The sequence below is a fragment of the Dryas octopetala genome, chromosome 2 (assembly GCF_963921425.1).
Source record: "Dryas octopetala chromosome 2, drDryOcto1.1, whole genome shotgun sequence".
NCBI classification, from domain to species: Eukaryota; Viridiplantae; Streptophyta; class Magnoliopsida; order Rosales; family Rosaceae; genus Dryas; species Dryas octopetala.
The window spans coordinates 11,682,123-11,826,301 of record NC_141367.1 but is presented as its reverse complement, the minus strand read 5'-3'; the positions used below and the strand labels follow the sequence as shown (position 1 = coordinate 11,826,301).

Here is a 144,179-nt window from a genome sequence, read left to right as displayed (position 1 = left end):
GTGTAGGAATTTTTTGGTAGATCAGTTTCAGTGTACCAATTCTGTGGAAATTCAGTTTCAGTCTAATATGGCAGTGAAAGTTAAAAAATAGAAAGATTGAGTTTATTTGACTTGGTTACAGTTACAGTTCAGTAAATTATCATATTTTATTCTTTTGCTTTATTAGTTACACTTCGGCTTTTTCTTTGTTTGTTTTATTTATTTTTCTGTAGGTATATTTCCTCTTGCTTATGCTATTGTGGATTCTGAGTCTGAAGACAATTGGACTTGGTTTTTTGAAAATTTGTATCAAGTTTTGGCACCCCAAGGTCGTACAGTTACATTCATTTCAGATCGTAATCCTGGCTTGTTAGAAGGTGTTAACCGTATTTTTCCTTCCTCACCTCATGCATATTGTTATTTTCATTTGGTAGGAAATTTGAAAAATAAGTTGCCTGTGAAAGTAGTTGGTAAATATTTGAGAGAACGTGTTGTGAATTTATTCATGAAATGTGCATATGCGCCAACGGTTGAGATTTTTTACAAACATTTGGCTGATTTGGAAAAAGAAGGGCATGACAATGCTAAGAAATTCTTAGAGAGCATTCCGTTTGAACATTGGGCGTGTGCTTTTTTTAAAGGTAATCGGTATGGGGTTATGGCAAATGGCTTATCTGAGTCTTTTAATTTTTGGATCCTAAAGTTTCGTTCATTGCCCATATTTGAAATGGTTGATGGTATTAGAGTTCAAATAATGGAAACTATGGACAAAAGAAGGACTGAGGCTAGTAGTTGGCATAATGTTCTTTGTCCTAAAATGGATGAGATGTTGAGGAAGTATATGGAAGTGGGTAGGCATTGGAAGATTGCCCGATCATATGATTCTGTTTATGAGGTGTTCGGTCCACATTCTGTTTTAGTTGATTTGAACTCCAACTTTTGTACTTGTCGTAGATGGAAAATTGAAGGGTTCCCTTGTGCTCATGCTCTTGTAGCAATTCAAAGAGAGGGTAAAAATGTCTATGATTACATTGAAGACGAATTTAAATCTGGTTACTATAGGAATTCCTATGCAGCTGCAATTCTTCCCATTCCTGATATTGAGATATCTGCTTATGATGCTTCTGATTTTGTTATTCCTCCTTTTACAAAGAGGCCTCCTGGAAGACCAAGATCAACGAGGTATAAGTCTATTGGAGCCAGTTCAAGATCTATTAAATGTGGTAGATGTGGTAAAGTTGATGGCCATAATAAGAAAACATGTACTGCTCCTTTGAGGAATTGATTTCTTTGTTTTTGTAGTTTAGTTTCAGTTTATGAAATTGAATTTTTAAGGATTTCTTGGAATTATTACATTGAATTGGATTGATGATTCTCGAAATTTTGATTATGTAGTCCTGTATTCTTGGATTTTGGAATTTTCAAATGGAATCTGTTTGGTTTTCTTGTTTTTAGTATTATTTTCGAAGGTGAAACTGTTTTGATATAGTTTCAGTTGAATATTTTGTATTATTAGGGATTTTGGTTTATGATTGTAGTTGAATGTTATTATCTGACTTATGATACAATTATTATATTCCAGTTGATAGCTTATTAACAATGAGACTGTTCATTCTCTTGAAACTGAAAAGACGTAACCTCTTTCTCTGAACATGGCAACTGAAACTGTTTTTTAAGTGAAACTGTATTGTAAGTGAAACTGTTTTGCAAGTGAAATTGTTTTTCAAGAGAAACTGTTTTGTAAAAGTTGACAAGTGCGTTGGTGTTATTGCGAGTTTTTTTGGTCCTACAAGCAAAGTTGACAATATTTAAATACAGTTTCAGTTAATTTTAGTGTCCAATTTTAGTTATTGTTTAACAGTTACACTAACTTAATGACCAAGAAGTTTTTTTTTTTTAAAGTGAAATTGTTTAGACATTACAAAAATTACAGAAATAAAAGAACTATTTATATACAAGTAATAAATTTAAGAAATTAGATCAATGTTTGAATTTAGCGAAAAATTACAGAAATAAACCAACTACTTATATACAAGTCAAAAATATAAAAGTCTCGACATTTTATCAATGTTTGAATTTCGCCATGATATGATCAAACTTGTTGTTGGCTTCTGGTCTCTTAACTTTTTTGCCCAATATGTTCAACCAGCTAAGTGGATGATCCATGAACTTCTTCAGGACTTGTATTTTGAATTTCTGCACATCTGTCTTTGTGAAAGGGTTCTTAAATGGAGCTCCCCTTTGAATTTGCTCTGTGTAGTACATGACTAGGAATCCACAATCATTTCTGCAATAGACAAGTTACAATTACAGTCAAACTTACAGTTACAGTCATTCCTTTATTCTGAAATATATATTTGCACTTTTTAAAATATGTAATAATACTTACGTTCCCGATTTTTGCTGGGGACAGTTGTTGTCATCTTCAATTGGCATTTCAATGTTGTGTTCCAACAGCCAAGTCAATGTTACTTTCTCATCCTCATTCAGTTGCACTTGATATAAGTCATCTAGTTTCTGTTGATTTGCCTGGTTTAGGGAAATTGGACCTGTTTGTTTCACTAGATTCTGCCTCCTTGTCCCTTTAGCTAAATCTTGTGCAGCATTCTTTTTGGATTCTGTGAGGAATTGATCCACGTAATCTTTCTGCATGTTTAAGACAACATATGTCAGTGTAACTGAATGAATCATATGTTAGTGTAATTTAATGTTAATATACATTTTGTTTGTTTCTTACCAAATACTTTGCATTTTCAAAGCATACATCACTTCCGTTCACAATCCTTGATCTGAGGGAATTGAAATGCGTCCACTTTCTATTCTTCAAGTCAAGCATAAGTAGTGTGAAGTGGCTCTTTTTTGTAGATAGCATAGGAAACAGGAATTTGTCATATTTTGGCAAGCGTTGCAACAATTCTTTCAAAAGGAATCCAGCGATGCCATTGTCGTTTTTCTCTTCCAAAAATCTCTGATGTTTTCAAGAAAAATAGATTTGAATTTGATAAAGCATACATATACACATTTAGAATTAATAGTAGAAATAAATAATGCAGTTTCAGTTCTTACCCAGGCATAAGTACTGAAAATGAATGTACCACTTTCTTGTAGCTCTTCTTGCAATAAGTGATTATATGAGTCGACAACCTATGTTTTGTGATGAATTTCAATGTTAGAAATTAGTATTTTAAGGTATAAGAAGTATAGAAGAATGAAATTGAGCATGTGTTACTTTCATGCTTTTATCTTACAGTATTTGCCACATCATGCTCTTTGATCAACTGGTCCACATCCTCGCGTGATACTGTCCATCCAGGTTTACCACACCAAAAGAATCACTGTTTGATAAAGAAAACAATTTCAGTTACAGTATAAATTCAATTGCAGTGTGAAGATTCAGTTTCAGTCTAGTATTGCAGTGAAACTTCATATGTAAAAAGATGGAGTTTATTTGACTTACTCAAATTCAGCTTCTTTCCAGTAATATATGATTTGTGCTTTCAATTCAGGTTCCATCATCTTGTACACTGCACATCTGCCCCATGGGATTTTTCTCCTCTTTTGATCTACTACTGCTGAATCAACAGTTGCAGTGGTTTCAACAGTTTCAGTGGTTTGAGTGTTGTCGAGTTCCTCAACATCATCAGGACCCACTTGTGAAATTGGCATTGCAACTTCGGCAGTTTTGATGGTGGTCCTTGTCTTTTTCTTTCCACAGTCATAATCGAATTCAGGGTACTCCAACTTCTTCCTCTTTCTTTGTTTCATCCGTAATATTGCTGACAGGTTTTGGATGAAATGCTTATTTGATATCTTTAATGCCTGGCAGGGAGTTTCAGGAGTATTCTTTTCCTTCAAGAACTCTACCTCTTTGATGAGTTCGTTCTTGATGTGGATTATTTCACTTTGGATGTCTTCTAGGTTCTTGATCTGAAGCTCTAGGCTGCAGTTCTCAGTCGCTATTGCCAAAAGGTCATTACTCATTCCCTTCACTTGTTCATTCAATCCATTTACATGTTCATTTAGAGATGCATTTGTAGCATGCAACATTTGCATCTGAAATTCAACTTCAGAATTTTGTTGTTTTTCAATTTGCAACATGTGCTTCAGTTCTTCATTTTCTCTATTTTTTTCCTGTAACTGTTCACGAAGTTTGTCAGCTTCCTCTTTCAGCATGTTGAATTGATGTTTTATATCATTCCTTTCTCGTGTAAGCTCCTCATTCTCAGTCATTTCTTCTGCCAGCATTTCTTGAGTCGATATTCTTTGATATTCGACTCCATGTGGAACTTTAATTTGCCTATAATTTTCTTCCCTTTCTCTCAGATAATGATCTTCCAATGAGCCAACAATGTCTCGAAAAACATCATTGCCGCCTGTCTGGTCTCCACCTTCGACATCTTCATTTTCAGTTGCAGCATCAGATTCAGTTTCAGTTGCACTGCTGTCAGACTCATTCCCTTCTTCTTCATTTTCATCTTCTTCTTCTACAGGTTCATCCTCATCTTTCTTTTCCTCTTGTTTTTTGTTGTCATTTTTCCCCTTTGCAGTGTCATCCACTTGTTCTTCCTCATCAGATTCAGTTTCTGGAGGTCCACCTTGCTCTTCTTCCTCATCCTCACTTCCTTCCTCATCATTGCTTTTTCCCTCATCCTCCTCGTCAGATTCAGTTTCAGTGTGTCCACCCTGCTGTTCTTCCTCATCGTCACTTCCTTCCTCACCATCGCTTTTTCCCTCATCTTTCTCTGCAGCCTCATCCAGTACTTTGTGTTTCTTTTTTGGACCCTCTTGGTTTGTATTTCTTCGCCGGATCCTTAAGTTCTTTCTTGCCATCTGCATAGTTGCAATATAAGGTATTGCAATAATAGTTACAATACAATAATTTCAGATTCAGTATAGATAATGTTTTTTTCACTTACCATTTGTACTAATGACATGTCTTCTTCAAAATCATCATCATCATCATCCTCATTACTACTGTCAACATCTTCTTCTGCAAACTGCACATTTACATTAGTGTTAGTATCATTGAGAAAACAGTTTCAGTATATTAATAATACAATTACAGCTTAATTAGAATAGAAATTTTTACCTTTATATCTGCAAGTTTTGTCTTTCTCAAAGCTGCAATCAATTTCAACAAGTCCCACTTTACAATTGTTGGACTCATGTTTTCTCTTCCTTCTATTGGTTTTATAACTCTAGTTTTCTCACAAAACCAATACTGTGAAGATACAATAAATAAAGATATAGTTACAATCATATCAACATATTGTAAAATAATGTTAATAAAAAACAGAAAAATGTAATTACGTACCAAAATCATTATAACACATCCACTGACAGAACTGCCCTGTGGACTATTCCTCAAATTATTTCTCAAGAAATCTCTTATGGCTCTTGCCCATGCAAACGATTTCATTTTCTTGATGTTTTCTATCGGGGAGACTAAATTCCATGCAAGTGTGTACCCCGAATTTGCAAAGAAGATGATAGTTAACATCAAGATAACAATCAGCCTCACCACATCATCCGTTCTGTCTGCTTGAAGGGCTTTTGTAAGAGCATTTTCAGCTTCTTTTTTGGTCACTCTTATGTCTTCACTGAAATATCTCTTTACAAAACTTGAATCACATCTTGTGCAACCATAGTTGTCGATTTGTACTTCCTTTCCATGACTTGGCAACCCAAACATCTGTGCAACATCTTCAACTTCAATTGCTTCAAATCTTCCCCCAATTTTGAATTTGTGTGTTCTTGTGTCATACAAGCTGAGGATTTGGTGGATCTGCTGGTCTGATTTCCTGTGCTCTTTCTTTGTTATTAATCCTATGTTGCAGGCATCGAAAAAAGTCCAAAAAGGAGTCTGTTTTAACTTGGCCAGATGCTTCTGCTGTAGACTAGGCTTGATGCTTTCGAGGATATTCAAAAAGCTCACCAGGTTAGATCGATATTGTATACCTGGATTCCTTTTAGCCTCCTTCGCTGGTGATTTTTTCTGACTCTATAAATGTTTAAACAGTTACACTTATTAGGATATGCTATGAATTGAAACATGTCAAGGTATACTCAAACATAAGAAACATGTCCAGGTACATTTCCTAGTCCCATATTCAGTTACATTGCATTTATAGTAAAGTAAAGTAAACATGTGCAAATGGATAATTATGGTGAAACTGTTTATGTGTAAATGGATAATTATAGTGAATTTATAGCAAGTGAATTTATATCAAGAACAATTATGTGCTTGAAATTAGCTCAGTCAAATGATGAAACCATATTACATTATGCAACTTAGTGAAACTGTTTTCTCCTACACTAAGTGAAACTGTTTCCTCCTACACTAAGTGAAACTGTTTTCTCCTACACTAAGTGAAACTGTTTCCTCCTACACTAAGTGAAACTGTTTTCTCCTACACTAAGTGAAACTGTTTTCTCCTACACTAAGTGAAACTGTTTCCTCCTAGACTAAGTGAAACTGTTTCCTCCTAGACCTTGTTATAGTTACATAAATTTGTGCAACTTGCATAAACTAGGTGAAACTACATCAGTCAAATCACGAAACCATATTACATTATGCAACTTAGTGAAACTGTTTCCTCCTACACCAAGTGAAACTATTTCCTCCTACACAAAGTGTAACTGTTCTTATTTAGAAATTGAGTTGCAATTGTTTTTTGTCGTTTTACCTTATGTTTCGGTGCTTTGTTTTGTTTTGTTGCTTGCTTCCCCTTTGCCATTTTTTAAACCCTGCAATTTTGAAAGTAGTCACAGTTATTAGAATATACTAGTGACCTTGCTGAAAGTAGTCACAGTTTTAGAACCCTACAAATTTGCATAAGAAACACAAATTCAATTCAAATATAGTTACATTAGTACACTTACCCAGAATATCCACAAATTTTTATGTCCCAGAATACCGAGAAGAAAATTATGTACACTTACCTTTTCTGCAAAAATTCTTTATGTTTGTTGTCGATTTTGGTTTCTTCAGCTAATATATGTGTTGGTTTGTAGGAGAAGGAGTAGATTTCGGAATGAGAAATCGTGGGGGGTGAGTGGCGGAAGTTGAAGAGTGAGTGGGTTCTGAAACTGTTTTCGGAGGGGGGAGTGGGTTCTGAAACTGCTTTCGTGATGGAATCAGAAATCGTGGGGGGGGGGGGAGTTGGGGGAAGTTCAGAGGGAGTGGATTCTGAAACTGATTTCGCAATGGAATGAGAAATCGTGGTGGGGAGAAGTGGGGAAGGTTGAAGGGGGATGGGTTCTGAAACTGTTTTCGTGGGGGGCAGTGGGTCTGAAACTCTTTCAGTGATGGAATGAGAAATCTTGGAGGGGGGAGTGGGGAAGGTTGAAGGGGGATGGGTTCTGAAACTGTTTTCGTGGGGGGGGGGGAGTCGGTTCCAAAATTTTTTCTAATGGAAGGAGAAATCTTGGAGGAGGGAGTATGGAAAATTGAAATGGGTCTGAAACTGTTCGTGGGAGAGAGGGTCTGAAACTGTTCGTGGGAGAGATCGTGGGATATTTTCGTGAGGTGGGTTGGGCTGCTGGGGGGTTTTGGGCTTCCAGCTGTCCTGTGGACTTGCTTGGGTGCGGTTTGTTTGTGGGCTTCTGGCAATTTGTGGGCTTGGTTGCAGTTTCTATGGGATTGGTTGCGGGCTGTGGGCTGTGGGCTGTGGGCTTGGTTAATGGCATAGACGTAAATTCTAGTAATAATGAAGCCTAAACTATTGGTAGGATGTGTTTAGGGTGCGGCTGGTGTGTTGGGTAATGGCTGGGTGCGGCAACAAATTTTTTCCTATAGTTGGGTGGTATAAATTACGGACTGTTAATTTTATACTACTAGAATATAAACTTTTCACGTACCGTTAAGTATGTTTGTATGAGATAGATAATATCAACAGCCACTATATTAGTGTTGACAAAGTTAATTACCATATTTAAAGAGTACTCCAATAATACTATAACTATAATTTTGCTTTTGAGCTCTTTATGGATTTATATATATTTGATGTACGTGTCTAGCATATGGAAAGAAACTTTTATGTTAAGAGTGTATACATATATTTATGTTTTTTCAGACATTCTCTAATTAACATGTGATGAGAAAAAAGAAAAAATAAAAAAATGTACCTATACACCAGTAATATAAAATTTCTATTTATCAATTTTTTTTCCACTGACATCTCTTGTTCTTTTTGAAATTTATGATCTCTTAATGAATTAATTCTAGCCTAGCTATATTGATACCTCTAATTTTTTATGGGGAGGCGATATTCGCACTCTACTTTTATATACTTGCACTCCTCTTATTAATTTTAATATTATTCATATTTTTTTTCCCTTTATATTCCAAAACTACCCTTAATATATTTTTTATTTTATGTAACTTTTTAGCTCACCTTCTTCTACCCGTTTCAGTTATTTACCTAATATTCACAGTGTCCTCCTCTACTTTCTACACTTCAACAATTAACAAAACTTCCAACAATAAACACAGCCCTCCTCTGTTTCTTATCGATAATGAAAGATTAGCAACAAATGACCGCCTAATACATACACCCATCTACAGAAGAGGAAGCAAAATCAAAATCTCAAGGTTAGATAGCTTTAGGCCAAAATTATTATCCACAAGAGACTCTGTAATCTTCGTACTATTTTCACTTTATGGTGAAATCGGTGGCCTAGTACTTTATCATACTATTTTCATTTGTTACTTTGTTGTTTACTCGTCTGATACGATCTTGCATATTTAGTTTTTAATCCTCAAAATAGTTTCCTTGTTAATCCAATTTTAATTAGGGAGAAATCACACTGGTATTTAATAGATTAACTAGGTCCGTGTTGAAACGATACTTTTCTTACTACTATATTACTTGTGCGATATTGTACTCTTGCAATTATTCACATCAATGGGTCTTAAAAACATGGTATTATGTGAGAATGAAGCTCTCCCAAACCTTGAGATTTTGCTTCATCTTATCCTTCATCATTCATTGTTAATCACGTATAAGGATGTGCTGACAATTAATAGAGGACAATGCTAGAAAAAGACTGAAAACAAAGCAGAATAGCAGATGACGCTAAAATGCTAGAGAATTGGATATCGAGGATAGTTCTGGAATTTAAAGTAATAATAAGATATAAAAACATTAAAATTAATAGAAGGAGTGTAAGTGTTGAAAAGTGGAGTGCCAATATCGTCTCTCTTTTTAAGTGTCATACTTAGCAAAATTGAAAAAAAAAAAAAAAATTTCTTTCTCATCGTAGAATTTAAAAGTATTTAAATGTTTATTATATTAATGTGGAAATTTATTACATCATTTCTATCCCCGTTTATTACTTTTTTTTTTTTTTTTTGCAAAAATAATAAAATAAATTCTTTCCTTGTAAATTCCCCTGTCTGCTTAAACCAGAGTAGCACCTCTAGAAACAAAGACAAGCTTAGTTGTAGCATTGAGGAAGTGATGGAAATTGTTGACGGGATGACTAAAATTGTTAATGATGGGAAGTTTTTCATAAAAGTTACAGATATCTTAACTGAAAAAAAGAATAGAGAGATGTTTGTTACATTAAAGCAATCAGATCGACAAATTATGTGGCTGAAAAGCAAGAAAGTTTAATGTGCCTCACATTTTAGTTTATTAATTGTTATTTTTCTTAAAAAGGATTATTGTATTATTGACTTCTGTCATTTATTTTTGTCCAATTATTAGATGATGGATTGTGTTAAACAATAATTTTTATTTGGATGTTAAATTTGTAATGATGGCTATGAGATTTTATTCAAACAATTATTATTTAAATAATTTGGGCAATTAAATTTCTGAAATAAATTTGCCCAAATATTCAAATAACTAATAATACATTATTATTAAATTAATATGGATAATAGAAATGGATAATAGCACAAAATAAGGAATATGATAAACCAAAACTAAAATACAAGGGATTATGGATAATGGAAACCAAAAATCAAGGAGCATGACTAGGAGTCAACAACTCCAACCACCTCCAGCTGACCAGCACGCCCCAAGGCCCTTATTGCAGTCCCGAAGCACCTCCACGCATGGTGGTGGTCGTTGCCCCACTGGCTGGCCACTTCTGGCCATCCTCCTACACCCTTTGGCGCACCGTTTTTGCATTTTGGCATCTTTTTGGGTACCATAAAATTACAAAAAAATTCCCATAAAATTCATACTCATTCTACATCATATTGACATTCAAAATATGCAGAAAAATCAACAAGGGACGTTGCATAATTTTCTGGAAAAATTGGCAAGCCCTTTGAGTCCGAAATTGCCACCCCTCGATCACCTTCCTTGCATGATTAAACTTTATTCTAATTATACCGACCATGTTAGACAAATAATAACATAATAAACATAGAATAACCTAGAAAAATCATACATATACATGAAGGTAACGCAAAAACAAGAACCAAACAATAAATCATCATATTGCACATACAACAATTAACCGAAGTAGACTCTGATACCATAATAATAATCAGTGAGTAAAACCTTTGCATGCTTTCAAACATCTTCTGTGAAAATTCGACATGCGCATGTCGTGTTTAGAATACTTACCTACCGACCGAACACGAATGACCAACTACCCATACCGGAATCCAATCAATCATCGATACGGTGGCAAAAGTATCAATTCCTGGTGAATACCACATAAGCTAGCCTCCCCAAAAGGAAATTTGACTAGCCCGTCCGTAAACACCGCTTCATGAGGTTTAGGGGATCAAAACTCAAGGACACCACACTGAACCCCTACATATAGCCCTAAATTGGCATCACATGTCCTTTTCACATGTTAGTTAAGTGTCCTTATGAATATAATTTTCTATTGTTTTTGATTTTGCATGTTTGAATGCTAAACATTTATTAAATCTTTGGAATTAGCCAAGTAGTGACTACAACATTATCTAGCAAAGCTCACCAATTTTTTTTTGTAGGAATAGATGCAACTACCACTATTGTTAGTTTGTATTGCCCATTGCCACCCTGCAGTCACCACAGAGCATGTTGGAGGTTGGTGCTGGGGTGGCAAGGGAGCTAAGGCCACCCAAATGTAGGAATGGTGGAAGAATTTGACAAAAACTGTCATGACAGTCTGACAAGGCAGTTGCTCACTAATGCTGCAGTTAGTTGGTTTTTTCCCTTCACCATTAGATGTAAGGTTGCTGTATTGGTGTTAGAATTAATATCAGTAAACAATGTCTCCATGAATTTTGGTGACTAATTAATTAGAATTCAAATACATTTTCCCACTAAACATATCGTGCTGTGGGATTGAATCTTACATTAAAACTCATTCCATACAGCAAAAGCTAGAAAGGGGCTAGCTATTGTGCTAGGGACAGACCTTCTTTGAATCACAAAGAAGAATAGTACAAACGTACTCAGAAGTTGGAACCAATTTTCTTCAATATTCATTAATTCTAACAAATACAACCAAACATCCTTTTATAGGAAGAATACAAGACAACAATTCGAATAAACAAAACAATACTAAACATGTGGGTTTTGTGAGATAAAGAACAAAAAAGCAATGAAGAGGATGTGGTTGTTGATTAAAAAAGTGAAGGATGGAAAAGAAGAGAGAAGAAAAGTGCAAATGAAGAAGGAGGTTTCACACTTTCAAGCTACTGGAGGTCCGGTCCTCAATCTTCTTCTCAGCTTCTAGAGGTCCGGTCCTCTCCCATGAGGTCAGGTCCTCAAGTCGTCTTCTTGGTCTTCTCGTCCTACATCACAACCAAGCAAAACCACAAAGTATAAACTCACAAGGGAAAGGAACATAAGTTAAAAAGGAATTTTGTTTGGTCAAAGATGACCAATTCTGTAGCTACTGAAAGATGACCATTAGATGAAGATTTTGGTTATCACTGCAAACAGTTGATGATCAGGAAAGATCAAGTACATATTCGAGGACTCATTCATACTACAAACAAGATTCCTTGATATTTTCAATGCTAGAAACAAAACCCAAAACATTGGGAAATCAACATTGGGTTGAATGAATTCTCTGAGCATGCTTTTGTTGCATACACCATCATTTAAACCAAAAAATGGTGGTGGCTCCGATGATAGGGTGGTGGGAGTCGCTCAGTAAACATTAAACCAAATCAAAATTTTTATATAAAACAACATAAATGAAAACTGATAAAACTAAATAGAGAAACTCTAAAAACAAAAAAAACAAAGAAATGTGTTTGTTTCTGGGCTTGGATTGAGTAGATCTAGCAGATTGATGTCGTCGGAAAGTGAAGAAGGAGAGTTGCGACTATTATGGTTTCGAATCGCAGCCTAGGGTGGTCGTCGAGATAATCTGAAAGCATCCATCAACTCAGAGCGACAAGGAGGTGAAGATGGGAGTGGTTTAACATGCTGCCGCGGCCGGAATAGTGAAATCACCGGTGAAATGGAAGTTTCTATGTGACATTGAATCATTTTGATGGCTGGGTGTTAGGGTCGACGAAGACTAGAGGAGGAAAAATGAGAGGGAGACGAGTGTTTTGGTGGTAGTCTTGTCACCATTTGTCGCCATTGGCCGCTAGACGAGGGTGGAATCGCCAGAGAAGACTCACAACAAAGAAGAGAGAAGAGAGATAAAGGGAGGGAGGGTGCGGTTGTGTTCAGGAGGATAAGATAAAGTGATGCTGTAGCTGGGTTGAAATATTAAAACCCTAGGTTGGAAATTACAATTTTGACCTCGCAACTTCAACCATCTTAAATATCTTCTTGCAATTGACAATTGTAGGTGGATGGCAGAGGGTGGGGTGGGTATACAAATTACTGACTAGCCACAATTTAATCAACACTTCAGACAAATTAGTTGAATATGCAATCACTATTCATGTCTGACTTAGTGATGTAATCACTAATAATAAACATTAGTGAACAGCCACATTATCAATTGGCATCCTCCCAACTTTAGTTGAAATCATTGGAGGGTGGGTACGGTGGAGTAATGGTTAGGATTAGACTAGGTTCAGGATTTAATTTCTTCTATTATAATAAAAAAAAATACTAAACATTCATTACAAATTCAATGTTATATTTGATCATGCACATACTCAAAAAATATTATGAATCCATTTGTTTTTTTCTCACACATCTTTAGATCTATAATGCCCCATTGAAATTAAAAATCAAATAAAAATAAATGAAGAAAAACAAGCATAATATTTTTATCTGCTGCTAAAAAATTAAAATAAACGTTGTACGAATGTACCTAAAATAGCAATGAACTTGTCCCTAAGCGGGAGGTCTGCCAATCTGCCATCCTCATTTGTTGAGTAAATGGCAAGCAAACATGAGGAAATTCACTGCTCCACGCACTCAGGTTAACGATGCTAGCAAACTGGGACGGACTCAGGAATTTAAAATGGGGTGGGCTGAACTTTAAGGCTATCGAAATTTTCACAGCATACCATTTGTTTTTATTGCACTTCTCAAATTCAAATAACTTGTTAAAACACTTCATTGATCTAAAATGCAATTTAATCAAAGAAAACTCGAAGTGAATTTTATTAATAAACAACAAAAAATATACCTACTTAAGTTGTGCCCTACGATTCTTCACAACATAAAAATCATCAATAACAGAATCATAACTGATAGTACATATCAACAAGATCTTTTTTAATGTGGATAACCATACAATAAGCAAAAAACTCATCACATATCTTGTTTCGAAGTCAATTTTTAATAAATTTCATGGATGAGAATGTTCACTCAGTTGTTGCCGTCGAAACAAGAAGAGTCAACACAAGATGAATCAATCTCTCAATCAACAAATATGATTTTCTTGTTCTAACAAGTTCATGACACAATTCAGAAATGGAGGACACATTTTGAAATTGTAAATAATGTGCGAAATATTAAAATTGTCTATTATGTGTGATCAATTAAAAAACTAATGTCTATTTAGTAAAATAAATTAACAACATATCAACAGTTAAAAAAATTAATAGTTCTATAACATATTATAACAAACTCAAACATTTCCTAACTTAAAATTTTAGAATTCTTAATTAAAATTGAAAGCCCTAAATTTAAAATTTAGAACCCTAAATTAAAACCATAAATCAAAAAGCTAACTCTAAATTTAGAGATTCAAAAGGAGTTATTAGGCCGGCTATTATTATAATTGAGTAGGCTATTGGGTGTATATCAACAATTGAATATTGAGTTATTGGACTAATAGTCTAATATTACTACAAGCTCTTTTTTTTTTTTTTTGGCCAAAAAATGGGGTGGGCTATACCTTGAAGAGGTCAGTCTCTGCTAGCAAACGACTCCGTTTCATTTATTTATTTATATTTGGTCTATAAGTTAGTCGTAATTAGCAGGGATTAAATTAGTAAGTCAAGTTCATTATCAAGTCAAGTCCCACACCCTAAGTCTTTTTTTTTTTGGGTGCCTCAGTTCCATTATCGATCAATTCAATGATCGATCAATTCAATGAAAGCAGCCACGAAATTCACAATGCAAAAAAGAAACAAAAAAAAAACTCTCACAACCACCGACCCCAATATAAAGATCAACAAAAAAGTGTTGTGGGCGATCCATTCCCTCCTCTTTGGCATTACAAAATAACACAGACAGCCAGTACCACACCACACAACAAGAAGTACTCCACAACCACTAAGATTCCAAAAAACTAAACACAACGTTGTTTTGTTGTGAATCACATGGCATCCCCTGCCACCTCTCTAGAGTTCACAGTACGGCGGAAGCAACCAGAATTGGTTGCCCCGGCCAAGCCCACACCCCGAGAGTTAAAACCTCTTTCTGACATCGACGACCAAGAAAGTCTTCGGTTTCAGATTGCGGTGATACAATTCTACCGCTACGATCCCTCCATGCAAGGGAGGGACCCTGTGAGCGTGATCCGCGAGGCGATCGCGGAGACGCTGGTGTTTTACTACCCGTTTGCGGGTAGGCTTCGGGAGGGGCCGGGGAGGAAGCTTGTGGTGGAGTGTACGGGTGAGGGTGTGATGTTCATTGAGGCTGATGCGGATGTTACGCTTGCCCAGTTTGGTGATGCTCTTCTGCCCCCATTTCCTTGCTTCGAGGAGCTGCTTTTTAATGTTCCTGGCTCTGATGGAGTTCTTAATTCCCCACTCTTGCTCATTCAGGTAATAAACTAGGTTTGCTGCTTAAAATACATATATGTATTTTTTTTTAACACATGACATAATTAACATGTGATGAGAAAAAATTAAAAATAAAAACGTACGCATACCCCGGTATATGAAAGTTTTATTCATCAATTTGTTTTTTTTTTTCACTTACATCTCTTGTTCTTTCTGAAATTTATGATCTCTTAATGAATTAATTCTAGCCTATATTAATACCTCTAATTTTTTATGTGTCATACTTAGCAAAATTGGATAAATACTTTCTCATAATGGAATATAAAATATTTAAATGGTTATTATATTATTGTGGATATTTATTAGATCAATTCTATCTCGTTTATTACTTTTTTTTTTTTGCAAAAATAGTAAAATGAATTCTGTCCTATGTGCTTTTCCTTCTTGTTCGACCTCTTCTTCTTGTCTCTGTCTGTTTCCTACCTTCTCCCTCTTACCTCCGTTCATATATATGGCACTTGGGTGCGTATGACAGGGTAGAATTAATTATATATTTTATATAGGGTCAATTACACTTTGTACCCCCTTAAGTATAGGTCATTTTTTACTTTGGTACACGATGTTCAAAATGTTTCAATGTGAAACCTAAAGTTTATAAAAATTACAATGTGCCCCTTTCGTTAACTTTTTTGTTAATTTTGACTGGATATAGCATGTGTGAGATTCATTTATACTGATGTAGAGAGTAGATTTACCCCACGTGAAAAAAAAAAATTTAAAAACCAGCTAAAATTTTAAAGTTTAAAAACTAACAATCAATTAAAAATAAAAAATAAAAAAATTGAAAGATTGAAAAAACCAAAATACTGGGAACGAAAGAAATGAGGGAGGAGGGAGAGGTAGGGATGAAAGGAGGTCATTTTTTATATTTAGTTTTAATGTTATCTTTTAATTTTTTTAATATATAATAATTTAGCTGCCTTTTTCTAATTTCTTTTTTGTTTATTTAGTTTATTTTATTTGTCCACGTGGCGTAAATTTGTTGTCCACATCAGAAAATTTAATGGAATGGGCACTTTGCAATTTTCATAAACTTTAGGTTTCATATTGAAATGTTTTGAATATTAAGTACCAAAGTGAAAAACAACCTATACTTGAGGTGTCCAAAGTGTAATTGACCCTATATAAAATATATAATTAATTCTACCCTGTCAGAAAATTAACAGAAAATTTAATGAAATTGACACTTTGCAATTTTCATAAACTTTAGGTTTCATATTGAAACGTTTGGAATATTAAGTACCAAAGTGAAAAACGACATATACTTGAGGGGTGCAAAGTGTAATTGACCCTTTTATTAAATTTATAAGAAATAAAAAATATATGACATAAACTGTAAAATAAGAAGGTGAAGGAAAGTTTTAGAGAATCAGAAGAAATTGATATAACAAAAAGGAAAAAAAAAACATTTTTAGTCCCTATGTTAAACTAGGAAAACATATTTAGTCTCTATGGTTTCAAAACTCAACACTTTATCCATGTGTTTTATATTTTTTACAATATGAGGACAATTTTAACAAACTCAAAATTTCAGTTTTTATTTAAAAATCAAATTGAAGGTTACATGTATGTTTTTTTGTCTTTTTTGAGTACAACGCGCAAGTTTATTACTGTTAATTTGAGAAAAAAATTCATCTTGATTATCAAATGTCTTTACATTGCAAACAATATAAAAAACAAGGAACAAATGTGAAATTTTGAAATAACATGGACCAAATTTTTTTTTGGGGGTAAATCACAAGGACTAAAATTGTTTTTTACCCTAACAAAAAAGAATGGGGTACAAATCGAAGCAATTTATTATAGGCTTTTTATCACAAATAGTCCCTCAAATTTCACCAAAACATCAATTTGGTCCATAAAGTGCATTTTCACTCAATGTCATCCCTCATATTTGTCACCGAACATCAATTTGGTCCCTAGACACACTTTGAAAATTCACCAAAAATAGCTTGGGATACGAAAAAATTTTCCGAAAATTCCTGCGGACTAGTCTTGACTACTACTATTTTTATATGGGGTGAAATTATCAAATTGATTTTCAAGAAAATTCAAAATTCCAAACTAATTTCCTGAATTTTCTGGAAAATAATAAACGTCAATTTGATAATTTGACCCCATATAAAAATAGTAGTAGTCAAGACGAATCTGTAGGAATTTTCGGGGAATTTTTTTGTATCCCAAGCTATTTTTGGCAACTTTTCAAAGTAAGTCTAGAGACTAAATTAATGTTTGGTGGCAAAGACGAGGATGAAATTGATTGAAAAAGCACTTTAGAGACCAATTTGATGTTTAAGTGAAAGTAAAGAGACTATTGGTGATAAAAACCTTTTATTATATATTGGGAAAAATTTATAAGTATGATCGTTATTTATATATATATAAGAAAATTTTAGCTAAAGGATTCCAACTATACTCCATGTCTCTAATCAGGTCATGAATTTCACTTTGTGTCAACTGAGCACTGAAACTTTCATTTTTTGTCAATTAAGGACTGGTTTTTTTTTTTTTTCAGTTTTTATCTCAATTTTTGCCCGACATTGGACCCATCAAACCTCCACCAAATTCAGCAAACTTATATTGGGTTTAAAGCTATGCATCTCCTCTTTACAACCATATAAAGATTACTCAAATCGGACATCTACAACTCTAGATAATTGGCCCCAAAGTAGGGTACCTGAAACTGTCCAATCGTACCTCTGGGAAAATATCTGGAAAATTGAACAGTTTCAAGTACCCTAGTTTAGGGCTGAATATCTGAAGTTGTAGACGTCTGATTTGGGTGATCTTTATATGGTTGTAAAGAAGAGATGCATATCTTTAAACCCAATGACATTTTTCTAAATTTGGTGGAGGTTTAATGGGTCTAATGTTAGGCCAAAGTTGACATAGAAACAAAAAAAAAAAAAAGGGTTCTTAATTGACCCAAAATGAAAATTCTAGTTCTCAGTTGACACAAAGTGAAATTCATATCCTGAATAAAGACATGGGGTATATGAGTCCTTTATCTAAAAATTTCTCTATATATATGTGTATTTTCTCTTTAGATTAATAATTAGCAACAAGTTCAATCTACGTCAAATAGTTGCTGAAAACGTTAAGAAATTGTTGGACTAATTAACGTCAAAGGTTTCAAAAATCTTCTAAGAACATGATTGGCATGTGGGTTGGACTGTACGTTGAGTTACACACCCGGATCATCGATGGTTCACATTTGTGATGTTGCCTTCAATTATATATTCCACAAATTTTTTTACCACATTAATTAATTACATGATACAGGCAGCCACCGAGGCCCCTCTCCTGAGGCCCAGCACTAGCCTCGCCATTTGCCACCCACCCAGCCCACCCTCCCTCCCCCAATTCCCCACTTCTCCCCCCATCCGGCAATCCCCCCTCCCGAGCCCCAGCACCCAGCCTCACTAGTCGCCACCCACCCAACCCACCCCCGATTCCCCCTTCTCTGGCCCTCCGGCAATCCCCCTTCCCTCCCTCCCTCCCTCCCCCCCCCCCCCAAAATCCGACCAAGGACGAGGAGAGGAAGAAGAAAGAAAAAACAAAAAAACAAAATGAAAAGGGAGTGTGTGGCTGGGTGTAGGAAAGAAGGAGAAAAGAAGAAAAAAAAACAAAAAACAAAATGAAAAGGGAGTGTGTGGCTGGGTGCGGGAAAGAAGTAGAAAAGAAGAAGAAAAAAAAACGGGGAGGGGACAAAGTGTGCTTCTTAATAAAATTACTAAAATACCCTTCTCTTAACGGGTGAAACGGATAACCTGTGAATTGATCCGACCTGATCCGTTATTTTAATGGGTCTATAATGGATGACACTAATATCGATCAACCCAACCCGATAACATCGAACACGAACTCGTAAATTTGCGTGTCGTTTTGTGTAGAGTTAACATGTCGTGTGTGTTTTTTTTCAGGTCTTAAATTAGATCATGATCAACTAATCATATCACTGATTAGATCCCATGAATATAATAAACTAATGTAGCTAAACACATGTTCTTTCTAACATTGTTCTAGTGTTGAAAATGCACTCTTAATTGCTCTTTTGATTGATGTCGGAATGGATAGGTGACACGCCTCAGGTGTGGTGGTTTCATTTTCGCCCTACGTCTTAACCACACCATGAGCGATGCAGCAGGACTAGTCCAATTCATGACCGCCATCGGAGAGATAGCGCGTGGCGCACGATCCCCCTCCATCTCACCTGTGTGGCAAAGGGAGAATCTCAACGCGCGAAACCCACCGCGCTTGACATGTACACACCACGAGTATGATGAAGTGCCAGACAATAAAGGAACTATAATTCCGCTCAATGATATGGCTCACCGCTCCTTTTTCTTCAGACCCACGGAAATAGCTGCTATCCGTAGAATCGTCCCACCCCACCTACGCAAGTGCTCCAGGTTTGAGATCCTCACTGCATGTCTATGGCGTTGTCGTACCATATCGCTTCAACAAGACCCGGATGAGGAAGTGCGTGTGTTGTGCGTTGTCAATGCACGTGCTAAATTCACTCCCCCATTGCCAATTGGTTTTTATGGCAATGCTTGTGCCTCTCCCGTTGCACTCACAACAGCCGGAAAGCTTTGCCAGAACCCATTATAGTATGCATTGGAATTAGTGAAGCAGGCTAAAGCTGATGTGACGGAGGAGTACATGCGGTCGTTAGCAGATTTTATGGTCATCAAGAACCGACCACACCTCACGATGGTGCGTACTTATCTTGTGACGGATGTGACACGTGCTGGCTTTGGAGAGGTGGACTTTGGGTGGGGCAAAGCAGCTTATGGTGGGCCAGCCATAGGTGGGGCACCTGGAATTTCTAGCATTTACATACCATTTAGGGATAATAAAGGCGAAGATGGGATTATGGTTTCGATTTGGTTACCAACCCCTGCTGTGGAGAGATTTATCAAGGAACTAGATACCATGTTGACTGGGAATGATCAACCTCTTAGTCTTCAAAAATCCACTACTTTTATTAAATCTTCCCTGTAACATAATTTCTATTGTATTGTGTGTACTATTTTTGCTACAATAATATGTATGTTTACGTCGTCCTTAGGGACACTTGGTTGTAAGAATTGGAATTATATACCCTTCTCAAAACCCTTCCAAATCCCAAATCTCAAACCCTTATTGGATTCATTTGTGTCTTCCTCTCTTCAAGTTGGCGATTTGTTGTTGCATCCGTAACTACCACTTTAAAGCTATTTTTCGCCCCCAATCGGATTATGTGCTAGTAGAAACACCACCATTTTCCTTAGTTTGGTTTTGTTGTACTTTGGTTCTCCTAGTTCTCTTGGGTGGTTGCGGGTCTTACGTGGATTGTTGTGCTATACTGGTAGAGATTGCTTATGTTTTTTGCTCAAGGCTGTGCTTTGTTGGTGGATCTTGGTATTTTGTCTGGGTTTTGGTTTGGCTAGAGTTCTTGCTTGTGTTCTTGTGGTCTGTGTTTTGATATTTTTTCTGTTTTGTGTTTGTTACGTTAGTTGTTGGGTTATGCCTTTTGGGCTTTCCTCTATGTAAGGTTGGGTTGTACCTTTTGGGCTTTCCTCTAGGTTCTGTCCTTTTGGGCTTCTTAATAAATTAGTTGTTTCCTTGACAAAAAAAAAAAAAAAAAGAGGCGTTAGGTTTAAGTCATATAAATAATGAATGCACTTTATAATTAAATTATAAATGCACCCACCAACTATAGGAGGTATTTCAAATTGGTCCACGAACAAAATTTTTTTTTTTAATTAGTACACTAATTAATAGAAAGTAACAAAATAGCACATATATTATGAATTCTGTAAAAAAAGATGGTTAAATGCTACTCTGGACAATGATGACATGATTTTTTTGAATGATGTGGACACCAAATTTTCTTTACATGGATTTATAATGTCATATTGATAAAAAAGACTTAAAAAAAAAAACTACAAAAACTTTTAAAACCTTAAAAAGTAAAATAAAATATGGCATCATTAATCCATATGGTATAAATTTGGTGTCCACATCATTCAAAAAATCCACATTAGCATTATCTACATTATCATTTAATGCCCTTATTGACGAAATTTGCAACATATATGCTATTTTGTAACTTTTTATTAGTTAATGTACTAATTTGAAATATTTAAAAAAAAATATATAAAATATTTTAAAATAATTAAAAAAAAAAATTTGACTTAAGAAAAAAAAAAACTTACACTCTCCCCCCCCCCCCCCCTTCTCATTTATCCAATCTTCTTTCTTCTGCAACTCCACCCTTTGCAGCACCGACACCCCACCCATTTCTTTTCTTCTTCTTCTTCTTCCTAACCTTTTCTTTTCGATTCTTCTTCTACAACTCTCCATGATCTTCATTGTTAACCCATTCCAATCTACAAATATAAAATTAAAATTACAAAAATAAATAAAAAATAAAATAACCCAAACTAAAATTAAAAAAAAAATCATCTCCAAGCTTCCAAATTGGCAGTACACCCAAATAAGTCATTTACAATTAGCACACCCAAAACAATTGGTTGATTTTGGAATTTGGAATCTTGAAAGGACAATGGATGGGGTTGATTCGTTGTTTATGTTCTTTGTTATGCTCGAACAGTCGCTAGGCCTCTGGGTCTGGTTTGAGGCCGGTGTCGCACTCCGGGTCGGGTTTGCGGCGGAGGAGGGAGAGGGGGAGACGGCTGAGAGAGCTTTGTAATTGTACGACTTGTCAGAATTGGTCAAGTCGTCGGCAACCGTTGGATTCGGTGGTGTCGCGCTTGTAGAGAGAGAGAAAGAGAGATGCATCTGGGAGGTGGGATGCCGATGTAGGGGAAGGGGTTTCCGACTGATGGCCGGAAAGGGGGAAGGAGGTGGGTGGAGGGTGACTGGATTTAGGGTTGCTGGGATCGTTTTTGGGTGGGGTTTGCTTTGGGCTCAACTGGAGTGAGAGGGAAATAGAATGACACAGAGATAGGAAAAAAGAGTGAGAGAGAAAGAGAGAGAGTGAGTGAGATAAAGAGATGCGGCTGGGAGAAAGGTTGCTGACGCATGGGAGTAGGTTGGGTCGCCGATGCGACGGAGGGGGAGGGAGGTGGGTTTTTGGGTTTTTGCACACGCTTCTTTCTTTGTTTGCCTTTTTTTTTTTCTTTAAAATTCAATTATTTTATTTTTTTTCTATTTTATATCATTTTAGAGGTTTTATGGATTTTTTCATTATTTTTGGTCCATGTGACTATTTGTAGTGGTAGGATCCACATATGCCACATCAGCACCACGTAAGCAGTTAACAGTCATCTTAACGGTCAAACTAACAGAGGTACTAAATTAACGAAATATTAAAGTTAAGGTACCCGAATGAAAGTTTTTGAACCAGAGGTATCAAGTTGAAAAGTGATGTATAATTGAAATATATAATTGTAATTAACCCTTAAACTAATTACGCTTGCCAAAATTTCAGTGTTTGCGCAATATAAAGAGCCGCTTCTCACTCGCGAGAACGAATGCAGAGAGGGTGGTGTATATATACACTACAAGAAAAAGTAGTTTACGCGACAAAATGATTTCGTCGTCCAAAGTCATATTTTGTTGATAGTTTCGTCACACTACTACAAAAACCTTGATAGATGTTGACCATAAAAAAAAATAAAAAATAAAAAATAGAGAGATGAGAATACATCCCCACGTTGGAGTTGAGGATCAAGGCAATTTAGACTTAGACGAGGTTTTTGGTCCTTGTCTCATCGTGCAATTGTTAGGTTAGAGTAGGGGTGTGATTTGGATTGGAAAATCCGAATCCGACCGATTCCTATCCGAAAATTTTCATTTTTATTCCGAATCCGAAAATGCCGAACGAAAATTCCAAAAAAAATTGAATTGGAATTGGAATGTTTATGTAAATTCCGATTCCGATCCGAATTCCGATCCAAAAAATTCTGAAATGTTCCGAAGGCATTCCGATCCGATATTTCCGAAATTATGCCAATTTATTCCATATTATATATTTTATCATTTATTTAGTATGATACATATAACATATATTTTTAAAAATATGACTAATACTATATATTAATATAAACATATGTACATTATAAATATATGTGTATCATAATAACATAAATGCTAAGTTGGTAACACAAACACCCACATTTTTCCGTACATATAATTATTATTTTTTTTATTAGGGAGGGAAATTGAAGATATGAGGCAATTCTACAGTTGTTCCAACTGGAATATCCCACCAATTGTAATTACTAATTACTAAATATTTAAGCTTATTATATTCAAAATTTCAAACATTATATATATTATTTGAGTAACATGTATTTATATACACATATATATATATGTGTGTGTGTGAGTAACATGTATCTATTAGTGACATTTATTCTAACAATGTTGGATGAGTTCTAAAGATTAATCCCCCACCTCTAAGATATGTGCTATTAAGCCTATTATACATTCATAGTGACATTTATTTCTCTTATATATTATGTATGTTATAATATATAATATATACCATTAAACATACACAATATATATATCATACATAATTTATTTCTCTTATAACATACATAATCTAGCAATGAAAACCTTGCTAGATTGCATCTTTTTTTTTCCCTTCTTTTCTAGATTTTTTTTTTTTATGGTAATGGTATGGGATGGTATGGTTCTAAATGTTATTTAAATTAATATTTTGAATTTTCTTTTTAAATTGGACATATATTTTAATTACATTTTAATATAAATATTGAAATGCATCATAATCTATTGTCTTTTAATATTTTTTGTTTGTTAATTTCATCATTATTCTAAAAAAAAATCCGGACATGTTCTAAAAAATATTATGAAAATGTGAAAAATTCCGATTTTTTATTCGAAAATTTCAAATGTTTATCCGAAAGTTCCGAAAATGTTATATTCCGAAAAATTCCGAAAATTCCGAAAAATTCCGAAAATTCCGAAAAATCCGAAAATTCCGAATAGGAATGAGATGTTGAAATTCCGATTTTTTGGAATGGAAATTGGAACATAAATTCCATTCCAAAATTTTTTGGATTGGAATTGGAACACCCTATTTTCGATCCGATCCGGCCGAAACACACCCCTAGGTTAGAGTTATAGTATTTCGGTGCAAATCATAAACTCAAGTACTCAACTACATTAGTACATTCTGCGAACGGTCTCTCGACCGAAAAGCAATGACACACCCGCAATTTTAATTAAGGACTATTAGTGTTCTAATCAATCTTCTAGGCAATCTCTGCCCTGATTTTTTAGGGTAACAATAATTGAGTTAAGTTCCAAAATGGCCATTAAGTAATCAATGCAAGGATCTTGATGATTATTTGGCCAAGTGATTTTTTAGGGTAACAATAATTGAGTTAAGTTCCAAAATGGCCATTAAGTAATCAATGCAAGGATCTTGATGATTATTTGGCCAAGTGGGAGAATGTAAGACATATTGTTGTCTTAAACCACTAAAGTTGGTCTTCTAATCATTTTAGAAAAACTGTTTTTTGTATGGGTGCCGCTATTCAAATCCAACTTTTTTATCTGTAGCCCCAATACACTCTTTACACCCACCTTCAATTTAAAAAATTTAAAAACATATTAGTACACTCAACATTTTTTTTCCAAAAATACCCTTACTAAAATCTAACAAACAAACTTAACATATTCCTGCTCTTTATACCTAACTCCCAACGCCAATACATCACCACCTACCACCCATTTCCCTCTACATCAAAAAAATTTTTTTTGGACTGCAATAGTTTGAATCCTAGTTGTTTAAAGTTGAACTTGAACACAAAGGAGAAAGTTTTGAAATTTTTTTTTTCAGATTTTGTTCGGCACTGGTTAACCGAACAAAAATAAGGATGTTCGACGACAAATAACCGAACAGGTAGAAGGATGTTTGGTTGGAAACCACCGAACACCTTTTTTTCAAAAAATTTTGAGGCGTTCGGTAGTCCATGGTCGAACGGACAACACTATATTCGGTGCTTTATTGCGGAACGACTCATAACATGTTCGGCTCTAGTGTGCCGAACATGTTGCGATTTCAGTTTCTGTAAATAAGCACTTAGTCTATTAAAACTCAAAAGAATGATGAAAATACTTTATTTAAAGACTCCCAAACCACAATTTAACAATTCATTCATCAATATTAAACTTTTTTGCATCAATATATATGGAGAGTGTTATAGTGTGTTTAGGATTTTGATAAAGAGTTGAGTGACGATGTGAGTGGAGAATTGATGTTGGGTATTGAGAAATGTTGGATATAGATTCAAGTTAGTTTAATTTAATTTTAATTAAATTTTTAAGTCCTTGAAGGTCAATTTACATTAGGCTAGAATTGAAAATTATATTTTTATTAAAGAGTTGGGAATAGAAATAAAAAAGTTTGGTCCGAATAGCGTTGATTAGGAACTTGATTACAATTAGTCTTGTGGTTCTTTATTATTATGTGTTTCAGTTGAAATACAAGAACGTACTGAAGGGATTCCTTGTTTATGGATTAGAATTAAAAATTCTTATGCAATAAGGATAACTCAAGTGTTCCTTCATGGGTATAACACTTGAGGGATTGCACTATATAAAGAGGTCCCTCCTCAATCGGTAAAACACACTGTAAGGCATTCACACCCCATCTAGAATAAGAGTAGAGAGCACCGGATTGAGTGAGAAGAACTCTATTGCAGAGCTTGTGCTTTTGTTTTATGTCTGCTACTGCACTTTTGTTTTCTGATTGTGATCATGGCTGAGTAAGGTATGTGTTTATGTCCATATAACTAATCAAAAGGATTACATTTGTGGGTTCCATAGACCTGACCCATTCACTTTTGGGGCGAAAAGGGTCTGCATATTTCAGGACCAAGCAATTATAGTGTGCTTTGATGATCATTATTTTATTTTCTGATCAAGAAAATATCATTTTAATTAATCAGAGTGATTACACTAATTTCACTACTAATAGCTAGATCCAAAATCTAGGGATTTTGGTTTTCCCTTTTCAAGTTATTTGTATGATATTATATTTGAAGGGGAATACATGAATTCCAGGACTCACTTTTTATTTAATTTTTTTGAAGGGCATTGGCAAGGTTCTATCGCTCTGACCATAAAGCATGGCTTGCTATGTAGTTTCAAACAGCTCCAGTTCAAGAATTAATGTCACATCTTCATTTCCTGTTTGGTATATTCCACTCTAGCTTGTGTATTGTAATGTTTGGTTATTTATTTATTTATTTTTTTTCAGAGCCTATTTATTCCTTTCACCCAACAAAATGACTAATTTGATGGAAACGGCAAAAGCGGGTAGAACAACAAAGAAAATACTTGACAAAACAAAGAAAAGCAGTCCCCAAAATCTGTGTATAGACAACAACTCCGTATTGACTGCACCACTCAACTAGGAGTGTGGCTAGCAAGGACCACAAGAATAAAGAAGAATGTAATTGGGTAAAACCAAGACCAACCATGTGAATTAACCTCTAATTTTATATACAAATGTATTTATTTTTCCATTTAATAATTAGAAGAAAATATGGTACTAAAAAATCAAACCACGATTCCACTTTTGCAAAAATTAATGTCATGTTAAACACAAGTGCTTATTTTGAAATATTTTAATTTGTCTTTGGTATATACATATATGGGTGATTTCGTATATATATATCCTCATTTGGGTTATGCGGACTTGATTCGGACGGGAATCTTATATGAAAATCTTGTGTCAATCTTATACAAAAATATTTTCATATATATATGCATAAGAGATTCTCATATAGGATCTTAGGATCTCGAATTCTCATATAATGTCATGTGGACAAGCTTTATGTATAGAATTAGCATAAAGGATTCTATGTATAGAATTAGCATAAAGGATTCCGTCTGGATCAAATGTTAATGATCTGGGTGTGAATGCGAGAATATATTCCTCACACACACATATATATATATATATTATAATTATTAACTTGATGTACATTAATGATTAATTTTCTAACAATTCAAACTTTTAAGGTTTAGTAATTGTTTAACATAACATTAAATTTTAGTTACAGGTTCAATTTCTTCCAATAATAAAAAAAAATATTTTGTTGCAGAAAGTCTTGAGTGTCGACAAACTTCCAATCCCCATTTTTATATGTATTTTTCTGTCGATCTCTTTTCTATGCAGGGTGAATCGAGTAAACAATGTTACTGCCCATAATCTGGTCAGGTGGCCTCTTTCCTAGTCTTATTGTAATATGCGAGGCTTGTCCCCATCCCTTTGCCAGTTGCTACCAGATTGTGTTTTGTGATCTGCTGAGTTTATAGGAAACAATTATCCATAATATAAGAAGTTTCTTGCAAGAAATGAACAGTTCAATTTTGTTTGTATTGAACATGTTATATGTAAACCTGGACAAGATACTGTTAAATATTCACTAATTTATAGTTACTAAGTCAGCAGACATATAGAAAATTCCTCATCACCAAAATCTATGAAAAGAAACATAATTAAGAAATATATATAATACCATCACACAAGACAAGAATAATGAAACAAAGATATGAATTAATAAATTAATATGAGCTATGTCAGTGATATGTCCATTAAGGCAAAAGAGATTGGTCCCCACTACTATGGGTCATCAAAAACACCTTCTATAATGGGATCATAATAGTGATCTTAAGGAAGAATGTGCTGGAAAAATGTGGCGTTTGAAAAAGGGTATATGATATGATTGGAGTATTTGCATTTGTGATGTTGGAGGAATATATATACCGTTTTGTTTGGACGAAGAGTAAGGTGGAGGTACATACAATAAGGGATAGGAATGGTCCTGTAAAACCCTACTTGCTATGTCTGACTTGATCGAGTGACCCAAATGGTAATCACAAATAACAAAAAAAAAAAACATATGCCATATTAATTTGGTATTTTAACACTTTATCAACTCCGACTTTGGGTTCGATTATACTTTACCACCTAAAAGAGAAAAATTTGGCACTAATTTCCCACTTTAATTTTCAATTTTTTTTTGCAATGCAACCTCTGTCCAATTCCATCAAGATTTTCGTCCAAAAATAGCATGCGACCTATTTTTTAAGAGATATTTTAGTCTTTTTGAGTCTCCATGAGATTTGTTTAGGACTTAGTTTATGAGTGCTTTTATTCATACCCTAAATTATGCTCTCCATACCCTAAAACTTCCAATTCTACCCATATATCTGATTTTTTTTTTTTCAAAAAGGCAAAGAAAAAGAAAAATCACAACACAAAAACAACAACTCCATCCACCGTCGATAGCTACCCCACCTCCGACGGTCTTTCTCTCTGACCACCCACTTTTCCCCTCCTCACTCTCTCTCTCTCTCTCTCCCCCCCCCTCTCTCTATGCAACCCAGCCACTGGAGCACAAAGGGAGGCCAACGACCTTGTCGACCTCCAAATCAGAGGTTGCTGGTCTACAATCTAGAGGTCGGCAAGGTCTTCAGCTGGGTTTCATAGAGAGAGAGAGAGAGAGAGAGAGAAGGAAAGAAAGAGAAAGAGAGAAAAAAAAATGAAGGGGGGCTTGTCGGAAGGAGGGGGGTTGGTCAAAAGGAAAGGAGGGGAGGGGGAATTGGGTAGTTAGCACAAGGGACTGCCGACGATGGGTAGCTGCCGACAGTGGAAGAAATTGACATGAAAAGACCAAAACACCTTAATTTTGGATGAAAATCTTGACCAAATTGGATGGAGGTTGCACATTGCAAGAATTAAAAAATTAAGGTGGGAACGTGATGCAATTTTTCTTTTTTAAGTGGTAAAGTGGAATCGATCTCAATTTCTAAGTGGGTAATGTGCAAAAAAAGCCTATTGATGTCACTAAAACTTTAAATTTTGTTAATAAATTATATTTTGTCTTGTAATGATAATTTTAAAAAATAATAATGCTTGAGTCAATAAATTTATAGAAAATTAGGATTAAATACCAAATATCAATAGTTTTTCTACAAAGCAGCTAGACACTAATTTTTTTTTAATTTAGGTACTAACCTAGAACAAGACATTTTGGATTAGGACATAATTTGGTTTGTTATACAGTTATGACTGTCGAACAGTCACAGTTGTGACTGTTTCAAATTCATAAAAATTCAAAATTTATAAGGGTTTAATGTTTTGTATTTAGGTTTAGAGGATGAAGTCCTATAACTCAGAGATTAAACATTAAAGTTTTAAGCCTTACAAATATTGAAAAAACAAAAAATTAATAAAAAAGTTATGACTGTTAGACAGTCACAGCTCGGTATAACCAAGTGTTTTAAAGTTGGTAGCTAAACTGAAATTTAGTATCTAAAGTGAAATGACATAAACGTTTTGGTAGTTAAAATGAAAAAATATTGTAATTTGGTACCTAAAATCAATGGACCTATAAATTTATTCATTATATAATATGTGTTTATCTATAAAAAGAATAAGTACCGTTACATCATTTGATATTAGGTGTTATCATTTTATCTAGTAATTTAATTTTTAGTACTTGTTTCTAAAAATTGGATATTTGATATTTCTCATGAGAGATTTTTGGTTTTCTTTTTTCTTTTCCCAAAGGATGAATAGAACCTTAATTAGTAGCTAGGGTTGTTTTTTTTTTCCTTAAAACATAACCATGGCCTCCAAGGACAAAACTGCCCATATGCAGAACTTTATACTAAGCCGACCCATTTTAATGAGCCAAGCGCTTGATGCTCCACGTTTTTATTTTATTTTATGAAACTATTGAATTGTTTCACTGCAACCTAGTGAAACAGTTCAATAGGCTCAACCCTAAAATTGTATAAAAATAAAAATTACACAAATATGTTATGTGTTTTGGTTATTTATACATGTGAAAAATGATTAAAACAACACAAAGCACAAAAGTATACTCATTTGAATTACAGTTACAATAAGTTTTTATGTTACTATTGAACAATTACAAGGGTTGAAAATGTTCAACATTTTCAATTGTCTCGATAGAAGAAAAAAAAAAAAAAAAAAACTGTTGAGCGCTCGGTCTTGAACGTACACAAAGGGGAGCACTGTTAGCTCTTAACATTTACATTGTGTGTTTCTTAACGTTTTTAAAAACTTAAGTAGACCTTTTGTCACACACTAAAACCTGGGTACGTAATAGAGGCACCAATCTTGAAAATACCTGAGACTATAACAACCAATCCCCTAGTGTTATAATCTCAAATATTCCCAAAATAAATTAAGCCTTTTAATTTAGTAAAATGGGTTAGATCAGAGTATTTTAGTTTACAGCAGAAAATATATATATAATTTATTTATAAATAAATCAAACCCTGAAACTATTATTGTTTATAGTAATTTCGAATAAACTGTTTATACAAACTCGATAATTCAAAAATAGGAAACCCAATGACTTAATGTATATATAGGATATGACCAAGAGTATATAAAGATAGTAAAAACATCACCAAACACCTATCCATGTATATATATACAGTCTTTTTCTCTGCAAAATATTCGTTCTTAACTAAAGAATGGATGCATATATTTTATGCCCTTTTTTTTACCTTTTAATCTTATTCTTAGGAGGGTTTGATACTTTAATTAGGGTTTAAATCGTCAATTAAGACCCATTCCTTGGTTTTAATTATCATTGTTTTGAGCTCTTGTTCCTCAATTTGATTTTAGGTTTGAACTCTCGAGTTTCGGGAGTTTTGAGCTACTGCCTAAAACTTGAAAGTTAAAAACCTAAAATATAACCAAGGAATGATAATTTTGTACTCTAAAATATAGAACCCTATATCCTAAAATGTTAAACCCCTGTAAAAAATGGCCTAAAAATAGAAAGAAAACAAATCATAAAGAGACCTATATATGTTCGTTCTTTAGTTAAAGAACAACGTCCTACAGAGAGAATTTTGTATATATATATATGCTCTAAAGCAAATTAGTTAGCAGGTTAATACGAAGTTAATTACCTTTTGGGCCCAACACACGATGTAATATCATATTTTGAACCATTCATTTTTTAGGCCTCACTTCAAATTAATATCATCTTTGTAAAAAATCTACAAAATCGGAATACATTTAGTTATATATATATATATATATATATATATATAGAGGCCCATTTCGTTGATGTATGACTTATGAGACCCACTCCGCATTGTAATTCGATAATTGAAGCCATCTATTTTCTAATTCTATATACAAGGATCATCTTTGCAAAAATTTAGATAAATCGAAAACCAATAAGACATCTAATTGTCATTTAATAAATAGACGAACATAATGATTCAGTAAACACTTTGATGACTCTTTAATCAAATGGTTAAATGATTTGAGGACTTGGGTAGGCCAGTTGGCCAAGCAGTTGTGCTGCCCCCCTCCTCACCGGGTTTCGATCCCCCCTCCCCCCTCTAGGCCTCCCTTTGTAACCAAAAAAAAAAAAAATGGTTATATGATTTCCGACTTATCTAATTTTTTGCAAAGATGATCCTTATATAGAGACTTAAAAAATAGATGGTTTTAATCATCAATTTACAATGCATAGTAAGTCTTACAAACCATATCTCATTATATTCAAGGGTTTAAATTTCGAAAATTTCGACGAAATTTCCCCGAAATTTTCGATTTTGGGAGGGGTCGAAATCGAAACCAAGTTTTGTTAGAATTTCGCCGAAATTTCGCCGGTGATCTGGTTTTGAAATTTTGGGTTTTTGGAGAGGAGGCTGGGTTGGAGAGAAAAAGAGGGTTTTGGGAGAAAAATGGGGCGGTGGAGGGGGCGCGGCAGGGGGGAGATCGAGGGAGAAGATGAGCGGGCCGTGGCAGGGGGAGATCGGGGGAGAAAGAGGAGGGGCGGCGGCAGGGGGTGGCTGGGGGGCGCGGCAGGAGGGAGATCGAGGGGGCGCGGTAGGGGGCGCGGCAGGGGAGGCGTGGCAGGGGGGAGAAGGTGGTGAGGGTGAGGTGGGTTGGTGATGGATTGGGGAGAGAGAGAGAGAGAGAGAGAGAGAGAGAGAGAGAGAGAGAGAGAGAGAGAGAGAGAGAGAAAAGAAAAAACAGTGGAAGGTTTTGTTGGAGCTCGGGGGGAAAGGAAAGGAAAGGGAAGGAAGGAAAGAAAAAGAAGAAAAAAAAAAGAAAGGAAAAAAAGAAAAGGAAAAAAAGAAAAGGAAAAAAAGAAAAAGAAGAAGAAAAAAAGAAAAAAAAGAAAAAAAAGTAAGAAAGAGAAAAAAAATTAAAAGGTCTAGGGTTGATTGGGGTTTGGGGCTTTTGGGCAATTGTAAAGAAAAAAAAATAGTTTGGGTTTTCATTTGGCCTTTTTGGAGTTTCATTTAGTTGTTTTTAAACCATAAATTTGTAAACTCTAATATATTTTTATATAAAAAATAATTTAAAATACTCTAAAGAGGCTAAATCCTAATATCATATACCATATCCTAGTTTGAGGTTTTTGGGCAATTGAAAAAAAAAATGATTTGAGATTTCGTTTGGCCGTTTTGGGGTTTCGTTTAATTGTTTTTAAACTCTAAACCAATAAACTCTAATACCTTTTTATATAAAAAATAATTAAAAATATCATAAAGGGTCTAAACCCTAATATCTTATACGATATCTTAAATAATATAGAGTATAGATTATAAAGTATATAGAATTTAGTGTATATATTATAGAGTATAAAAAATATATTAATTTTATTTCACAGTATTTACCTTCAGCGCGCATTATATTCATCTTATATCACATGAAACTTATTATATAATTTGATTTCTTCAATGTTTTTTTATCAATGTAGTAGATAATATGTTAAATAAACATATAGTAAAGTTTCATTCAAAATTTCCGTATTTTGATAATAATTTCCATCGTTTCCGTTTAATTTCTGTCGAAATTTAAAAATCTTCGAAATTTACATCGAAATTTCCTCGAAACCCGAAATTTTATTCCTTGATTATATTTAAAACCGAAGGGCTCTCTCTCTCTCTCTCTCTCTCTCTCTCTCTCTCTCTCTCTCTATATATATATATACAGTAATGATCACTCGCTCACCATAGAGCGGAGAATTCTCTGCTCACCTAACCACCCAGCAACGAATTTCAATGATCAGAACCATCCATATTTTAGGGCATCATTCAAAGATCACCCTTGCAAAAAATCAGCTAAATCGGAAACTATTTAGTCAATATATTACTGTCAACATCATTTTAATCTTATCTGACGAATGGTATTCATTTATAAAGTTTGAAGGACCAAACAATTATCAATTTGGTTGATTTTTTACAGGAACGACCCTTAAGGATGAACCTAAAAAATAGACGGTCCCGATCATAGAATTCCCCGCTCTGTGGTGAGTGGGTGGTTAGGTGAGCGGGGAATTCCTCGCTTTATGGTGAGCGAGTGATCATTTATATATATATATATATATATATAAACCTTGAACATAAAAGTTGAACATCTGCATGGACGAAATTGTCCTTGTTACATCAGGTTTCTAAAGAAAAGGATTTCATCTGGTTCTTACAAAGCATTTGAATCAAAATTTATAAATCAAAAAAAGAAACCGATAAAAGTTTTGAGAACATAGTGTATTGAACCTAATAATAATATATAACTATCAAATTACTACTGTTCAGCCTTAGCTCAAATGATAAGGATAAGTAAGGTCGGGTTGGTCTTAGATTCAATTCTTGTCAAGTACTTAAAGAAAAAAGAACTATAGCACTGCTAATTATTATTAATTGATGCAACACTACCAAATAAGTCATGACATGTACTGTTGTACACCAATTTGTAAGTTAAACAAATGTGAATTTTGTTACAAATATTCGTGCAAAAATTACCAAAGAAATGTATGATAAGTTACAAATATAAAAAACGTCATGCATGGGAAAAACATTGAAAACCATAATAAGACACCAGGAAGTGTTTACATTTAGAGCTGAATGGGAAAAAAGGGATTTAGGGAGCAAAAATTGGATGCATTCATTCTTCAGGAGACTATACTTTTTCAGAACGGTAGCCAAGTGTGCTCTAATACAGGCATGAAAAGATGAATTCGCATTAACTTCTCATTTAATGTCCTCACCTATACTCAGGCCATATCAGAAGCTGCAGTTTTATGGCATTAAATGCTTTCTCTCTCTTTCTCTCTCTCTCTCTCTCACTTCTTACCTGCAACAGCAATACCCTGCAACCATATGCAACAGTCCATCTTTCTTTAATTTCCTTTCAAGCAATTCATCACAACCAAGTAACCAACTTTCGTTCAAAGCAAAATTTCATGGAAAGCAGAGATGTAACAGAATTTTCCCATTCTGGTGATCGAGTTTGCATTTCTTGACTCGGAGTTGCAGAAATCATCGAACCATTTTAGTGCTAAGGTTCTTTTTTCAGCAGAAAGAGGAGAGAAACATGAGGTTCTCTCACATGGGTGCTGAACATCAGAGCTGAAGTAGGTGTGAGATTCTTCAAGTTGTTGTCTTAATCACTGCACAAGCTCTGTTTAAGAGGGGGTTTTCTTATTTGGGTCAAGCACTCAAGCTTGGTTTGGCTGATCTCTATAGCTTCTGGTACGTGTGGATTTTTCAGATATTCTCCTCTATTTTTTCTTTTTCTTTTTTCTGTTCATTCATGGCGATATAGTTTCATTTCTGCCTTTTTCTTCATTCAATTATGAAGAAAAGGGGAGAACAGTGACGTTAAGGTTCTGCATTATATGCTGGTCTGTTTTGTTGTGCATATCAGATAGACTTTCTCATTTGATTTCAGAAGGAAAAGAAAAGTCAGGAGCAGAAAACTTGTACTCAGCCCTTAGTTGGTGGTGTGATATTACCTTTGAATACTTAGATTGGTGTAATGGGGATTTCGTTAAGAGATTTCCTGATCTGGGTTGTTGTAGTTTTATCAGATTTATGGTGTTTAGTTTCAGGACTAGGTTCCATGTCAGCCATTGCAGTTTCTTATGGGGAGAAAGGTTCAGTTTTCTGTGGTTTAAAGTTAGATGGGTCTCATCTTGTGACTTGCTATGGTTCAAACTCAGCAATAACATATGGAACTCCGATTCATTTTCCATTTGTCGGTCTAACTGCTGGTGATGGCTTTGTTTGTGGACTTCTTATGGATTCTAACCAGCCATATTGTTGGGGTAACAGCGGTTATATTCAAATGGGTGTCCCTCAACCCATTCTTAAAGAAGTTCAGTATCTAGAAATCAGTGCTGGTGATTACCATTTGTGCGGATTGCGAAAACCTTTAACCGGAAGGCACAGAAACACATCTTTTGTTGATTGTTGGGGCTATAACATGACTAAAAACTATGTGTTTGATGGGCAGATGCAGTCAATATCAGCAGGCTCAGAATTCAATTGTGGATTGTTTTCCCAAAATAGGACTGTCTTTTGCTGGGGGGACGAGACTAGTAGCAGGGTCATCCACTTGATCCCCAAAGATATGAGGTTTCGGAAGATTTCAGCTGGTGGTTATCATGTTTGCGGGATTTTAGAGGGCGTGAATTCTAGAACCTTTTGTTGGGGAAGAAGCTTGGACATTGAAGATGAAATCTCAGTAGCATATTCGGTTCAAGGCAATGTTGATTTGGCTCCAAATGAGCCAATGCTTTACGTCGTGGGAGGGAAGTTCCATGCTTGTGGAATTAAGAGCTCTGACCGTGGGGTGATTTGTTGGGGTTTTATTGTGAAACCAAGTACACCAGCTCCTAATGGTATCAAGGTTTATGAGATTGCTGCTGGAAATTACTTCACTTGTGGAATTCTTGCTGACAAATCATTCTTACCTGTTTGTTGGGGTCTTGGATTTCCAACTTCTCTTCCATTACCTGTTGCACCTGGATTCTGCAAGTCTACTCCTTGTGCACCTGGTTCCTATGAATTCAGTCATGAGAGTGCCTCTTGCAAATTTCCTCACTCTCACATTTGCATGCCCTGCAGCACTGGTTGCCCTGCTGAAATGTACCAAAAAACTGAATGTACCTTGAAATCTGATAGACAATGTGAATATAACTGTTCTATTTGCTTCTCAGCCGACTGCTTCTCAAACTGTTCATCTACGTATTCCAATAGCAAGAAGAATGAAAGGTTTTGGTCAATGCAATTGCCTGTCATTATAGCGGAGATTTCCTTTGCTGTGTTCTTGGTGAGTGTGGTATCATTAACTGCAGTTTTATATGTTCGGTACAAGTTAAGAGACTGTCAGTGCACAGCAAAGGATTCAAAGTCCAAAAGGAATAGTCACAGTGGTTCTCATTTCCAGAAAGACAATGGTAAGATTCGTCCTGACTTGGATGATCTGAAGATAAGAAGGGCTCAGATGTTTACTTATGAGGAGCTTGAAAAGGCCACATCCGGCTTTGAAGAAGAGTCTCTTGTGGGAAAGGGAAGCTTCTCCTGTGTTTTTCGGGGTGTTTTGAAAGATGGGACAGTTGTTGCTGTCAAAAGGGCTATAATGTCTCCGAATATGCAAAAGAATTCGAAAGAGTTCCATACAGAGCTAGACTTGCTCTCAAGATTAAACCATGCCCATTTACTCAATCTGCTTGGCTATTGTGAAGAAGGTGGAGAGAGGCTTCTTGTTTATGAGTTCATGGCTCATGGATCATTGCATCAACACCTCCATGGAAAGAACAATGCCTTGAAAGAGCAATTGGATTGGGTTCGAAGGGTCACTATTGCGGTCCAGGCAGCTCGGGGAATTGAATACTTGCATGGTTACGCTTGCCCACCTGTGATTCATCGAGACATTAAGTCTTCAAACATTCTCATTGACGAGGAACACAATGCTCGAGTGGCTGATTTTGGTTTGTCGCTATTGGGACCAGCAGATAGTGGCTCCCCATTGGCAGAGCTACCAGCCGGAACACTCGGCTATCTTGATCCTGAGTACTACAGACTTCACTACCTTACAACCAAATCTGATGTTTATAGTTTTGGTGTTTTGCTATTGGAGATTCTTAGTGGAAGAAAAGCCATTGATATGCAATATGAAGAATTGGGAAATATAGTTGAATGGGCAGTGCCTCTGATCAAGAATGGAGACATAGCTGCAATTTTGGATCCAGTTTTGAAACCCCCACCTGACCTTGAAGCCCTGAAAAGAATTGCCAATGTAGCCTGTAAATGTGTAAGAATGAGAGGGAAGGAGAGGCCATCAATGGATAAAGTGACAACAGCACTAGAACGTGCTCTCGCACTGTTAATGGGTAGCCCATGTAATGAGCAACCTATTTTGCCAACTGAGGTGGTATTGGGAAGTAGTAGATTGCACAAAAAGTCCTCCCAAAGATCTTCAAGCAGGTCAGTCGAAACGGATGTGGCAGAAACGGAGGATCAAAGGTTCGAATTAAGAGCTCCTTCGTGGATCACTTTCCCAAGTGTTGCTTCTTCCCAAAGGAGGAAGTCCTCGGTCTCAGATGCCGATGCTGATGGGAAGAACTCAGAAGCCAGAAATTTGGGCAATGGTGGGAATGTTGGTGATGGTTTGAGGAGTTTGGAGGAAGAGATTGGACCTGCTTCACCTCAAGAGAAGTTGTTCTTGCAGCACAATTTTTGAACAGGCCAAGCAGCTGCTACATCTGGAGAACATAGTGAAGGAATTAAGTCAGATCAAATATTGACAGGTTTGCAATTAGTTTCTTGGAGGATGAAATATTGGAATGTAAAAACATGAATGGTAATTTTCTGGACTAGTCCTAGTGCCACTGCCCATACCACTTTCATATTTTGTGACTCTCTTCTGTTCCAATTTGTCTATTCAGTTCTAAAAATTTGGTGGATTACATTCTCCTTTGACACTAAATTTCAGCATCTCAGTAGACTTCATTCTTCTATGCCATGTAACTCATTTTCTTTTTTTTTTGGTTACAACTCATTTTCGTTTTCATTGTGTGACAATTACTCTTAAATATTATTAATTTCCTTATTTACCATCTGTTAAATTTTACACATTGGCAATTTTCTGTATGTTGATGCTGGTGGATTGGCTGTTTGTTGGTCATCTGGAAAGGGTAGAACCGTAGAAGCATATAATGCAGTGTGTTGAATTATCTTTCTTGCATGTCATAACCTCAAAGTCATTTTAAATATACTTCCCATTCAACGAAAATATATTTACATATCGATTTTATCAAGCATGTAATACTCTATGAATAAACTAACTTAAAACTCACGTAATATTCTATGAATAAACTAACTTAAAAATCTTTATGAGTAGTGCTAAAAATTCCAAATTCGTATTCGAAACCCACATTTGAGTTAAATACCAATTGATAGAATAGTTAGGAAACCACACTTGAGTTGGGACTTGGGAAGCTTCTCTCTGTTAAAAGGGTTTTTTCTCGCCTTCACCTGAAAGCCTCTAAAACAATCAAAGCATCAACTAAAAATCTAGCAACTATAATCCACCAAATTAAAAAAAATAAAAATAAAAAGCAAAACCTAGTAAAAGAGATTGTGAAATATCAAAGATAAAAAAATTAAAAAAGATCAGTCGGACCTTTCAAATACCAATGAGGAGACTGTAATACAACTGTTACTCACTGCTTTTCAAACCTTTCCTCTGTGTGAAAAAATGGAAAAATTCAACTGTAACTTGAAAAGTAGTGGGTTGAAACTTGAGAACTGCATCTCTTTTCATTACTGTTTTTATCTTCTTCTTTTTTAAGGTATATATCAATATTTTTTTATTCTTTATTTTACCCTTCAATGTATTAAGTTGTTTTTTAATATTTCTTTAATGAAGGGTATTATAAGAATTTTGAAATTTCCATCTACATTTCAATTACCAACTAATATGACACATTAAATGGTCATTTCTTACTTGCCGTAAATATATGAGATCTATAACATGTCCTATTATGAACAAATAAAATAATTCTACATCAATTAAGATCTAAAAAATTTGACATAATAGTTGGCATCTATAATACTATTTTATAGTTGTTAGATAACCCAGTTAGGGCTAGTTTGGTATTGCTGTGAGAAAAAACAGTTGTGAAGTAAAACAACTGTGAAGTAAAGTCAGCTGTAAAGTAAAACAGTTTAATGTTTGGTAAACTATGTTTTCAAAAGTGTTGTGAGTGCAAAAAACAGTATCAAAGTGTTTGGTAAATGTTAATATAAAAATGTTGTGACTGTGTATAATTACTAAAATAGACATGATGCTGAAAGTGCATTTTACTTATTTGTTTGGTAAAAATAATATGTTTTTTTACTTGTTTTTGAAATTTTTGACTACAAATTTTTATTAGCATTAATTTTTCTAAGAACAACATTATTAAATAAGTATGTCTATTATTTTTTTAGGTATATTATAATTTTAATCCTATAAATAAAATATCATAATTAATTATCACAATATAAAATATAACTAACAATGGACATATTTTTTAATTTAAAATAAACAAATAAAAGTCATAGAAATCAATGAGGGTATTATGGATAAAATAAAATATTCATTGTTGCAGTGAATCACTGCAGCTTTTAAAAGAACCTAGAAATCTGCTTTCTTTTTTTGTTGTGGGGAGTTGAGAATTGTGGGGAAAAGAAGTTTTTTATTTTTTTTACAAAACACCAAAATTGCTGTAGGTGATTGAGAATTGTCATCCACAGCAGCTTTTGGGTCCTCCACCGCAATCCCAAACGGGGCCTTTAGAAGGGCCGTGGAATTGCCCAATTTGCATGCTCCCAAGTTCGATCCCCCTTCAAGTAAAAAAATTACTTTATGAAAAAAACTTGTGTGTAACGAGAATATACCCTCTTACTCTTACAAGATCTTCTCTCAAGGCTCAAGCTAATCACATGACTACTACTTATGAGTGTAAGGAGAAAGGGGTATACCTCCGTTATACAAGTTTTTCTCCTACTTTATACATGTATATAAATTATAAAGGGTGACGATTTTCACACTTTAATTTTGTACATTTTCACTCATTTGCTTCACTATAAACCTTGATATATATATATATATATATAAAGAAAAAAATATAAGAAAAATGAGTGCAAATGTATAAAAAAAAAAAGTGTGAAAATCACTATCCATCAAAAACCCTAATTGTTTTTTTTTTATTTTATTGAACGATATTGGACGAAGAAGATTGGAACTACAGAGTTGAAGTGCAGGAGGTAATGCTGCTCAAAGATATGTTTCAGCTCAGAAATAAAAATATGATTCATTTTCAAACCACAAAATTGCAGTAGCTAAAAAACAGGTAACGTTCTAAAAATATCATATGGAAAAGAATAAATGCCCTCACGCAGGATCGAACTACGGACCTTCAGTTTACAAGACTGACGCTCTACCACTGAGCTATAAGGGCTTTTGTTGCTGTGTATTTAATTAACCATATTATAAACTAAAATCAATTATTATTATTATGATCTTGTAAGGGCCAACGGATCAATAAGGCTGTTCCACTTCCCTTGCTAAGGATAAAAGGTGGAAAAGATTTAAGGGAAAGAAGGGTGATCTTTTATCAAAGGGGGAAAAAAAATTACAAATAAAGTGGTCTAACAACCATACCCTTCTTGTGGTCCAGCCCCATTTTTCGTGAAGGGATTTCTTAAAATAATTATTTGTGAGGTCAACTACATATTGTATTTCAATAATTTGAATCATTTATTTTTTTGTGTCTCTATACAAAAATCATATGTACAAAAAATATATAAATAAAAATTCATTTAATAAATATAGAAAAAGTAGACGATTTCAATTATTAAAATACCATGTGAAATGAGCCCCACAAAGAATCTCTTTAATAAAATTATTTGAGAGATTCTTTAGAAGAAACTCCATCTTTCCTCTAATATCTATATGTTGAATCCAAAGATATGTTGAATCCAATTCTTCTTCTTATTAGGGAGCAGAAGTATGATTTCTTTGTGATCAAAATGTGACCTCAAGAAGAAGAAGGCAAGGACCAACTCCCAGAAGAAGTTCGTTGCCATTATCAAACTTTGATATACAAGATGTGGGTGTTGGTGTTCTTTGTCCCTTCATTTTTTTAAGAAAGCTGTGATATTTCACATAATGTGAGGAAATTTTTGTTCGTCTGCTTTGTACTCAACTCAAGTTAATGCTCAAGTACAAGTGGTTCGATTTGATAATGAGACGAAATATAACATATTGGTTCCTACTTTCAAAAATAGGGCATCCATTCATCAAACTTCTTGTGTCTCTACCCCTCACTACAACAATATAGCCAAGTGTAAAAATCATAATCTCTTGAAAGTGGCTCAAGTGTCCTCCATTTCCAAACACCTCTCAAGACCTTGTATCGTTATCATTCTCTTCCTTCTCTTCTTAACATTACACCAATAAATTCTTTGGGTGTGTTAAGGCTTGCAATGTGTTATCTTTGCTTATTCTACTACTCAAAAAGGGTGTGTTAGTTTTTTCTTAGATGCTATCATCCTCCCATGACAAATTATATATGTCTATGGATGTCACATTCTGTGAAAGGGATGCCTATTTTTCAGGGGGAGCTATTAATATTCACTTCAAGGGAGTTGATTGAGAGTACAATTGAAGATAGGTTTCCCTAGGATTTATGAATGCTCATCTAGTACTTTAGATAAACACTCAACCAAGTCGATTAGGGCTACCTTTTGGTTTGGTTTTTACTGAACCGACCAAAATTTTTTGGTTTGTAAACCGACTTTCACAATTTGAAAATTGAAAATCCAAAAATAATTGGTTTGATTTTGGTAAAACTGAAAAAAAATTAGTAAATAGACCGATTACTGAAAATTATTACTTAAAGAATCCAAATAGAAAAAACTAAAATATTGACCGAAAAAACCGAAACAATTACTGAAATTTCTTAGAATATTTCTGAATATCTTCATGAGGTCATTCCTACACTCTCTCATTCTCCTTCTCATGATGCTAATCTTTCATTTGAGTATAACTTTGATGTCCCAGAAGGTCATCATGATATATACATAATGAAATTTAGGCTCCTCAGTCAACGTTATCCTGTTCGTTCTAATCAGGGTCAACCCCCTGATATGGGTTTAATTTATCTTGTAGAAATATCGTTCAATATCCAATATTTAATTATGTGTCTTCTCACTGTTTAGTTGAGTTATGTAAATCCTTTGCGAATAATATATCTTCCATGTCCATACCTAGTAAATTACAGGAGGCTTTTGTAATCATAAATGTAAAAATGTTACGACTGAAGAGATTGAGGCTTTTCAAAGAAATTCTACTAATTGGGATTTGGTTAAACTAGCAAGAGGTAATAAACATGTCTGTGGGACCGTTGCAAATGGATGTTCATAGTAAAGCACTAGGTTGATGGTTCAATGGTGAGATGTAAGAATAGATTGGTGGCTAAAGGTTATACGCAAACCTATGGAACCTATTATTAATAGGTATTTGCACCTGTAGTCGAGATTAATACTATTGTAGTTTTCTTGTCCATGGCTCTAAATCTAGATTGACCTCTACAATAGTTTGATGCAAAATGTCTTCTTTCATGGAGATTTGGATGAAAAGTGTTCATGGATCCTCCCCATGATTTACTACAATTAGTGATGCTAGCAAAGTAAGAAAGTTATGGAAGCCCCTTTATGGGCTGAAGGCTTGAAGAAATCACCGTATAAACTCAATCTATGAGAAGCTATAAATTTAAGCAACCTCACGATGATCATAACTTGTTATTTAATTAAGCGTGATAGAGCTAAATTAAAGCCTTAATTGTTTATGTTGATGACAAGGTAGTTACTAGCCAATGAATGATCTACAAGGAGTTTGAGATAAAAGACTTGGATAATCTTTAAGTATTCTTGGGGTATTGAAGTGGCAAGGTCGAAGCACTGTATTTGCTTATGCTGTAAGCATGGTAAGTCAATTTATGCATATGCTAAGTGAAGCTAAAATGGATGCTATACTTTGAATTCTCAAGTATCTAAATTTTCTCGAGGTGAACTGAGCCGAACCGCACCGTGCCCACCCCTAATATTGTTGAGAGAAGTTGAAGGGTACAATAATTCAGAGCGGTTATAGTCAAATTTTGGTGAATCAATGAAGAATGAAACATTGGAGAGAGAACCACAGCTAGGTCTGAACACTCTCAAATTATACTTTCCTGTCGTGTTAAAAGCTCCATTTGATCTTAGCCGCACAATCAGTGTAACGGTGGAAATTACAATTCCACATGTAACAAAGAAGCGCTCATATTTATAAATGCAGTTGAGCGTTATAATTTCAAAAAATGGGCATGAGCGCTTTAAAACAATCTTTCAGTTTCTGTAGAATTTTCTGTATTTTAAGTGGTAATATGAGTGGCCCCAAAAAAAAGAAGTGGTAATTTGAGACTAGTTAGGCCCTGTATTTATTTTGAGTGCTGCTATTTGCACACCCTTAATTTTCTCTTTGCACACCCCTAACAACCTAATTTGTGAAATTACTTAATTGACACAAATGGAAATGACCAAAAAGGACAACCTTTATTATTTGAAAAAAAAAAAAAAAACTCTCCTTACACACCCATCCCAACACTCCTACACACCCCACCCAACACTCTTAAACCTCAGCCAAAATCATCCTAAAACTCTCATTGCACACCCCCTCCTCTCATAACCTCATCTCTTCATTTTTCCTCCATTAAACCCTAAGTTTTCTCTCTTGGTCACATATACGCAATAAGATTGTAGAAATAAATATTAGTTTTCATGAATGGAGCCTTCACTCGTCCCTTATTCGCCTTCCGACGAGGTATGATCGTAATTTTTTGGGTTTTTTTTCGTGTTTTTTCATTTTCTGTTCGCGGTTCATTCGGCGAACCAGTACCGAACTTTTCTGCATTGTTCGGCAGATGACTACCGAACACAACTAACATATTCGGTGGTTAACTGCCGAATGAAAATTACAAAAAAAATTTAAAAAATCCATTCGGTGACTGTTTGCCGAATGAACTTATAAATTTCGACAGACACATACCGAACATTTTACATATGTTCGGAAGACATCTGTCGAATGAAGTATTTTGTTTACAAAAATCGATATTGTTCGGTAGTCAACTGTCGAACGAAGGTTATTGGTTCGGCAGATTACTACCGAACAGTATGATTTCGTTCGGTAAGCTTATACCGAACAGATTCATTTCGTTCGGTAACCTTCTACCGAACGTACTGTTTTAACATTTTTTTCATGTTTTATGTGTAGGATGATGAACAATATGAGCAATATGGTGGTGCTTCTACTCGAAACAGCAAGGTTGAGGACTATATTGGGGCCGAGGTCGAGGTCGAGGTCGAGGCCAAGGTTTTGACCGAATACTCACGTGACTATAGTAATGAATTCACAACAAACGAGGTATGAATTTGTTATTTGGGAAATACATGTTGCAAATGTAGTTGAAATGTGAATAATGTAAATTACATATGTGTAGATATTTCATTCGAGGGATGCATTGGTTAGCTGGGCACGTGCACAAGGAAGGACGAACAACATAGTCATTGTCATTATGAGGTCTAATACAGCAGGGGTGGGGAAGAAGAAAGCTAGAGTGTTCCTTGGTTGCGAACGAAGTGGTCACCATAGGCCATCCAAGTATGATGCTGATAGTTGTATAGTAAAACGTCCTAAGGATGGTAGGGACTCTACTACAAAAAGATGTGGATGCCCCTTCTCATTAAAGGGTGTGCAAACTGGTAATGAGGATGAATGGATGCTAAGTGTGGTATGTGGAGTGCATAACCATAGAGTTTTAGTTACTGGTGAAGGACATTCATTTGTGGGGAGATTATCTGAAACAGAGAGTTCTTTATTGGTGGATATGTCTAAGAGTTTAGTGAAACCGAAGCAGATTCTGACCATCTTGAAGGAAAGGGATTATTCGAATACAACAACAATCAAAACAATATACAATGTCAGACACCGCAATAGGGTGAAAGAGAAGGCTGGAAAAACTGAAATGCAGTGTTTGCTAAGTAAGTTATCTGAACACAAATACTTTGAGTGGCATAGATGTTCTGGTGGTGATGATATTGTGACTGATTTGTTTTGGAGCCACCCTGGTTGTGTTGATCTCTTACGTGCATTTCCACATGTATTGATCATGGATTGCACGTATAAGACTAATAGGTACCGTCTGCCACTCTTTGAGATTGTTGGGGTCACATCCACAAACATGACTTTCTCAGTTGCATTTGCTTACATTAGTTATGAGAAGGAAGACAATTATATTTGGGCTTTGACTAGATTGAGGTCGTTACTCAGCGATGATTGTCTTCCTGGTGTGATTGTCACAGACCGAGATCTAGCACTCATGAATGCAATCTCTGCAGTTTTTCCTACTGCTAGACATTTATTGTGTAGGTGGCACATTAGCAAAAATGTGATGGCAAATTGCAAGAAAAAGTTTGGAACCAAGGATGATTGGGATAAGTTTTATAGTTCATGGTATTCCTTGGTAAATTCAACGTCAGAAGATGTGTATTTAAGAGACTTACAGCAGATTGAATCTAAGTTCGGTTGGGTTCCTGGAGTTATTGACTATTTGAAGGACACTTGGTTGATACCTTTCAAGGAGAAGTTTGTGGCTGTATGGACAGACACATGTATGCATTTTGGTAATACAACTTCCAATAGGTAAACACTTTCACATATTTGGCATTACTTGTTAATTATTATATTGTGTTGTATATAAACTAACTTGACTCTATTAATAGGGCGGAAAGTGCACACGCGAAGCTAAAAAGAGAACTTGGCTCTAGCCAGCTTCCCTTTGATACCTCTTGGGCACATATACACTCATTGTTAGTATTGCAGCATACACACATCAAGGCATCATTTAAGAAGAGTCGAACGTTTGTCCAAGTCAAAATGAGACAGCCGGAATTGAAAGATTTGATTGGTTATATATCTATGGCGGCATTGACTATAATTGCTTGTGAGATTGGCCGGTAATTTGGATACTAACTCAACTATAATTACTACCATGAACACTTCATTAATGTGATGCTTACTGACTAATATAATTCTTTTCTTTTTGTAGGGCCGATTCAAATCCGACTGGAACATTACCGTGTGATTGCACTATTCGCCATACACACTGTTTGCCATGTGCACATGAGATTTTGTCGTATAGGCGACGTAAGATGCGTATTCCACTTGATTCAGTGCATCCCCGTTGGAGAAAGTTGGATATGCTTCACGAACCACAAGTGATAGTGTCAAATCCACCGGTTCAGTCAACACTTGATAGACTAGCAATATGGATGGAAGGACAGAATGAGGACACTAAGAGGATGATGAGTTTGAAAATAGAAGAGCTTATGAATCCAGAGATAACGGTGCTAAAAGAACCACGTGCGAAGGTAAAGACTAAAGGGCGCCCTAGTAAAGCCGAAAATTCTACCCGCCGTTTGCCATCTGCCTTCGAGTATGCACTTTCGGGTCAAGGTAGCCACTCACCATCACCTACAATATGTACAGTTGGCACCAATTCACCAAAGAAGATGCCAAAGGCAAGAGTATCAAAATTGAAGGTATATAATTCATTTGGATGATCTTACTTTATTTTACTAATACTCATTGCATAATCGGATTCATTTATATTTTTCTACAGGCATATAAGACATCACTCACGCCATCTGTTCCGACCCACCGGTATACACAGCAATTCAAAGCTAGCATTAGGCCATTCATTACCGGTGCCACTGATGTGAAATCTGACGGTCATTGTGGGTATAGAGTCGTAGCTTTGGCATTGGGGTTGGGTGAAGATGCGTGGCGGAAAGTGCGTATAGATTTATTCCACTCGTTACGGTCATTGTCCATCCTATATGAGTCCATATTTGGTCGATCTCGAGTTGCTGAGCTAAAGCATTCGATTGAGTATTTTGAAGAACCTCTTATTGCACCAAAGGATTATTGGATGGACATGCCGGAGATGGGATATGTTATCGCGACATGCTATGGTGTAGTGGTGACCCATGTATCTAGGTCGTTATGCTTAACATGCCTACCATTTAGCGTACACCCAGATATACTAGAGGGATCCGAGATTCGTGAGATTGGTATCGGTTTTGTCAATGACGATCATTTCGTACAGGTACACATTGAACTACATGGTTTGTTTTATTGGATATTTAAATTATCTTTATAGGTACACTTAGTGGATATTTATTCCATATTTATTGAACTCATATGTAATGCTATTTTATAGGTACACTTAGTACCGGATCACCCCATGCCACCTATTCCTACTGTGTGGACCTTGCATGCAACCGAAAGCGCAAAAATGTGGTATACTAGATACCAACATCGCCTTGAGCAATTCAAAGAATTTGTGTGCCATAGTGATCCATCCACACAAGAACCAGTGTCTCTTGATAGTGATTGATTATGTTTTGGACTTGATGCATTTACATTGAGTTATGATGAGATTATTGTATTATTTAAATATATATAAGTATGTGGATTTAAATATATATAAGTATGTGGATATTTGTTTTGCATGAACCTAAGTATTTTACATAAAAAATGAAGTGGATTCAATTATATAAATTAACCATAGTATTTGACATAAATAAAACCTTATCTAGTTACAGAAAGAAACTACAAAAATATCAAGTTATAATCATTGGCGGGGACGCCGTCTCGAACCGCGTTGGTATGTCATAGTGTCCTGCAAGTGCGTCCCCTGTAAAATATGTTGCAAACTCTGAACCAACTGATAGAGGTAAGTAGGACGTGTGATAGCAACTTCTTCGCCCATGTCAATAATCGGCTGGGTAATCCGTAGCATCCGAGCCTCGCGCTCCTAAAAGCCAAAATATGCGAACATTAACAGATGCAATCGGAAAATGAGAAAATTTATTGTGTAAATTTACGTACCCGATAGTATGCAATATCCGATGTGGCGTGTGGGTCAAATGCACCTCTGCGAGTAGGGTTGTGGACGATTGGATGTGATATAGAGGTGAACCAATCGAGGTACCCTCTCACAGTATCCGATGGCCGCCTCACCGGTATACTGCGCGCCTCCTCAGACAACACGTGATTCCCCCACGCCTCCCACATACCAGCTAAATAGTTGTACATGGGTCTGTATGAGTGCGCATTCGAACCTCTAACCCCCTGAAAAACCGCACGTACGCCCGGGCTGCACATTGGATTTCATGCTCAGAGTCGGCATCAGTGACATCACTAAAGCACGTACGTAACCACTCTAATCGTACGTACTCACCACCAAAGTCCATCAACTACTCTGATGCCTGATCCCCACTAACTCCTAAATATGCAGTTAGTAGATATTCAGAAGTAATGTTATCCTCGACAAGTGTAGCCACTGGTGCACCACCAACCGGAATGCCTAAAATGTTGGCTACATCATCTAGTGTGATGGTCATCTCACCAAAAGGCAGGTGGAATGTATTGGTCTCCGGATGCCACCTCTCAACAAAAGCGGACACAAACACTTTGTCAACCGTCCGATAAGAACACTGCACCAGTGATGTCAACCCAGAATTAAGGACATATCCCTTCAACCGGTCATTATCTGTTCTGGCCCACAACTTCCACTCACGAAGCTTGGTGGTTTTGGACATGCACCTCAAAGGCTCCCGTTCCTAATTCAAACATAACCAAAGAAATTCACTCATTATTACTGCAAGTTACACAAGAATAAAATACCAACTGTTAAAGATCATACCTCGTTGTTCCAAATTTCAGCAACTACGTGAGTTCCATAACTCCTCAGCAGGGACGTGTCAATGGGACCTCCCGGGAAAGGCTCAGCAAGCTCGTTGGGATTATCCTCATTGTAATCCTCAACCAAAACCTCAGCTTGTTCAGGAACTGCCTCACGACTAGCTCGTGCTTGTACTAGCCTTCTTCGCCCAGATGCTGTGGGTCGTGTTCTTTGCATATCATCGGCAACATCGGGGACTTCCCCTCTAGATGAAGATGCACCACGTCTGATTCTTCTTCTGTCCATCCTATAATTTCAAACAAGAAATTGAAAATTGTTTTAGCAAATATATGATTTTTTAAAAGCTTAAAAAAAAAAAAAAAATTTCAACACAGGTGGTTCGGCAGTCAACTGCCGAGCAAAGTGGCAACTGTTCGGCAGTTGACTGTCGAACACAGTTCCACCATTCGGCAGATGGCTGTCGAACCAAAATAGAGAAATTCGAAATTTTGCATTCGTTCGGTAGCGTGCTGCCGAACCAATTCATTTCGTTCGGCAGGTAACCACCGAACTAATATTCATTGTTCGGCAGTCACCTGTCGAACCAAAATATGGAAATCCGACATTTTGCATTCGTTCGGTAGGGTACTGCCGAACCAATTCATTTAGTTCGGTAGCTGGCTGCCGAATAAAATGAATTCGTTCGGCAGACCAGTGCCGAACGAGCTGCGAAATCAGAAAACTCAAACCCCGAAAATGCTCACTCCAAAACCCCAAATCCTCCCTACAAATCTAGTAAAACAGACGAAAACGGTATTTGAGATGGATTAACTAATTCAAATTAGATAAAAAAGTATTAGATTTACATTTACAACTAATTTATTTGAGAAACTCACTTCTAGTGGCTGTGGTGGGGATAGGAGTGGCAGAAATTTGATGACGACGGTGCTGACGACGGCGATGACGGTGGTGATGAAGCCGGAGATGGGTGTCGGCAATGGTGGGTGTCGGCAATGGTGGGTGCTGGTGGTTAGTTGTGTGAGGTGAGATGGGGTGAGGAAGGGGGGTGTGTAGTGTAGATGTGTTTGTGGGGGTGTGTGTTTGTGGGGGTGTGTAATGTTTGGGTTGAGAGGGTGTGTAAAGAGAAATTTAGACATATTAGTGAGATTGGGGTATTTTGGTCATAATAGGGGTGTGTAAAAAAGAAATTTTATGTTTGACAAATTAATAAGGGGTGTGTAGGAGAAAATTGTGTGCAAAGAGAAAATTAGGGGTGTGCAAATAGCAGCACTCTTTATTTTTAGCTGAACTAAACCTCAAAACCGCATTCCAAATATAAATCTATAGCCCTTAAAATACGGGAATATGGGCGTTAGTCAAATAGTCGGAGGCCTCGTAAATAACCAGTTTACTTTCTCTGCTAGATTTCACAAAGCAAGAAACCATTCACAAAACATGAAATTACATTCTCTCTCTCTCTCTCTCAATGATTGCTATTTTTCTTCCATTAGACAAGTTCACACATCAAACATATACATATTTAAAAGTTAACAAACAAAAGGAAGAACCCTAAAAAAATATTCAGACAAGAAAAGAAAACGCTGCAAAACTTCCTGCCTGATTTTTCTCCCATTCAAAAGTTTCCATGACTCCAGTTAACAGTCTGGTTCTCCCATAGTCAAAAGTATTGCTGGAAACTGAACAAATGTGAAAAGAAAGCAGTGTAAGAGCTGGAAAATCAATTAGATACAAGTATACAACCATATGAAGGCTCCTAAAAAAGAGTATGGATAGTAAGTGCCTGTTTGGCAACACTTTTGCTTTTTGTTTATTGTTTTTTTTTTTTTTTTTTTTGATAATCAAATATGAGAAATGATGGAGAAATGATGGAGAAAAGAGGGAGAAAGGATGGAGAAAGAAGAGGTGAAAATGAAATGAAGGAGAATGCATGAAACAAAAACTTAAAACAAAAAACTATGTAAAATTGTTTTTAGTTTTCATTGTATGTATCAATTCATATACATTTTATCATATGCCCTCAAATCTATCATCTCTTTTCTCAGAATTCAGTCATTTGTTCTTGATCTTTGACTAAAAACCAAAATGTTACCAAATGGGCACACTGTGACTATTTTCCCAATCAAGCTTTCCCTAAGAAATTATGCAAGACATTTCAGCATCTTGATTAACGCACCAGAAAAAGCATTGCTTCAGAAGACGAGCCTAATTCCAAATGGAAGGGTTTTTAAATTGTATTGCCATTGCATCCAGCAGAAACCTGACAAGATCTTCTCTTTCAACTTCCTTTTCCTTCTTGAGTTCAAGATGACGGACCTGGAGAGTAAGTCAATTAGTGGCACATCTTCAGCAGATCAGCCTATTATGTGGGTTAGTTCCAAAATTAAATTCAGGGGATGATTCAATTAACATAGTAGTCCTTCTGTAGCCATCATAGATTTAGGGAAAAGGGGATTTCGCTAATCCCCTAAATTCACCATCAATATCTTTTATTTTTTCATTAAATTTCAAGGATGCCATCAATGTTTCTTGAAAATTCATTAATCTGTACAGTGATATTTAACATATTAATTTAGGTTCCAATCAATAATATACATATATACATATATACATATATTTTACAAGTTATGAGAATTGTATAAGCCAATTTATAAACGTCGTAGCCTGTACTAAAAAATGTACGGATTGGATCAATATTGTAGGGAAGGTGATATGTCAGGAATGAATCAGAGTGGAAGATTGGTTTTGTCGAAAAATAAAGAAGTTTCCAATGACCCATTGTCCTCATGTGTTCTTTTTAATTTTTTTTAATTTTTTTTTTTTTTTTTTATGTAGTTGCAAGTTATTCAATAATTTTTGTTAAGCATATCTGATAGAATTTAGTAGATAACCACATGTCAAAATCCCAAAATTGTTTACAAACTACCTTCAGTGGAAAACTTTGCTTTTTCATCACACTAGACTTTTGACCATAGATCAACTTGAGTAGGTATAGTGCTAGAAGGGGCATTTGGGATGGAGAGATGGGGGAGATCCTACTATTTCCTTCCTGACAGATGAGATAGGTGCTCCCCATCAAAATAACCAAATGAAATGGGCAGACTGGACTTCCAACAGGCTATCAACTATGAGTTAAGATAGAGATACTTGCTCCCAACCCTTCTAAGCATGGTTTTGGTGAGATCTATAACACCCCTGGGGCTGAAACCACTGCAGGAAGAGATAGATGGAGCAATGCAGATCAAGTACTGATAGTGACTCAGTCCCTCACGTTATTATATCATTTGTGGCCACATTTTTGCTTTAGAACTCTTTGGCACCCTAGAGATAAGCACTAATACAATTCTTGCAAAATTTTGATGTTACCACTTATATTCAAAAACTATAATTAAACAGACCTCATGCTTCAACAAGCAGGGTAGTAAAAAATGGCGACCTTTTGTCCATACCCAACAAAAGAACAAAAAAACAAAATTATGGCACCCTTTTGTCCCATTTACAAAAGAACAAAAGAAAAAAAAAATGCCCCATTTACATATTGTCTAGCAGGAAGTCTCGATATTTTTATGGTCTAGGGAAAAAACAAAAAAAAAATGGCGCCCTTTTGTCCATACCCAACTAAAGAACAAAAAAACAAAATTATGGCAGCCTTTTGTCCCATTTACAAAAGAACAAAAGAAAAAAACAAATGCCCCATTTACATATTGTCTTGCAGGAAGTCTTGATATTTTTAGGGTCTAGGGAAAAAAAAATAAAAATGGCACCCTTTTGTCCATACCCAACTAAAGAAAACCCTACTTAAAAGGATTTCAATCATTTAAGTGAGCTACTCATGTATACAAAGTAAAATAACAATGTGATAACAATATTATAAAGAAAATAGGTAAAGTTGAACTCTAGAGACAACAAATAGTAAAAATCTCATCATTAGATAAATCTACTAGGAACACATCTAACTGACACATAAGTTCAACATGGAGAAAGAAAAGATAGAAACCTCTACATTGAGGAGTCCAAGGGAAAAAAAAAAAAAAAGTTTGAATTTGAGAAATCATTTCAAATCTACTATAAGTCCCATGATAAATTTGGGATTAATTGAGTCAGATCTCTGAATTTTTCAGGCCCCCCTACTCAGAACAGTTGGATGTACTTTTTGGGCCTCTTTACAATCAAGATTTTTTGGGTGCTTTCTCTGTTTTTTTTGTTTTCATATATATTTAGGGCCTCCCTTGATGCAAGGTCCAAGGCAATCACCCAACACTATTGCTTTAATTATTCAAAGCAAGAGTTATATAGTATTCATTTTTATAGCATGAATTTTAAGAATGATGCTACTTGGTATTTTATACTTGTTATGGAGAACTTTTCACTCACTAAAATATATTAGTAAGGTTCTCCTGCCAGAGCGTCTAGTACGTTATAAACCATTAACGCATTTACAGTCTCACAGCACTCTAGTGTTATAACAATACCATATATATGTGTGTATATATAGGTTTAATTTCTTAATTCTATGCTAACATAAAGTTGAAAAGTGTTTATGTGATTAATTTGTTTACCATATTGACAAATCTAAATGAGACTCCTACATCAGTACAAGTATTACCTTAACAGAGCCTTTCTGAGAAACACCTGTGTCTGTTATGATGACAAGACATTTTATATCATGTTCGTTTGCATATTCATACTGCTCTGTAAGGCTTGGATCAGGTGTCGGAACAAACTCAGCCTGATAAATATAAAATTAACTAGTCAGCACAAAACATCATTTAAACAATAATTTTGCAGCCTAAATGTTAAAAAAATTCCATCTCACAACCTTAATGTTCTCCTCCCATAGCTCAGCAACTAGTTCCATGCGCTCTGCCAACAGACCACCTCCTCCTTTTGAGCAAACAAGAACACTGTAGCTAACTTCATTTCTGCAACAATAAAAAGAAAAAGGAAAGGAACTTATCTAAATTAAAATAATGATCCAAGGCTTTAGGATTTAGTGGCAACTCCCAAAGATAATGATCCACGGCTTTAGGATTTGGTGGCAACTCAAGATAGACTAAATAAATGAACAAGTCAAAAGTACCTAATTGGCTTAAAATCTACAGGAGAATGCTGAATTATGGTCTCTAATGCAAGGCTGGTCCCAACAGCACCAGGAGGATTTGATTTCTGAAAAACAGAAAACATAACAGTTATTAACTGTAAGAGAAAAGGCTAGATATAAGTGTACCATAATATCTTTTCATATGGTTGGCAATATGAATCCTATACCTTTCAATATATTTGACTATAAAGGAACTGCCAATTAACTAACAATGCACTGAAATAATGGATTGACGGGTACAACGTCGAGAAAATATGGCTTCCATTATATATCCACTCAAAAAGCATATCCCACCAACGCTCCAAATTATGACAGCGCTGTCAATAGAAAGAATTAAGAAGCACAAAACTACTTCAACCATTGCTTCCTAATTATGACATCACTACAAACATAAACCACTAATAAGCACAAAACAACTTCACATTGCTGGTGAGCTTGGATTAATGCTATCAAAGATTTAATATGCTTTTATGAATTATGCTATCTACATAAACCTTCAATGTAGTAAAAGTGCTTCAGATGCATGTGGTCCCAAACCATGCGATGGTCACATTAGAGGGGATATTTAACATTCAGTTCCAAACTCTTTATTTAGTGAAATTTAGGCATGACTAAGGGCATTAGCATATCATAGGTGCAACACACTGAAGCACATTTTCAATCGTTCACCCACATCCATAAATTAAGGAATCTTGTCTTTTCGAGTACTCACTGGTATCTTGTAAAGAATGAAAAGTAAATAGAAGAAAGTAGAGGTGTATAACCTACATGTTCACGACCCCACATTTCATGAAGCAAATAGTCATAGCGACCACCAACAGCAAGCAGTGTACCTTCAGTAAGTGATCCGGTATTGTTATCCTTCACCAAATAGACCTGGAAAAGAAAAAGTAACTTAAGTTTAACTTCAATAACAAAAAACAATTCCATTTCTTATCAAATCTTGGTATTAGAGTATGGATTTCTTTTTTTAATCATGTACTGGAATATGGATAAGATGGGTATTAAAAAGAAATTTTTAACACCATCACGTACCACAACAATCTTTGTCCTACATCATCCTGTGTCTCCACTCTGTTTTAATGCCTTTTCTTGTGAAGTTTCAATTTCCAGAATAAAACAATCCAGGTGATGTTAGTTTCAGAGTAGTACTTGCACATTTGGGCCTTTTTTGTTACTAGCTAAACTGTTGAGTGTTTTCTAGAGTTTGCGATACCTGGGTGGTGTGTTAGGTAAAAAATGTGGCTTTTGTGGCAGCCAACTTCTCAAGGAGGTTTGTAGTTGGCTTCTCAAAAGGAAACTTCATGTTAATGAGCATGAGGAGAGACTTTTGCAGTGACTTAGTTAGAACCGTGCCTTTGCAGAGAGCTTGGTGGCTCCAACCCTGCTAGGATTTTCTATTATTGGAGAGTGGTTTGAGGATTCAGCCACAAGGCACCTTTCTCTCATATCTCGAGCAAATTTCAGATCCTGATTCTTACTTCTTTGAAGTTGTAGTATTTTCTGGTTTTATTTTGTATTCTATGGCTGTTTGAGCTCAAATAATGTATTTTGGGGATGCAAATTCTTTTCTTAGTTTGCTGTGATCAGACAGATCAGCAAAATCATGAAATCCTGTAACATTTTGGGATTAACAAACATGTGACCTTAATGTAATTTTCTACGATGAGCCCCAAATCATTGTATTATTTTTTATCAGCCATTTGGTTGTAAACATTTTTATTTCTAGTAGTGGATAAGTGGGCACACTCCAACTGTCCATTTATGTTTATTGCGTGCAGACGTGTTTAAACTCCATTCAATCAGTGTGTTACAAAAGCCCTCTGATTGTAGTTCTGGCTAGTTCACATCAGACTTATGCATAAACTCAGTAACATGATTTTTATCATGAGCTCGCCATAGCTCAAGCTCATACAGTACATGCATGCTTCTCTCAGGTAAATCCTCAAAGATTCTACATGAATAATAGTAAAGTATCCATTTGGTTATTTGGAAGAGGAGAAGGAAAATTAACATATATCTAGAGCTAAGATACCTGGAAGAACAAATCTCTATGATAGTTCTCAGTTGGTGGCATAAGTGCATCTATGTAAACATGTCTTTCGACCCTCCAAACTCTCAAGTAGCTATGGAGATCTGACAACTCATCAAGTGCCTTCCGTGTTGGTTTATCTACATTAAATTGCAGCAAATGATTCTCATCCCTCATTAGATGTACATGAATAATCAACAATTACAATAATACCAGCTGGCAGGGCTCCCCTCAGTCTAGGAAGTGCCTGATCTGCAGCTCCACAGAACCTTAAACCAACAGTCTGCAACCTATTCACAACAGCCTCTTGTAAATTAAGTTCCTGGAAAAGTAAAAACATAAATAAAAATCATTGTGACTGACATTATCTGTAAAAATAAATGATTTTCACATCTTCACTTCACAAATGAGTTAGCATTACTCTTGTTATGCTAGTTCTATACAAACATAGAACTACACAACTATTTGAAAAAACTCTGTTAGATGCATAGAAAATTCAAATAAAGCTCTTAAGAAATTTAAGAGTTGCAGATTCATATACTGCTAGGTGTTTATGAACGCGTTTATAGGAATATGAGAAGCTCAAAAGAGCCTTTAAACAATCAGAAACCGTCCAAGTTTTATCACCTCTGTTTCGTATAAGCACACATACAGCAACAGTTTTCATCACCCCGCAAAATCATTACAGTCCAGCAAAAAGAAAAACAGTAAACTGTGAAATATGGCCCATGCCCATCTGATATAACGGACATAGGGAACATCACAATGACCTAGAAATTTACCTAAAGGGAAATAACAAGGTTTCAAGAGCCCTATGCAAGGGTTAATAAATGATTTCTAGGAAATGTAAAGGTTAATAAATGAATTCTAGTAACTATAAGTAGTCATTACGAGGGTAGCTGATGGTCGGTGACTCATTAAGGCTGGTATTATAGGAGAGATTGAACACTATGCAATGTTAACAGATTTTTGTAGTTGGTTTCTTTGTCTCCCCTCAAATTCTAAGAATTCCTGTGTTTTAACGATTTTTCCCAGATTTCTCCCTTAAAAAATTCGTGGCTCCAGCTGTGTTTGGTGCAAAATTCAGTCCCTGTTGCTATAGTCTTTGAAATGTAACTCCTTATATTTATATCATCTGCGTATGGGGCCAACTTTGGAACTCCAGTGCATCAAAGGTGAAGTCAAGACAAAATGGAGACAAATCGAGACCAGATCGAGACATCACTGCACTGTAGGAGTTCTTCAAGTCTAGGTTAGAGTTGGGAGACAGAACTAGGATAATTTTGTTGGCCCTGACCTAGAGTTAGAGGCAGGCTTGTCTATAGAGTATTGAATTTTCCTCGACACCAAACATAGGTTAGGACATGGCCAGTGACTCTTAGGACTTGTTTGACAGTGCTTTTGTATAAAGCACTTTTACTTAGTAGTGCTTTCGCTAGTAGCATATAAAAAATTGATTGAAAACCTAAGTGCTTCTTACATATTCACCTTTAAGCGCTTCCTGGAGAAGTAACTATCACTTAAATCTAACATCAAAAGCAACTTTTGTCTATTCAGCCAAACATCACAAGAAGTGATTTTGGCTGTCTAGAAGTGCTTCTGACACTGCCAAAAGCACTCCCAAAAACACCTGTAGAAAAACATGAAAGATCAATATAGACAAACTCAAACTGAACAAGAGCCAAAGGTGGTCAACCGCCACATGAAACAGGTTGACTGCCCTATTAGACCAGGCTTTTGGATCAGTGGACAAAACTTCCCCAAATAATAAATACCCCTACATGAAAACGATGGGCAATCATCAGATTAGGACATTACCAATTGGTATTAAAGCTTTCCATTGATTCACCAAAATAGGGTTAGGTAAAAGTGATCCAACACTTCAAGTATGAAGGCTAAGGCACAGTTTAGTGGGGTTGATAATGGGACAAAAAAATCGGACTATTCATCATAAAAATTTGATATTCCTATTCACCCCCTTTAGGGCGCACTTTCAATGCTCTTTTCGTTAAACAAATTTTCTATAATTTGATCATAATTTATATATGGCCAAACATAGAGGTGTCAAGCAGGATGGGTGGCACCAGCACGACACGGGCACGGTTAAACAGGCATGGCATGGCACGGCATGAGTAAATGGGCCGGGCCGGTCCAAAGTTTGTACCCATCAGGCATGACAAGGCACGTGCACGACAAGGGCCAAGCACAAAATTGGCCCGTACTAGGCACGACTCGTTTAACATTTTTTTTTTCATTTTTAAAGAACTTTTCAAGCAAGAAAATGTTTATATTTAATGGAAAAAAGAAAAAAAAAATATCATAAGATTAGTTTAACACCCTTAAAAACAAAACAAAAAAAAACCAAGCCTGTACATGGCCAACTTGCTTAAGGCACGGCACAAGCACGAATTGGCCAAGAGCCATGGCCGTGCCGGGCCTTAGTCTAAGCTATATGGGTCGGCATGAGCACAACACAAAAGCACGATGGGCCCAACTTAGATGGGCCAGGCCAGGCTACATTTTCACCATTATTATATTTTTCACTTTACTTTTTCCATAGAAAACTAGGGGTATTTCTAAAAATGTAGGACCAGTGATCAATTTCCAATTTCCATGCACATGACCTCAACTACATTTCAAGAAAAAAATAAAAGGCATAAATTCAATTTAGACACATAACTATATATGTCATTTCAACGGGGTCCACGAACTTTAAAATATTTCAAATATACACCCGATCTACTATCTAAATTGAAAAATGGACTTCCGTCCATTGATTCGTTAAGAGATCAGTTAAATGTCAGCTTGGCTTTTGCTGACCGGGATTACTTGGCGACGTGGCGTCATCTCAGCAAACCTTTCCCGCCAAATGAGCAACACGACGACACCTGTCCACCTAACTCCTGACACGGGCCCACAAACTCATCATCTCTTTCTTGCTCGTCGAACACAGGTAAAGGATTTAAATTCGAATTTAGGAGAAAACGTGATGTTTTTGGGAGACTAAATGGTCAGGAGAGCATTCGACGAGCAGGAAAGAGGTGATGAGTGTGTGGGCCCGTGGTAGGTGGACATGTGTTGCTCATTTGGCGGGAAAGGTATGCTGAGTTGGTGCCACGTCGCCAATTAATCCTCGTCAGCAAAAGCCAAGCTGGCATTTAACTGATCTCTCAACAAATCGATGGACGGAAGTCCATTTTTCAATTTAGATAGTAGATTGAGTGTATATTTGAAATATTTTAGAGTTTGTGGACCCCGATTAAAATGGCATATATAGTTATGTGTCTAAATTGAATTTATGCCAAAATAAAAATATAGGAAAGATCACGCCCAACTACAAATTCTATTTGGTTTCTAAATGCAAAACTATATAGTAAAATCATCACAACAAAAACATCTGGTCTGCTGAAGCTGGTACATAACTCAAATTATTTATTGTTAAAAAGTTAGAATGTACAAGTATTTTATAAGTTTTATCAAACCTGCAAAAGCTGACGCCTTATGACCCCCCATTTGGATTTTCGCACAGAAGATTGAGGACGTAAAGAGCCCATCATAGACAGAAGCTTCATTCAAAAAGGGAAGCATTTATCAGGTCCATACTTCACTTGCTATTAATGAAGTTCACATATTATTTTTGGAAATATCCCAAATACATCATTTACCTCTGCTACTTTCTGTCTGTGCTCTGCCTTGACTCCTACCCAAGACCAAATTGCCTCCAGTAAGTCCCCATGGTTTAGATGAACATCACAGAAATCTGAATGAAAAAAGCGAGTTAAAATGTCCCTAGTCACCTGCAAAATGAAATACACATATGAAGTATATGCTATCACACAAATCATAGGCCAGTGCATGCTAGTGATTTGCCAATAAATAAACAAAATATTGTCCAGAAATAACATGGTACTTGTTGAATCAGACATGACAATGAAGTAATTAAATAGTGGATGCAACACTGCATAAGATCTTGCAAACATAAATATTAATATCATAACATTCACAACACTTTCCCACTCGGTCCACTGTACTCCAGTAATTCTTAATAATTTTAGGAAAGGAGAGAATGAGTAAAATCTTGGTGTACCCATGTGTTTTTAATCATTTCAATACATCAGATTCCAAGATATTCAGGCATTGACAGCGATTGTGTTCTGACATATTACTACATGTTTCCTTTGGATCAAATCGCAAGTGTTGACCCTTGAATGAGACACAATCCAAGCTAGAATCTCTTTTTTCTTTTTCTTTTTTCGAAAACAAACATATACCTTATTAATAGGAAAACAACCAAGTACAGTTTGTGGACAAGGTGTCCACATCAGAAATACATCTTACATATGAAGTATAATGCCAATCCCTAAAACAGAATAGGTCCCCTAAGACATTAACATACAACAACTTTCAAATCTATCATGATAGCAGAAAAAGAAGTCCCCCTAAATTCTGAATCTACTGATGCCCACAAATTTGATCCTCCCCAGTGTTCCTCCTCTTTCACTCCTTTATAGTCCTCAAAAATCCTCCTATTCCACACCATAGATATAACCCAAAACAACTGTCATGCACCCCCATACAGTTTTTGTTTTCATATTTCTTCAAAATACCTTCTGCTGCTTACAAAGAAAAGCATAACAGCACCTAGGGATAACCTAACCTTGCATTGGTCTCCTTAAAAAGCCTCCATCACAGCTTTAAAGCAAGCAATAACCTCTTTTGACTTCTCATTGAATGTCATAAAGGTTTTGCATCAGTTTCCATTATATCTACACATGAGTGCACACACACAAACACGCACGTCCACACATACCAATAGAGAGAGAGAGAGAGAGAGAGAGAGAGAGAGAGAGAGAGAAGCTAGCTAAAGAAAAGCATGTATCACCTTGATGACTTCTGCCTCTGTTAATGCTGATGCACCTCCAATAATGTCAAAATCACCCTGTTTAAAATAAATGTTGTGCAATTAAGCCTCAATTTACATCAATTTAGGCAGAAGGTCTTATAGAACGTACGGTTAACTTTTGAATATAAACATTTATAGGAATCAATTAAAATAAAATGTAGGCAGAAAGAGGGAAGAGAGAGAGAGAGAGAGCTATAAGAAGCATTGAGTTAATTCATACCTGTAGGTAGCGACTTGGGGGTGAATGTCCAATGGGTCTTCTGTAGACAGATGATAATTCATACCTTTTGAGTGAAGATTTCTACATGGAAAGTAGATAAATGACGAAGTCATGCTCACTGACTTTATTTTAAATTTTTAGCAAGTACACACACAATAAAAAAAGGTTGGTGAAAAAGAAAAATTAAAAAGTTAAAAGCTTTAGATAATTCAAAGAATTTTATATTTTCGTACCTCCAAGAGAATATCTATAAGATATGTAGATTTCTAGCATATATTATAAACAACTTAAATCACTATGCTATATTTACTTCTACATTTTTTAAAGACTATTGGTTTTCTTTTAATACACAATAAAATTTATAATGATTTTGTTAACTCCGTATTGCATGGATAATATCTACTTAGCATAAAAATATGCCTAGCTTAATGAAGCAAAATAACAAAACTGAAGAAAAACTTTGAAAATGCAGAACAAGACAAAAACACGTGAGAACTAAAATACGATAGCATGATCAGGCAAGGCATAAGGGCATGTCCTAAAACTGAAAAGACTAATTTTGCGTATGTTGGAAAAAAAGAATGAAAGAGATAAGGAAAATAAGCAAAAATTCAAAGTTATTTCAGTATATCTAATACCTGGCTGGAGATCACCCAACTAACAAAAGGCAAACGCAGTTCATGACAAAGTTCAAGCATATCTCCTCCATGGGTCAAAAGTTTGACAGTGTTCCTTCCCATAAAATATAAAAAAATAATTAGCATGAACTGACACACAACAGGACAAAGATGGTATGTCGTAAAAATGTTATAGATTTATAGTAAACATGGCTACAGAGAGTTTAATTAAGAGAGGCACCTATTGAAATGGTGGCAATAATCTAACAAATGCATGGGTATTATTTCGAGGTGCTTTGCACAATGCTGTCTGAACACCTCCCTTGTGATTTCAACAACATAATCACGAGCCTCGGTGTCTAAATCTGCATACTGAATTGCACAAGTATCATTTACACCCACCCTCAACCTACTATCATGATGTTGCTGGTCTTTCATGCTTAACATCTCTTCATCAAAGATAGCATTCAGAACTTTATCATATACACTTCTGTCCTCTGAGGTTTGCATTGTTCGTAGAATATCTGACCACATTGACGGAAAGCATTTAGTCAAGAAAATCAAAACCAATGTAAAATCAGTTTATAAATTCTACATATGCTTGGAAAGAAGACAAGTATAGATATTATATATGACAACAAATAACATCAACATCATCCTTCACATAGCTCATTCTGCATGAGCAGCAGGTAATCATAGGACAAATCAAAATGAGAATAACTAGTATCAATTGATGGGGGAGAGTTACTATTATACAAGAAGACTGATAAGATCTATTAAATATCTATAGAATGCTTTTAATGCTCATCCGTTACTTTAACAAGTAAGCAAGTAAACTACCGCTTTTTAGCACAAGCACTAATTATAGCGTAACCATACACTTTAGATATATCCTTGTATGACTATATATACCTCCTATGAAGAAGAATAAAATTAATCAAAAAATTTCTTTACCCTATTTTGTCGAGAAGGTTCAATCTGGTTTTTCCAGGCATTTGTTCCATTATGCAAGCAGACAGCTGACATGTTCGCAAAATTGGTTGGGTCGTCTTTACTTCAGGCTTCTAAAGTTAAGCTGGGCTTGGTGGACATCTTTGCTTTAGTTTGAAGGGAGTATTGGAAACCATTTTTAGATCATTTTATTTACTTGGTTATTGTCATTTATAATCCTTTATTACTGTTTAACCTTAGGGGTATTTTAGTCAAGCTGTACAAATATTTCTGCTTTAACTATATATGCTTGGTCTCATATTGAGTCAAGCAATTACAACCATATTAGTCTGCAATTAGAACAAAGAAAAATAGACAAGCTTTTATGTAGATGGAACATTTTAGTTAGAGGTGCAAATGAGCTGAGCCAAGCTTGCACACTGCTCACAATCTGCTTAGATTAGCTCAGCAAGGTAAATACAAAGATCATAATTACTTACTGTCTAGCAACTCAGATTCCATTCGTGGTGGAAATGCATGTTTTAGAAGTTCTGTGGCAGAAGGACGATCTGATGGACTTGGAGACATTAAGCGCCGCAACAAAGATGCCTGTTCCGGAAATTCAGCAACCCAAGTAGGAGGAAGTTCTCCCTTCTGTTTCAAGTCAGACAGGACAAGGTGTCGTTCCATTGCAGTCCCAAATGGGTGCCATAGCTCAAAAAATACAATTCCCAAGCTGTACATATCAGCCTGCAATCCAAGTTGACTCAATGATGTTTACCTGATATTAATTTGAATAAACAGATTACATGACTCTAATTCTGGAGCACAAATAGCATATACAATGCTAGGTAAATTATTAAAAAATTTGAATAACAAAAAAAAAAAAAAAGTGCATCAAGCATATACCTTTTCATCAATCTTTGGCCATCCTTGCTCAATTTCTGGTGCAGTGTAAAAATATGTACCAACTTGACCAGTACCATCATGAGAAACTCCAGTTGTATCTGCAGGAAAACTTGGATCTTGATCCAACTGCTCCAACTTCAAGAACTTGGCTGAAACAAAAAGTTACACTATGAATTAAGTATACAAATCCTGATTTTTTTCAAACAATTTCGAGTAAAGAATTCATGATTTATGTGCGTAAATAGTTTTTATCTTATTACCCAGGGTTTCCTCTGGCACATCCTATACTTGAGAAAAAAAACAGGAACGCTTTTAAAAGACCTGATTTTAGGTGCATAAAAAGCAGAATAGACTACAAAGTTCTCAAACTAACACTTATTCAGGAGTAGTGATGTCATATTAAAAATTCTGCAACTTACCCAAACCGAAATCCCCAATTTTGATATCATTACGTGCGTCAAAGAATATGTTACTCGGGGTTAAGTCCCGATGGATGATTCCTTGTCCATGTATGTGTGCCAAGCCTTCAACAATTTGACGAAACAAATGCCATGCCAATTCTTTGTCAAAACTATATGTCTCGAAAACCTGGCGTAGAGTCCTTAAAAAAAAAAAAACAAAGAAATACAAGAAAAAATCAGCAATAGAACATAATTTAAGAAAATTATGGGAATCAAAAGGAATGTTAATAATTGAAGTAAAACTATATTGAATTAATTTAAGGAAAACCAAAGGGCACTTGTTTGTTCAATCAAGAGATCGTTGAGAAAAACTTCTTCAGGGATCAAGGAATAATAAAGAATAAACCAAAAAATTGGGTAAGTAGACACTTTCTGGTATCTGCTTTGTATATTTATTATTGATTGCAAATCTTCTTCAATCTTGCATACATTTTATATACTGTGAATTGAGAACTTCTGCAGGGTGCAAGGAATAATAAAGAATACACCAAAAAATTGGGTAAGTAGACACTTTGCGGTATCTGCTTTGTATATTTATTATTGATCGCAAATCTTCTTCAATCTTGCATACATTTTATATACTGTGATCTGAGACAGTTCCAAAATTTCATCTATTTAAACTTTCACCTCAATCCTCATGCAATGTTTAAAAGCATATTAAAAAAAAAAAAAAAAGAGAAAAACCAATAATTGACTACACATCACAAAACTTTATTCTATGAGAAAATATTAAGATAAAACAAAAATCAAAATATAAGTTTACCTAGGGCAATATTCCATTTGAATGTACAGATATGTCGATTCAAGCTTGTTCTCAAGCCCAAGAGCATCTACTGAGCTTGTACCTTTAAAGCTGAAAGTGGAGCTGGCCGCAGTCATTGAACCCCAGGTGGTATCGCCGTGAGAACCAACAATTCCGGTTTCAAACCATGCCTGGAAATTCTAACAATTATTACAACCAGTGTAGAGACAAAGCAAAAGAACTTTCTTTAACTTAACTTTTTAATTTTTTTTGGTGAATAAACTTAAAACTTTTTAATATTTGAGAAATGAGAATTGTCACCCAAATAAAGTAGCATGCAGCTTTGGTATTGCAAATAAAAATAGGCCAGGACAATATCCCATATACAAAATCATAAGAACTGAAAACAACATAAAAAAATCATTACAGAATTTAAGACGCAGACATACCACTAAATGCAAAACCACGAAATGAGAGCTCTTACCTGATAGTATCGTACAACATGTTGATGCTGCAAACGAGAAAGTGTGGCTACTTCCCTAAGTACCTCATCAAAGTTGAACCATAGATAAATTTTAGAGCGACATTCAGGGGGAAAAAATGAAGACAAATGCAGACAGAAAAATAGATGTAAGCTTCAAATTCCACAGAGGAAAGAAATGAAAGATATTTTGTATATGTAGGCAGATTTTGGATGTTTTAGTGGCAAACGAAGTAGTGGAGGAGGTGAGGAGGAGGAAAAAGAGGAAGAGAAAGGAGGAGGAAGGGTTGGTGATCAAAATTGATTTTGAAAAGGCCTCTGACCATGTTGAATGGAACTTTTGGACAATGTGTTGGAAAAGAAGGGCTTGGGTTCATAGTGGAGGTGGATAAAAGGTTTCTTGAAAGCTGCAAATTTTTCGGTAATGCTAACAGGGAGGCCTAGGGGCAAGTTTGGGGCTTCAAGAGGGTTACGACAGGGGGACCCGTTATCACCTTTTTTATTCACTTTAGTTGTGGGGTGAGATGCAGTGGAGATTAGTAGATTACACCTCCAATTTGCAGATGACAATTATTTTCCTATCAGGAACAGAGCATAGCTGTTTCAATTATTTTTGTGTTGTTTTGAGCTTGAAATAAACAAAGAAAAATTCTCTTCGGTGTTTATTAATTCGGAGGAGAATAAAGTTTCTAGATAGGTTGATTTTCCAGGTTGTATAATCTGTCAAACCACCATGGTGTAACAGTGGTTGAGATGGTAGGGAGATGACTTCTCCATTGAGTTTGAATCTGGGAATCCGGAGAAACTTAATGATTTAGAAGTAGAGGTGTTGATTTCATTATTTTTGCTGCTGGAAAGAGTTCATTTTCCATCCACCAGATCAGATTCAAGGGCTTGGAGAATGGAATCTGAAGGGGCTTTCTCTGTAAAGTTGTTTTCTAGATAGCTCTGTGGGGATGGCGGTGGTCTTATTTTCTACCGAGTAGGCTTGTTATGGAAGGCAAAAGTTTCCAAGAAGTCAAAGTATTGGTGTGGTTGGTAGTACATGCAAAGATCAATACCTGTAACATTCTTCAAAAGAGAAGACGAAATGTTTGCTTATCTCCATGCTGGTGTGTTATGTGTAGGGAAAAGGGGGAGAGTATAAATCATGTCTTTCTTCATTGTTCTGTGGCTGCAAAAATGTGGTCCAACCTGTTCATGGAAGCAGGTTTGTTGTGGGTATTGCCACAGGGGAGTTGTTTGCTAAGTGAGAAGATTAGGGGATTTGGTAGGGGAAAAAAGGGCCAAGGTTCTTTGGATTTGCAAGATCTCCTCTTTGAAAATTAACTCACTCATCCTGCACCTTAACTGCTCACCCTCCCTTTTTCTTTTGCTATTTGACAATATAAAACTGACTGATAAATGAAAAATCAAATTTATGATATTATACGTCAGAAGTAAGTTTTTCTGAGATAAATGATTCCTAAATTTCATTTAGTTTGCAGTAAAACCTAATATACCTCAATATTCGGTCATTAACGGGCAGGCTTTTATCCTTGAGGCGAATTTTCTTCACTGCATACTGCCTTCCATCCAGTTTATTTTTGCACAATACAACATGGCCAAAGCCTCCATGACCTGTTACCAATGTGAGGAAAAAACTATTAGTGGTTATACATAAACTGAAAATAAATATCTTATGATAACTGACAAGTAAAGGGCTATGTAAAGTGAAATGCAAGTATTGAGGGGAATATACAAGAGAAAAGCCCTCAAAAAAAGAGAGAAACAAATTTTGGAAGTTGAAAGGAAATGTGCGTTCCTAAAACTCAAAGCTGTCCAAAGAGACCTGAAAAGAAGTGGAAGAAGAATAAAAACCACTGAAGAAAATAGCGCTCAGGATAAACATGCCAATTTTTAAGGTTGGAAGCTCCAAACCCTTGAAAGCCCTCTTAATTCACATCAGACAGATACAAGTACCTCCCCAAAGTGGGGAAAAAAAATCTACAGATACCTACCTCTACCTGTACAACTTTTAAGCACTTTCTTCTTCATAAGAAACTGAACATTATTAAAAGAAAAAAAAAATGTACAAGGAAAAACGGGCAAGATGTCCATCTTAGAAAAGAGAACAAATATTAGCTAACCGCATAAACCCAACAATGAATATATTACTCCCCCAATCAAAACATAAATCATAAAGGGGTACAACGTTCAAGACGTCCACTGCAATAATGTACACAACCCAGTAAACCCCAATACATAAGACAAGAGACAAAATATCTCTGGCTACTCAATAGTGAAGTAGCAAACGATTTACTCTTTCCCTTTGCTTTTTCACTTGCAACACCTTTGATGAGGTTCTCCACAATGAATAATCTTGCCAACTTAGGAGGTGCAGAAAACACCACTTGAGATCAATAATCTACTATTCTAGTTGTTTACCTCAAGGCATGTGAGAGGATTTCACATCCTTATCATCTAGTCACCCCCAACGCCTTACCTTCAACCTGAAGAGTCTATCAAAAAAAACTTTCAACTGCCTCCATCTATTAATCAATCACTGATCAGTTAAACCTCACAAATATTGAACACAAATGACACGCTCTGGAAGCTAACTCAACCAATTTAACCGTAATTACTTGCTAAAAATATCAATTTTTCTCCCCATTTTGATCTATGATTTAGAACTTGAAATACATGGGAGAATAAAGGGAGCATTGACACATAGCTATATAAGGAAAATAACTTCATCATGCTCTGTCATATATTAATAATATTACAATAGTGGCATTTCAATAGTTTTGCACCTTTCATGGCTAAAATTAAGAGCAAGCATCACAATGAGAAGCTGCTTTTCAAGTGCTCTTACATAGCATAGATCAACCAAAACTAGGAACTTTTATACTCTCTCTTCGGAATGAAAAACCTAGCATAACATTATCTGTAGATTATATCTTGCACGACAATTTCTCTTGTCTATTATTGTTCTGCACCCATGGGATCTATAAACCTTTTGGATCTTACTAACCAAAGAGATAAGACTTTGCCCTATAGTTAGCTCAGCAGTAGGCACCAATCAAGAATCCCCTAATTGACTACCTACCTACACACACCGTCATTGAAACAACAATAATTGAATCCAATATAATTTATTTTCTAAGAAAATTTGAAGCTATATGAAACAAAAATACATATGTTTTCCTTTACCAACAGACTGTAGCTCCTCAAAGTCACTGAGATATCGAGAGCTTGGGAGAGATGTGCTTGGCCCTTCTAAATCAGAAGTGACTTCCCAAAATTGAGAGATTCGGGATGAAACCTGGATAAGGTTAATAACACATTTAGTATTGTGAAATTGATTTAAGAAGCCAGATCATAGCAACAAAAAAAAAGAAGAAGAAAGAGATGACTGACCATATGCTGTCTGAAAGCATGACTAAATGTTCTGTTTAAAACTGAAGGTGGTTTAGTAGCTAAATCCCCTGCCCATTCTGATAAGATCTGGAAACCAAATTAACAGAGATCAGGATCTGGAAGGTATATGAGTAATTAAAACTAAAAAGAATGATAAGAAACTAAATACCCCTAAGTTTTGCAGTTCTGTGGTTATTTGTGGCAAAGCATCAGCCAATGGTCCTTTAGAAGTGCAGGCAAGACGAAGCAGATGAACCTTACATATAAGGAAGCAAGACCCAACAATATATTTAGGATCAAATTTTGCGAGTAAAATATAAAAGGAAAGAGAACATGAAATTACCATTATCAAATCCCTTTTAACATTTTGGGATACTTGATCATGACCCAAGGAAGTAAAAGAGAGTGACTCTGATTGCTCACTTCCAAATTCCGAATCATTTTCTGTTGTATCCTCCTCAAGAACCAAATTCTGTACAAGCATAGAAAATTTAGTGGTACCAAAGATTGTTCAAGAATAATTTATATGCAGAAACAGACTACGAACCCAAAATGATACTATCAAACAGGAATGTCCGCAAACAAGCAAATTCCATCAAGGTCACTTTTCTATCTATTCAATGGTTTTCTAGTATAACTTGTTCCAGTTTCCCAATTCATTCCTTCACCCCCCAGAAAAATAGGACTGAAGCCTTATGGTATGATTCATTCCACTAGCATATCAAGAGAACTTCAGGGTTCAATCATTTTGGAATGTAAGATGTCAAGTCAACTGGGAGTGCAGGCCAGTATACAAGTGATACTACAAAAATTAGAAGTGGAAAGAGAACAAGAAAATCTACTACGGTAACAAAAAAGCTACTACAGAAGAAAAAGTATATCACTTTTGAGAGAATTTAAATAAAGCTCAGAAAAGAAAATATGAAAAATAAGATACAATGGAAAATATAAAATAAGATACATTAGAAATATGAAAAAAGATACAAGAGTATATATGTAATATGTGGAAGAAAAAAAAATGCAAGAGTACCTATGTAATATGTGAAATATATACAAAATAGTACATTGAAACATCAAGAAAACCAGGTACCATATTACTTACCTCTTTCTCAGCTTCACTACCATTTCCTACTAAATCATTCAACAAAAATCTACTTGAATCAGTAGAAGATATGCTCCTATTGCTGTCTTCACTCTCTTCTTCAAGGGTATCCAATTTGACAGTAGTAGCAAGTAATGGGCCTTGCTTTATATCTTGTAAATTCAAAGGTTCTACGTGCTCATCAAGTTTCTTTTCCTGAATCACATGCATGAGTTTAGAGCCATCCAGTGCATGTGATGGGACCGGAGAATTTATCCCACCAGTCTTATCCACTCCAAAACCCCAATTCCAAGACTCTCCAGAGCCACTGAAGAGGTCTATGAAACCATAAACAAAAGGCCCCTTCTTGTTACTTGAAATTGCAATGTCCTTGTGAAACAACTGAGCACTGCTATCCGTAGTTGGACATGTTACCTTCCATGAGAAATGAATATAACAAAACATCAATTAATCGAATAACAAGTTCTGGCTGCTACATGCGAATAGTGAACTATCTTATTCTTTTGTACCATGTATCATACCGTATTGTGTAATGGTTGAGTGCAATTACTCTTTAGGATCTTTTTGTTTTCTGATTGCGGTGCAGTAGTTAGTTAGGGCTGTCTTTGACCTTTGTTGCTTAGGTTTATTGTGAGTGATTTTGGTTGTATGCAGGTTCTTTTTTTGTAGCTGCTTAGGGTTTTGTTTTTGTATTGTACTCGGGTGGATTCCTTGTCCACTGCTCAATGTATCTTATTTGATGTCTTACACTTACAAATAAAAGTTTGCTTCTTAGGAACTTAACCTCTGTCTTCTGTTTTGTATTGCATGATTTACAAATTTCAACATCTTGTTTCTTGTTTTAGAAAAAAAAAAAAATGAAGACAAATTCCTCTTTTTAATAAAAGAAGAAAATCGTATGTTATAAATCGATGAAATTCATTCATAGCCAGAAGCATTAAAACAATAATCTTGTAGATTTCATTGTTGAAGTCCATATGAAAATCAAGATTAACGCCTCAAATCTCTAATTCAAAAAACAAATATATAAATTTAGAAGGGAAATACACAAAGAAGCAGGTCAAAGACCAAGAATAATCAAGACCATGAAGATGACAAATGGTAATCATTTTTATCAGAATTGCATGCACATTGAGTAGTTTGCCAATTTACTACCTCTCAAAGTTCAAAATTCCAGTGAAGGTGTCTAAAAGGATAGAACAATTAATGACGGACTTTTTATGGGGTACTTCAGAAGAGGGAACAAAAGACCACTTAGTTAGATGGGAGGTGGTATCACAAGCAAGAGAAAATGGTGGATTGGGAATTGGAAAGTTGGTTTAGCGGAACAGGGCACTTTTAGGAAAATGGTTGTAGTGGTTCCCTTCAGAAGCGAACTCATTGTAGCATGCTGTGATAAGAAATGACATTCATGAGAATGGTTTTTTTTTTTCGGTCAATATTCATGAAAATGGTTGGGATGCAAAGTTAGGGGCAAGGAGTTTGAGTCAAGGCCCATGGAGAGATGTCTCCCAATGTTTGGATTTTTTTTTTTTTTTCTCTGATTGTTGTCAGTTTGTGCTCGGGAGGGGGCAGACAGCCAGGTTCTGGGAAGACTGTTAAATTGGGGGAGTGTCTTTGTGCTCAAGATTTCCTCCATTATATAGGCTGTCTAGGAGGAAAAATCATAGGATGGCTAATGTGGTAGAAACTTGTACTAGTTTAGCAGGGTGGAATATTGGCCTTCGAAGAGATTTACTGGAAGAGATTGACGAATTTGATGCACTAATGACAGTTTTGGAGAATGTTCAGGTGTCTTTACGGGGCCCAGGTAGAAGGAAATGAAAACTGGATTCATCATGGGTATTCTCCTGTAAGTCATTCTTTAATTATGTGTTAAAATCAATCCTCTTCTTTGTTCCAGCCCGAAAAAATGATTTGGAAGACTATTGGGGTTGGGGGAGGTAAAAACAAATTGTATCTCATAATAATCAAAGACAACTGTGTACACATTAAAATTGCTCAATAACAAAATAAAAAGAAAAGATCTTTAATAATGATGTTTTCAAAATATAAGATATATAAATACATATATTGCATCCCCGTGAAATTGAACACACAAATACGACGAAATATGGGGAAAATCTTACCGATCCATGTGATTGGCCCACTGGCACAATTTCAGATAGGAATTCCTGAGCAGCCTCCACCAAATTGAAGATCATTACCCGTCCTTCTCTAGCATTAGAATTTGCCTAAAACAGAACAAATAATTTATAGAACCACACAAAATAAGACATTGGATCAAAAAGTTTACTATATCAAGAATTACGAAATGATGTTTGCCATGCATGTGTAAAGCATTCAAATTAAAGTGTATTTCAAAATAAATTTTGGACAGAAGATCCCTGTTTGTTTCAGGGAAAATGGACCTTTGGAAAATTTTCCTCATTATACAGCATTCATTATGTTAAAACTAATTTGGTCAATGGAAGATAATTTGCACATCAACATAAATGTCCTCAAGGCTAAAAGCATGACTGAGAGAAGAATACATCAGAAAATTCTCAAACTTTCATGGTATCAGAGCAGTGATCCTAACCTAGGGTTTCTGCTGCCAATCTCTTCTTCTTCTTCCTTGGGTTTGCTGCCTTACACCTGCAGGTCAAGTTATCTTTCTCCCAGTCTACTTCACCATTATGAGTTCTCCCGCTGCTTCCTCTTCCACTGCTGCCATGGCTTCATCTTCTAACTTTCCCAACATCACTCATCTTGTGACCGTGAAACTTGAAGATGATAATTATCTCTTGTGGTATCATCAAGTTGAAGCCTATCTCATTAGGCAAGATTTATTTAAGTTTGTTGATAAATCTCACCCATATCCAGCGGAGACCTCTCCAGATTATAGTCTCTGGATACGTGCTGATAAGACTCTTGTGAGCACTCTCTCTGCCACTTTGTCAGAACCTATTCTAGCTTCAGTTGTGGGCTGCAAGATCTCAACCTCTGCCTCTATGTGGTCTATTATCTCTGAGTATTTCAGTCAAAAGTCCACAACCAACTCCTCGCATCTTCGACGTACTCTTAACGAAATATCTCGTGGAAATAGAACAGTTTCTGCTTATCTTCAGGAGGCTAAATCCATTGCTGATCAACTTGCTTCTATACAGAACCAGTCTCTAATACCGACTTGGTTAATGCCGTTTTTCGTGGCCTTGGTGATGAGTATGAAATGCTGGTTACTGCTCTTGAGAGCGTCGACACACTTCCTCAATTCAATTCACTACGTTCTCGCCTTTTGACTCAAGAGTCTCGACGTTGTCTCTCTGCTTCACCACAACCTCAACCAGTTGCCATGTTGGCCGTTCATAACTCTTCCCGGTCTTCCAACTCCAATTATAGTTCTCGGAATAACAACCGGAACAATAATTGGAACAACAACCGGAATTTCGATCGCCGAAACAATAACTCTGGTCCTTGTTCAACTGCCCCTGGTGTTCTAGGCACTGCTCCTATTAGTACCTGCCAACTTTGTCATGGATCTGGACATCTTGCTCCTACATGCCCTATGATTCATCGGTTTGCACGCCCTCCGGTGCCTAAGTCCCTACATACTGCTTTTGCTGGTTTACAGATTGCTGAACAACCTCCCTCCCTGCTCACCTGGTCCGACATATGCTCCACCTTCTCTTCAGGATCCTTCTTGGTATCCAGATACTGGAGCTTCCACTCACATGACTGGCAACCCAAGCCTCTTACAGCAACGGTCCCCTTATACTGGTAATGATTCAGTTTACCTTGGCAATGGTGATCAGATGCCTATCTCTTATACAGGTAAAATGTCACTTTCCCTTGGCTCCAACTCTTTCCAGTTAATTAATGTCTATGTCATTCCCTTTATGTGCAAGAACCTTTTTTCCATTGCTCAACTTTTTCGTGATAATAATTTTCTGTGTGCCTTTGACTCTCAACATTTTTATATCTTTGATCGTTCTAATGGTTCACTCCTTTTTCAGGGCCTATGTAGGGATGGTCTCTACAAGCTTCCATCCATTCCTTCTCGTCTTCAAGCTTTATCTGCTTCTCTTCGGTCGTCGTCTCTATGGCACAGTCGCTCAGGTCATCCATCTAGTAAACTAATGTCCTTATAAGGCAAAAATCATTTGTTAGGTTCCACCTTCAAATTTGAAAAATCTTTTTGTAAAGGTTGTGCTTTGGGTAAATCCACACAACTTCGGTTTCCAAATTCTAATGAAATAAGTGCAAATTATCCTTTTCAACTTGTGCATTCTGATGTATGGCAATCTTTTAATATTTCTGTTAAGGGCTATAAGTACTATGTTCTATTCATTGATGACTTTACACCTTTCTCTAGGTTATATTTCATGAAACATAAGTCTGAAGTTATTCATCATTTCAAACATTTTCTTTCCTACATGCACACTCAATTCTCTGTTTCTTTGCAACAGTTTCAAAGTGATGGAGGCAAAGAATATGATAATGATTCCTTTTGAGCACTCTGCACTTCTCATGGGATTCAGCGTCGATTCTCTTATCGTCACACTCCTCAGCAGAATGGGCTTGCTGAACGCAAGCATTGACAAATAGCAGATATGGCTCGCACTCTTCTCCTTTCGAGCCATGTTCAGTCCGTTACTGGATTGAGGTAGTTTCAGCTGCTATTTTTCTCATCAATCGTCTTCCTTCTCTAGTTCTTCAGTGGTCCTCTCCTTATTCTCGTCTTTATAGCCAAACACCTTCCTATTCTGAGTTGCGAGTGTTTGGTTGTGCATGCTATCCGCATTTGGGTGTGTTTTTTTTTTTTTTTTTTGAGAAGAAAGATACTTTTTATTGATCAAAACTCAAAGCAATACACGCAATGGACAAGATGTCCATTATTTAAGAGAAAAGATCAAAATGAAAGGTGCGTATTTGACTAACAAACTATTGTCTAGACATGTTGAGTGTGTTTTTCTAGGTTACAACTCGCAGCACAAAGGGTATAAATGTCTTGATCGTTCCACTGGCCGTATCTACATCTCTCGCCATGTTCGGTTTGATGAGCACTCTTTCCCCTTTTCTGATCAGTCCCCTACACAGCCACAACCATCAGAATGGGCTCTTGTCCCAATCCTCCCTGTCTTACCCACTACTGCCGCCATGCCTTCTTCTAGTGGGCCTTTGCCATCTATATCGCCACCATCACCAGCTCCTATTCGAACCTACCAGCGTCGCCAGCCCCAGCTTCCTGCTTCAGGAACTCATTCTACTCCATCCTCTCCTAGGGCACTTGAGCCCTCTACTGATGGGTACACCTCCGAACTTGGCTCTCCGGCTGTTGTGCGTCATTCTATGGTTACACGGCAACAGGATGGTACTCGTCGCACTTTAGTTCGCACAGATGGTCTTGTTCGGTACCCTCTACCTCGTGCGTTGTTAGCTTACTCTTCTCTTCCTCCAGAAGAGCCTACTTGCTTCACCCAGGCTGTTCGCTTTCCAGAATGGCATGAGGCCATGACCACTGAGTTCAATGCACTTCTCAAGAATCAGACTTGGGTCCTTGTTCCACCTTCTCCTCAACAACATGTGGTCGATTGTAAGTGGGTGTTTAAGCTCAAAAAAAAGTCTGATGGTTCTATTGAGCGGCACAAGGCTCACCTGGTCGCCAAGGGCTTTCACCAACAACCTGGAATTGATTTTGATGAGACCTTCAGTCCTGTGGTTAAACCTACTACTGTTCGGACTATTATTTCCTTGGCTGTTTCCTTTGGCTGGCCTCTCCGTCAACTAGATGTGAAGAATGCATTCCTTCATGGCATTTTGGATTCCACTGTTTTTATGTCTCAACCTCCAGGGTTTGTTGATCCAGCTCACCATACTCATGTATGTCGCCTCCATAAGGCCATTTATGGTCTTAAGCAGGCTCCTCGTGCTTGGTTTCAGTGTCTCAGTAGTTTCTTACTTCAGTTTGGATTTCTTCAGAGTCGAGCTGATTTTTCTCTGTTTATTTTTCGTCAGGCCTCAGACATTATGATCCTTTTGTTATATGTTGATGATATTATTTTGACAGGGAATCAGCCATCTCTCATTTCTACCTTGGTTGCTACACTTGAGCTTACTGATCTTGTTCCTTTGTTTTATTTTTTGGGGCTTGCAGCCACTTCTACTCCTACTAGTCTTCATCTCTCTCAGACCAAGTATACCATAGATCTTCTCAAGCGTCATTCTATGGTTGATTGTAAACCGAGTACCACTCCTGTGTGTGCCAAAAGTCAACTTTCTAATCTTGATGGTGAGTTATTACCAAATGCTACTGAATATCGGCAACTTGTGGGCTCTCTCCAGTATCTCACCTTCACTCGACCTGATATCTCTTATGTTGTTCATCATGCTGCCCAAATTTATGAGTGCTCCTCGCTCTCCTCATTTGGTGGCTGCCAAACGCATCCTTCGGTATCTTAAAGGTTCTATTGACTTTGGCTTGTCCTTGCATCGGTCTCCCAGCCCTCTCACTCTCCGTGCTTATTCTGATGCTACTTGGGCACTATGTGCCTATTCGGATGCTGATTGGGCTGGACAATCAGCCCTCCATCCCTCCCTCCCTCCCTCTACCCACACGCTTATATATAGAGATGATAACTTCAAATATATATTTAAAACTATCATTTTCTTCTTTTTGTCATCTGTTTCATCTATCACAAAATTCAAAAAAAAAAAAAAATGCCTCTTTGATACAGATACCATTGATATCGATATTTTCATCCATTTCTGTCGATACTGATATTCTTCATCTTTGATCCCTATCAACTAAACGCCTTAAGGTGTCCACAACTAGAGTAAAAAGAAAAGATGATAAATTGATATTGGGTCATCCTGCCTAAAACCCCACAAATCATTGAATTTTCACCTTGAAATTTTTGTTTCTCATAACCAAAAAGCTCACTTAAATCAGACACCCTTGAATCCACCTCCTCCATCTTTCTCCAAAACCTTTCGCCTCCGAGGCAAAATCTAAATCTCCCAATACGCGATCATAATTCTCCCCCTCTTTTCTCTACTTCCAACCTCCTCCAACTCCATTAGCCCTTGAGTATAAAAAATTGATTCCCCCAAAACGTCCCTCGAAATTAAAGACAAAGCCTTTGCTAGCACTAATGGACTGTAGTCACTAATCTTCAAGGAACCCAAAATTTTCTAGAGTAAAACAAATAAAAGTGGCATGTGTAACGGCATTAACCACTCCTTTATAGAACTTATCAAATCTAGTTTAAGAACATTATTTCTACTTCCTGTCATTATTTCTTCTTCCTGTCACTAAGACAACTTCTTTTGCACAAGAATAATAAATATGGGTGAACAAATACCTGATCTTGAATAAGAGATAGCAGCTTATCAGCATCACTTTTTGATAAACCTTTCTCTGGAGTTATCTGCAACTTTGGGCACTTGTAAGGATACCCTGGTACGCACCTAGAAAACGAGAGAAGATCAATATCCATGAAAAGGAATATGAATGGACTTAAAATATAAGCAATACTGAGCAGAACCTTACTAACCTAACTAAAAGAAGTGCAGAAACATCTAGATCCTCATAACCCATATCCTTTGAGTAAGGCCTGTGAAAAGAGGACAAGACTCAACCAAGAGGAGTCTAGCTCACTGATCATGCATGGCTTTGATTTTAAAACAAAAAAGACATACCTAAGCTTAATGATGATTTGAGGATGCGATCCAGAAATAATTTTGCAGTCTTCCTGAAATATTGCACACCTAAACGGCACATCAGAAAAGAAACAACATTATGACATAGAATAAATGCCTTAGGAGATTTTTATGAATCTTTCACTCAGAAGCATCAGCATTTTTATAAACAAAATACTGTATATATCAGATAATTAAAAAAGTGCGGATATTAATTTACAACCATCAAGTTATTGTTCCTACAACAGAAATACGTTTGATAATATTTGGGTAGATTTTTGTTACTAAAGACCAAGGAGAGCCAATTATTATACTCAAATTATGTTATTATTGAGAAAACATTGCACTTGGTAGTGATGATGTAGAACATCCATAAGAAGTTAACTGTTCACATCTTTTAACATTAACAAAATGATGAACCATTTTCTGCTGTCAAAAATGCCTTCTTTCTTGTTCCTGGTAAATAATGGATGTTTTTGAATAAGAAGGGGATGGAAGAGGAAAAGCACCCCAATAACCCCAAAAGAAAAGGAAAACAAATAAAGAATCCACTAAATTAATTTGACAAGATACAAGTGACTACAAGATGAGAATAATACTATCACATCCTACGACCATCTTTCTTTAAGTATCCATTCACCATTAGTAGAAAAATTGATTTAAATTTACTAACTATAAAAGCATCCAATGTAAACCACTCTAAAGAAGTCATACGAAATAACAGAAAATAAAAGAAAAATGCACACAAAAGAACAGATCTACCAAATAGACCAATCTCTTTATGTTGTATAAGACACCTTTTATCATATCCTATCTTCACCAGGGACGGTGTGTCAAAAAATGAGAGAAACGAGCTCTTGTTTTGTAGCTCACCAGACCCTATGAGCCTCCAATGGGCCAAAAAAAGAAGGAAAAAATGATTATCCACTGCATTGCCAATACCTTACCTCTCCCCAATCTATGATCTCCTTCACACCTCATCAATAGTGAGCTAGAAACTCGCAATGACACTTAAAATAGAAAAGAGACAAAGAAGCCCTTAACCAGCAGGCTTGAATAAACAAAGTAAAGCTTATTTGATTTTTTTTCATTAAGCCCTAAAACCAAACTATAAAAGAAACAAAGTGAGAATCAAAAAATAATTAATTTAATGACAGCGATGAGGGACCTGAGCTAGCATCAGCTACATTTAAAATTCTCTCACTCAAGCACAGAAAAGCAGAGTACAGACAACTTGAAACTCGAGCCGTAAAAAAAAAAAAAAACCGCTGCTAAATCACAGAAGATCAATCCCAAAAGTATCTTGATCTGTTCCTCATATGACCCAAAGGTGGCCAAACCAAAACCCTTAAAACCCAACAATAAAAGCAACAACAATAAAAGCAACAACAAGAAAAGGAAGCCGAAGGGAAAGCTTGTGATAATCAAATAAAAAACAAAATTGATATACTTTGGACACATTCCAATGGCATAAAATGCAACCCCTATACAAAACATGCTATGTTGTGCAGAGACTACCATAAGGTGTGAAAAGGAAGGGGGGGCGGGGGGGGAACACAATTCGAATAGTGCACCAGAACCATTATCCACTTCTAAAGCATAAAGTCCAAATGCCAAACAGAATGCAGTTCCCAATATTAAAATGAAAGTTCCATACTCATCAGCGAAAACACTTCTACAGGTTTTTTGGCCAAAATTTCAAGATTACAATTGCCATTTTCAATTTAGAACATTATCAATTAGTCCATTTAAAGTGGTGATAATTCTAGGAGGCTAGGAGCATATATTGATAGTACATATCCAAACTTGTCAAAAAATACAATGTGCAACTGTTCAATTTTTCATCCTAGGTTGTTCATGTTGATCATATTAATTTTCCACATATGCAGTTTTGAGTCAATTCTTGGCCCAGTTTTCAGTCAATAAGCCTTTGGACAAGAAAAGGGTTTAAGCATAAGAATCTCTTACAAGGCAGTGATCTCTTCAGAAAGAAGCTCATTATCATCACCACCAACATAAGCTCCATCTTTCGAGGCCTTCTTCTTCTTCCCACTCCCTCCTCCTCCACGTTTCTTCTTCTTCGAACTATGTCCCATTCTCCCACCCCAAAACAATCCCTTTTGCTCTGTTTGTCAAATACCCACTAAACCAGTTCACACCCAGAATCACAAACTCACCACCAACAAGTAAACTAACCCTTCTACTCCTTCGCTTACTCACCAATCCCAATTCACCATTTCATCCAAAACCCAGAGTACAAACAATCAGAAGCAGCTTTTTGAGAATGTATGGATCTTGGCAAACCCTGAATCTTGAAAGGGTTTTGACTATGAGTACGAGCTCTCTGGGACCCTTGAGGATTGGCAGCTGTTTGTGATTGAGAAGTCGATCAAAGTGAACGGAGAATAAAATCTTGACGGAGGCGCTGAACTTGGGTTTGAACAGAACTATTAAAAAGAATAAATTTTATCTAATGGGCTTAATTATGGGCCTTATCAAGGGTGCGCGACTTTTCCACATTTCTTATTTGAGTCCACGAAATTTTTTTTTAGTGTTGCTATTTGCACACCATTTTTCTCTTTTTTTCTCCTACACACCCCACACACTCATCTCAAATTCAAAACCTCTCAACACACACCCAACCCATTACCAAAATACCCTCATTTCATTATACACTCACACACCCCATCTTTCTCTTTCCCACTCTCTCTCCATCCCTCTCTCTCTTTCTTTGTCAACACACACCCGCGCAGTACCACCCTCCTCACAGCACCACCACCGCGCGCAACACCACCCTCCCTCTCATTCTCTCTCTCATCATCTCTCTCTCCTCCCTATAGCACCACCTTCCCCGCGCCCACCACCATGCCAAGCTCGCGCAGCCAAGAAGCCCCAACGCCCGACCACGCCGCCGAAGCAAATGAGCTCACGCCCGACAGCTCTGCCCAGCTCGCACGACCACGCCGCAGTGCCAGCCAAGAGGATGAGCTTCGCAGGCCATTCGACAATCATCCGCCAAAACCAGTGGGTTCTTTCGGCAGCCATTCGTCGAAACCGGTGGGTTCGTTCGGCAGTCACCTGCCGAAGTCGTTAGTTTCGTTCGATAGCTGTCTACTGAACCAACTACAGCGACAGAGAAAGTGAGGGAAAAGAGAAGGGAGAGAGGAGAGAGGGAAGGGGAGAGAGAGAGAGAGAGAGAGAGAGAGAGAAAAGATGGTGGTGCAGCAAAAAGAGAAGGAGACAGAGAAATAGAGAGAGGAGAGGGGGAGGAGGGGCTGCCGGGTTGGTTGTGGTGAGGCTTGGAGGGGGTAGTGGTTGTTTTGGCTTAGGTAAAGGGAAGAAGAAAGTGGTGGTGGTGCTATGGTGGTGGCTGTTTTGGGGGTGTTGTGGTGGTGGTGCATGCGGAGAGAGAGAAGGAAGAAGATGGTTAGTGGTGGCTCGGGTAGGGGGAAGAAGAAGAAGAAGGAAAAAAAAAACTGGGGAACGGGGTCTAAACGAGAGAAAAAATAGAGGGAAAGAGGGAGGGGCTATATGGTCTTTTTTTTTTTTTTTTTTTTTTAATAGGGGTGTGCAAAAAGAAAAAAAAAGGTGTGTAAATAGTAGCTCTTTTTATTTTTAGTTAAGAGTCCACGAACTTTTTAATTATAGATTATAGAGCTCATTTTAACTTCTAAGGCCGCCCACAATAGGCCGATGATTTGAGTGTCAAACACAAAAATGTAGGGGTGGGCATTTTAACCGTGCACCGGCAAAACCGGCCGAACAGCACCGATAAAATACCATAAAAAACCGTGTTGACCAAAAAAAATCAACACTGCAAAGAAAATCGAACCGCACCAGTTCCATACTTCATTTAACCAAACCGCACCGCATAAATAAAACAATTTTTATATTTTTATACCATTTTTATACATATATATATATACCATTTTTATATTACTAATTAGTAATTTATATACCTAAACCTTTTTTTTTCTTTTTTTTCTTTCTTTCTTTTCCCAATTTCCCCTGTAACTCTCTATTCCCTCTCATTTCTTACTTTCTCCTTCTTTCTCACAGTCACAGTCTCACAGATCTCCTATATTCTCTCTCCTCCCTCCCGCAACACCAACCTCCCCTCAATCTGGCGTGACGCCAGCGACACATCGGCCTCTCCCTCTCCACCTAATCGCCTCCTCATCCCCTCTCTCCCTTTAGTTTCCGCCTCCTCCTCCCTTCTCTCCTCCCTCCCCGACAAATTTGTCTCTCTTCATTTCGGTGCCCTCAGGCAGTCTAGCGATGGCTGGCGACGAGGCCGGGCCTCGCCTCCTCCTCCCCTTTCTCCCTCTGGTCTTCGCCTCCCTAGCTCGAGCCCAACACAGCGGTGGAGAACCAAACTGCACCGGCCCTTGAATGGGTTGGGTTGGTTTGGTTTTCTCTCCTTCCTCCCGGTTTCCAGCGCCGAATCGCATCGCTGCCCTCCTTCTGGCCCAATGCACGGTTCCAAGGGTGAACCGGGCCGAACAGTACCATGCCCACCCTTACAAAAATGAGTATCAAACTTGTAAAACTCAAAACTCATCATAAGTTATTTGACCAAAAAAAGTCATCACAAGTTCACAACGGGCGAAAAATGAGTGTCATTTGAGTGTTAAACCCAACCCATGTTCTAAGAATGGGCATCAGATGAGATCCAGACCCATAATGAAGTGGGGCTTGCGCATGTGGAAAGCAGATAGGAGACAGAAGCTGGAGTAGTGGCCGATAATAGCTAGCGAGTGGGATCTGATGTTCAGACGCTGAAGTTGACATGAGGCGTGTGCCCGTGCAGGGAACGGACGCCCAAGATTAAAGAGCTATTGTAGATCAACGGCTCAGATTGTGTGGGCCAGGCTTTTTTTGAATTTTTTTAAAATAGAAAATGGGCTGCTTTTTGGAGTGATCTGGATTGGCCATTTGAAGTGTCTGTTGGAGATCAACAGCTCACATTAATTAGCTGTTATATTTATTTTTATTAATTATAAAAAATACATAAAAATTCTAAATCACCATAATGAGTTTGAGAAGGCGATCTTGACCAATCACCCTAATGGTCTCCATGCTTGGCTCAACCACCTGCTCGAGCTTGAACCCATAGTGATATGCACCTGCCAAAAGAAAGACTTATACCCTCCCTTTCAATCGTATGACGATTGTGAACACGACAAAAGATTAAAGATTGGAAAAATCGTGTGCACATTTCTGATTGGCCTCCACTTCATAAAAACCACTGAAGAATGTCGTGGATGGTTTCCACCAACAAAATAAGATGTATCATTTTTTCTTTGTTGTTGGGTGTGGTGGTTGTTGTGTTGTTACTTTTATGTTATCGTTTCGGTCTTTGGTTGTTAGAGGCCAATGTGGTTTTCTTTACAGTATCATAAATGTTATAAAATCTGATATCCATTTTATATTTAGGACATCAGGTTGGAAAAAAAAATAAAACAAGATATATAAAAATATTTACATATTAGTCAGAAAACTGATATCTAAAATGGGGACATTAGATATGTTTTGTATTTAGGAAATCAGGTTGTATATGTTTTGTATTTACATATCAGTCAGAAAACTGATATCTAAAATGAGATCATTTTGTATTTTGGACATCAGGTTGTATATGTCTGTCGTTTCATTTAATGAGTAATGTTGTTGTACTTCTTGCACTTTCTAATTTATGAATTTTACCCTTTTTATGCAATTTAAACATTGAAAAATACTAAACAAGTTGAAAGACAATTTGGGTAATAAAAGAAAATACTCAAATATATTCAATTTTGACCTTATATTAAAGATCTCATTAAAATAAATACAATGGTAAAATTTTCATAAATATTGAAGTTATAAATTAGGAATTAATCATCACTTATTACAGATTTGGTCTACTTATTTTATACATAATTCAATTTTGGTCCACTAATTGTTCCACTTGTTTAATAAAGGTCATGATTTGTTTTCTCAAATATGTCCCGCCTTTTACTCTATCAAATCTCAGCCAAATTCAACAAACATATACTTGTTTTAAAGCTATGCATCTCCTCTTTACAACCATATAAAGATCATTCAAATTAGAGTTCTAAAACTCAATATAATTGGCCATAAAGTAAGGTACCCGAAACTACCAATTTTTCCTAGAAAATTTTCAGATTTTTAAAATTTCACCAAATTTCAATTCTCTTTTATTCTAATACTCCAAATTGGTTCCTATGACTAAGAAATGATGAAATATAACTTATACTCAATTATAATTGAAGAAAACATAACCAAAATGATTTAAAATCATAACTTAAAAAAGATTGTGGACCAAAATTGAACTTAAACAAAATCGTTGACTAAATTTGTAATTTCCTCCTTAATCTAAATTAGGCTTAATTTTATTAGGTACAACAATATGACTTAAACAATTGCATGTTGTGCAATTTAATCACAATAAATTTCTCTCTCATGGGTCACATTTAATTCAGATAGTTTGAGTCAATTAATAAATTAATTTGACTCTGATTAATTAGCCAATTAATCTAGATTAATTAAATAATCAATTAATCATTCATTCTTTATTCCATCACATTAAATAAACTATGTCTTGAGTTGCAAAGTTTTTTTGTGTCACTAGTATGAAGCTCAAAAACTCATAGGTCATCTAATCGTCCAATACTTTCTTGGGGAATATCTTACTTACTTGAGTAATGAAGCTTAAAAATTTGTTTTTGCATATTCCCACATTTTATAAAGGAATCTTTATAGAATAAAATTATGTTTTATTTGCCATAAACTAGCAGGATTATAGTAGACTACTTAGAACCCAAGCGAATAATGATCGTAAAAGATCCAATGTATTTGCATATGATGCATATATTGCGTCCCTTAATGTTGTAATTTTCAAGGTAAAATGAAAAAAAAAAAAAAAAAAAAAAAAAAAGTGCTCCCTTCAAGCCTTGAACCTCTAACCTTCTCCTATCACAAACTAAGCCATAACCACTACAACAAATATCTCCTTGTATTTGGCCAAGACAAACATATATTTTTTTTAAATAAAACAACCCATGTTACAACTAAAATAAGACAAGGAAAGAGAAATTGTATATATACTAAGGCTCCGTTTGTTACACTGGACTGTGTTGGACTGGACTATTTTTAGGGATTATGCTGGACTGTGTTGGACTGAAGTAAGTTGGATTAAATGTTATCCTATGTTTGATGCTGTGTCGGATTATGAAGCTGGATAAGCTAAATAGCACTGTCTTATGTTTGGTGCATGACCAGATGACCGGATTAAGCTATAATCATTTTAATTTTTAAATTAATAAAAATAATTTAATTATCTATTTTTAAAAATATAGTTTCAAGACTTAAAATAATTAACTTTATATATTTGTTTGTTAAATAAATATATCTTATCTAAGTACAATCCACTTTTTAATATAGTTTGAAGGGTTAATATTTAATCCTCAAATTTTTCATAATTTTAATGTCCAAAATAATTGATTAATTTGTTTTTTATTTAAAAAAATGCTATCAAATGACATTACTCATCTAACATTCTTTTTTTCGCTAAATCAAATACTGTTTTTCTTTTTTCAAAGCCATTGACCAGCAAAAGCATCCATTAGTGGTGAGACCTGTAAGATCCAAACATTTTATAAGGTAGATAGATCCCAACAATCACACAAGGCAAACATAAGAAAAGTTGCAGCAATCACACAAGGCAAACAGATAGATCCTAGCACCAAACCCAAGGAACACGTTTGTTTCCTTTTTCTTTTTGTTTTTCATTTGAGTTTTGGCTCCTGTATTCATCTCTCCTGTTTACCTGCTTTAATCAGAATGTTAGAAATCTCGATTGATATCCAAGAAAAAACCCAATGAAGAAAAAACCCATAAAAAATAATAATAGATCAATCCAAACAAAAAAAAAACCCAGAAACCCAAAAGATCAATTCTAAATCAAGCTTGTCCAGAGAGAGAGAGAGAGAGAGAGAGAGAGAAAGAGAAAAGAATTGACTACCAGAGAAAGAAAGCAGAGAGAGAAAGAGAGAGAGCTTACCCACAAACTGAAGATGAAGGATGGACGCGCGAGCTACCTCCAAGTTTGTGTTATTTTGCGAGGCGTAATCCAGTTCTTAGATAGCGAGGTGTCTTCAAGCCTCGCTATTTACCAACGCTTAGTCCGCTGTTTTAGAAGAAGCGGTGGTAGATAGTCCCACTTAAAATAATACTGGGCCTTACCAAACATGAGTTTATTAGGTTATTTAACACAATCCGGCCTAGTCCAACAAAACAAACGTAGCCTAAATGCGCTGAAGGCTGCTACTATAGCTAAGCTGTACACTGAAAAATTCGTTTTGACCCTCTTTATTTTTTTAGTCGCTTGCCATTGTAATTAGTGGGGTTAGTTGGGCCCATTTTGGTCATTGCACCCTCCCTCACTTTTTACCCCTGCCTTTTCGGTTTTTTTAAGTTTCCTGCTATTCTTTTGGTTTTGTCTCAGGGGGTTTTTTTTTTTTAATCTGGCTTTCCATCACAAGTTATTGGGGTTGGGTTTGGCCTTTTTGGTCATTCACCCTGATTTTCCTTTTTGGCTGTCATAACTCATCCATTTCAGACTGGGCGATCATTTTCTAACCAGATCAAAAATTTGGTTTCTTGGATTTTAGACACACTCATCTGAGTTTAGTAACCAGATTTTCCATCTGGTCGTCGCATAAGTTGGGGTTGTTGAAGAACCTATGTGCAAGATGTCGTCGATTGAACTTGCAGCGAAGGTCAACCACAAGATTTTATAGATTTTTCTTTTCTTTTTTTCTTTTCTTATCAGTGATTGATAGACGTTGTCGCAAGCTCTATACCCGATGAGAAATTCACTGTTCATTGTGATCTAGCCTTCTCATCGCCCATGATTTTTGTTTGCGATCGTGGGATGCAAATCTGTCTGTTGGCTTGCTCCTGTTCTTCACGAGATAAGTCAAATTTTTCGTTCATCTACTTCTCTCATATATATTGGTCTATTTGTATTTCGTTGCTCTGTGTTTGTTGTGGGTGAATGCAATCCTCTGTGCAGTCTTGTGTTCTTTTTTGTGAGTTTGGATTCGTTTGCATGATTTTTTTTCTAGCTATTTGGTGGTTTGTGCCTCTGCTGGGTGAGAGTTGTGGTTTGTGTTTTCTGGGTTTACATCAATTCTTCTGTTTTCTCGATTAAGAATATACAACAGGAAGTGACCAATTAGAGAAGGCTTGATTGTTTGTGATTGATGTTTCTTTTTTATTGTTGTTTTGAGGAGAGCGGTTCACTAGGTTGTTTTCATCTTCATTTCCTTTCATGTTGCTAAATGTCATGGTCTTTTTAAATATTAGAACATGGCCATGATTTTTTGTGATTGTGTCTTGCAATTTGTGGATGATCAGGCACAAAATTATTGGCCCCTAGTCAGTAGGCAGTTTTAAAAATATGCAATACAAAGTAACCAGTTAGAGAGAGGGCTTCATTGTTTGTGATTGATGTTTCTTTTTTACTGCTGTTTTGAGGAGAGAGCTTGATTAAGTTGTTTTCATTTCCTTTTCCTTTTCTGTTGCTAAATATGATGGTCTTATTAAATTTTAGAACATGGTCATCTTTTATGTTGCTAAATATGATGGTGTTATTAAATTTTACAATATAGCCATGATTTTTTGTGATTGTGTCTTGCAATTTGTTGATCATGAAACACAAAATTATTGGCCCCTGGTCAATAGGTAATTTGATCAAATACAAAATTATAGGCCATCACCTTATTTTTCTTATTTTCTTATTCTATCAATTTATTTGTGTCGCAGAAAAAAAAAAGGATTCATTTCACTACTACAAAAAAGCTCATACATATCAGTAATTTACTGATATCTAAGGCCCCTAAAATTCGATATAGGAAAGCGTGATATCTATTCTCATTGGTTTACATATCAGTTTTGAACTGATCTCTATAGAGGTTTTTAAATCAGTTCCTTTTTTAAATACGATATATTTTCCCTTCCTGGATGGTTAAAAATGCAATAAATGATATATTTATAATATATTATATTAGTATTATATTTATAACTGATATCATATATATTAATAATATGAGTTTTACTCGTATAACTGGTATAATTATTTCCATAGACATCTGTATTGTGTATAAGAACAGATATCTTAGATCAGACTTATATGTCCCTAAATTACGGAACTGGTATAGACTGTGTCATAGACATCGGTATTAGTTCTCATAAATGATATCTGATATGTGAATTATATGTGTTTAAGATATAAAAATGATATTTATATTCTCATAGATATCGTTCTTTTTATAATAACTGATATCGTATATGTGAATTATATGTTTTAAGAGTATGGAACTGGTATAAATATTTTTATAGATATCGGTATTGGTGATTAAAAATGATATCGTATATTTGAATTATATGTTTAAAAAGTATGGAACTGGTATAAATATTTTTATAGATATCGGTATTGGTGATAAAAAATGATATCGTAGACATCTATTATATGTGTTTTTATTGTATAATTGATTACGAAGCCATGATTGGCATCAGTTTATTTTCCAAAATAGATATCTATTCTCTATAGCATTTCAGTTTTTATATTAGAATTGATCTAATATATTTCGAAATTAGGGTTATGTGACCTGTTTTGATATCGGGTTTATTTTCAAAAAACTGATATAATTGGTTAACACCATTGAACCATCTAGAGCATATTTATTTAGTGGCCAATTTTACCTGCATAAATAAGCTAAACTGATTCATTTCATTCAACAATCCATTCCATTCATCAAATGTCATACATTTCAAAGGACCCAAAAGTTGTCATATCACAAAAATTAGGGGGAGATCTCATCATCTCTAACTACCCCTTCCTTCAAATATGTCTAAGCTAGCTAGGCTAGGCATCACTTAAAACTACCCTTTACAAAAACTATTAGGCAGTAGGCTAGGCATGCATTTTTCCAAAAAACTAGGCAGTAGGCATGCAATTCCCTATTCCCCTTTACAAAATATGGGCATGGCAGCATTTAAATTAATTGATCTAAGTTCTATAATATCCACAAAATGGCACATCCAACCATCACCACATATACCTAAGCCTACACATAATTCAAGTTAACAAAGTCACCCCATTCTTCTCGAACATCATCAATTTGGTCTTTGGTGTAACTGCATCGCTTGATCTTTGATTTGCTCCACTGAAAACACAAAGGAAAATTGCATTAGCTCAATAGTAAGGTAGCTTAAAGCTTGCTCATACTAAAATAATGCTTGCAGCTAGCTTTTGCAAATTCACATAACTAACACCATGGGAAATAGATGCTAGACAACTTTTCAAAGGTTAAGAGAAATTAGACATGCAGTAGAATGGTTAAGTTTGATGTATTATTAGTGACAAACAAAAGAGAACTTAGTACAAGTTGAATGCTTACATAAGAAAGGAACAATATATAGCATGTAGAAAACAGAATTTTGACAACCATGATAATGGCCAAGTGTGGTTTTGGTACTGACCAGTTTTTTAAGGCAGGTTCAGATGGAACCCTTCTTTACTGCAAGGAGAAACAAGAGATGGCAAACAGAAAGTATAGTGCTTAATCTTATAATTTGATTTTTTTAATTTTTTTCTTTTTTACATGAATATAATTGATGAAGAAAATCCATTTGAGTAGGTTCCAGCTGTATTCAATATAAGCAATGCAGTTAACCAAAATTTCAGAAACTTCAAGCAAGGATGTAAGCAAATATATATTGTACGTGAAGGTCATTTGGATTCGATTTTACCGTGCTCTCAAACTCAAGATTCGTATCCTCAATGATGTCCTTCATGTACCTCATAACGTAGTAACCACATTCAACCCCTCCAGGTTGTTTAGGACACTGACCACAAGAAGAAAATAGTGGCATGCATATAGAGTTAGTGTGTATTCATACAGGTTTTAAATAGGAATGGCAGAAATAGTAATTAGGAAAACATTAATGAATTATTTGGAATACATACTGAAAGATGCTTCCACTGTATTGTTTTGCGAGTTCGCCTACCCGTAACTACATTGAATTGTCTAATCGCACTGAATCACCAAAACAACACAATAATTTACACCCCAACAAATTATCCCTAGTGCATAAACCAATAAATATATAAGGGAGCATCAACTCACGTGTTGACAATGTCCATCCATCCCTGGTCAAAGGTCGGTTTTGCAAGAGGGTCCATTATATAAACCATGTCTTTATCTTCAGTAATTATGGTCAACATCCAATGCGACCTTTCAAAAGGGTAGCACTATAATTAGCATGCATGAATAAATGACAGGCATAAAAAAGGTTCAAGAAAGTCAGTTAATCATCTAAACACCCTTACCCAGAATTGTAAGGCACCAAGAAAACACGATCGCTTTTTCCTTGATGAAAACGAGCTGCCATGTAGGTTGATCGTTTCTCTGAGCTTGCTACTCCAACAGAAACACGGGCCGGATCCACCAAACCAACCATATCAATCATCTTTGACCTGACCAGCTTATCATATAGGTGCCTAATAGTATTTAATTAAAAAAATACATATCAGAGCAGATTAGTAGGACAAAACATGACTAGCTTTTCAATTAAACTTAACTACCTCATATACACCACTATGCATGTCGCGGAGAGTTCCTGCATCTCCATGAGGGAAGTTATATCCTCTCTCAAGATAAATAGTTTTCGGACTTCTCCAAAGACTTCTTCCTCTATCTCAGATGTGATTGCTTTTCCACTTTCAGACATTGCTTCCTGGGCATAACGATACAGTAGCTTGCAATTTTTCGGCACAAGCTTCTCAGCTGGTGCATCCCTCTTGAATAATTCCTTCACCATGCCAGGCACTTGTTTCTTCTGCATCTGCCATGGTTAAGCACAAAGACCCAAGGTTAAGTGAGTAATGAAAGAAAAATAAAGAGACATAAGTAATAAAAATACGTACTATATTTACCTTATCATTGTATTCAATTACAAGGTCTTTAGGCCAAGCGACATGGCTGCCAACAGCATCATCAACAGTTTTTAACTCCTGTCGGACTGGAATGGGAAGCAAAGCTTGTCCATCAATGGCAATGTCAATTGCAACCCGCAGGTTGGCGTCACCCAACGGAACCCCATGCACTTCCTTAGATGCAAGATCAATAATTGAACCATATGCAACAATCTTTCTAGTAGTTCCCAAAGTCAGTTTGCAAGACTTTTCCTAAGCAAACATAGTACATACCAATTAATACATAAATAAAGTGCTATTCAAAACGCTAAAACAACACCATCTCAGACCAATACCTTTACTGTGCAGTCAGCGATGACGTCTTTGTGTACTGCCTCCTTCCTTTCTAGCTCAACCACTGCAGCCTTACACTTTCCCTCATCCTGGCAGCTTGCTTTATCGGAGACACTCCCATGGCCTGGAAGTGTCTTAGGTGTAAGAACACCCTTCTCATTCTCCCGCGCCTCCAACTTTTCAATTCTCTCCAACAACATTTTACACATTTCACGCTCCTTTTCTAACATGGCCGCCAACTCATTTTTTGAGACTAGTTCCCTAGGTTTTCTGGGAATGTTGAAGTATGTGGTAGGGTTGACATTCCCCCCTACTGCCCTTACCCTACCATGGGTGTCCGGAGTCTCCAAAGACATAGTTAGAACGTCCACTGCACCCTCGACTTTCAATTCTCCTTGCTTCTTTTTCTCCAGCAATTCGTCCTGCCACATGTCCATGAAAAATTACATTACACAAAAATGACCTCATCAATTATGAAATCCACTACAATAACAAGTCAGAATGCTTACAATGACATTAGCCACCGATTGTACTTCCTCAGTTAAGTTCCCATTAGAATCTTCACGTGCCTTCTTCCATAGAACGGAACGGTCAAGATCCTCCGCTGCCACATTTTGTTTCCTCTATCCATAGAACCAAATTTAACATTAAAAATGCAAGTGCAAAATGCTAGTTAAACTAGACATGCAGATATCCATTCACAAGCTTACCAAATCCTCCTCCAAGCCTATATATCCTTTTCGCGACAATCTATGGTGATACTTCCTCTTTGCAGTTCTCTTGCTTTGTGCCTCATGTAGTTCCTACAATTAAGTACAAGGAACCAAAATATAACACATATCATGAGGAAAATGGGTTCTTGAAATAACCAAAATTTAATACTTTGCAAATATCAAATGTAGCTGGAGCAACAACTTTTGGCAGCAGCTGGCACAAATGAACAAGCTTACCATAAATGAGTCTGATAGTCGGCGTGCAACAAATGCCTCCCAATGTCGTTTCTCAATGAAGTCCTCATATTGCTTGGGTGGGAGTTTCAAAGCCTCTGGATCGTCCTTGAATGGAAGCACGAATCTGTTTGTAAGATTAGTCTTGAATGTTCTCCACTTAATGCCAGCTGAAGACAGCACCATCTTCTGGCTTGTAGAGGGAAGATCAAAGGCAGCCTATATTTAGGGTTAATGAGGACAAACAATCATTAAAAATGCAGCAAATACCTCAGGATAAACATGCAGCAAATTAACGGTTACAATAGGTAAAATAAAGCTGAAATACCTCAACATCCTCCCAGATTTTTTTTTTAAGTCCTTATCCACCTTCGGCCAGCTTTCTTCAATAATAGGGACTGTGGTCCTCGCCTTAACCCCTATGTATGAAGCTAAAGTCTGACGAGCTTCTCCTACCGGTACACCATGTGTATTATACTGCACTTGAACTTTTCGGCCTAAAGCTTTCTTCACAATTACATGGTGCATCTGTGTAATTCCCCGAGTGGAACTACTATCAGCAATAGTAATCGTTGCTTGCTTCGAACTTGAGCTTGCTTTGGCATCCACATTCTCCTCATCTGCAGGTGGGACTTCGGTTGCCTTTGGTGTGGACACTGCACCTTTCTTTCCTTTTGGCGTTCCCCTACCTTTTCTTTTTCCCTTCTTGCCTTTCGGTGTTGCCATTACTCGAAGATCAAAACTGTAGCAAAATTGTGTAATTAAAAAAAAAAAATTACAGTACATACATAAGTAAGCCATGGAAAACAGCCTAAGTAAGTAAGCCTCTACAAGGAAAATAAACACAAGGTATACACATCTATAAGAAAGCATGGATATACACAAGGAAAACACAAGCGCCTCACCTATATTAATTAATCAATACTAACACTTAGTAAACTTAGTAAATAATACAAGGAAAACAGCTTAAGTAAGTAAGCCATGGAATATTCAACTTGGTAAAATATACAAGGAAAACAGCCTAAAAACAAATACAAATCGTTCTTGAAATGAAAGAAATTAAAGTAGAAAGTATGCAATTAAAGTAGAAAGTATGCAAATTAAATTACAAATTAGCATCAAATTACATGACAAAAAAATGCATGGATTATGGTTTTTGTTTTCTTGAGTGATCAATCCATATGCCCTCGCAATTATCTCTCTTGTAAGTGTTATCACCATCACCAAGTATATCATCAAATTCCTCGACAGATGGTATTTCTTCAGTAAAGGATTGAGCGTGAACACCAGTGTCCCCTAAGTCATCCTCATGTGCACCATCTTGATAATCTCTAGTCGGGGCTGCAAGCACTACTGACCAGCCAGAGTCGAGTGGGTCCTCTACATAAAAGACTTGCTTCACTTGGGCAGCCAAAGCAAATACGTCTCTCTTGTGACCTATCCTATTCAAGTTTACCAAAAGGAACCCTAATTCATCTGTTTTTATTCCCTTGTTGTTCTCTACCCATTCACACTTAAACAAAGGCACTTGAAAACCGTTATAATCAAGCTCCCAAATCTCTTGGATAACCCCATAGAAAGCCATATCAGCGTAAACTGGATTTTTATCCTTCGCGCTCGCCACCTGCATTGTATTTGCCACCAAGCTCACCCCACTGTTTTGGACAGAACGTACCATGTCACTGCCTTTGTGTAATAATGGCACCCCCCTATCTCATAACCCTCGTATTTAAGCACACTCATAGGTGGCCCTTGAGCTAGTCGCCTCACTGAGGGTGTTATGTCATTTGATCCACTGTTTATCTCATCTGCCACCTATATTAATTATTAATGGTTAATTAACACTTTTAAAATATATTAATTATTACCAAACGTTTACAAAGGGTAAGTGCATTGAAAGGGTAATTAAAAGTATAATACCTTGTCACGTAACCAATAGATAAACGTGCGGTTATGCTCATCTAGCATCCACTTTTCACTCTTCTTTTTACTCTTATAAAAGTCACTCAAGTAAGCCTTATGTAATCTGCAAATAGATTTCATAAAATTTAATAAATTGTAACTTACTATAAGTGTTAGTAACTTAGTTATTCTATAAGTGTTAGTGGTGGATAAAATGTAACTTACTCAGCATAAGGGTCGACCTCATCAGCATTCTCCAATACACAACGGTGTGCCTGCTCCCAGTCTTCACGATGGACTGATTGTACCTTAGCACCTGAGATAGGTCTGCTAAGGGTTGGTTGACCCATTCGCGAAGGCGGGATTCCAACTGATTTTGCATCAGACAAATATTCGGAGCAAAACTCCACAGCTTCCTCACCTATATAATTCTCAGCGATGCTGCCCTCCGGACGGTTACGGTTCCTTACAAAACCCTTTAGCACTTTCATGCCTCTTTCAAATGGATACATCCATCTATAATAGACCGGTCCACACAATCGAACCTCTCTAATAAGGTGCACAGTTAAGTGAACCATTATATCGAAGAATGAAGGTGGAAAGATCTTCTCCAACAAACACAATGTGGTTACAAGTTCTGATTGGATTTTATCCAACTTTGACACATCAATCACTTTATTACATAGGGAATTAAAGAAGAAACATAACCTAGTAATCGCGTATCTCACATGCTTGGGCAGCACCGAACGTATGGCTACTGGTAACAATTGTTGCATCAAGGCGTGGCAATCATGGGACTTAAGACCAAATAGTTTCAACTCTTGCATGGATACTAGATTTCTTATATTCGAGCGGTAACCTTCTGGGACCTTTATACCCATCAAAGATCTGCACAATGCCTGTTTCTCACCCCTAGACAGTGTATATGGAGCAGCAGGTAGAAAGGTTCTTTTCGGCCCAACTTCGGGTGCCAAGTCAAGTCGTACCCCTATTTCCATAAGATCTAGACGGGCAGCAATCCCATCTTTTGTCTTCCCTGGAATGTTTAGTAAGGTTCCAATAACACTCTTGCACACGTTCTTTTCGATGTGCATAACATCTAGAGAATGCCGAATGTGAAGAGACTTCCAATATTCAAGGTCAAAGAATATAGACCTTTTTTTCCAACATGGAACATGAGTTTCACCACCTAGGCTGCTCTTTACATGTTGCTTTCCGAAGATACAATTGATACCCGACACTTTAGCTAAGACCTCCTCTCCACTTAGAGGTTTAGGAGCAGAACCAAATTCCTGCTTGTTATTAAACGCTGTCATTTGATTCCGATATGGATGGTGGCGTGGCAAGAACCTTATGTGGCCTTGAAAACTGATTTTCCTACCATGTTTCAGCCTAACACTATCCGTGTTTTCACCGCAGATGGGACACGCTTTATACCCTTTAACGGTGCACCCCGACAAATTACCATAAGCGGGAAAGTCATTGATTGTCCACAAGAGTATACCCCTCAAGGTAAATGTGTTTTTTCTAAACCCATCGTACACCCCATCAATTCCATTCCATAATGCTTTTAGATCATCAATCAATGGTTGCAAATAGACATCTATGTCATTTCCTGGCTGCTAGGACCGGAAATCAAAAGAGTTAACATCATAAACTTCCTCTTCATGCAAAGCCATGGAGGAAGGTTATACGTCACTAAGATGACGGGCCAGCAACTATATCGGCTACTTAAGGAACTGTGTGGGTTGATCCCATCTGCCAAAAGAGCCAACCTTAGATTTCTAGGCTCACTTCCAAAATCTGGCCACTTATGGTCAACCAACTTCCAAGCCGGAGAATCAGCTGGATGACGTAGCATGCCATCGTTGACTCTATGATCGGCATGCCAAGTAAGATGCTTTGATGTCTCACCACATTTAAACATTCGTTTAAACCTTGGAATAGGTGGAAAGTACCACAAGACTTTTGCCGGAACCCCTTCTTGCTCAACCCCTTGCTTGTTTAATTTCCACCTAGATAGGTCACACTTGGGGCGCTTACTTTCATCTTCGTACTCATTTCTATACAAAATACAATCGTTTAGGCATGCATGAATCTTATCATACTCCATTCCTAAAGCAGACAATGTCTTCTTTGCCACATACATAGACAAGGGTAGCACATGACCTTTTGGCAGCATATCACCAATAGCAACCAGCAGTTCAGAAAAGCTAATATCAGACCACCCATGTTTTGCCTTCAGATTGAATAGTCTAACCAATGCAGATAGCTTGTTGTACTTCACACAATTATCATATAAGGGTCTCAATCCTTCATCAACATAATGACTAAACTCGTATGGATTATCATGGAAATTATCAAAGGCACTTTCGCACATGTTTACTGTTTCGGACCCACAGACACTAGGTTCTCTTTCGTTTTCTGTATTTCTACTTGTACAACCAGCAACTTCACCATGCCATATCCACTTTGCATACCTTGTGTCAAAACCATTAAAGTATAGATGCTCCCTAATCACTCTAACGGTATGCCTTTTCAGGTTTACACATTTCAAGCAAGGACAATGGATGTACTTCGGATTGGTAGCATTCTGTAATCCAATTCTCAAAAAACTCTCAACTCCCTCCTCATACTCCACAGACCTTCTATCAGCATGCATCCATGTTTTATCCATACTTTTACACAAAATAACACCATTTTAATACGAACCCAATTAAACATATGCAAAAGGAAGCATATTAACTGATAATATATAACTAATATTAATGTCAATTTTAATTAGCAGAAACTCATCTAAAGAACACATATACCTTTACCTAGAACTCATCAAATATTCAATTATATTGACACCATATGACCTAGTTGAAGCCTGGCAATGTATTGGGTTTAAACCTATATATCATTACCTAGAACTCTACCCTTAATTGCAAAACCCACATAATATATTAGACCTCAAACCCAAAATCAAACGAATTAACCACATACCCAAATTCATAACACAGTCGACCCAAGTTCCATATTTCAATTAAATACAAACAATTCCAGCACCCAAATTCAAACAGACCCAAGTTCAAACAATCTACAAAACACCCAAATACAAACAAATCCAAATTCCAAAAACACCCAAATAACAAAACACCCAAATAGCAATGCATACATGTTCAAACAACTTGCAGATATTAGAACCCTTAATCCGGAATCTAAAATTCAAATTAAAAAGAAAAAATAACAAAACAATCTCATCAAATACCTGAAATCGCGAAGGCTGGGTGGGGGTATCGGGAAGGGTTCTCTGGGTCGATCTCGATCTCGCGACATTGTCCAGAATCTTCTCTCCTCTCTCTTTCTCACTTCCCGACTTCTCAGACTTCTCTATGTCTCTCTGTCTCTCTGTCGCCTTCGCTCTCTGCAAGCCTTCGCGCGCGCTCAACCCATCGATCTCGATCTGCAAGCGTTCGCTCTCAACGTCTTAAGGCTGGGTGGATTGGAAAACCAGCTAGCTAGCTTAACCTTCGAGCTCAATACATATATCTTCGTTAGAGATTGATGAAGAAGATGATGAGTTAGGGTGTGGGTTTGAGTCTGGTTCAGTTTGGATGTGAGTGACTGAGTGTGGGTGTGTGAGTCTAAGTGTATAAACGCGGGCTGCAAAATTTTTTTTAAGTCACGAACAGTACCCCTATTTTCCCATTCTAAAATTTAAGCATCATTTATTTGTATAGATATCACTTTTAAATCAGGGTTAATAAATTTGTCCAACATAATATATCACATTCAAAATCCTTATGATATATAAACTAGTTTAAATATCATTTTTTGAAAAAAAAACTTTTAAACGATATTAAAAACCATATTATATCGAATACCCTTAAAACTGATATTAATCTAGTGATATGTATGAGCTTTTTTGTAGTAGTGTTTATATATGCATTTTGGTCTATTTAATTTGGTTAATTACTTTTTTGTCACTTTTTTAAGAGTTGTCATTTTCTCTCTTCTTTCATGTTCATTGCCTACTAACCAAGAGAAGGTTTAAATTGATAAAACATGTAATCAATCTAAAATACAGGTTTAAGTTGGGCTTGATTATTGAGGACACAATTGATGTAGCTAATGTCATGATCATTGGAAGACCAGTAGAACAGTTATTCAGAGTTTCCTGCTAATGTACAATTTACAAATCATGTTCGCACCATTGGAACCAATCAAAAAATTTCTTATTGCACTTGGTGATGACCTTATGTTAGTTATTCTTAATGTATACAAATATAAATCATTTTTCAATAGCATATTTCACAAATTTTAACTAGAACTCTTCACAAATTCATAAAGTAAAGCTGTCACGACAGCTTAATATCCACAAATCTACTATATACAAGATGATCCCCCACACAATAGAATGGTGTACTGGGTCACATGAAAATCCCAGTAAAACCAACTTATAAAGCAACAAATACAATTTAAATTTAATGAATGCACACTTCAAAACATAATCATTAGAGATGTAACTATACATTCCACATAAAAACTCAATTATTTATGTAACTTTCTACCCATATAGTCATTTGTTAATTATATAACATATCACATATTGTCACATTGAGAAAATAAATATGAGCTAGAATACACTTGAGACTCCTCATCTAAAAACACACACACGGATCATACACTCCAATATGATGCGTATATATAGGCTCATACACGCAAATGCACACTAGATAGAGACATACTAGCGCACTAACTGTTGTGGGGCCTGTTACTGGGGTAAAATACTGTTGGACATAAAATACATCATCTTTTTATACATTAACTCTTTAACTTGCTTGCTAGAATTTGATATTTTGTAGGTTTTCTTTTGTTTTTGTGTTTTTAGGATTTTCAGGGCAATTTGGTGAAACGAGCTGAAATGTGCATTTTTTTTAGACAAATTTGGGATTCCGGATGCAATACAAGGAAGAAGTAACGAAATAAGGCCCAAATGGACCACTAGAAGGCAGCTCACATGCAATGGCCTCGGCCCTGTGCGCCACAAGGCCTTACAACCCATCACAAAGAGGCACCGCCACCATTAGGCCAAGCACAAAGCCATCAAGGGGTAGCTGTACACCACACCAAGCCGCCAAAAGTTCACCACAAGGCAGCCCGTGTGCACAAGGAAGCCTTGCATCAAACAAAGCCATCATGGATCTATTCTTTCTTTTACTATGATTGAGTTATAAATCTCATTGTCATGTTAGAAATAGAATGAAACCCTAATTCAAAGTTCTAAGAAACCCTAGAAGAAAATGATTGTTGGTTGCATATGCTAAATTCTTAATCTCTGTTTAAAAGATATTCTAGTTTGTTTATTCTCTAGGATTGGCCATCTTAGTGTTTTATGCATCTAGTTATTGTTAGATCTTAGTGGGAGAGGGTTTAGAGAACACTAGATCACAAGTGACAAATGAATTAATGAATTTATGCATGGGATTATTTTATGTAGAATAAAGGAGGCATTGTTACCACCTATGATTTGTATGTTTTGCTGTTTCATAAAACTTAATGACTTTATACATAGTTAGCCCTATGATAGTCGGCCGTAGCCAAAGGGGAACATGTACGTGTAGTTAACTGCTTAGGGAGACTATTTTGAGAACTAAGTTCATGCATAAAGAAACATAATATGTTAATAACAGTTGCCACTAGTAACTAGCCAAACCTAGCTGGTAGGCAAAAGTTTAGCATAGTTAGGGTAATACTAAGAATTAGGGTGGATTCTAAATGCTATCTTGACAATGAGAAACCTTTTACTTTTATGCACCTAGGTTAGATATCACATCTCAACCCTCCTGCTTTTTACTGCTTTCAATAAATGCAAGTTAAGTAAATTAGTACCTCTACCAATTTCATTCCTCGTGGGATCGACCTCGTACTTATACGTTATGGCCACACCAAACGATTCGTATACTTGCAAGCTACAACTTGGTATTTATTTCAAATTTCAAGTAAAACAAGTTGTACAAAAAGTGACAACAAATAACCTAGGGTCAAGGGTAACAAATCATTAGTTATGTTCTCTTCACAGCAAGCTAAGGTCCATAATACCAAGGTCGAAAGACGTTTTTGGTCCATGTAGTATGATTGAGTCGCACTTTGGTCCCCGTCATTTTAATTTGCTTTTTTTAAGGACCATGTTTCCATTAGTGTTGCAATCAGGTCCAATCCGTCAAAATCGAGACGGAAAATGCCTACGTGGCACCACTTGATTGGCTTTGAAGTAGATAATTTTGACGATTTGGACCTGATTGCGACATTAATAGAACCACGGTCCTTGAAAAATGAAAATTTAAATGACGGGGACCAAAGTGTGACTCAGCCATAGTACAGGGACCAAAAACGTCTTTTGGCCTAATACCAAAGCGATGAAAATATATTATAGATGTTTTGGTACTCAATCATAAGTTCTGTTCTTTTCACCGAATAACATTCATAGCATGCTAAAGTCCATAATATCAAAGCATGTATACTTGAAAGTCCATAATACCATTTAATTCCAATTGTATATATATATATATATATATATAATCTTGATCTCGTTGGGTCCGTCTCGTCGAGTACTACAAAATGAAGGTCTCAAACTATACTTTCAGTAGTAAATACCTAACTAAATAATAATGGGAATACCTAGAAATGTGTTTCCTTAATTTCTAAATATAGCAAATGAATACCAATAACTCCAAATAATTCCCATAATATTATTTGTAACTCAAAATAAAGTACGGAAAATTTGTAAAGCGTCACAATATCTACTAAAAACAATGAGAAAGAGACGTAAGGTAAACTATGATTTCTTTTATACTTCATTATGATTTCTTCTAAGTAGCCACATTTAATAAATGTTTGTTCATTGTCCTGCAATTCCTTGATTTTTGTAATTATTTTATGAGTAATTCTATTTGTCCACACCAAGGAATAAAATTTCGGGTTTCGAGGAAATTTCGATCGAAATTTTGAATATTTTTAAATTTCGACAAAAATTAGACAGAAACGACGGAAATTGTTATCAAAATACAGAAATTTTGAATGAAACTTAACCATATGTTTATTTAACATATTATCTACTACATTGATAAAAAACATTGAAAACACTAAATTATATGGTAGGTTTCATGTGATATATGATTAATATAATGCGCGCTGGAGGCAAATACTGTTAAAAAAATGTTTCACTAATTAATAACTATATAATGAAATTACACGAATAAATCACAAATGTGGCAACGGGAAGTAGCAAGCTTACTCAAAAGGACTTGGAAATAGTCTTCGATAGTCAAATTGAGCCGAATTGGGTTAAAAGAGAACTGACTCGGTGGCAGCAGCGGCGACATCAGTTTTTCCTAAAATTCCAATTTCACAAATTCTCCAAATTGGAAAACCAAACATTAAGGGAATGAAACCCCATGGTGATGGGATAAATTTCTTTTTCATAATTTATTTTTACAAAGATTTAAGCTAAAAAAATTGGATAGTGATTGTTTTTAAAAATGTTTGTTTTAATTAAATTTTTTATAATTTAGTTTGACTCCAAAGTTTACTATTTTCAATAATGGGTTTTTAATCTTAATTTTTGTGTCATTGGAAATGTCTCGAGCTCACGAACGCATACACTTGAACCGTTCGTGAATCGGAGTTACGGTTTAAAAGTTACGGGCGTTTGATTGTGAGGGGCTTTTGGGTAATTTCTATTTTGAGTTTTAAAAAGTTAAAAACCCAAAATTAGGCTAATCAACTTCACTGTCCTACACACAGTGACACAGTACAATTTTTTTTTATTCTTTCATTCCTTTTCCCTTTGACTTTCTTTCCTTCCTTTTCCCGTCACTTTCTCTCCTTCCTTCTTCCTTCCTAATCTGAGCCACCTCTCATATCTCTCTCCCAATTCCACTGTGAAGTCTCAGATTTATTCTCTCTCCTCCCTCTCCCTTCCAGATCTCTTCTTCCTTCTTTTCCTTTCCTTCCCTGATCTCCCTCCCCCATCTCTTCTCTCTCTTCTCTCCTCCCTCCCCAATCATCACTCTGTTCGATCCGCCGCTCTCCTCCGGCCACGACTGGCCTCTTCCTCCCTTCTCTTCCTCTGGCTCCGCCTCCCCAGCTCAAAAATTTCGCCGAAATTTCAAGAATTTCGGGAAATTTTTGAAATTTCGACGAAATATTTCAAAATTTAAATAAAATTAATATGGTATGGTGTTAAAATTTTCATACTCCTCGAAAACGAAATTTTACTTATTGGTCCACACTTATCTAACCACATTATGTGAGAGTTGTTGTGGTGATGCTATATAATTAATAACATGAGTGATATGCAAATAATTAAAACTTAAAATATACATTAACTTATTTTATTAATTGACATGACATAGCACGTTAGCTGCCACATAATGTGGTCAGCTAATATATACAAATAACATTACTCTTATTTTATTTTGTTTAGTTGTCAATGTGATTCTTCTATTTTAAGTGGGGCCCACTCTTATACTATTTTGTTATTTTATTAGACAATTTCTCCATTTCTAAGTGTGACCACCTCTATTAAAGAGATTAAAGAGATGTTATAATAGATAATACAAAGAGATGGCCTCCTTAATATTTTTCTACTAAAAAGTAAAAACAATGAGTAAGAGCCTCTCGCACGTACGTAAGCGACTAGTATATATTAATAATGTTCCTTTGTCCGATGTACTGAAAACTTGGGGATGGGGAATCATTGTTTTTAATTTCATATTCTTTTTTTTTTGTGCTAAATTTTTAACTTCATATTCGTATTCTTGACCCCTGTGTTTTTGGTGGGCCATATATATAATATATGTTAGTAAATAATATTAATATTATATATCAAGTGTATAGAAGGATCAGGCCTCACCCGTCTCTAGCCAATCAAAATCGTCAATGTTATTGCTCGTGATCAGCTCTTCAATTCCCTCTTCACTCGTTTCTTATCTGTCACATATCCACCACACTCGACCCTCCACCCTCTCACAGACTGACAAGCTCACAAACTCACAACACATCCCCTAATCATACACTCCTCAATTCTCTCCTCACCACCACCACCACACCTCTCTCTCTCTATGGCCACCAACTCTTTCCAATCCACATCCCACAATCACCACTCTCTCCTCCACCACCACCACCACCACATTGACACTCCTCCCTCCACCCTCTCCTCCTCTCTCTTCCTCAAACCCACAAACACCAATCTCACTCCTCTCTCTCACTCTCTCTCTTCCACCAAAACCTTTTCAATCTCACCCACCACTTCACTCTCCACCTCCTCTTCCACCCAAGCCATCTCCTTCGACCTCCTCCACCAACACCTCTCCACCCAAAACTTCCGCGAGGCCGACGAGGAGACCCGCCGCCTCCTCATCGTCCTCGCCGGCGACGCAGCCCAAAAGCGGGGCTACGTCTTCTTCTCCGAGGCCCAGTTCATCTCCGAATCCGACCTCAAAGCCATTGACGACCTCTGGAGACAGTACAGCAACAACAGGTTCGGCTACAGTGTCCAGAAGAGAATCTATGAGAAGGTGAACAAAGACTTCACCAACTTCTTCATCAAAGTTGGGTGGATGAAGAAGCTTGACACTGAGGTGGAGCAATACAACTATAGGGCTTTTCCTACAGAGTTCATTTGGGAGCTCAATGAGGACACACCAGAGGGTCATCTGCCATTGACGAATGCTTTGAGAGGGACCCAGTTGCTGAAAAATATTCTAAACCATCCAGCTTTCAAGGCCACTGAACAAGAAGAGCAAGCACTCCAAGACATTAAGGCTGTTGAAGGTAATATTGGTAGTAGTAATGCAGGGTTGAAGGGGTTGATGGATGGGTCAAAAACCTTGAGCAAGAGGGTGCTCAAGTCAGACTATAGCTTTTGATTCTGTAACATTACCCACTATATGCACAAAAAATTAAATTATTATATATTTGGGTTTTCCATTTTTATAAGTGTGCTTGATTGCTTCTACAGTCCTACTTTTCTTTTCCCCTTTCCTTCTTTTTCTTTTTCTATTAATTAATATTTAATAATACTAGAAGAATTAAATCTGTTTTGTCAAATTTGCTCATCAAATAATATATCAATAATTTTTTTTTATGTCCTTTTTATTTTTATTTGGGTTTTGATTCAAGAATGTTTGAGCAAACAATCAAATGAATTTATAATATTTTTGAAGTGTGGAATGTGTAGAAACCTTAAAATTTGCAATATATGATGATGATTAAAATAAGTAAAAATAATAATTCAATAAATTTGAATAAATAAAACATTATTACATTATCATTCGGTAATTGTAATATTGCTCATTAAATTTGTTGGTGCCTACAAAAGGCAAGATTTAAGTGGTAGTATACTTTTTAGCTAGACAAGTGGCAGAATTCCTTATAATAGAATATGAATTGAACTATGTGAAATGTGACCAATGGGAGCGAGTGCGTGGAACGTTAACAGTTATTTTATTTTGGCCTTTGGAAAGGACGAACACAAACCAAAGCCTGCCAATTCTGTTTTGTTGTTTGTCTCTTTGTGAAATTTTATATTGTATTTGGGGTTTTGACGACAATGTAGTCTGTACATTACACTAGTACTGGCCATAACCAAACGAAGCATGTGACAGTGAAATTGAATAGATTAATTAGAAAATTTTAATTAAAGAATTCTAACTATATTCCATGTCTTTATTTATGTCTTTATTCATGACATGAATTTCACTTTGTGTCTACTAAGGACTGAAATTTTCATTTTATGTCAATTAAGAATCCTGTTTTTTTAGTTTTTACCTCAACTTTGACCCGATATTGGACCCATCAAATCTTTACTAAATTTAACAAACTTATACTTAGTTTAAAGCTATGCATCTTCTCTTTACAACCATAGAAAGATCACTTAAATCGGACATCTACAACTCCAGATAATCGCTCCCAAAGTAGGGTACTCGAAACTGTCCAATCGGACCTCTGGGAAAAAAATATCTAGAAAATTAGACAGTTTCGGGTACCCTAGTTTGAGTTCAATTATCTAGAGTTGTAGAAGTCCGATTTGGGTCATCTTTATATGGTTGTAAAGAGGATATGCATATCTTTAAATCCAGTATAATTTTTCTGAATTTGTTTGAAGTTTAATGGGTCCAACGTCGGGCCAAAATTGAGATAAAAAATGAAAAAAACAAGATCTTTAATCGACACAAAATAAAAATTTCAATTCTCAGTTGACATAAAGTGAAATTCATGTCCTGAATAGAGACATGAAGTATAATTGAAGTCCTTTAATTAAAATTTTCTCAATTTAGATACGTCTTCTTTTTCAGGAAAAAAAAAAAAAACCCAGATACATCTTCTTTTTCTAAAGAAATGTCCAAAAATATCTTAATTTAAGAAATTCAAATAATAAACCAATTCAAATAATTAAATTAAATTAAAAAGCAAGTAAATGATTGAAAATTTAGACTTTTTTTTTTTCCTACCAACTAGCATTTGGACTAGTGGTATTTTTTTCGTTAATGTTGAAGAAAGTCTAAAATTCGAATTCTCTCTCCCCCAAATAAAAAATAATATTTTTACTTAAAAAAATATTGAAAAAAAGGACTTTTACAATGAAAACTGGTGATAGGCGATCCACTTTAAAGAAAATGCACACTCAGCACAGAACTAAAGCACCTCAAATAATAACTATACTACACAATGACTATAAAAAAACGCACAAACATGTCAAAAATTCATAAACTAGCATAAAACACAAAATTGTCATAACTAATGGCATATCCTTATTTAAGTCAAAAGTGAAGTTTAAGTCCTAATTGAGTCAAAATGAAAGTCGTATCTTGAATTGCGATTGGCATATAAGTTAGAATCTTTTTACTAAAAGTTCCCTTAAAAAAAGAAGAAATATTTTAGGATGTCACTATTCGGACTCAACTTTTTAATCTTTAGCCCTAATATTCTCTTTACAACCATCTTTATTTTTAAAATATTAGAACTTGTTAATATACCTAACATGATATATTTCCTAAAATACCCCAATTAAAACCCAACATAACACCCATCAATTCTAATTTGAGAAACTTAGAGTTCAGTTTATTTTATGAGTTTTTTTTAGGCTAAGACCGGTAGTGATTTAGAGTTTTTAATTAAGTTTTTTTATTTTTTTTTCTTTGACGGCTTTATTTTAAGTTTTAACTCCAAGATTTTGGGCGGAGGCCAAAATCTTAGAGTTAAAATCTAACATGCAGCCTCTACAAAGCTCATTATATACCCTAAGAGGAGAAATACCCTTCAAAGTTCAAATAGGGAAATACCCTTCAAATCGGTAAATGACTTTATTATGAATTAAAATGATTTTTTTATAAATTAAAAAGACTTTATTATGAATTAAAATAATTTTCTTATAAATTATTATGAATTAAAAAGATTTTCTTATAAATTTTAAAACACTTCGCTCTCCATTTAAAAACTATTTTTATAAAAGATCTAAGCTTAATTATCTCTTTTAATTAGAGGGCTGCTATTTGCACACCCTCTTTTTTCTTTTTGCACACCCCTATTAAGAAAAAAAAAAAAAAAAAGACTATACAGCCCCCTTCTTTCCCTCTCTGTTTTCTCTCGTTCACACCCCCTTCCCCTATTTTTTTTTGTTTCTTCTTCTTCTTCTCCAACCCTCCCCCAGCCAGCCCCTCCACCCAACCCACCTAGCCCCTCAGCCCCTGCATCGACCCCCCAGCCCCTGCACCACCAAAACAGCCACCACCACAGCACAACCAAAATAGCCACCACCACCACCTTCTTCTTCCCCCTACCTAAGCCAAAACAGCTACCACCACTACCACATTTTTCTCTCTCTATGTCTCTCTCTCTTCTCGCCCAAGCAAATAGCAAAAAAAAAAAAAAAGGTGGCAGGTGGTTTGGCAGACCAGTGCCGAACCCGTCGGTTTTGTTCGACAGGTAACTGCCGAACAAACCTGGTTCGTTCGGTGGGTACCTACCGAACGAAACTGACAGGTTCGGCACTGGTCTGCCAAACCTGCAATTTTTTTTTTTTAAGTTGGTGTTGCGGGGGAGGAGGAGGTGCTGCGAGGAGGAGAGAGAAATACGAGGGTCGGTGTTGCGGGGAGGAGAGAGAGAGAGAGCTGGAGGTGGTCAGGTGAGGGAAAAAGAGTGGGAGGAAGGTGGTCGGTGAGGGAGGGGAAGGGAGAGAGGTTGTCAGGGTGGGTGAGGGAGGGGGAGGGGCTGGGATGGCAGAGGCTGAGGGAGGGGCTGGGCTGGTTTCAACATTTTTTTTTTGTTCTTTGTTTTTTTTTTTTTTAATTTAAAAATTCATATTTTGGGTGGGGTGTGTAGTATTTGGATTAGGTGGGTGTGTAATGAGAAATTTTGGTGAGATTAATGAGGTTGAGGTATTTTGGTAATGTGAGGGATGTGTAAAAGAGAAATTTTAAATTTTAGAAGATAATAGGAGGTGTGTAAGAGAAAAATGTGTGCAAAAAAAAAAAAAAAAAAGGTGTGCAAATAGCAGCTCTCTTTAATTATTATACCCAACAAAAACACACCCGACAAAACACGTACCCAAAAAACACACGTTCAATTGGCAAAAAAAAAAAAAAAACACAAACAAACAAACAAATACCCAACAAAAACACAGCAAGAAACACAAACCAACGCCCATCCTCCCGAAACCAAAATTCTACATTTGCATAGATGAGGCTAATTGATGTCTGGTGGGTATTCGTTTTGCACAGATGAGGCGTTGCAACGGTGAGCTTGGGGACACCGTTTGACTGCAAAAAGGATCTTTATCACCACAGATTCACATGCACCCATGATCTTTATCACACCGTTTGATTCCATTTGACTGCAACAAAGCCCAAAATTGCTGAGTTATCTTCTCCAGGCATATACGTACACTTGCTCCCATTTGACTGTAAAAGCAACAAAACCCACATCTGCCTTTTCTTTTGAGATCTTGGGTTTGACTCCTTTAGATTGGTTTTGTCCTACTCAAATTTGCTTTTGGTTTTGGATAATAGAAAGAAAAATTAAATTGTGTGAGGATAGCATAACAAGATTTGGAGGTGGGATGGGGAATTGATGTCTTTGATTTTTTGTGGAAATTGATGTCTGGTGTGGATTGGGTTTGGGTGCTCCTGCTTGAGAATTTTAATACATGCATGGTTGTTTGATTTCTGGGTTTTCCGAACCCACAAAAAGAAACGAGGCTAGAGTTTTCACTTCAGTTTAGTGTGGCAGGGTTTAGAGTTTTGTTAAAAATGAGAGGTGTGTATAAATGTTGAATACTTGAATTGATGAGCAAAGATGTTGGGTATACTGAAAGTGTTTGGGTATATTTAAGTTATTTATTTTTAAAATTTTTAAATTAAATATTTATTCTTAATAGTTAATTTACATAAGGCAAAATTATAAATTAATAATTGATTAAATTATTAGGGCTAAAAATTAAAAAGTTGGATCCGAATAGCGGCATCCAATATTTTATCCTAAGTTAATTATAATTAAATTACACTTTTAATATCTCTATGAATTTGATTTCACTTTAAACCTTATCTCAACGGGTTAATGTTACATTTTGCTGACATTTTTAGTATCCTCTAAATTTACATTTTTGTCACATTGATTTTTCTGTCTTGCTGAAATTTGAAGATGGCTTTACGTATTCTACCAACTAATATGACAAATATTTGAATCATAAGAAAAATATTGACAAACTTTTTTTTTTAAAATAAAAAAAAGGCTTATTTACACCATTGCCCCCTGTGAGATACACTTTTTTTCACTTTGCCCCCTGAAACTTAAATCCTCTCAGTTTGCCACCTGAACTTCACACAGTTGTTGCAAAAGACCCTATGTCGTCAACTTTGTCAATTTTTCCGTTAAAATAGCTGACGTGGCACCTATATGGCATGAGTGAGACCCTTTTCTAGTTAAGTAAGATTCATGTGAACAAAAAAAATTATAAAAAATTGACATGGATCTTATTATTTTTTAGTTTAAAAATTGTTTTTTATTTTTTTTTTTGTTCACATGGATCTTACATAACTAAAAAAGGGTCTCACTCATGCCATATAGGTGCCACGTCAGCTATTTTAACGGAAAAATTGACAGAGTTGACGGCATAGAGTCTTTTGCAACAACTGTGTAAAGTTCAGGTGGCAAACTGAGAGGATTTAAGTTTCAGGGGGCAAAGTGAAAAAAAGTGTATCTTACAGGGGGCAATGATGTGAATAAGCCTAAAAAAAAAAAGTGGAGTCTGTGCTTGGGATATCTATGATTTAGTTTCCCAAGCTTTCAGTACTAGGGGTTATTGCTGAGGGCTTGACCATACTCTTATATTGCCTTGGAGCCTAAAGTTGCTAGCCCACAAAGTATGGCTCTTTTTAGGCCAATAAGTCTTCGCAACACAGATCCTCTACCACACTTTCCTCGGTTTCTCCCTCCTTTTGTTCCAAATCGTATTCTATGGTTACGATTCCTCTTTTTCATTCGGTCGAAAATCTATTTTACAATAATCTATTTTACAATGTACAAGGTTATATCTAAAGTGTTTAGTGCTAGACTGAGGCCTTATCTCCATGATCCAATGAAATAACTTTCCTGCATCAGAGATAAGTTTTAGTTGGTATACTCATCTAATAACATCATAACATTTAAGCTTTTTTATATTTTACTCATCTGAATTTTATGTTCAATCTTACTTCACCATCTAAAAAAAAATTGTGTCAATTTACTATCTGGATTAAAAATTTATTACAATGTACTACTTTTAGCTCGTTTTGTTTAAAATTTTGTTAAAAATAAGAGCGTTTTGGACTTTTTTAAGTTCCTATTGTTAGAAAAAAAAAAATAGTTTTTTTTACACTTTACCTACTTTGACACAATAAAAAACTAACTTAAAAATACCAAAACACCCTTATTTTTAATAAAAGTTTAGATAAAATGAACCATAGGTGGTACATTACAATAAATTTTTAATTCAAGTGGTAAATTGACACAATTTTTTTGTTTAGGTGGTAAAATGAGATTGAACTAAAAGTTCAAGTGGGTAAAGTGTAATAAAGCCTAACATTTATGTTTTTATGCCTTATCATATAAAAGTTTCTCCAATTTTAAGAAAAGTTTTGCCTTTTGGGATGCGAGGTCATCTTTTATCCATGTTACATGGAAGCATTTCTCTGGATCAGCTCTAGCCAGGTAAGTATGAGTTGGTATACTCATCTAATAACATCGTAACATTTATGGTTTTATGCCTTGTTACATAAAAGTTTCTCCAATTTTAAGAAAGGTTTTGCCTCTTGAGATGCCATGTCATTTTTTATCCCTGTTACATAAGAGTTTTTATCTAGATTAGCTCTAGCCAGGTAAGATTAGTTCTTGGTGGGTATATTTCAGACCAATATAATGATTGCTCGAGAAGTTCTGCACAAGTAGACCAAAACTTAAAAAGAAGTCTTTTGCTTGGAAAGCTGACCTAGCAAAAGCCTTTGACTGATTAAGATAGTCTTTTATTGAGCAAGTGCTAAAGGAAATTCAGCTACCTGAGCTATTTATCAGATCAATCATGAGTTGTGTTTCTTCTGTGAATTTTCAAGACTGTTTAGATGGTGAGCTATCATAATGTTTTACTACTGGTAGGGTGTATTAGAAAGGTGGCCACTTATCTTCCTACCTCTTTGTTTTATGTATGGAGAGGTTAGACCATTATGATGTTGAAAATAAATAAAGAGCTTCAAAGTCTGGTCCTAAGATCTATCATATGTATTTTTGCTGATGTTGTTTGCTAAGGAGATAGCAAGGAATATTAGCACCACGGGCAAGTATATTTGGGTATGCATGTGGTTCATTCCAGAGTTTCTAGAGCTATCTATGCTGGCTATTTGGAAAAAGTCCAAGGTAGAGCCAGGAGAATGTGGAATGCTATTGGTCTACCTGGGAACCTTCTGCATCTAAGATTAGGAAAGTTGGCTTGCTGCTATCTACATAATTGTTCATCTTTGTCTACTGGTATATCTAGAAACAGAGAAATTTGCAGACCTTCTGGTATATCTGGAAATGGAGAAATTTGCAGACAAGCCCTTATTTTGATCCTTTAAAGCAAACAAGTCCCTTGCAGATCTGAAATCTAAAGTTGTGGGATACTTTGCCTGAATTCCCCCTCCTGGGTGGCTTAAACTAAATGTGGATGGAGCTGTGTTGAGACATTGTGTGGGGAATGGAATTGTGGCTTCTCTGCAATGGTCAAGAAATTGATGTTGAATTATGCTAGAAAGAAGGGTGTTGTTATACAGATCATTTTGGAGTCTGATTCTACTATTCTTGTTCTACTTCTGCAGACTTATCAATGGTTGTCAATACCTGCCAAGTCAATTCCAGAGTTGTCAGCTTCACCGCATCATAATGTAATAGTCAGTTTAGCCAAGCTTAGCTTCAGTTAAGACCTTGACCATTCTGTCTTGGCTTATTCACACTATTGTCCCTTGTAAGATACACTTTTTTTTACTTTACCCCCTGAAACTTAAATCATCTCAATTTGTCACTTGAACTTCAAACAATTGTTGCAAAGATCATATGCCGTCAACTCTGTCAATTTTTCCGTTAAAAAAGCTGATGTGGCACCTATATGGCATAGGTGGGACCCTTTTCTAGATATGTAGCATTCATGTAGACACTAAAAATTATAAAAAAAATTGACATGGATCTTATTATTTTTTATTATTTTTTTTGTCCACATGGATTTTACATAACTAAAAAAAGGTCTCACTCATATCATATAGGTGCCACGTCAGCTATTTTAACGGAAAAATTGACAAAGTTGACGACATAGAGTCTTTTGCAACAACTGTGTGAAATTCATGTGGCAATTTGAGAATATTTAAGTTTCAGGAAGTAAAGTGAGAAAAAATGTATCTAATAGGGGACAATGGTGTGAATAAATCTTCCTTCTTTGATCTCCCAACTCCTTCGATTATTTCAGTGTTTCTAGACCTAGCTAGGTCTATGTGTTGGTCTAGAGGGCTAGTTCTTGTTTTGGTTTTTCATATGTTAGCTCCCACCTGACCCAAAAAAAATTGACATAATTGTAAGGATAATTTTTTAAATCAAAGTAGGAAGTAGGAACTAAAAGTAAAGTCAACTTAAACTACAAGAACCAAGAGTGAAATTAACTTGACATTTTTATTTTTATTTTTATTTTTATTTTTGAAAGGAATTAACCAACAAATTTTAATCTTCAAGTCTTGTCAAATCTCTCGAACGTAGTTAGTTTGAATTTGGTTTACATATCAGTTCAAATTCTTGAAAACTTTGCTCTCCATTGAGAATCACCAAGCATCAATAACCGGAAATTAATATTATACATTGCATGCTAAACGAATATGATCCATGATGAAGAGCTAGAAAGCTCGTAGGAACAGACAGATGCATGTCCCTCATTCTCCTATGCCAGACAGCAGAGCCACCTCTTTTACCTTTTTTCTCCAATCGAAAACATTATAATGAGCAGCACTTGCAATTGCAATACATATAGAGGCAAAACTCATAGCAAAAGGGATTGCCAATTTGGAGAATCCAGGCCAAGTGGAATTTGAAATAAAATTGGCATACAAGACACATCAACATAGTTCATGCGCGTGACCTTGGCGGATGGTGACAATTCCTGCAATTTAATTGGGAGTTAGTAAGGCTAGTTTCATGCCTTAATTTTCATTTATTCTCTTTGAAACGAAGGATATATTTCTTTTAAGTCAAGAAAATTAGGTGGGAGCAAATTTAATTGAAGACCACGAACAGTGATGGGGACAGAATTGACATGCTGTGGTGGTGGTGGTACAACAAACACCCTTCCTCCCCCTCTCCCCCAAATGTATAGAAAAAGAAAAGAAAAGAAAAGGCATGGCTTGGCATAGCAGGAAAAGAGATGAGCATCCAAGGCGGGAAGCAGTCTTGGTTTCATTCCTATGACTGATCAACATCAATAACCATTGCCCCGTTCATGTGGCAATAGACATTGTGGGTCATAGATATAAATATAACCAAGAAAAAGAAATGATAATTGATAATGTTCTGTAATGTTATATTTCTACAAGGTAAGGCTGCATACTACATTATGCAACTGGGTACCATCTATCAAAAGCTGATCTGGAAACATAAAAACACTGGCAAAGCAGTAATAAAACTTTTTTGCAAATTTCATTCATGAAGATTGTGATTTCTGAACTATAGTGTTTGAAGAATTCTACCTATTGTTTACAAAAACAACAATAAAAATCTAGTAGCTTCACAACATTACATTAGTTCTGACAGTCTCAGGAAATATTTGGGTGCTTCATACCCTTCTGAACTCCCTCAATATATAGATCTGGTACTAAAATATTATCATGAGTCATGTAAGAAGTATGAAAAACTTTTTCTAACCAAACAAGAGATTAATTTTCAAAATAATGCATGTATTAAAAGAACTAACTTACAATAATCCACTATGCACAAGGGCAAAGCCTCCTGGTATGCTGATGCGAGCCATAACAAGAAAGCATTGATTGTGTTTGAGTGTACAAGCATGCTCCAGGATTCTGAAAGTTAAAAGAGATACAATTCCCCGTTCAGTGTCATAATTCCAACAAAAATGAAACTGTCACAAAATCAATTTATTTTTTTTCTGAATTCGGGCTTTTCAAAACATGTAAAACACAAATTCTTCAATATGGTGTTTCTAGTTCCAAATGTTTCTCTAGTCAAACAATCAGAAAAACAAATGTATCCAAGCTATATGATGTTCACATTATGGTTGTAAAAATGCTACATTATATTTTCATAATATCTTGCTGAACTGGCAAGTCTAGTTCCACAAAAATAAAACCATATCCATCGATAATTAATATGGAGGTATGGGGCACAGAGGAGGACTGGAGAGGCTTATCATATACTTGTGTGCCACCAAAAGACAATAATTGGGCATTGGGCACATCTTACTATTAGCTATCAGTTAGAACCATAGGTTATAGGAAAAATTACATTAATCTCTCAAAAATCTATATATAATACTCTGAATTTAAAACACTTTTGGCCTTATGTGTCCATAAAGCCTCATTTTGGCAGCCAAGTAGGTATGTGCACAAATGAGAACAATGATATATACCAATAATCATTACAATCATAGTGGAAAAGGGTGGAAATACTTGGTAAATAAAGGATACCACCTCCACAATAAAGGTGTGGTATAAGATCCAAGGCAGTGCATAGTGTGCCCAAACACCAGTACTGAATAAAATTTGCTACAAAGAAAGTTTTTCAAAGTATTGCAATCTACACACTTCTAAGCTAAAACAAAAATACTAGTAAGAAAATTCCTGTGAAGTACTTATCCTTCTCTAGTACTTGAATACTTACTATGAAGCTATCAGAATAAAACATTCATAAAGCCGCAAGAAAATGTTTGTTTGATAAGTGATTACAGAATAAAACGCTTATCTTAAACTATATGATCAAACCGACAGAATACAGAAACTTGAATGCCAAAAGGAAGTATTACCAAATTTTCAGGAGCATCATCAACAACTTCAGCAGGTTGATCGGATCCAATACTTGCCAGGCAAGTTCCCTTGCAGCTCATATATTTCTGCATACTGCTCAAAAGAGTATAGTTTAAATAATTCTTGACAAAGAATTAAATAATGATGCAACCAACTGGAAAAGAAAAGTAACTTTATTCCTTAAACATCTTTTCTTTTTCCTTTTTTTTTTTGGGCTTGAAATAATGGGTCCAACACAACTGTCATTGGACTTTGGACACAACTTTTAAAATATGGATTACCCAAGTATTAAAATATGGATTTAGGCTCAATTGTTCATCCACCAACTTTGATAATCTGGGCTTCTTGTTCTTAAAAAAAAAAATGGGCTTCTTGAAATTGGCGTTTTGCAATATTTTCACTCACTTGAGTTGGGTAACTATAAAAACATAAAATATTACTAAGCAAAATAATTAAGTACTAACAAATATGTGTGTTTGAGTATAATGGCAATGCTTCAGTAACAAAATACAAGAATTCTAAATAAAAGGTTTACGGAAAAAAGCTAAAAGATGCTCAACTTACATGTCACACTGATTAAGTACCAAAAGCTTATTTGGAACACATGATTGTCCCTTTGACTTGCAAACTGACTCGCATGACTCACCTTGCCTGTAACCCACACCATAAGGAATTCTTGTGAGTCGGCTACATTTTGAGATTTTGTTTAAATATATACATACATAAGGGCAAATATAGATATCAAGGAACAAATGTTGTCAAACCTCACCTTCCAACAACAACATTAATGCCATTCAGTCTGACTTCTAAAAACGTATAATTTGCAGCTGTTGACATATGTTTAGAAAGAACAAGATTAAGCCTTTTAACTAGCTGTATACTGCATCCAGTCAGAAAGATAGGTATTGATTTCATCAACAAATCACCATATGATATAAGAAAGTTTGGAAAGACATGTAAAACAAATATATCAAAGGACCTTCTGCCTAATGTAGTGTTATTGTCTTATCATGCTAAGTTGCTTAGCATTTCATAAACTATATGGCACTAGCATTACTATTTTGACTCTTACATTTATTTTATTTTAATGTACATCCTACCAAAAAACAGTGTGGAAAGAAAGCCAAATTTAATAACGAGGTTTTTCAAAAAAAAGTAGTCCAATATCCCATGGGCGGTTGGGGGAAATTAGAAACCTATTAGGGATAATAGCTTTACTAGGTTCTCAGTTTACTTCATTTATATAAGTCATTTGTGTTATCAGTTAGCTCCTCTAAGATAGCAAGCAGAAAGTACCAATTTAGAATGCATTTCTATAAAGGAATTAGCTTGATTTTGATGGTATGAGGTGCATAGAAAGGGCTTGGTCTGGTCCAAAAATTAAGGATGGCAAGCAGATACTTGCCTCTACTTTGAAGAGTACACTAAAGTCTTCTACCCTAGTATGGTGCTAGGTTTATCTGTGTTGCTTAGTATGGTGTTCATGATTTGGAGCATGAGCTAATTATCGATTTGGAGCATGAGCTAATAATCACTTAACCACTTAAGCAGATAAACAAAATGAAGAATTAAGCTAGTGTGTGAGTCAAAGTAAAAATGACAGAGATAAGAAAAATATGAATGGATTACTAAACAACACAAAGGACTTGAACACTAAACAAAAAGAAAAGCAAAAAAGAAGAAAGAAGATCATCAGAAACAAGTAATAATAAATAATTGAAATCCACCAAACATGAAAACTAAAAAGGCCATAAATGTTCAAACATGAACTGGTCCACATTAACATATAATTAATGATTACCCACAATGAAAATTACCAATGTGATAAAGAGTAGTCAATATATTTATAATTATCAAGGCTGGATCTTACCTGAAGAATTTGTTGGAAGAGCAAAACAGTGATGGAAATCACTAAGATAAGCATTTTCGTGAACCTGGAATGTTTAAACTTATTCAGACAGTATCACAGCATATGAAAACATCACACAGGCATATTGCAAACAAGTAAAAATAAAAAAATAAAAAAAATCCTAAAATTCCATCTGCTATGTAAGGTACTCAGTGAGAACAAATGAGTTAAACTCAACCAATAAGAAATTTAAGAAAGTTTTATTTTATTATTGTTCCTTTTGTTGATTTTTTGGCTGAAGTTCTGTAAGGAGGGAGATATTAGCTGGGTTATCCCAGTGGGATGCGCTATTTTGCTCGGAGAGAGGTAGAAGTTTCCTGGGAAGGGGAAGAAAGCTAGGGTCTTGGGGTTTATTGTGTGCTTGCTATTATTTAGGTAGTTTGGTAGAGAGAAACAAAAAAAATCTTTGAGGATTATCCGGGAGTAGGTGGGAGGAGCTTTGGGAGAGATTTAGATTTTGGGCCTCATTTTGGGCATCAGGACTGAGATATTACGGTGATATTTAGTTCTCAGTGATATTTTCTAATTGGAGAGCTGCAGTGTACATTAACCTGAAATATCTAATAGTTAGACTATGTTGTCATTCTTTCATTTGGACATCTGACAACTAAAGAAGTTCTGACAACCAAAGAAGTTCTGACAACCAAAGAAGATTCTTTGGCGACACCTCTGACCGTTGTCACGGAGCATGGGAAGGATGCCCAGCTGAATTTTCATTTCAAGTTTGATCACCAACTTATGAACGAAGTATTGAGGAGTCAGTCACAAAATGTCAATAAATAGGTAAAAAGACTACGATATATTTCTTCATGTAATCTTTCTGATGAGCTTTATAATCTTAAAGGAATACACAAAGAGCACCAGAATATGGTCATCTATGGTTCAGTGCATTAGAGAAGCCAATTGTTTTAGCAAGTTTTCATGAAATTATCCCTGTAATCAATATTTCGTACATAATCAAATACATCATTATGTGCATACAAACATGTTTGCCATATAAGTTTGAAGTAGTTAACTAAAAAGACCAACATGTAAGTTAACATCCAAGACCACGGCCCTGAGTTCTTGACAAATGAAAGCAGTTTACTTGGCAAACTAATATTTAAATTGCTCCTAACATAACATTCAATAAAAAAATTTGTGAAATTGTTCTCATTATGAGGAAAGAAGAATTTATCCTCCATGAATTGAGAAAAACCAAAAGCCAAAAACCACTTCCAAGAAGAAACAACGATTGCATAATAGATGTATTACTTACCACACTCTCAGAATTATGACGGCACCTCCCAGCACAGAAATCAAAAACACTTGAATATTTCCCTGACAAAAGGAAATTGTCAACATTATCTCAACAAGAAAAAAATTCCATTTCAGGTGTAGATATATTTCTTGATTGCCTCAGCATCGGGCAAAATTGAGATTTCACTAAACTCATTCCATTCAATGCATAAAGCGGACATATGGCCAATCAGGACCTCTAACTTGCTAAAACCTAGTTGAATAGCAGTAGAACATTCACTTATTAATGCGTACTAAAGTTATCAGACTCTTCATGCAAGGTCAGTTAAGATCTAAATTTTAATAATTTTTGAACTCAACAATCTATGAAATGAGATCTAATGTAGCAATTATAGCAGGGAATGCTCAAGACTACTCCTCTCGGACAAAAGATCCAAGACCTTCTACAATTTTTAACTTTACAAGTTTTACCTGCAGTAGCTGGCTTGGAAATCTTCACCTCCAGTACTTGTTCCTTTATTATCTGCACAACAAATCCCAGTAATCTTTCAGTTTATATTATAAGAAGAGAACAGAAAAACACAAATGAAATAATAAAAAATAAAACACGGTAAAAAAAAAAATCGAAGAACTCAAAAAATTACCCTCAAAGGATTTAGACAGCATGAAACACAATATTCATATGAATTACAACATTGTGAAGCAATGTTGCAACCGCTGCAAACAAAAGAGAGAGAAAGGGGGGGGTGTGAATGTTAGTTTGCTCAATTTTCTGATAATGTTCAGCATTTCAGAGGTCTACTTAGTGAAAAACTCACTGACAAGAGAATTTTTCCCCTTTTTCAGGGCAGCAACGAGACTCAGGGTTTACTGACAGAGCGTCACAGACATGGCCTACAATGCAAATACAGATTATGCATCTAAGAGAATGAAAACTGACAATGAAGTATAAATAAAAACTACAAGAACTTTTAGCAACATAGGCACCACTAAAAAAAAATCGTTAAAAAAGTCTAAGTTGCAATAGACTGAAGGATAACTCAGAAAGTAGTATAGCAGATTCCCTAAAAGAAAAAAAAAAAAAAAAAAGAATAGATAGGGCACCCTTTAGCCCACAAAGCCCACACCCAGACCACCCCACTCATCCTTTTTTTCTATCTTCTATTTCACATGCAGCACACATCAGTCACCACCCCTCCCTCATCTTTTCTATTCTGTTCAGTCTTCACAAGCATCAGCCACCACACCGGCCAACCTCTCCCCCTTGCTCACTTTTTTCTTCTCTTTCATTTTTTAATTTGAAATCCCAATTTTTAGTGTTTGATTACTTGCTTGAGCAATTATATTGATTTCCACAGAACTTATTAACCAAATTTTGGCAACTCCATTATCCCCTCGCTCACTATATGCAATATCTGTAGTGTCATGCAAATCTCTTTAGCAACCAAATTTTCAGGGAAGTACATATCACAAGATTTTTGATGAGTTAACAAGTGAAAAAAGAAAAAGAAACATAACAACACAAGTAGAAACTTAGTGAGGGACTATGCTGACCATTATCATCAGAAAGTAGGTATCTTCCTTGGACTGTATGTTTGCAAATGCGCATCCCTTGAAAACCAATATCCTTCCTGTAAACTTGAAGGGGAGAAAATTGTAACAGTGAGAACATATCATCAACAAGGAAATAACCAAAACAAAAATGTAGAAAATATAACACGATACCATCAAGACACAAAGAATTCAGAGCAAAAGCAATTGTGTTGTTGGATAAACAAAAGAATAAAGAAAAATTCAATAACCCAGCAACAATTAGAATACCATTATACCAGGAAAAAAGGAAAAAGAGGGAGTCTAAGCAATTTGATTCTGTGATGTTAAAGGCATCTTACAAATACAGGCTGCCATGTCCTTCAAACAGTTTACCTAACTCCATCTAGCATAAGTCTAAACAATGGAGCATGAGAGTTTGAAAACTCACAAGTATCGCTTTGGACTAAATACAAGTAGGGACATATTTACAGCCTACCCAATGAGGGCAGCCGCCCACACTCAACTTCTTCGTACAAAATTTATGCTTGCAAGTCGGTAATTGTTATAGTGCAAGATGCGTATGCCCCACATTACTCCCATACTTATTATAACTACTTGTGTAAATTACATGGCATCACAGTTTCATATTTCAAGTTTGGATATTGTACATTATAGTGATATTGTGGTACTTCTCATACATGGATAATACATACATGTCAATTTACAATGAGAAATTATAAAGGTTAATAAATTATAGTTATGTAAATTTTACTTCTCAATATTTGGTTCTGAAAAAATTAGTTCCATGGATTTCAAATGGAACTGTAAAATACAAATAGTAAGCAATGATCAATCATATTAAACATTCGACTGCGCCAATTAACAGAAATTTATGTTCCCTCCCTGACTAAAAGACCCTGCAATGTGGTCCAAATTGACTTTACATTCTCATACCCACATCAAAAAATTTGTTTTCTTTTTCGTTTTTAGTTTTTGGTAGATATTATAAATTTCACATGCCCAATACGGAAAAAACATCAAGATTCAAACTTCACAAGAAATGGCACAGAATTTGAACCAAATAAACAACAACCTCAGCCGCATTATCCCAAGATTCAACATTTTGTGCCCATTTCCTCTGCTTTCTCGGCAAAAAATACAGGATACCGAAAAAACAATTGAAATATGAAAATTGAAAATCACCTGATCCTGATGGCCGAGGTTCTTGGGGGAAATTGAAGGATGAATAGGTGCAAGAATACCAAGGATAAGTTTATTCTGGATATGGGCATTCTCATCGTGGTCTAAAGTTGATTTTTGGAGGTGTCTTGGTTCTGGGAGATGCTGTTGAGGATTGGCCGGGTTGGAACGTCACACTTTGGGAGGAGAAACATCTACGATTCGTCCGGAGAAATTATTAGGTACACTATCACGATTATAATTACTATATTATAATATGATTTAATATTATTAATAATATACCTTATAAATATTAAAAAAATTTACATATAACAAAAATAGAGGATTGACTTGACGTCCAAAAAGATAATTTTTATTTTTAAATTAGAAAAAATTTTATGTGATTAACTATAAAAGTATAGATGTTATTATTGAATTGAGATACCAAATCGACTATATCCAGGAAATTTTCTCTCTATAAATATAAATATATCGTTCAACAATACCCTTATATATTAAATTTGTTACACCACATAACGATATATTTGTTATACACTTATATCCAATAATTTTTCCTTGTCCCGATACCTAAATAAAAATTCTCTCATAAATAAAAAAGTTCTATGAAATACATATAAAAGCACAAACAAATTGATTTATGGATGATCCAGGTCCTCCAGGAGGATCTTAACAACAACTAATAATTAATAAGTCAATTATTAATTAATAAATAATTATTTTCCTAAATTATTAAACCATTAGCTTCTAATGGTTTGTGTTAGTTAGATTTTAAACCATTTAACTTTTAGGTTCATTGATTTTAACTACTAAATTTTAATAATTTTTTAGTTTAGGTACCAAAATTAAATAGCATTTTAGATTAAGTACTAGTTGAAAAGTCAAACAAATTAATAAAGTAAAAAGTATTAAAATTTACAAATATTACATTAATTTATATTATATTGTATTATAAAAAAAAAATCAATCTAGTCACAACTTAATTGTGACTGTCATGGTTAATTGAAAGAAACAACTCAAATCACTATACTATATATTATTTTGAGTAAAAATATTGTTTTGACATTTATTTATACTATATTGTAGTATAATTTCTCTAAAAATATTCAATTAACTCACAACTTAGATGTGACTGTCGTTTAGTCACAATTAAATTTGAAATTGTGACTGTATGTGAAGTTGAGATTACATTAGCAAATTTTCAAGATAATAAAAAAGTCTCAAGGGGAATTTTGTCAAAACCTTATAAATTTTAACTAACATTTATCATATGTGGGCCAAAGGATAAAAATGTCAAATGGAAAAGGTTCAAATCAAAAGGACCAACATATTTATGACCTAATTTAAAAAAATACATTTAAATTTGGTAGTTCAATTGAAATATTATATGGTCTTCATGCTATACCAAAAAATGATTGGAATTTGGTATTTAATTTTAATTTTCTATTAACTTTTATGGTTCAAAATCAATTTCTATGTTTAATAAGTTATTTTAGGAAAACAAACTTATATATATATATATACACATAAGAAATTACAAATTTAGTCCACTTATTTTATACTTAATTCAATTTTGGGCCATGATCTTTTTTAAGTTCAATTGTAGTCTACTTATTTTATACCTAGTTTAATTTTGGTTCACGATATTTTTTAAGTTATGATTTAAAATCATTTTGGTTATGTTTTCTTCAATTATAATTGAAGTATAAGTTATATTTCATCATTTCTTAGTCATAGAAACTAATTTGAAGTATTATAATCAAAGAGAATTGAAATTCGGTGAAATTTGAAAAATCTGAAAATTTTATGAGAAAAATTGGTAATTTCGGGTACTCTACTTAGGGGTCAATTATCTTGAGTTTTAGAACTCCAATTTGAATGATCTTTATATGGTTGAAAAGAGAAGATGCATAGCTTTAAAATAAGTATATATTTGCTGAATTTGGTTGAGATTTGATAGGTTAAAAGACAAGACAAATTTGAGAAAACAAATCTGAACTTTTATTAAACAAGTAAAATAATTAGTGGATCAAAATAAAATTTTAAAAAAATTGTGAACCAATATTAAACTAGGTATATCTATACATATACACGTGAATTTCATAATCAAACAATCAAGTAGTTTTATAAAATAGTGAGCTTCTTGCTTCTCTTTCTATCTTGCTTAATAGTTACTTCCATGTTCTATAACAATAGATCTACGTTTACAGATCCAAAAGTTTTATAAAACGTTTTAAAACTAATTACTCCCACTTGAAAAACCCTATTTTATGGTTTAATCAAATATGAGATCCATTCCTTTTTTTCACAATAAACTATGCTTAATAAAAAGAAACAATATTTATAAATGCTTTTATTTAAACTATGAGTTTTATAAACTGTTATGCTTAATCAAAAGACACAATATTTATCAATATTTTATTTAAATTATGAGTTTTTGTTTCTACCAATGGTTAATTACTTCACATTGAGGAATTGATGCCGTTGTGGAACTCTTAATTAAATTTACTTTATATGTACACTAAGTTAATCTAATATTGAAAATACAAATAAAGTAAACTTTTCATCATTATAAGGGGGTGTATTCAATTAGAATTTTAAATGACTTTGGTGAAATTAAAAATTTTAGTGGTATTCAATCAAAAATTTTAAAGAGCTTATAAAAGTCCGGTGGTATTCAATCAAGACTTTTAAAAAGTCTATGGTATTCAATTAAGACTTTTAGAGAGTCTATAAAAGTGACATGGTATTCAAAAAGTCATTGACTTTATTAAATGATAGACTTTAAAAGACTTTCATGGACTTTGTAGTGTAAATTATATTATATCAAAGTTAATAATTCTCCAGCGTTCCCCCTGCAGATTTATAAGGATTTCAAATATTAAAAAGCTATTAAAAAAGTTGTATTTTTTTTTTTTTTTTGTAAAGAGTGATGCTAAACCTTTTAATCTTATTTCTTCACCCACCTCTTAATTTATTTTTTTCTAATTACTATATCCTCTTATATTAATTGACTCATCATCCTGGATTGGAACCAACAGCGTTGCCACAATGCAATGTAACAACAAGATATTCAAACTAACTACTTCACAGTCTTTAAGTAATCAACAAAATCACAAGATTATATATTCATAATTTGAGAAATAATGTTACCATCACATCATATAATGTTCTCAACCTGTCAATTCAATTAGAAAAATTCTAACAACTCATTAAAACACAATATTTGATAGTCTAATAACATAAAAACATAAAATTCAGAACACTTATAATAAATTATATGAGAGAAATAAGAATTTCGTCATCCAAAGTATGTTTAGGCGATGAACAATTCCTCCGCCTAAACACACTTTGGGCGACGAACAATATGTTCGTCGCCCAAAGTGTCTTCAGGAGACAAACTAAATTCGTCGCCCCAGGTATCTTTGAGCGACAGAATTTACTTGTTGGTCGCCCAAAGTCTTGGGCGTCATGGCTTGGGCGACCAAATTGTCGACGAAGACATTTCGTCGCCCAAAAGTTTGGGCGACGAAATTCAACTTTGAGAGAGAAACTAGGTTCGTCGCCCAAACTTTTTTTTTCTTGTAATATATGGAACAAAAAAATTTTGGTCCCTACAATTTTAGTCCCAACTTTTTATATTGTTTGCAATATTAGGACAATTTATAACACATGCATCTCGGTCTTGAAGCTCATCTCCATTTCACTCACTCACGGAGGACAAAAAAATAAAAAACATATTGGAGAAATTCTAAAATAAATAATAAAAAATTATATCAAAGTTATTAGAAGTCTATAAAAATCTTTTAAAATCTATGAGAGAAAAGTCAGGGAAACTCTAAATAGAATTTTGTCAAAGTCTATGTAGAGTTTATAAAAGTCATTAAAAATCCATCAATTCTACCAAAGTCAATGATTTTTAAAAACTCTACAAAAATCCATTAAAATCCTAATTGAATACACCTCCTAAGTCTCTAATCATATTAATCCAAATTCAAAACCAAACATAACAATGTTCAAGAGGTGAGACAATATGCTTTTTGGTTCCCTCACTTGGCAAGTTGGGCCTCTCCTTAATTACTTATTACAAGGATTTTTGAACCTAGAATCTATACTCATTACTCACCTCTTCCATCCCATGAACTATGGCCCAAGGGTTGGCTAGATGAGTTTTCTGCTATATCATTTCACAGTCTTTTGAAACTTTCCAATTATCTCCATAAATAAATAAAAACTTGTAACATGGTTTAGAAAAAAAAAAATATATATATATGTGGACTAACTTGATAGTAATAGAGAATTTTATGCATGTATGTAGGGAGGTTGTAGCTCCATTGGCTGTGACTATATCAACTACTACAGACCTAAGGCCACAATTTAAATGCTACCTCACATGAGGTTTAGGGGTAATTCGAATTTGCGACCTATCTAACATTGTGAAGAAATACCACTAAATCAATAAGGAGTTGGCATTTAACTATTTACATAAATCAACATATTTTTTTGGATAATATTTTGAAAAGGAAAATATATAAAATGAATAAATTTGAAACAATTGACCATTAAAGTATGTCAAAGTGTTTGCACCCTAAAACACCTTATAGTATATATTTAAGTTCGAAACAACAAACATTTCAAAAAAACAGAAAGAGCAAAAAGCAATGGAGGAAAATCATTGGAGACTACTTATGGTAAAAATATTGGGATGGATGACTCTTATCCTAGTTGTAGTTCAAGCACAAGATGCTCCCTCTCCCTCTGCTTCTCCTTCATTTCTCCAACATGATCTCCTTTCACCCTCTTCAGTTGATGGAACATCTACCCCTCTTCGTTTATTGAAAAATTATAGCCCAGAATTGTATAAGCATGTTCAGTTCTTGAGAATGCACAAACCTAAAGATTTTGATTGTCTAGTTTTTACGGCTCTACCTTGTAAAATCCATAAAGATTGGGAGACATGTATGATAAATCATTTCAAACATTGTCCTCATAAACATCATCCATGAGAAAGCTTTGGATTTAATATGAATATTCGTACTCTTATCCTTCTTCATAGAAATAAATATAATGTAATATTACATATGTAGTTTAGGGTATAATTACATATGTAGTATAATGTAATATTACATATGTACTTTTGATTGTCTAGTTTATACTATCACATATTTATATAATTCCTAGAATTACATACTTTAAATGGATATAAAATTTTATGTCATAAATGGACGTTTTCCTTATAAAATAAATGAATAAATAAATCGACATTTTTCTCCCTAACACTTTCCGTATTTTATACCCAAATTATTCAAAGTATGTTCTCGTCCCCTTGCCAAAGATCTGTTGCCCAGACAGCCCAGTTTTGAGTGTACTTGAATTATTAGATTCTTTGGATGCAAAATTTTGGGTTGTAATTTGTAAAGAAATCAAGAGCAATGTATATTATATAGTAAATGTGGTCCTTGATGCATCTTGTAGATGCATGTGCAATTGTGCACAGTGACGAAGCTAGAGGCGGGGCAATGCGGTCATACAACCCCAATAGCTCATTTGTTTCACCCCTATAAATATGGATCTGACCCATTATTGTTTCAACCAAATGGATCTTTTCTATTTATATATATATAAAGAAAACCTACCCCATCACAATGTTTTAGCTTGTGTTGATGGCAAACCCAATAAATTCTAGAATAAATTAGCATAGTATGCATGACAAGCATCCTACTTAGCCTCTAGTATACTATTGTTAAAATGTAACAACAAAGTAACATTTGTAACCTCTAGATCACTTAGCTTATTTAGTTTAGTTTTAATTAGTTTTTTTTTTTTTTTTTTTTGAATTTTCTTCTCTCAAATTATCTTAATTTCTTTGATGTATAAAACTTATATTTATCCAAAGTGAAGTGAAAATATGTCTGCAGTCGCAATTTCAGTTTTCTAATACAGTTTCAGTTTGCAATTTTAATTTGTCACTTGCTGAAACTGTTTTGAGTGGGTTGAGCTTGTGTTAATTATAGTTTTTATTGAACATGGCATATGTACATAAACGACGACAAAGGGTAATGCTAGAGAGCCTCAATAATTTGTGCCTTAATGATATGTATTTAGATGTCATTAAATATTTAATATCATTCCCATGTCATATTTTACAAAGACTCTTTAATCCTTTGTTTTAATCTTGCAAAATATATTAACTACCAATAAAAAAATAAAATAAAAAATTCCAAGCATGTCACTTCATCTTCTATTGTCAATTCGTCATCAACCTTGCATCACTTTATGCGCTCTCAAGTCTCACCAAGAGAACAAAACTCTCTCATTTCTTATCCTTAATTTTTCCTTTATATTTGTTTATCTTTCCCCTTTTGCTTTCAACCTCGTATTTTATTCATTTTAGTTTTCCATGCTATGACACTGGAATGAGATATATAGGTCGAATTGAAACTAATTTATTTTTCCTCTGGCCACAATGTTTTTCTAATTGAATATAGACTCTTTATCACCAATAGTCCTTTTACTTTCACTCAAACATCAAATTAGTCCTTAAAGTGTATTTTTAATCAATTTCATCATGCATCTTTGTCATCAAACATCAATTTAATCCCTAGAGACACTGTGAAAATTTGTCGAAAATAGCTCTGACAAGACCACCTCCGAATTCCACCCTGAAATCTGGAGTGGTTTTGTGGGAAATAAAGTCAAGGAAATCCTACCGAAAATTCGGCAAAACTTCCCCTGAAATTGGACTAACCCAACTTTTTAAAACATGCAGAAAAACACTTCTATGTCTTTCAGCCACCTCTACCACAAAGCATATAAGGGTCTCTGACCCGTCCAAAGATAAATGCAACTAATCTTCATAGGTTATCAGAGTCGTTCTAAATTTTCATACAAATAAACTAAAATAAAAGGGGACGCTAGCCTACAAGGTTCTCAAACGTTTTCAAAATGTATCGACGTTCCTCTTGGCTCGACCGCTCCTACCTGAAGAAAATTTAAAACAAAATAGACAAAACGTGAGAGAAAAATCTCAGTGAGTGGATATAAAAAGTTTTAATAGTGTGAAATTTTTCGTAAACTCTAAACTTGATTTTTTTTTTTTAAAATCCTCCAGTTTTAAAAACAAATTTTCAAACCTTCCAAAAACATCATGAAGCCTTCAATTGCATAGATTTTAAATAACTCAAGTATCCAGAAGATTTCAAAACTTCCTATAAAAAAAATTAGATAGTAAGACCATTTAAATCCTTAAATAAAAACACTAATATTCAAATTATTAAATCTCACAACTTAATACTTAATCAAAGTAAGATCTCATGAACTGTATAAAGTCACTTCGTACTAGTACCCGGGGATTTGCTGGTCATACGTGCACGCAGAGCTTATGCTGCTGGTCATACATGCACACAGAGCTTATAGTGTTGGTCATACACCGTCGAGTTATCTCAAGACGGGTGCAGAGCAATATGTTATGTTGGTCATACACTGCCGAGTCATCTCTAGGCAAGTGCAGAGCAATATACTATGATGGTCATACACTGCCGACTAGGCAAGTGCAGAGCGAATATGTAATGCTGGTCATACACCGCCGAGTCATCTCTAGGCGAGTGCAGAGCAATTGGTACCTGTTAGGTGAGGGTACTAATAGAACGGTTTAAAACTGTTTATTTCATATCAAAACGAACATGCCCAAAAAGGAATTTCTTACAATTCAAAGATCACCTCTTTCCAAACATGCCTTAAGGATAAAAATATTTTAAATTCATATTAACAAACTACTTAACTGAAGCTGTCATATTTATAATATTTGCTGACGTAAACTCGTATCTTAAAATACTCAACGGATGAGATAAGTAACTAAATGCCAATCCAATAATTTCATATAAAAATTCATATGTTCAGCAATTGAATTGAGATCAAGACTTCTAATGGTTTACGCTAAAACCAAATTCAAAATATTATCCTTAGCATAATATAAATCTCAAATTAGATAACTCCAAACCCAAAATGGAAATATTATTTGATAAACTTTAAAGTTTGATAGAACTCAATTTTCACCCTCACGGAAATAAATAGGAATGCAACCATTCAAAAACCATAAACCATTTACACTCAAAACTTAGGATCCACCCCGCAAATCATCATTTTAAAATCAAAACTCAAAATAAACATTTTGAATCAAGTAAATCATAAAATTCGTAAATCGTTTTCCCCAAAACAAAGATCCAACTCATAAATTTTCTTTTCTCCATTAACTCATGACAAATGTATATTAAATCATGAAATTCATAATCATTTTTAAAACAAAGGTCCACTCACAGTGAAGATTCCTAGCTTCGACCCTCCATCAGATCATTACGTGCCACGACAGTGTCGCCTATAAAATAGAACCATAAAAACATATCATTAGTCTATACTCGACCACAAAAGAATGTGTGTGTGTGTGTAAACGAACCTAACATCCCGCCCAATTTACGTTCTACTCAACGGTTAAATAAATTGCTTCCTCTATAGCTATAACACTCTCAAATTATTCTCAAAACCTGCCCGGCTCAACCTAGCATCACCCAATTATCCAAAATTAGTCCTAAATTTAAAACGAAATCTGCACAAGACTTATTTCGGTCGAAAAGCTCGTTTTAGAAAAATTCGGTATTGGCCAAGTCTCACCTTCCCACCCCAAAACATCATTGATTTCCCCAACCACACTCAACCAACCAAAAGATCAATAACCCACTTATAAATTACTCCAAAACATATTTTATTTTTCACGAAATGGTAGTGTGGAACGAAACCACCACTGGTGCTATCAAATGTGACTATTTCTACCACACAGTTAGCCAACTAAAAGAATTCAATAGAACCTATTCAATTTCTGCATCCTAAACATTAATTGAACTTCCTAATATTGCAAATTTGTCCAACAAAACTACAAGAACAGTTCTCTAATCTAAAAACCCAAGAAATTTCTGAAATGGTCTCAAACCCCCATATTCAATCTTCATCAAATTCTCAAAATCAAGCAACCCAATAATAAGAGGATGAAAGCCCACAGAAGAGGGAAGAAAACCCACCTATTTTCGAGGTGGATAGCGCCGGAGCTTGGTCGGACTCCAATGAGACAGCAAGATGCCTCTGGTGTCGTTACTGTACGCCCAGAGGCTGGGCTGCCAGGGAAGTTGGCTGGTGGTCAACGCCGGGGATAAGGGGTCGCGCAGTGGCTCAGGTTGGTGGGTGGTGGGTGGTGCTGCTGGCGGCTGGTGGTTGCGCACAATGAAGGAGAGAGGAGAGAGAGTCACATATATATAGAGAGAGAGAGAGAGAGAAAGAGAGAAGTAAGGAGTCTGGGGGGGTGTTGGCGACGACGAGAGGGACCCGCCGCCGGCCTCTAGTTTCCGGGAAATTGGTTGGAGTTGGCCGCGTCGGAGAGAGAAGAGAGGGGAGAGAGTGAGCTCGAGGAAAGAGAGAGAAGGAGAAAGAGTGAGAGTGCAGGGAGAGAAAAAATGAGGGAGAAGGAGAGAGAAGGTTGTAGAAAATTCTAGAGAGAGAAAAAAATTCTAATTTTTGAGTTTTAAAAAATTTTAAAAGTCCTTAAAATCAAAAAGTCTAAAATGCCCTCTACTTTGGTCATCTGTAATTCTTAAACCGAAACTTCATTTAACACACGGTTCGTGTCTACGTGCTCGTGAACTTAAGACATTCCTAACCAGCCCAAATTCGAAATCAAAACCCCGTTAAATAAAAAGTCAACCTTTTTGGTCAAACACAATTTAAAAATTAAATAAATAAATAAATAAATAAATAAAATAAATAAATAAATCTAAAACCTTTTATGTCTCAAAATAAATTCTTTGAATGTTTAAAATAAATCTTTGAAAAAAAATAAGGGATCTCACAATTCAACTTCCCACCATGCCTCTAAATGGCCATTATAACTAAGGATTAAGGATTTAAATTTCCCGTGAAATTTGGATTAGGTCGTTACAAGTTCGGGATACGAAAAAATTCTCCGAAAATTTCTACAGACTCGTCTTGACTACTACTATTTTTATATGAGGTTAAATTATCAAATTGATTTTTCAGAAAATTCAGAATTCCCAAACTAATTCCCAAAATTTTCTGAAAAATACTAAACGTCAATTTGATAATTTGACCCCATATAAAAATAGTAGTAGTCAAGATGAGTCCGTAGAAATTTTCGAAGAATTTTTTCATCCTAAGCTATATTTGGTGAATTTTCAAAGTGTATCTAGGGACTAAATTAATGTTCGATAGCAAAGATGATGAATGACATTGAGTGAAAATGCACTTTAGACCAAATTACTATTTTGGTGAAAGTTGAGGGACTATTTGTGATAAAAAAAAAACCTTGAATATATATATAGATAAAAACAGAGCACTGCAACAAAGGAATATGATAAAATTAAAACATCATGACTGAGATTTATTTGTAGACAACCTTTGTACTTCATTTTTTTTTTCTTTCCTGAGGTTTACCTTTGAATTTAATTTAGGGTAGATTAAAATGGAGTAAGGTCTTGAAGATCTAGCAATTCAATGTTCTCAAATGGTTCTGCTTGAGTATTAAACTCCTTTTTACTTGATTTTTCTTTTTCATTATAGAATTCACGTACATAAGAAGATGCAGAAAAATATTGTATATTCTCTATGAAACTTAAAATAGAGAAAGAGAAGACGTTAAGAGAGAAGAAAATAAAAAATTGGATGGACTGGTGAGAGAGAGGAGAAACTAATGAAGAATCGATTAACAATAAAAAAGGAGTGCTGCTAGAGATCCCAAATTTGGATCCCAAATACATATGTCAGTGTGTCATAGATCCATAATAGGCCCCACTCTAGACTCATTTATTTGCATGCAACAAGTAAAACATTGACACATGCACTATCACATTATTTGGGATCCATAGTATTATTGATAAAAAATTGGCTCCACTTCATTTTTTTCCTGATTAATAGTGATCATGGATTCTATTGCTTTATGATTAGAGAGGAAATAGAGGGACAACTCGAGGAAGAGATAAAGAAGACAATTTGAGTTTTCTAGATTTGCATACAAGGATAAACATGGGTGCCGCTATTTAGCCCCAACTAATTTATTAAGGCTTTTTATCAACTTACCTACCTAAAATTTGTCCCGATTTTCACTTCACCATCCAATAAAATTTTTGACTCGATGTGACACTTTAATTTAAAAAAATTTTCAATGTTAGACCTCTGGTAACTTCCGTCCATTTTAGGGGCTTTTCTGTCTTTTTAGGTTTTTTATGTCTTTTTATCACTTTACCCACTTGAATTTTGACCCATTTTTCACTTCACCACCGAATAAAAAAAATTGACTCAATGTGGCACCTGAATTTAAAAAGTTTTGCAATGTACAACCTTCGCCTAATTCTGGCTGAATTTCTGTTAAAAAATGGTCACATGTGTCACATGTGACCTATTTTTAAAGGACATTTCGGTCTTTTTATGTCCAATTGTATTTAAAATATATGTGGACAAATGAGATAATTACATGTGTCATTTTCTACTAAACTTTTTATTTTTTAGCAACCCCACTTTACTTGGACCAATAAGAAGTTTACACATGTCTTTTTTTACTTAAGAATTAATTTTTTTAAATATTCTCATTATTGTATGTATTTAATATACATCCATTATTATTTTTGGAAGACAAAAAAAAAAAAAACCACACCACCCTCACCCAACGCACCCACCCAGTCACGAAACCTCCATCATTTCTAGAGATCTTGCAACTTACACAAACTTCCTCCTCAACCCCACCTCCACTCCACCACCAAACCCAACAACTTAATCTCCAAAAAAATCTCTTCTTTCATTCATAAGGCTTTAATTTTAACCCCTTCATTTTCAAACCCCTCTCAGAGCCTCTCTCCCATTTCTTCATCACCCCCAGATCTCCATATAAAACTAATTTGTGTTGGGGTTGCCACTGTTTACTTGTGCATAAAAGAGAAAAGAGGAGATGAATTTTCAGAAGAGAAAGAAAGAGAGAAAGAGAAAGAGAGGGAGAGAAGAGAGAGGGCTGGTCAAGAGGGAGGGAGGGGGAACGAGGTGGTCGGAGTGAGGGACCGTCAACAGTGGTGGAGGGAGGGGCGCCGGTGGATTGCTGCTGTATTTTTCTAGTAGAAAGGGGAGAAGAGAGAAAGAAAGAGGAGCTGTAGGGCTGTCATGGAAGATCTGGGAAGAAGATTGGGTGAAGTTTGAAAAATTGGTAGTTTCGGGTACCCTACTTTGGGATTAATTATCTTGAGTTTTAGAACTTCAATTTGAATGATTTTTATATGGTTGTAAAAAAAAAATACATAGCTTTAAAACAAGTATATGTTTGCTGAATTTGGGTAAAATTTGATAAGGTAAAAGACATGCCAAATTTGAGAAAACAAATCTAAACCTTTATTAAACAAGTTGAACAATTAGTGAACCAAAAAAAGAAATTAAAAAAGATTGTGGACTAAAATTGAACTAGGTATAAAAATAACTAGACTAAATTTGTAATTTTCTCTTAAAAAAAAATACCAAAATAAAAATTTTATGAAAGTACAAAAACTGAAAATATCATTTGGATTTTCATTTGGCCTTTTTTTACAAGGATATGAATCATGACTTGTGTCAATTTGCCTCATGGACATTATGTTTGACACCGATCTGTCCCATGACCATCCTTCTCGGCTGGAAAAAGTTCACACGTGTCAAACATAATGTCTATAAATGCAAATTGACGAAAGTAATAGTTCATATCCTTAACTAACTTTAATGCATTTTTGAAAAATTTTCTCTAAAATAAACTATAGGCCTCACAAAACATGTGTCACTCTTCCCGTGCATCTGGCTCACACCGAAACCAATTACACTTGCCCATCCTCACCGTCCATTCCAATCAAACTAATCAATCAAGGCTGTACGAAGCCCTAGCTTCTCAGCCCCATCGACAACAACACCAGCTCGTTTGACGGAGTCAAAGAGCGGCAAGACCCTGAGGCGGTGGTGGACCGGTCTGGAGAGCTCTTGGGCGAGGTCGATCTCGACGGCGGTGACGCCGATCTCTCTGAGGCGGAGGCCCAGCTTGTCGCCGACGCGAGAGGCGACCTTGGCGTCCCAGAAGATTTGGGAGCGAGGGAAGCGGTTGAGCTTGGCTCGGTACTGGGCTACGAACTCTTGCTCCGAGGAGGACGCCATGGCTATGATTGAGGAGCTGCTGGGGTTCGTCACCTGGGCTGTGATTTTGCGGCACGACAGGACTAGGCGGAGGGCGTGCTGGTTTGTCGACATTGTAGAGCGAGAGAGGGGGAGAAAGAGATGGGCGTGCTCTGTTATTGGGTTTGGGTGAACATGGTCAATCCTCAATGTGTGTTTTGGGAGCTTTGGGTATGTCAGTTCGCTCTGTGCTTCTAATTTTTCTTTTTAATTTGTTTTCAGTTCTTTTTATTTTATATTTATTTTGGGCTAGGTTTGTTTATATTTTGTAAAAAAAAAAAAAAAAAGAGTTTAGACAAAAAAAAAAGGTTTATTTTTATAATAATAAATGGTCTGTTTTTTATTTGTTATAACTTATAAGTTATAATCAAATCAATAAATACAGTGATAAATAAATTAATATACACATTGAAAAAATAAAAAATATGATGTGCGGTGAGTAAGTGGGTGAGTGGCTTACTGAGTTACTGCTACTTTTGGGGATCGTTCTAAACCCCTTAGGACCCAAGTTCTTTGAATTTGGGTCCCTCCTGTAAATGGTTGGTTAAATTAAGGGTGTGTTTCGGACGGATCGGATTAAAAATATGGTGTTTTAATTCTAATTTAAAAAATTTTGAAATAAAATTTCTATTACAATTTTCATTCCAAAAAATTCAATCAACATCTCATTTTAATTCGAAATTTTTGAATTTTTTCAAAATATTACATTTTCAGAACTTTCGAATAAAAAAAATGAAATTTTCCACATTTTTTTATTTTCGGAATATTTTTTAGTGCATCTTCGGTTTTTGTTTTTTTGTGAATAATGATGAAAGTAACAAAAAAAATCAAAAGAAATTAGGTTCTGGTGCGTTTCAATTTTTATATTAAAATGTAATTAAATTATATGTACAATTAAAAAAAAGATACAAAATATTAATTTAAATAATATTTAGGACAATACCATACCATAAAAAAATCTAGAAAAATATGAAAAAAAAAAGAAAAAAAAATAATCTAGCAAGTTTTCATTGCATGAAAAAACAAGGAGGTAGTGTTTGCATTTGCTTTCATAAACTAAATAAATGATAAAAATATATAATTTTATGGAATCATTTGGCATAATTTTAGAAATATGGGATTCAAATGCCTTCGAAAAATTTCGAATTGGAATTTACAAAATTATTCCAATTTTTTTTCAAAATTTTTAGATTTCGGAATTAATTAAGGTGTTCAAAAATTAGAAATTTTCGAATCAAAATCAGTTGAATTTTCCGATCCAAATCATACTCTTAGGTTAATTTGAATACTGATGGCTACAAGAAGGGTGGCGAGGGGATTATTGGAGTTGGGGTGTTTTAACTTTTATGCATTGGGGCATGGCCACATGGCTTATGGGGTTTGTAGCCAACTTGAGTAAGGGGAATATGTTTGTCACAGTTTGAATGGATATTAGACTACATAATCATATTTTATAAATACATTTTTATGAATACATTACCTTTTAACATGAATCTGAGATACGATGAAGAAGAGAATTTAAAACTCCTTTGCTATATTCATAACTTTGGAATGCAATTATTTCCATTTTTATGACAAAATTATGCCAATATATTTTGAAAATACTATTTGTCTTGAAATAAATAGCAAGTATGAATGATTTTAAAAATACAATAAATATGAGTACTATCGGAAGACTGCACAACATATATCCCAAACACTAAAATGAGCATAGTTCATTCCCTATCCTTTGGAATGAGCATGAGCATAAAATTAGTTGTTGTCATCTCCTTAATAAAAAAGGTATATGTCCATTTACATCCACTAAACCAGTCGAACAGTCCAACTAATACTTAAAAAAAACAAAATCTCTCCTTTCATTCAAGTTCTTTAAATAGAACCCTGAATACATCCAAAACTCACCGTCTCACCCAAAACGCTCTCTCTCACTGTCTAAATTGTGGCCATCACTCGCACCATGTTGGTCCACATTGCTTCAAATTTTGGGTATTTTTCTTGCCCTTAAAAGGGGCATGGTCCATCACCTCTGTTACTCTCAAAATGAACAATGCCATTATGCATTTGACGTAAAGTTGACCTGTGATGCAAAGTTGCAAGCTCATAAGAATAAAACTAGATTCGGTGATGAAGTATTTACAAATATTGAGTGCAATTAAAGGGATCTAGCTTACCAATTTGTCCAAATCAATATGAGAACGAAACATGCATGGAAGTGCCAGGCATGACACATACATAGGAATTTCTCACGAATATTGACTATGCCTGATCAAAAATAAAATCAAAACAATTTAACAAGATGTATAGAATAAATTTCAACTTTTCAAATGATGGTAAAAAGCTTGGAACTGCAGGTTCTTTTACCTTATTTCTTGCAATACTACAGGTATCCGACGTGCGACCAAATAATACTCGGTAATAATGTTGGTGAAGGAATAAACTCTAGGACTAAGGGCCTTTATTCTGTGTAACCTGCAACCAAGACCTTAACACCTTCTATAAAAGGAACAATAAAACTAGGCCCCTGCATCTATGTATAGTGATTTGCTAGTGCTGCATGACTTAATATTATTTTAGAAGAGCAAGATTCCACCTGATTCTCATATTTGTTGAAGTCGGTCAACCCAAAACTTGAACTTAGGCTACCACTAGAATATTATATATCCAATGAGTACTGATCCTCCAATAGGAGAACAATTTAAGAATCAACTTCTTGGCCAAAACAACTTGAAGTTTCTATGGATCTATCATCTCACTTAACATCATGCAAATCCTATATAACTAATAATGTTGAATTCATGTAGATATCAATTAAACATGCTTCTAATTGAAACAAAAAGATTACTAGATATATTAAATGATTTGAGAAGCATCAGTGACACATAATAAATTGTTATAACGTCTCAACCAACTAAGCTAATACAGAACAGGGTGAACCAAAAAAAAAAAAAAAATCCAACGTGAACATAAAGAAAAAAAGTTTAATAGTGCAAATCCTATCCAGATTAGATTTTTTTTTTCTTTTAAAGTAAAATTTATCCAGATTTTTTATTAAACCACAGATCAATCAATGGGGTCATTGTGTGTGGTTTGATTTCAATCTCAATATACTTTGATTAGATGCAATTGATGTGGTCTTACTTAATGTTTATTGTTCAGCAGAGTGCTAGAATGAAATATTCTGCATTGCATGAAATAGATGATTACAGAGATTAGCAATGCAGAAAATGACTGTGAAACAGGTAACTGGTATTATATTATTTCTTGGTAAGTTATTTCGGTATAGAAAGAGCTTGGCATTTGGAAATATATGAAACACTAACTACTGATAAAGGAAAAGAGAAACCCATCAAACGAAAACAAAAAACAGAAAAAAATAAAATAAAATCAATGCAATATTTTGTGGAAAAAGTATAGATCGCATAATTTGGAATTCAAGTTTATCAAGTCACATATGAATACAGCAATTTGTTCTGAATTTAATTGGATTAGTGATTCAAATAAGAAAATTGAAGTTTGAGTAAAATGTACAATATGAAAAGTAGAATATTGATCATGAATTGCATCATCTACAAAGAAGTATGTAGGGGAATGGATCTCAAGTACCTGCACTATGTAGTATGTACTGCACACCAGTTGTTCCTTTTGAGTTATAGGCTCTTGCAAACCTACAAAGCATGCCACCGTAATAATTAAAGCCAATTTACAATAAACAAAATGGCCAATATATTGGATAATTAAGAAAATAATGTCACATAGAGACTAGAGAAGAGCACAATGCAACTAGAAATTTTAATTAACCTAATTAACTAATCAAACAGGAACACCAGAAGAGAAGAGGTGGTAGTGATCGAAAGATTACAAATAATTTGAATAGGAAGTTTTCAGCAACTGAGACACTCCCCTCAGCACATCTTCACATGGGTTTAGTGATAACAGTCTCTCACATTGTTGTTAAAAGGGATGAAATCAAGATAGATTCTCTGGTCACTCTAGCAAATGAGTGAGGTCCTGAAGTTGTTCAGGCAGTGAGGTCCGGAAGTTGTTCAGGCAGAGACTTGATCTTGAGATGTAATCATGAAAATCTACAAATCGTTGGTACCTTGGAACCCTTGTTTTTCAATCCAAGCTAATGAGAGAAAAATTTCTTCAGGAGCTGCAAAATGATTCAGAAATGCACTATAAATTTTGGATAAGATAAAATCAGCACTGTATGAATACAGTTGACTGGAAAGATAGCAATGAAGGAATTGACTGTTAGTTTTCCAAAATAAGAGGCTAATTAGGTTGAGAACAACACAAACATATGTATCTTATTTACACAAAAGTACACAACATTTCTTAGAAAAACTAAATATCTCAAAGGATAAGGACTCAAGCTAAACCTGTGAATATGTCACATAAGTTAAGTATATAAATATGAAAATGATTTCTATGAATAATTGGAACAAAAGATGCCAGTAAGTGATCAATTCTTACCATTATACGGAAATGTACTATAATATGAATATTAGGGTAATTCTCACGATCACTGTCACAAAATAGCAATATATGCAATGATGCAGGGGAAAGGGAACTGAAGTACCTGGACTGAGTTTGCACTTATTGCACATCACTTTCCAATTGAGTAAGAGCATCCTGAAAACCCCAAAAGTATGGCAAATTAATAATAGATGCCATTTGAGAAAAAAAAAAAAAAAAGCCTAGGAATTAAGTATATAGACAAGGAAAAGATAAAGCAGAGACAAGAGAAGAGACAAAGCATTGAAGATAGAGAGGGCTTACTTTGTGCTACAACATATGCGGAGCTTGAAGCAATGAGGATGAAAGTGATCTTGAACAACTGGGACACTCTCCCACACGCATGAATGATGAAAAATATGATTATATCCAATTGTTTGGTGAGGTGTCGCATGGTTTCAATCAACTGCGTAATTAAAAATCAAAGATGTTTGATCAATTGCTGAAGAAAAGAAAAAAAAATGAGGATAAACAAGTTTCTTTTTAAAATGCTCCAAAAGGGTTTACACAAAATTGAACAAATCATGAATGTGAGAGATTACCCTTGATTTCCTTTAGACGGGGACAATGATGAATCACTAGCTTTTCCAACTTGGTGAGAGTGATAGTTAAGATTCTGGATGTTTCCAAACATTCTTTCAGGCAAATAAGTATGCTCCTTTACATTTTGTATATCCAAAGAAGTGAGAGTGATAGTTAAGATTTTCAATGCTGGAAACAAAACCCTGGTCTCATTCCTTGTTGCTGTACATGAATGAAAAAGAGAGAAAGAAGTTTTGAAGGTGACAATTACGATATTAACCTCTGTTTTGTAGATTCTAGCTTGTTTAGTGCCACAGTACTCATTTCACTGGATAAAATTATGGTGCAGGAGGAGACTTATTTGGTGAAAGAAACTTCGATTTTTAAGGCAAGACATAATCGTCTTTGTAAATATGTCTTTTGGGGATGTACATTCTTACCATGTTCAACCAATCGAAAATAAAAAATAACTAATTTGGTATAATATGCAATCTAGCTTGTAGCTAATTGATTAAAACCCATATCTTTAATATATCTCATATATATATATATATATATATATATGACTTTGACATATATATGTAGTCTCGTTTGTTATTTATTCATTGGTCTAATGGGTTGCATTTTGTTTCTTCTTGTAGCTTATTTCAATACTACTAAAGATGCATAAATCATTGGTGGGCTCAATGTGGCTCAGATTATCAATGAGCCCACGGCTGGGGCTATAGCCTATGGTCTAGACAAGAAAGAAGAGAAGAACATTTTGGTTTATGATCTTGGTGGTGTTACATTTGACGTTAGCATCTTGGCAATTGATTCATCCTCCTTTCTATAATTTAAAAATGATAAATAATAATTCTCCTTTTGATTTTGTTATTATAGTTAAAGAAGAGGTTGCGAGTCCTTACACTGGGAATTGGCGGTGTTGGATTAGCACTACAAGAGGCTGCAGCAAGTCTTTACACTTAAGAAGTTGTTGGTACGTGATATACATCCATTTTCTTTTTCTTTATTGGTTTAATTTGCACCAAAGGCTGGATTAGTAGTACTGTAGTTTAGTGTGAAATTATTTAACACTTTGCAACATCTTAAGTTTTTGTCTCTTCATTTATTTGTATGGTCTGGGATTCAAAGGTTTTCTTCCCTTTGAGATCGAGGCCATTAATATATGCTTTTAGGGTCTGAAATCTACTACTCAAAGAAATTGAGTAAGTTTTATACCGATTTCTATAATTGTCCTTGATCCATGGTTCTAGACTTGAGATTGTACAATTTGCAGTTTTCATTCCCAATAGTTATATTATTTTATGAAAACATATAATTAATTTCTATATCACATTTCTTTTGTAACAACACATTAATGTTATTGAAGTTTAATAACGTTACAGCAGTGCTGTGTTCTGTTTTCTGGAAAAGCATCTGGCATGAGATCAACTAGGACGAGGTTTCTTGTAGCAATGTGGTACTTCAAACAGGTTTGTCTATATTATGTTACTGATAGTAATTTTGGATATATATATATATGTACCCTTGCCTGCAGACATTTCTGTTTCTTTATCATTTTTAGAGACTTTAGATGCACATTGTGTATAAATTTTGCTTGAAAATTTGGTTTTGATCAGTTAATAATATCACAATATAACGTATTGTAAATTTTGTTCTCTAGGGTTCTCAATAGTTTTTTTCTTTCTTTTCATATTAAGCCTTAGGTTCTGTATTAAGCCTTAGGGAAATGTCTTAAGAATATCTTTTTTCTACATACTCTTTGTATTTATCTTTTTTATTTTTAATCCTAAAAGATCTTATGGTAGTCCTACATGTATATTAAGAAAGTCTATAACCTGTAGTTTAAGAAAGTTTATAAGCTGCTTGTATGAAGCTTCATAACCCTATTAAATAAGCTAAAACTGAACTTTACTTATTTTTACTAAGAGAACAGATTTAGAAAACATTTTGTTGAATATATTGTGCAATTTGAGATGGTAATTTGGCTTAATAGTGTTACATTTATTTGCAGGCTATTTTACTGCCCATGCTCATTTTTCTTCTGTATATTATGCAGTTATCCATGTTATTTATCAATTCTTAAACTTGCAGTGCAGGGTATGAGAGGAAAGCTTAACAATTTGTTTGTCCAGCTTCGGAAGAACTGCAATCATCCTGACCTTTTAGAGTCAGCATTTGATGGCTTATGTACGTTAGTTTAAAAGAGCTTTTAGTAAATAAGTTGAAGCTTGAACATGTGGTGATTAGGAAATGGTGCAGTTCCATCAAAAGAGAAATAAGAGCACTGATGTCTTGGAGGTTTGCTGCATCCACTTTTCCTTTTCAATTATTTTGCCTATGGTACCTTGTTGGTCATGCATGTTGTCATGCATGTTGATATTTTGTAAAAGATCATAGAAGATTTGCAACTTTTAGAATACATGCCAATATTTTGTAAAGGATGGCAAAAGTTAGAACTAGCTAGACATAGTGTTGATTTGCAGATTAATTATCCTATATGCTGTGTTGATGCAAATTTCCGTAAGAGAGATGCAACAACTTAGAGAGGATGATCTGGCTGATTGGAAGCCTTGCTAGATGATGAAGTGGATGTTGACTCAAGATCTTCCTACACTAAAACAAGATCAAAGGAGAAGGACCGATGTGGTACCAGCCAAATACGCTCCGATGATGAAGTCAATGATGTGTATTTGGAGGTGTTTGAGTAAGAACATGTAAGAACAAGTGATGAACTTAGGAGAATAAGGAAGAACAAGGTAAGATCTTCTAGGTTTATTCTCAGCAAATTGAGTGTATTTTGATAGGCTTTTTGTGAATGAAGTTATGTGTCTTAGATATGCCTTTTTGTGCACATAAGTCAGCTTATATAGGCAAAAAAAGTTGTGAAGAGTAAGTTACCTGTATGAAAGTGAATGGTTGAGAAGGGGCCACGCGTTCGGTCATGAATAGTAGCATGCACAGCTACCTACCTCCTTTACATTCAATACAAGGATGGAAGATCAAGTGGGATGTCTTAATAGTCATGGTTGTGAGCTGAGATGTCTCATCTGTCAGAGAGCCATGTCAGAGATATTCGAGTAAGGTGGTTCGTCCTGACTCCAATCTTCTAGAATAGCGATGGAATCCGAGCTGAACCGATCATAGATATTGTACATGCAGGTACGAAACATATCCACGTTCGGATCGGGCATGGGTGAACTGGTCCAGATGGGCTCGACATATGACGTGACAGTCATCACTCGACGGTAGTCCGTTGTTTGAGAAGACGATCACCAAGAGCCGAACCGAACCAAACTAGGATAACCAAGAAAAGATGAACACTCATTTCTTAGAAGATCCTCAGATCAAGTCGGATCGGGTGTGGGGGATCGCCGAGATGAACCGATCCGAACTGGCAATGAAAATGTGCCGAGCTGATATGGTGACATGGAGGTCCAAGTTTGACCATTTGAAAAGTCAAAGCCTGAAGTGGGATCTGACTAGCCACGTGTCGATCTATGATTGGTTGTTAAATCCATATGGGTTTATCCACAAACAGAAGTCCCCTAACTTCCGATCCGAGCAGACCATGATGGATTGGAAGTTGAAAAAGTGATGGTTTGTGATAAATAACATGCTGCTTGGTTCGAGCCGAACTGATGCCATGTGCCGATCTGGACAGATCTGACTTCCCAATAGTCCGAGCAAATGATGACATGTAATTGGCCAAAATATCTTGGGAGTATGCAAAGGGATGATTGTGTCTGCATGGGGGAATGGGGTCACCTCATTTATGGGTATTTTAAACACACACAGGTGGCAAGATCTGGCATTTGAAGCGCCAAAAATAAGTGGCTGAGATTGATTTTGCATGGGAGTATAAAAAGTCTCCTCTCTCCCATTCTCCTTCATTTCCAACTTTCAGAAATTTGGAGGCTCCCCGACTTCTCTCTCTCTCCGTGGTTTGAGCAGGGGTTCGTTCGCGATTCCGACCAAGCACGACCGTAGGCGAGGCAGTTCTGAGTGTGTGAGGGGCGGAGAATGTGGCCGGAGAAAAACCAATAAGTGATTCTTCCCATTTCTGAGTTTTTGTGTTTTTCGGGTTTTCTGGGTGTGTTCTTGAGCGTTCTTGAAAAAGACGCTTTTTGATCCAAAAAGCAAGAGAGAAAATTCGGAAAGTGTTTGTGATGTCAATGACCGACTCAAGTGGTCGGCTTGGCTCGAGAGAGGCCTTTGAAGGTGATAGTGACGCCGAGCTGAGCCGAAGTCCACCAGGTGGTGAGGCTGATTGGGACGAATTGTCCGATGAGCTGGGTGAGATCGGTTCGGAATTAGAGCGCAACCCAGGTGAGGAACGCCCACCTCGGGGGGATGAAGGAAGTCCCTAAGCCTACATGAGTTTGGATCAGAGGTAGGAAAGAGTAGCTCACGAATCCGAACATACGGATGAGGAGGACGATGAAGAAGAAAACATTGATGCCAAGCTGAGCTCGAGTGCTCCAATAAGGCTCACCTCAGGGTCAGATGAAAGAGACAAGGGTCATGATGCATCGAGTTCGGCTCGGCATGTGAGGGGATGTCCAATAGATCCAGACTTTTATGAAGAGTTGGCATGGAAAGCTGACTAGATCCCCAATGAAATGACTGAATTTCATCTTAGGGATCTGAGGAGTAGGTATGGAATCCCTGATTCAGTCTGAACAAGGTTGTCGAACAGTGGAGAGAAGCCGAGCCGACCCCCCAAGGGATGGGTGACCATGTACCCAGAAATGTTCGAGAATGGGGTTCGGCTCCCCCTGCATCCTTTTCTGCAGGATTGGCTAGCGATGATAGGCGCGGCGCCATACCAGCTCAATCCGAACGTGTATAGGATCATCTTGTTCATGCACATCTTGTGGCAGAAAGTGCACAAGTGTGTGCCAGATAAGGACTTGTTAATCTGCTCCTACTCGCTGTGATCAAAGCAGAAGACCTAGCTTGGCTTCTACAACCTTCAGGCGTATTCGGGGCCTTTGTTCACTGGGAATCCCTCATCCCAGAAGACTTGGAAGAGGAGATACTTCTTCGTTTCTAGGGATTGAGAGTTCACCGATCTGAGCAGTCCCCCTCCAACTCGAGTCCCTAGAGCCTTTAGGATTCCAGGTGGACACTTAATGTCTGGGAGAGCCGATCCGGATTTGACTAGTGATGATGATGATGATTGTTTTTTTTTTTTTTGAAGCTAACTCCCTTTGTTTTCTTTTTCCAGTCAGCTGGGGCAAGTTTAAACTTCGGGGCGAGCTTAGAGATCAGATCGCCGTGGTAAGAGGACAACCATCGGAGTATCTGTCCACAAAGTTCTTGCTCGGCTCTACCCAGATCAGATCGAGTGGGATTTCCTGGTTCACGCCGAGGTGGAACCCCCGCCGGGAGAAGGAGATGGATCTCGCCGAGCTGGAGGCCAGGTTGAGGAGGAGGGCGGCGAGAAGTGCCCAGAAGAAGGTCGGAGCTTAGGTCTCTGCCGAGCTAGCCCAGGTGCCCGCTGGTGCCGAGCTAGCCCAGGAAAGTCCCTTAGGTTGAAGCCCGGACAGAGAAGAGGGCTCAGATTGAGCCAGGGGGTGCCAGCGCTGATGCCTTCGATTCGGCTCCCAAGAAAATGGTGGAGGTGGTTCCCTCCATTGAGCAGTTCTTCACGAGCTTCAAGCGTATGGTCACGCCAAATATTGTGGAGGGCCTCTAGGCCAGAAAGGAGGCACCAAGCTTCAGGAGCAAGGCCTTGAACGCGTCTCGGCAGGCTATGGTGGTAAGTATTTTCGCTTTCGAATTTTGAAGTTTGCCAGTTCGGCTCGGACTGATTATTTCCGTTTTTTGCAGCTCGCCCTTAGGCAGTTCGAGGTGGCACAAGCTGCGGTCGACACCGAGGAAAAAATGAAGAAGCTCAGGGAG

General features: G+C 35.7%; 7 protein-coding genes, 1 non-coding gene and 2 pseudogenes across 16 annotated transcripts in view; 5 read left to right on the top strand and 5 right to left on the bottom strand.

The window, feature by feature from the left end:
- The window catches only part of LOC147293117 (protein FAR1-RELATED SEQUENCE 4-like), a 2,501-nt gene extending 1,237 nt beyond the window's left edge, over positions 1 to 1,264 (top strand). The window contains exon 2 of the mRNA XM_086231006.1: positions 213 to 1,264. Within this exon, the coding sequence (XP_086087132.1) occupies positions 213 to 1,264 (1,052 nt within the window). The remainder of the gene's footprint in view (positions 1 to 212) is intronic.
- Positions 1,265 to 14,540: 13,276 nt separating this feature from the next.
- On the top strand, positions 14,541 to 20,152 carry LOC147293116 (benzyl alcohol O-benzoyltransferase-like; annotated as a pseudogene).
- Positions 20,153 to 34,376: 14,224 nt separating this feature from the next.
- On the top strand, positions 34,377 to 37,997 carry CR4 (crinkly4). Its single transcript, XM_086232151.1, has 2 exons — positions 34,377 to 34,684; positions 34,884 to 37,997. The coding sequence occupies exon 2, from the start codon at positions 34,971 to 34,973 to the stop codon at positions 37,677 to 37,679; it is 2,709 nt and encodes a 902-aa protein (XP_086088277.1). The 5' UTR covers positions 34,377 to 34,684; positions 34,884 to 34,970; the 3' UTR covers positions 37,680 to 37,997.
- A 2,374-nt stretch (positions 37,998 to 40,371) lies between these two features.
- On the bottom strand, positions 40,372 to 40,443 carry TRNAT-UGU (transfer RNA threonine (anticodon UGU)). Its single transcript has one exon. It is a non-coding gene; the product is annotated as a tRNA-Thr (tRNA).
- A 3,365-nt stretch (positions 40,444 to 43,808) lies between these two features.
- On the top strand, positions 43,809 to 47,481 carry LOC147293113 (uncharacterized). Its single transcript, XM_086231005.1, has 6 exons — positions 43,809 to 43,847; positions 44,298 to 44,447; positions 44,524 to 45,725; positions 46,132 to 46,624; positions 46,705 to 47,190; positions 47,305 to 47,481. Exons 1-6 carry the CDS (start codon positions 43,809 to 43,811, stop codon positions 47,479 to 47,481), a joined length of 2,547 nt encoding a protein of 848 aa, XP_086087131.1.
- A 2,485-nt stretch (positions 47,482 to 49,966) lies between these two features.
- On the bottom strand, positions 49,967 to 79,772 carry GCN2 (protein kinase family protein). 7 transcript variants are annotated; one of them, XM_086232180.1, is made up of 30 exons: positions 79,335 to 79,772; positions 77,367 to 77,435; positions 77,222 to 77,281; positions 77,030 to 77,135; positions 71,816 to 71,920; positions 69,687 to 70,100; positions 68,928 to 69,056; positions 68,754 to 68,840; positions 68,585 to 68,671; positions 68,378 to 68,489; positions 66,688 to 66,805; positions 65,189 to 65,243; positions 64,726 to 64,895; positions 63,921 to 64,102; positions 63,502 to 63,650; positions 63,093 to 63,342; positions 61,904 to 62,186; positions 61,684 to 61,777; positions 61,046 to 61,126; positions 60,805 to 60,861; positions 59,588 to 59,719; positions 59,405 to 59,488; positions 56,136 to 56,244; positions 55,926 to 56,062; positions 54,659 to 54,766; positions 53,870 to 53,955; positions 53,609 to 53,711; positions 53,396 to 53,518; positions 50,966 to 51,105; positions 49,967 to 50,468 (listed from the first exon to the last, which is right to left on the bottom strand). In XM_086232180.1, exons 1-29 carry the CDS (start codon positions 79,460 to 79,462, stop codon positions 50,995 to 50,997), a joined length of 3,729 nt encoding a protein of 1,242 aa, XP_086088306.1. In that variant the 5' UTR covers positions 79,463 to 79,772; the 3' UTR covers positions 49,967 to 50,468; positions 50,966 to 50,994. The 7 variants fall into 7 exon arrangements, 3 of the variants coding, with proteins under 3 accessions (XP_086088306.1, XP_086088308.1, XP_086088307.1); XM_086232182.1 differs by lacking the exon at positions 50,966 to 51,105; XM_086232181.1 differs by lacking the exons at positions 49,967 to 50,468; positions 50,966 to 51,105 and adding an exon at positions 51,683 to 51,999.
- Positions 79,773 to 92,793: 13,021 nt separating this feature from the next.
- Positions 92,794 to 96,225, bottom strand: LOC147293111 (uncharacterized; annotated as a pseudogene).
- Positions 96,226 to 102,528: 6,303 nt separating this feature from the next.
- GUN4 (protein GENOMES UNCOUPLED 4) lies at positions 102,529 to 103,554 on the top strand. Its single transcript, XM_086232965.1, has one exon. It carries the CDS (start codon positions 102,659 to 102,661, stop codon positions 103,463 to 103,465), a length of 807 nt encoding a protein of 268 aa, XP_086089091.1. The 5' UTR covers positions 102,529 to 102,658; the 3' UTR covers positions 103,466 to 103,554.
- An 8,272-nt stretch (positions 103,555 to 111,826) lies between these two features.
- On the bottom strand, positions 111,827 to 120,209 carry LOC147293109 (glycosyltransferase family protein). 3 transcript variants are annotated; one of them, XM_086232504.1, is made up of 12 exons: positions 120,003 to 120,209; positions 118,821 to 118,904; positions 118,085 to 118,160; positions 117,911 to 117,983; positions 117,738 to 117,789; positions 117,286 to 117,347; positions 115,989 to 116,052; positions 114,888 to 114,945; positions 114,683 to 114,769; positions 114,118 to 114,211; positions 113,057 to 113,158; positions 111,827 to 112,245 (listed from the first exon to the last, which is right to left on the bottom strand). In XM_086232504.1, exons 2-11 carry the CDS (start codon positions 118,873 to 118,875, stop codon positions 113,066 to 113,068), a joined length of 714 nt encoding a protein of 237 aa, XP_086088630.1. In that variant the 5' UTR covers positions 118,876 to 118,904; positions 120,003 to 120,209; the 3' UTR covers positions 111,827 to 112,245; positions 113,057 to 113,065. The 3 variants fall into 3 exon arrangements, with proteins under 3 accessions (XP_086088630.1, XP_086088628.1, XP_086088629.1); XM_086232502.1 differs by having other exon boundaries at positions 118,821 to 118,897; XM_086232503.1 differs by lacking the exon at positions 111,827 to 112,245 and adding an exon at positions 112,772 to 112,953 and having other exon boundaries at positions 118,821 to 118,897.
- Positions 120,210 to 132,848: 12,639 nt separating this feature from the next.
- On the bottom strand, positions 132,849 to 133,558 carry LOC147293108 (Ribosomal L18p/L5e family protein). The gene has a single exon (XM_086234336.1). The coding sequence runs from the start codon at positions 133,302 to 133,304 to the stop codon at positions 132,918 to 132,920; it is 387 nt and encodes a 128-aa protein (XP_086090462.1). The 5' UTR covers positions 133,305 to 133,558; the 3' UTR covers positions 132,849 to 132,917.
- Between the last annotated feature and the right edge of the window lie 10,621 nt (positions 133,559 to 144,179).

Coding starts and splice junctions, on each gene's coding strand:
- LOC147293109 (XM_086232502.1), bottom strand. CDS start 120,097: ATGAGAATGCCCATATCCAGAATAAACTTATCCTTGGTATTCTTGCAC. Junction 118,161..118,820: donor CCTACTTTCTGATGATAATG/GTCAGCATAGTC, acceptor TTTGCATTGTAG/GCCATGTCTGTGACGCTCTG. Junction 114,770..114,887: donor ATTAATGTTGTTGTTGGAAG/GTGAGGTTTGAC, acceptor TGTGGGTTACAG/GCAAGGTGAGTCATGCGAGT.
- CR4 (XM_086232151.1), top strand. CDS start 34,971: ATGGGGATTTCGTTAAGAGATTTCCTGATCTGGGTTGTTGTAGTTTTA.
- GUN4 (XM_086232965.1), top strand. CDS start 102,659: ATGGCCACCAACTCTTTCCAATCCACATCCCACAATCACCACTCTCTC.
- GCN2 (XM_086232180.1), bottom strand. CDS start 79,462: ATGGGACATAGTTCGAAGAAGAAGAAACGTGGAGGAGGAGGGAGTGGG. Junction 63,343..63,501: donor GGCCAAAGATTGATGAAAAG/GTATATGCTTGA, acceptor CTTGGATTGCAG/GCTGATATGTACAGCTTGGG. Junction 53,712..53,869: donor GTAGATTTTAAGCCAATTAG/GTACTTTTGACT, acceptor TTATTGTTGCAG/AAATGAAGTTAGCTACAGTG.
- LOC147293113 (XM_086231005.1), top strand. CDS start 43,809: ATGGAGCCTTCACTCGTCCCTTATTCGCCTTCCGACGAG. Junction 43,848..44,297: donor CTTATTCGCCTTCCGACGAG/GTATGATCGTAA, acceptor TTTTATGTGTAG/GATGATGAACAATATGAGCA. Junction 46,625..46,704: donor CAAGAGTATCAAAATTGAAG/GTATATAATTCA, acceptor ATTTTTCTACAG/GCATATAAGACATCACTCAC.
- LOC147293108 (XM_086234336.1), bottom strand. CDS start 133,304: ATGTCGACAAACCAGCACGCCCTCCGCCTAGTCCTGTCGTGCCGCAAA.